At 40.5% G+C, this 121,896-nt stretch overlaps 3 protein-coding genes and 1 long non-coding RNA gene across 5 annotated transcripts; 3 read left to right on the top strand and 1 right to left on the bottom strand.

The window, feature by feature from the left end:
• The first annotated feature begins 21,681 nt into the window (after positions 1-21,681).
• LOC117335757 (vesicular glutamate transporter 2-like) lies at positions 21,682-59,068 on the top strand. Its single transcript, XM_033895937.1, has 12 exons — positions 21,682-22,862; positions 37,905-38,023; positions 46,811-46,928; positions 51,815-51,902; positions 53,285-53,371; positions 53,718-53,851; positions 55,380-55,526; positions 56,761-56,893; positions 57,547-57,657; positions 57,864-57,991; positions 58,448-58,532; positions 58,653-59,068. The coding sequence occupies exons 1-12, from the start codon at positions 22,506-22,508 to the stop codon at positions 58,850-58,852; spliced, it is 1,707 nt and encodes a 568-aa protein (XP_033751828.1). The 5' UTR covers positions 21,682-22,505; the 3' UTR covers positions 58,853-59,068.
• Positions 59,069-59,415: 347 nt separating this feature from the next.
• LOC117335759 lies at positions 59,416-60,052 on the top strand. Its single transcript, XR_004534488.1, has 2 exons — positions 59,416-59,602; positions 59,633-60,052. It is a non-coding gene; the product is annotated as an uncharacterized LOC117335759 (long non-coding RNA).
• Positions 60,053-73,277: 13,225 nt separating this feature from the next.
• On the bottom strand, positions 73,278-109,391 carry LOC117335760 (GTPase HRas). Its single transcript, XM_033895938.1, has 8 exons — positions 109,223-109,391; positions 94,576-94,624; positions 78,234-78,262; positions 77,902-77,986; positions 77,285-77,387; positions 76,824-76,863; positions 76,137-76,300; positions 73,278-75,648 (listed from the first exon to the last, which is right to left on the bottom strand). Exons 1-8 carry the CDS (start codon positions 109,251-109,253, stop codon positions 75,592-75,594), a joined length of 558 nt encoding a protein of 185 aa, XP_033751829.1. The 5' UTR covers positions 109,254-109,391; the 3' UTR covers positions 73,278-75,591.
• Positions 109,392-114,002: 4,611 nt separating this feature from the next.
• Positions 114,003-121,299, top strand: LOC117335761 (zinc finger protein 888-like). Of its 2 annotated transcripts, none has more exons than XM_033895939.1 (3): positions 114,003-114,113; positions 117,680-117,849; positions 118,611-121,299. In XM_033895939.1, the coding sequence occupies exons 2-3, from the start codon at positions 117,717-117,719 to the stop codon at positions 120,488-120,490; spliced, it is 2,013 nt and encodes a 670-aa protein (XP_033751830.1). In that variant the 5' UTR covers positions 114,003-114,113; positions 117,680-117,716; the 3' UTR covers positions 120,491-121,299. The 2 variants fall into 2 exon arrangements, with proteins under 2 accessions (XP_033751830.1, XP_033751831.1); XM_033895940.1 differs by lacking the exon at positions 114,003-114,113 and adding an exon at positions 115,506-116,257.
• The last annotated feature ends 597 nt before the right edge of the window (positions 121,300-121,896 follow it).

Consider the following 121,896-nt stretch of genomic DNA (forward strand, 5'->3'; position numbering starts at 1 on the left):
ATTTCATGACTAGAAAGTACAGCAGGTCAACTTCTATATATATATAATTGTACATTTCTCACTGTTTTCGCATTCTAGTACGTTTCCTGATAATTATCCGTACGACAAATCCGTATCTAGGGCGTGTTACGTTTTTAGTATCACAAACTAACGATACCTACGTACGGGTCGACTTACACGACTAGAGGCTGTAGCTACATTTTTACGAATAATTTTAGATTTAATTAAATTTAATTAAAATGAATTGAAAAGATTCTTATATTTTCAATGTGTGCTGATGTCGGCAAGGTGTTTCCATCAACCATTGTTGATTGTCCCGCCATTTTCCATCAATCTCAAATGCACAAATAATAATGTTTTATCTAAAAAATCTTACTCGCAATCGCATAGGCCTAAATAGGCTTCGATCAAATTTCTTTTTAACGAAGAAAAAAATCGATATTAAGCGTCCATATGAGGTTCATTGGGGCCGTGAAGGAACCACTCTCGTTATTTACGTTACAACTCTTCATTAAAAACGAAACCTGTTTTATACGTTACGCGTGACTTCACTCTTGGAAAGAACAAACAAAAGCATATCGTCCAAATTGTTCCACAGAAAATCGACATGTTTGTTTTTAAACAAACGACAGATGTATCGAGGCAGACGACACCTCAGAAAAACGGCGGGAAATTCAAGGTTTGAGAAGCAGACAGCTGATGTTGGCTGAAAGCTTTGTTCGACAGGACATATGTCTCCAGAGTCTGCCAATTGGGCGCGTGCAGGACACTCTCTTACGGACGACACCCAATATGTCGAAATAGTCCAGGTGGTAACAAGAGGAAAATCCAGGTGATGACATTTTAACAATTAGATATTCTATAGATATTCTCCGAGCGCCTGGTATATCACGCCTGTAACTAGTAGGTCTGCCTGACAGGGATGTCTCTACACTTGTTAGATTTCACAGCGTTGTCTATAAATAAAATTTTGTTGTTGTGTCAATTAACTCATAAAATAAATTCGTTATTTCAAACTGGTATGTCAAATACTTCGGGACTGAATGGATGTGATTTAGACCTTCTGATTATGTCTTTCTCATTTTAACTATTGAAAAGTGAAAGGCGATATCATAAAATAAAAACATTAGTTACATTTTAGTAACTTTTACCATTTTTATTTAAAGTCAATAAACGGAACTACATTTTTAAAAAATGAGAGCCAATTAGTTTCATTAATATTTTCTATCATTACAAACGCTGGTATCTAGTCAATGTTTAGGGGACAAATTGTCCCACTCTCCAGCCAGTGTTTTAGGGAAAAGAAATTTTGCCGCAGAATAAAAAAAACAACTTTATCGGTTTTAATTGATAGTGAATAACGCGTGTTTAAATAATTACTTATAAATAATCAAACACGAAGTCAGTTTATAAACGATTTATCAAAGGCGGACGGGAAAATGTCACACAGGGCAATATTAATGAAAAAAGCGGAAATCATCAAGAAACGATGGACAAATTGACAATACGACGTTAACAAGTTACTAATACGGACACACAATGATACAGCTACATGTCCGAAAAATAAAAGTAGCTTGATAAATTTGTAACAGAAATGCTAACTACGAAGGATAAGAAGAGATTGCGCCATATTGGCTTTGCATCATGATCTAACATCTGCAGATTTCACGGGCGATAACTCTTACGTTTTATTACGCAAAGCTGCTTCACAAGCGGAACTTCAGCGGGCACTCTTTATCACGGACCTATTGTTACCACACCACCTGAGAAATAAATACGACAGTTATGGATTTAGGCCAATAAAATATGAAAAATAATAAATTGGTGTTTTATTACGAAATTGATATTATGAATATTAGATGTATTGGAGTGCTATAAGGGCAATGTGTTCAGGTACAAACATATGCTTGTTAAATCGGATTGATCGTAATCCCCTGTAGACCTGGAGAGAAATGTGAGGTGTGAGGGTTTTACAATACGATTTACACACTCCCCAAAAAGCTAGATATTACCCATAAACCAGTTATAATAATGTACTTCTCAAACACAGAGTTTCTCACATCAATAACCGTCGTTTTAAACGCAGAGTATAGCTCGCATAAATATCCGCCGTTTTAGAAACAGAGTTTCGCTCACATAAATAGCCGTTGTTTTCAACACAAAGCTTTTTTTTTTACATAAATTGCCGTCGTTTCAAGTATAGTGTTTAGCTTTAATAAATAGCCGTCGTTTTCAACACAGAGTTTTGCTCAAATATATAGCCGTCGTTTTCAACACAGAGTTTTGCTCAAATAAATAGCGTCGTTTTCAACACAGAGTTTTGCTCAAATAAATAGCCGTCGTTTTCAACACAGAGTTTTGCTTACATAAATAGCCGTCGTTTTCAACACAAAGCTTTTTTTTAACATAAATAGCCGTCGTTTCAAGCGCAGAGTTTAGCTCACATAAATAGCCGTAATTTTCAACACAGAGTTTTGGGACGGTGATAAATTTGTCCAGCAATGACAATGACAATTGTTTATTCTCATAAACAGTAAAGTGTAGAGAATATGAACATTAACAAATGGATAGCAATGATACATGGTAAAACAGGATGGACATCAGTATTATGAATTAATTCTCTCATTTATATCAATAATAGATTTAGTCAATGAAGTAAGTTCATTTTGAGTTACGTAATTGAATAATGTATGAAATTTAAATGTATTTTGTCTATCATAATAATATCTAGACATATATTTCCGTTTGCTATTGAGTATAAGTTGTTGTTCACTTAAGCATTGAACGGCTTTCAGTTGGCATTCATATTGACTATGAATGCCAACTGAAAGCCGTTCAATGCTTATATTTACCATCTGCGATTTTTTATTTGTCGTGCGATTTTTTTTTTGAAATTTTCAAATTCAAATTTCAGTTGGCAGTTCATAAGCTGGTGAACTCGCAACTGAATTGGTAGGGTTATACAGTGGCAGTGCCATACAATGGTAAATATAGTTTGATAAATAATGAAATTTAACCTTAAACTAGATAAAGTGCACATTCTATGTTCCCGTGGGATATTAGACCATCTATCACTTTCGATTGGTATTTTTGTATTACCTGTTCTAAATTTACAGCAAGTTTTAGCTAGTTTGGGAGGGAGTTCTAGTAAATAATTCTCTAAACAGAGTTCAGACTTATAGACAATATAATTGATTCCTTTAGAGGGAGTAAAATTCATTTCTCCAGTTGGCTAAAAAAAAAAATGCCTTATGTTGATAAAATATTGTCCTCTTCAGCCATGTTATACTTGAAAAATCTTGATTATTTAATGTATCTAACAACCTACATTCTTCAAATAAATTATCACATATTTCAACCAGGACGAGTTATAATATGATACACTTGTTAATAGTTTGTTTCTTAGCTTATTCTGTTTATTTTTAGTCAATTTAGCCCAAAATCCAATCAATGGGAACATGTTTATATTTTCATCTAAAGTTTTTTTATACAGATGTTGAATGCCTTTGGTTGCAGTTCTGTGTTGTATAAGATGTTTGTCCGGTAAAATTAAATGAATAAAACGCTAAATATTAAAAAAACGGTTTCTTTACATTTTTTTTATCGATTAACTATGCTGTGGAGAGGGTTTTAGCCTTGGAATCGTATTTGTTGGTTAAATGAAAATGTTTACCAAATTCAGGAACCAGCAGTTATTTCCTTCGTACCCACTTAGAATGTAATAACCCAGCACAGACATCCCGTCCCCCCCCCCCCCCCCCCCCCCCCGTCCTCCCGTCCCCCGTCCACCGTCCCCCGTCCCCCCGTCAACAGTAGACGACAAACGACATAATTGTGAGAAAACTACCAAGTTAAACGATTTCCGGTCATCGCTGTAATTCGTATACACTACGGGGTGCCATAAAACGGACAGCCCACAAACTACATGTACATGTAACGGATCAACGGACGGGGACAGTCCACAAACTACATGTAACGGACGATGACAGGCCACAAACTACATGTAACGGACGGGGACAGCCCACAAACTACATGTAACGGGCGATGACAGCCCACAAACTACATGTAACGGGCGGGGACAGCCCACAAACTACATGTAACGGACGATGACAGGCCACAAACTACATGTAACGGACGGGGACAGCCCACAAACTACATGTAACGGACGATGACAGCCCACAAACTACATGTAACGGGCGGGGACAGCCCACAAACTACATGTAACGGATAAACGGACGGGGACAGCCCACAAACTACATGTAACGGACGATGACAGCCCACAAACTAACTACATGTAACGGACGGGGACAGCCCACAAACTACATGTAACGGATAAACGGACGGGACAGCCCACAAACTACACGTAACGGACGATGACAGCCCACAAACTACATGTAACGGGTGGGGACTGCCCACAAACTACATGTAACGGATAAACGGACGGGGACAGTCCACAAACTACATGTAACGGACGGGGACAGCCCACACTACACGTAACGGACGATGACAGCCCACAAACTACATGTAACGGGCGGGGACAGCCCACAAACTACATGTAACGGATAAACGGACGGGGACAGTCCACAAACTACATGTAACGGGCGGGGACTGCCCACAAACTACATGTAACGGACGGGGACAGTCCACAAACTACATGTAACAGATAAACGGACGGGGGCAGTCCACAAACTACATGTAACGGACGGGGACAGCCAACAAACTACATGTAACGGACGGGGACAGTCCACAAACTACATGTAACGGACGGGGACAGCCCACAAACTACATGTAACGGATAAACGGACGGGACAGCCAACAAACTACATGTAACGGATAAACGGACGGGGACAGCCCACAAACTACATGTAACGGACGGGGACAGCCCACAAACTACATGTAACGGACGGGGACAGCCCACAAACTACATGTAACGGACGGGGACAGCCCACAAACTACATGTAACGGACGGGGACAGCCCACAAACTACATGTAACGGATAAACGGACGGGGACAGGCCACAAACTACATGTAACGGATAAACGGGCGGGGACAGTCCACAAACTACATGTAACGGACGGGGACAGTCCACAAACTACATGTAACGGATAAACGGACGGGGACAGCCCACAAACTACATGTAACGGACGGGGACAGCCCACAAATAACATGTAACGGATAAACGGACGGGGACAGCCCACAAACTACATGTAACGGATAAACGGACGGGGACAGTCCACAAACTACATGTAACGGATAAACGGACGGGGACAGTCCACAAACTACATGTAACGGACGGGGACAGGCCACAAACTACATGTAACGGACGGTGACAGCCCACAAACTACATGTAACGGATAAACGGGCGGGGACAGCCCACAAACTACATGTAACGGACGGGGACAGGCCACAAACTACATGTAACGGACGGTGACAGCCCACAAACTACATGTAACGGATAAACGGGCGGGGACAGCCCACAAACTACATGTAACGGACGGGGACAGGCCACAAACTACATGTAACGGATAAACGGACGGGGACAACCCACAAACTACATGTAACGGACGATGACAGCCCACAAACTACATGTAACGGACGGGGACAGGCCACAAACTACATGTAACGGACGGGGACAGCCCACACTACACGTAACGGACGATGACAGCCCACAAACTACATGTAACGGGCGGGGACAGCCCACAAACTACATGTAACGGATAAACGGACGGGGACAGTCCACAAACTACATGTAACGGGCGGGGACTGCCCACAAACTACATGTAACGGACGGGGACAGTCCACAAACTACATGTAACAGATAAACGGACGGGGGCAGTCCACAAACTACATGTAACGGACGGGGACAGCCAACAAACTACATGTAACGGACGGGGACAGTCCACAAACTACATGTAACGGACGGGGACAGCCCACAAACTACATGTAACGGATAAACGGACGGGACAGCCAACAAACTACATGTAACGGATAAACGGACGGGGACAGCCCACAAACTACATGTAACGGACGGGGACAGCCCACAAACTACATGTAACGGACGGGGACAGCCCACAAACTACATGTAACGGACGGGGACAGCCCACAAACTACATGTAACGGACGGGGACAGCCCACAAACTACATGTAACGGATAAACGGACGGGGACAGGCCACAAACTACATGTAACGGATAAACGGGCGGGGACAGTCCACAAACTACATGTAACGGACGGGGACAGTCCACAAACTACATGTAACGGATAAACGGACGGGGACAGCCCACAAACTACATGTAACGGACGGGGACAGCCCACAAATAACATGTAACGGATAAACGGACGGGGACAGCCCACAAACTACATGTAACGGATAAACGGACGGGGACAGTCCACAAACTACATGTAACGGATAAACGGACGGGGACAGTCCACAAACTAGATGTAACGGACGGGGACAGGCCACAAACTACATGTAACGGACGGTGACAGCCCACAAACTACATGTAACGGATAAACGGGCGGGGACAGCCCACAAACTACATGTAACGGACGGGGACAGGCCACAAACTACATGTAACGGACGGTGACAGCCCACAAACTACATGTAACGGATAAACGGGCGGGGACAGCCCACAAACTACATGTAACGGACGGGGACAGGCCACAAACTACATGTAACGGATAAACGGACGGGGACAACCCACAAACTACATGTAACGGACGATGACAGCCCACAAACTACATGTAACGGACGGGGACAGGCCACAAACTACATGTAACGGATAAACGGACGGGGACAGCCCACAAACTACACGTAACGGACGGGGACAGGCCACAAACTACATGTAACGGACGGTGACAGCCCACAAACTACATGTAACGGATAAACGGACGGGGACAGCCCACAAACTACATGTAACGGACGGTGACAGCCCACAAACTACATGTAACGGACGGGGACAGCCCACAAACTACATGTAACGGACGGTGACAGCCCACAAACTACATGTAACGGACGGTGACAGCCCACAAACTACATGTAACGGACGGGGACTGCCCACAGACTACATGTAACGGATAAACGGACGGGGACAGCCCACAAACTACACGTAACGGATAAACGGACGGTGACAGCCCACAGACTACACGTAACGGATAAACGGACGGGGACAGTCCACAAACTACATGTAACGGACGGGGACAGTCCACAAACTACATGTAACGGATAAACGGACGGGGACAGCCCACAAACTACATGTAACGGATAAACGGACGATGACAGCCCACAAACTACATGTCACGGGCGGGGACAGCCCACAAACTACATGTAACGGGAGGGGACAGGCCACAAACTACATGTAACGGATAAACGGACGATGACAGCCCACAAACTACATGTAACGGACGATGACAGCCTACAAACTACATGTAACGGATAAACGGACGGGGACAGCCCACAAACCACATGTAACGGACGGGGACAGCCCACAAACTACATGTAACGGATAAACAGACGGGGACAGCCCACAAACTACATGTAACGGACGGGGACAGCCCACAAACTACATGTAACGGATAAACGGACGATGACAGCCCACAAACTACATGTCACGGGCGGGGACAGCCCACAAACTACATGTAACGGGAGGGGACAGGCCACAAACTACATGTAACGGATAAACGGACGATGACAGCCCACAAACTACATGTAACGGACGATGACAGCCTACAAACTACATGTAACGGATAAACGGACGGGGACAGCCCACAAACCACATGTAACGGACGGGGACAGCCCACAAACTACATGTAACGGATAAACAGACGGGGACAGCCCACAAACTACATGTAACGGACGGGGACAGCCCACAAACTACATGTAACGGATAAACGGACGGGGACAGCCCACAAACTACATGTAACGGACGGGGACAGCCAACAAACTACATGTAACGGACGGGGACAGTCCACAAACTACACGTAACGGATAAACGGACGGGGACAGTCCACAAACTACATGTAACGGACGGGGACAGGCCACAAACTACATGTAACGGACGGGGACAGGCCACAAACTACACGTAACGGATAAACGGACGGGGACAGCCCACAAACTACATGTAACGGATAAACGGACGCGGGCAGCCCACAAACTACGTGTAACGGACGGGGACAGTCCACAAACTACATGTAACGGATAAACGGACGCGGGCAGCCCACAAACTAACTACATGTAACGGACGGGGACAGCCCACAAACTACATGTAACGGATAAACGGACGGGGACAGCCCACAAACTACATGTAACGGATAAACGGACGCGGGCAGCCCACAAACTACGTGTAACGGACGGGGACAGTCCACAAACTACATGTAACGGATAAACGGACGCGGGCAGCCCACAAACTACGTGTAACGGACGGGGACAGTCCACAAACTACATGTAACGGATAAACGGACGCGGGCAGCCCACAAACTAACTACATGTAACGGACGGGGACAGCCCACAAACTACATGTAACGGATAAACAGACGGGGACAGCCCACAAACTACATGTAACGGATAAACGGACGCGGGCAGCCCACAAACTACGTGTAACGGACGGGGACAGTCCACAAACTACATGTAACGGATAAACGGACGCGGGCAGCCCACAAACTAACTACATGTAACGGACGGGGACAGCCCACAAACTACATGTAACGGTAAACGGACGGAAAGACAGGCGATACAAGTGTTAACAGACTAACGGACGGACGGACGGACGGATATCACCATCAATTATGTTAGAGTCCAACACTTAACCGCAGCAAATTTGATGAAATATCAATTTCTGAAAATGTCATTCGACATATATGTTCGGTTACATTAAACCTACACTCGAGTATAAACAGAACGTGATGATAAATACCCTGGTGTGGTAGTAAAATCTGTAAGATGTGAGATGTGAAGACATGCCCTGGTTTGATACAACTCCAATGTCCAGCCGAATGTCATCTGTATTTCCATGTCGAACAAATCGAAGTTAAATCATAACTAACTTCCGTTCTAAAACAGACTCTATTAAAAAGTTGCAGGTACACATCATTTATCAAATGCGGACATTAGTTCAAAATTTTAAATTTTATACTGTTCAACTGGAAATTGGAAATATGTTGTTTTCATGCCTGATGGTTCTAATCCCCAATGGTCTTGTGGTTTTGCTATGTTACCGTTTTAGTAGGGTAATTCAGAACTTGTCTAAATCACGCTTGTGATACAGTTATCTTACAATACCTCCACATTCACTGGGAACGAAAGGCTGTTGGTCAATAAAACAGATTTAAAACTAATTATAGTCAATAATGAAATATACGTTCACACGTAAATAACAAAATCTGGATACAATTTTCTCGTCAGGAATGAATGACCAAACTAACGACCACTACAACGTCTAAAGGACATCACTGAAACCCGACACCGGCTCAAAAGAAATAATTATCCGGATAGAATGAAGCGTCGACCGTTTTTTCTATTATACAGTCATATAATTTTAAATCTGTGTACGATTTCAATAAACATTTTTGTTCGACATATGGAGATGACCATCAATTGACCAAAGAACAGGTCATGAATCCAAATAACTGAGCACTGAGTTTGTCCGCGATACAATCATTCAGACGTTCGCGATATTACCAGATATTATACGCGTTATTGTATGAATTGTCCAGTTCCGTGTGGGACAATCAACGTCCACAACAATGACGACCGACAGGGACCCGTCCGGGGTCGGCCCCTAAACCTCTCGTGTGGAAAATGACCATTGAAAGTCCGACATTGAAGCCATATGTTGACCATTGATGAGTGTCCACACGCTCGGCGAATAAACAGTTGAGAATCATTACCCATACATACAGCGTCAGATGGTGGGGACTATGATGGGAAGGAGACATTAGCCATGGGACTCGGACGGGAGGAAAACACGTGGACACGACCGTCTAGGGTGAGAGGGCGATGACGACAGACGGAGGTCGTGGGAGGGAGGACAATAACAACAGAGGAAGGTCGTGGGAGGGAGGACAATAACAACAGAGGGAGGTCGTGGGAGGGAGGACAATAACAACAGAGGGAGGTCGTGGGAGGGAGGACAATAACAACAAAGGGAGGTCGCGGGAGGGAGGGGGGGGAGGACAATAACAACAGAGGGAGGTCGTGGGAGGGAGGACAATAACAGAGGGAGGTCGTGGGAGGGAGGACAATAACAACAGAGGGAGGTCGTGGGAGGGAGGACAATAACAGAGGGAGGTCGTGGGAGGGAGGTCGTGGGAAGGAGGACAATAACAACAGAGGGAGGTCGTGGGAGGGAGGACAATTATTGTATTGCACAGAATATTCTGATCAGATGAAAATATGAATTAAAGTTTCCCAACAGGATCATAATAATGGCGAATACAGGCGGAAGTACAGTTATAAACATGTTGTTTTGTTTTATATGTAACATATACGAATAATACTCGGGATATATCGGGAGATTTTAGTTTCCAATAAATCGAGGGCATCGATAAAGATTTGCCTAATATCAAATTTGTCAAAACTACGGATATTACGGTAACTATGTGTTTATATTATGCAAGGGTTGTTTACGGTAACTATCGATTTATATATATACAATAAATGTACAATGATTGTTTACGGTAACTATGGGTTTATACATGTGTATACAATGATTGTTTACGGTAACTATGGGTATATTGTTTTGACACATACTTTAAAATCCAGCCCTATTCGTGTCCTAGTACAATTCATACTTCGCTCAAAATGTCGGGTACTAGTAATATGGTTAATGACAGGTGAAAGAAGTCAATTAGGAGTCCAGATAAAACACCCCGAATTACCTGTACTGATTTACACAGAGGTTCAAAGGAATACCTGAGATACAATCTCGTTAACGATTGATTAAGATCCCATACCTGTACAGCAGGTGAGGCCAGGTAAACCTGATTACCCGGCTAACGTCACCTGCAGTAAGACAAAGCCTGCATCTATCTTAAATCTCATTTTAAACCTCCCGCTTATAAAACCGCACGAACACATACCGACACAATGCCATCTGTCACGTGTGCAAACAGGGACGCGCGCGCTTCAAGTCGGTACCATTCAAATTAAATTTTTATTGCTATGATCAAATAAACCAAAAACAACGCGAAATGTGATCTCTATCGGCCTCGATTAAGTTGAGATGTAGTGGTGATGTGTTCTCTGTCGGCCTTGATTAAGTTGTGATGTAGTGGTGATGTGTTCTCTATCGGCCTTGATTAAGTTGAGATGTAGTGGCGATGTGTTCTCTATCGGCCTTGATTAAGTTGAGATGTAGTGGTGATGTGTTCTCTATCGGCCTCGATTAAGTTGAGATGTAGTGGTGATGTGTTCTCTATCGGCCTTGATTAAGTTGAGATGTAGTGGTGATGTGTTCTCTATCGGCCTTGATTAAGGTGAGATGTAGTGGTGATGTGTTCTATATCGGCCTTAATTAAGTTGAGATGTAGTGGTGATGTGTTCTATATCGGCCTTGATTAAGTTGAGATGTAGTTGTGATGTATTCTCTATCGGCCTCGATTAAGTTGAGATGTAGTGATGATGTGTTCTCTATTGGCCTTGATTAAGTTGAGATGTAGTGGTGATGTGTTCTCTATCGGCCTTGATTAAGTTGAGATGTAGTGGTGATGTGATCTCTATCGGCCTTGATTAAGTTGAGATGTAGTGGTGATGTGTTCTCTATCGGCCTTCATTAAGTTGAGATGTAGTGGTGATGTGTTCTCTATGGGCCTTGATTAAGTTGAGATGTAGTTGTGATGTATTCTCTATCGGCCTTGATTAAGTTGAGATGTAGTGGTGATGTGTTCTCTATGGGCCTTGATTAAGTTGAGATGTAGTGGTGATGTGTTCTCTATGGGCCTTGATTAAGTTGAGATGTAGTGGTGATGTGTTCTCTATCGGCCTTGATTAAGTCGAGATGTAGTGGTGATGTGTTCTCTATCGGCCTTGATTAAGGTGAGATGTAGTGGTGATGTGTTCTCTATCGGCCTTGATTAAGTTGAGATGTAGTGGTGATGTGTTCTCTATCGGCCTTGATTAAGTTGAGATGTAGTGGTGATGTGTTCTCTATCGGCCTTGATTTAGTTGAGATGTAGTGGTGATGTGTTCTCTATCGGCCTTGATTAAGTTGAGATGTAGTGGTGATGTGTTCTCTATCGGCCTTGATTAAGTTGAGATGTAGTGGTGATGTGTTTCTCTATCGGCCTCGATTAAGTTGAGATGTAGTGGTGATGTGTTCTCTATTGGCCTTGATTAAGTTGAGATGTAGTGGTGATGTGTTCTCTATCGGCCTTGATTAAGTTGAGATGTAGTGGTGATGTGTTCTCTATCGGCCTTGATTTAGTTGGGATGTAGTGGTGATGTGTTCTCTATCGGCCTCGATTAAGTTGAGATGTAGTGGTGATGTGATCTCTATCGGCCTTGATTAAGTTGAGATATAGTGGTGATGTGTTCTCTATTGGCCTCGATTAAGTTGAGATGTAGTGGTGATGTGTTCTCTATCGGCCTCGATTAAGTTGAGATGTAGTGGTGATGTGTTCTCTATCGGCCTCGATTAAGTTGAGATGTAGTGGTGATGTGTTCTCTATCGGCCTTGATTAAGTTGAGATGTAGTGGTGATGTGTTCTCTATCGGCCCCGATTAAGTTGAGATGTAGTGGTGATGTGTTCTCTATCGGCCTTGATTAAGTTGAGATGTAGTGGTGATGTGTTCTCTATCGGCCTTGATTAAGCTGAGATGTAGTAGTGATGAGACTAAACTAAAATATCACGGTTCGCCGCACGTGTTATTGTCTTACCAAAGAGTCGATTGCTTTATCTCACCTTTAACTATAGCAACTAGTTTTGTTTCAAACGTAATGCGTCTGCGAAATTTAAATCAAAACCTACCATTACATTTCTCAAGCCATTCATCTAATCAAGAAACAGCACGTGCAAGTATTCTGTTCATTACAAAACTTCGCGTTATTTCTCTCCAATAGACCGCGCCCACTCTTCATTTTATGATATTCTTCATAAACAAAGTTTTAAGAGAGGTACCGAACTCTCTCGGAGTTCCTTTCTCTCCTTGTAACTCCCAAAGTGACCTGGCAATTTGTTACAGTCTCCATGTACTTTGACATTTCAAAGGGAATGTCCGTCCAAATAACATAGACTGTAACAATTTCTCAGGTCCCTATGGTGACTCCTGGTCGTTATTGGTATTGATATCATAACAAAGAGACGCCCTCTGTGGGAAACGAATCGGTATCCAAACCTGTTAAACCTTCAGGGACGCACACAGATATTTCTATACGACGGTGGCTGATTTGTGCCATTTCATTATTTCGACTTTTCGCCCCAAAAAGACGAAAATTAAATACCTAATTTTCATCCTTTCGTCGTTCGCACCGAGAAGACGAAAACTAACAAACCTTGAATTTCGCCTTTTCATCCCTAAAAGACGAAACATCATAGGCTAAAATTAGCGACTTTAATTCTTGTCTTTTCGAGTTCATTAAACTCGTCTTTTCGGGGCGAAAAAACGAAAATTATGGCTTTGAAAGTTTCCTCTTTTCGTGGCATTTTTCACGTATGAGAGAGAGAGAGAGAGAGAGAGAGAGAGAGAGAGAGAGAGCCAAGGGAGCAAACTCTAGTGTGATTCTCAAGTTTTAATCAATTGTGTGTTGTAATAACCAGTGATTTTAAGGAAGGGAATCTCGTAAAATCCCGCCCGAGAAAATGGCCGGAAATGTATATCACCTTAACTGTAGCCTCATTTAAATATCTCCATCAGCTTTCGTCAGGTATCGATACATTTACGCATTATAAATTATATAATGAACTTGGTTGGGACACTCTTGCTGCAAGGAGGAAAAAACATAGACTTATTCTTCTTTATAAAATTCTTACAGGCACTGCCCCAAATTATTTAAATGAATTAGTAGAACCACACTATAACAATATGAATGACTTGTACATGTTACGAAATCAAAGAGTCTTCACTACTCCTATGAGTAGAACAAATATATATGCCAAAAGCTTTATTCCAGCAACACTTAATGACTATAATAAACTTGCAGCAAGGGTTGACTTGACAAATATCACATCGCTGTACCAATTTAAACAAATTTTATCGAACACAGTAAGGGATATACCACTTGACATTGCTCGAAGCCCTGCTTATATTAATGCAGGTAATAGAAAATATAATATCTTACTCTGTCAGCTTCGAAACTCGTCTAGCAATATAAACTCTGATCTTTACAGAGATCATCTTATTGATTCACCATCATGTACATGTGGGAATGAATATGAAACTGTTTTTCACTTTTTTCTAAGTTGTAGGAACTACAGTGAACCTCGAGATATCCTTAAAGAAAAATTGTTTGATGTAGATCACAGTCACTTTAGCCTTGACATACTCTTATCAGGCTGTGGTGAGTGTGATCATCAAACTAATTTATCTATCTTTGAAGCTACTACTGAATATATCAGAGATACTAATAGATTCTGAACCCTAAAATTGAAAATATTCGTCTTTCATCCATATATATACATTTATCCTGCAAGCAAGTATATAGTTATAGTTATTTACTACATGCGCCCCCCCCCCCCCCCCCCCCCCCCCCCCCCCCCCCCCATCCGATGGACGTATATTATTCTATTTTATATTATAATTATGATAGTATGAATGTTATGAATTAGTACACTTACTAGATGAAATATAGTATGGACAACCTTATTAATTAGTGGATTAAAATTGGTTGCATATTTACTGCTTACATATTTCTATTGCTCATAGTCGTGCCCTATATTAATTATTTTTCTTATAATCATTTCTCAATCATACTTCTATCAAATTCAAGTAATCACTCTCCAACTATGCAACCTTACGGAATCCACTAAATATATTATCTAACTAATTTTGCCTTTCTTAACTGTCATTATCAAATTAAAAATCAGAATGTTGTATCCATGACTGGTCCCCAAAGCTTATGGGTGGATGACCAGCAGCTACCTAGCTGTTATGGACTTTACTGGTCGGTATCCCACAGGCGGAGGGAATCCTGTTTTGGTTACAGGATTTTAAAATTTTCTATAAAAATAAACTGGATGAAATATATTAAATAAAATCGACTAATTATACTCGATTCAGAGTTGTCCCTACTTAACTGATATCTCACTATATTATATATTATATGAATGATGTTAACATGTATATACTCATTGTTACTAAATGGAGAGAACTTACATAGGCTATGCCTGTTGTTCAATCCTTTTTCTTTCAGAAATATCTTCTTTGAGAAATAAAATTTGTTGAAATGAAATACATTTACAATATGATGAATCGCTTGTCTTTTAATATATAAAAAATATACGCATTATCCTAAGCTTCAATCAAATCAGTCATTTAAGGTCATTTTTGCCCGAGGTTCATTATCTAGCTATAATCAGTGTAACATTAGTAAAATAATCTACAGTGATCATACAAACTAAAAATGCCTGGCTCGCACTAACGATGTCTGTCAGCGGTACTAAGGGACAAAGGGAAATAACTCGCATAGAGATCACTTCAAATTATAGCTGGTTTTGGCTATACTTTTGAAGGAGTACTGTAAAGGGTAAGTGGGCATAATAAAGGGTAAGTGGGCATAATAAAGGGTAAGTGGGCATTATAAAGGGTAAGTGGGCATAATAAAGGGTTAGTGGGCATAATAAAGGGTAAGTGGGCATAATAAAGGGTTAGTGGGCATAATAAAGGGTTAGTGGGCATAATAAAGGGTAAGTGGGCATAATAAAGGGTAAGTGGGCACAATAAAGGGTAAGTGGCCATTATAAACGGTAAGTGGGCATAATAAAGGGTAAGTGGGCATAATAAAGGGTAAGTGGGCATAATAAAGGGTAAGTGGCCATTATAAACGGTAAGTGGGCATAATAAAGGGTAAGTGGGCATAATAAAGGATAAGTGGGCATAATAAAGGGTAAGTGGGCATAGGGTAAGTGGGCATAATAAAGGGTAATAGGGCATAATAAAGGGTAAGTGGGCATAATAAAGGGTTAGTGGGCATAATAAAGGGTTAGTGGGCATAATAAAGGGTTAGTGGGCATAATCAAAGGTTAGTGGTTAGAGGAAAAAGAGGTAATCCTGGTAGGCTCTGAGACAGTATTTTCTATTCCTTAAAGATGTGAGTTAAAGGATTAAGATTTAACATATCTTGATTTATGTCACCTACATAATAATGTCTTTTTGCGCATCGACTGCGTTACTTAGATGAGTGTCAAGTATATCCCAGTAAATAACTAAGGAATTAGGGGTTGATATAGACAACCAAGAAGATTCACTGAGGTGGGCCTCAGATATACATGACCTGGTTTGTGTGGATCTACAGGGGATTCTCATCAGGTCCATCATCTCGTATGATCGGTATAACAGTCTGGTTTGTGTGGATCTACAGGGGATTCTCATCAGGTCCAACATCTCGTATGATCGGTATAACAGTCTGGTTTGTGTGGATCTACAGGGGATTCTCATCAGGTCCAACATCTCGTATGATCGGTATAACAGTCTGGTTTGTGTGGATCTACAGGGGATTCTCATCAGGTCCATCATCTCGTATGATCGGTATAACAGTCTGGTTTGTGTGGATCTATAGGGGATTCTCATCAGGTCCATCATCTCGTATGATCGGTATAACAGTCTGGTTTGTGTGGATCTACAGGGGATTCTCATCAGGTCCAACATCTCGTATGATCAGTATAACAGTCTGGTTTGTGTGATCTACAGGGGATTCTCATCAGGTCCATCATCTCGTATGATCGGTATAACAGCCTGGTTTGTGTGGATCTACAGGGGATTCTCATCAGGTCCATCATCTCGTATGATCAGTATAACAGCCTGGTTTGTGTGGATCTACAGGGGATTCTCATCAGGTCCAACATCTCGTATGATCGGTATAACAGCCTGGTTTGTGTGGATCTACAGGGGATTCTCATCAGGTCCAACATCTCGTATGATCGGTATAACAGTCTGGTTTGTGTGGATCTACAGGGGATTCTCATCAGGTCCATCATCTCGTATGATCGGTATAACAGCCTGGTTTGTGTGGATCTACAGGGGATTCTCATCAGGTCCAACATCTCGTATGATCGGTATAACAGTCTGGTTTGTGTGGATCTACAGGGGATTCTCATCAGGTCCAACAGCTCGTATGATCGGTATAACAGTCTGGTTTGTGTGGATCTACAGGGGATTCTCATCAGGTCCAACATCTCGTATGATCAGTATAACAGTCTGGTTTGTGCGGATCTACAGGGGATTCTCATCAGGTCCATCATCTCGTATGATCAGTATAACAGCCTGGTTTGTGTGGATCTACAGGGGATTCTCATCAGGTCTAACATCTCGTATGATCGGTATAACAGCCTGGTTTGTGTGGATCTACAGGGGATTCTCATCAGGTCCAACATCTCGTATGATCGGTATAACAGTCTGGTTTGTGTGGATCTACAGGGGATTCTCATCAGGTCCAACATCTCGTATGATCGGTATAACAGTCTGGTTTGTGTGGATCTACAGGGGATTCTCATCAGGTCCAACATCTCGTATGATCGGTATAACAGTCTGGTTTGTGTGGATCTACAGGGGATTCTCACCAGGTCCATCATCTTGTATGATCGGTATAACAGTCTGGTTTGTGTGGATCTACAGGGGATTCTCATCAGGTCCAACATCTCGTATGATCAGTATAACAGTCTGGTGGATCTACAGGGGATTCTCATCAGGTCCAACATCTCGTATGATTGGTATAACAGTCTGGTTTGTGTGGATCTACAGGGGATTCTCATCAGGTCCATCATCTCGTATGATCGGTATAACAGTCTGGTTTGTGTGGATCTACAGGGGATTCTCATCAGGTCCAACATCTCGTATGATCAGTATAACAGCCTGGTTTGTGTGGATCTACAGGGGATTCTCATCAGGTCCAACATCTCGTATGGTCGGTATAACAGTCTGGTTTGTGTGGATCTACAGGGGATTCTCATCAGGTCCAACATCTCGTATGATCGGTGTAACAGTCTGGTTTGTGTGGATCTACAGGGGATTCTCATCAGGTCCAACATCTCGTATGATCGGTATAACAGTCTGGTTTGTGTGGATCTACAGGGGATTCTCATCAGGTCCAACATCTCGTATGATCGGTATAACAGTCTGGTTTGTGTGGATCTACAGGGGATTCTCACCAGGTCCATCATCTTGTATGATCGGTATAACAGTCTGGTTTGTGTGGATCTACAGGGGATTCTCATCAGGTCCAACATCTCGTATGATCGGTATAACAGTCTGGTTTGTGTGGATCTACAGGGGATTCTCATCAGGTCCATCATCTCGTATGATCGGTATAACAGTCTGGTTTGTGTGGATCTACAGGGGATTCTCATCAGGTCCAACATCTCGTATGATCAGTATAACAGTCTGGTGGATCTACAGGGGATTCTCATCAGGTCCAACATCTCGTATGATTGGTATAACAGTCTGGTTTGTGTGGATCTACAGGGGATTCTCATCAGGTCCATCATCTCGTATGATCGGTATAACAGTCTAGTTTGTGTGGATCTACAGGGGATTCTCATCAGGTCCAACATCTCGTATGATCAGTATAACAGCCTGGTTTGTGTGGATCTACAGGGGATTCTCATCAGGTCCAACATCTCGTATGGTCGGTATAACAGTCTGGTTTGTGTGGATCTACAGGGGATTCTCATCAGGTCCAACATCTCGTATGATCGGTATAACAGTCTTGTTTGTGTGGATCTACAGGGGATTCTCATCTGGTCCAACATCTCGTATGATCAGTATAACAGTCTGGTTTGTGTGGATCTACAGGGGATTCTCATCAGGTCCATCATCTCGTATGATCGGTATAACAGTCTGGTTTGTGTGGATCTACAGGGGATTCTCATCAGGTATGATACCAGATCTAGTGACCACATGTTACAGTGTATCGACCCATATTATATAGTGATGATAATATATGTATTATCTAAAAAAAAATTGATGGTACAGCTTGATATTTTTTAATGTATGATGTGTATATATAACGTCAAGCTTGCTTAAAAGCCACCAAAGGCGTTAATATCTTCATCGTATCATTTGGAGGTTATGACTTAACCCAAATTAGACCTAGATTGTTTGGAGTTAGTGACTTAACCCAAATTAGACCTAGATTGTTTGGAGTTAGTGACTTAACCCAAATTGGACCTAGATTGTTTGGAGTTAGTGACTTAACCCAAATTGGACCTAGATTGTTTGGAGGTTATGACTTAACCCAAATTGGACCTAGATTGTTTGGAGGTTGTGACTTAAACCAAATTGGACCTAGATTGTTTGGAGGTTGTGACTTAAACCAAATTGGACCTAGATATCGTCCATTGAGCAGAAGACGCTTACCCTTCCGGACAGATTAACATTTGGCGCCACAGTCTCCCATTACCCCATTGGTAATCGGGGCTGTAACTATGGACGTCTGCAGTCTAGATCACATGATGTGATTGTTACGTCATTTTGGTTAACATGACGAAAATGCTCCGCAAGGCGCTACAGATGAATCAAACGCAGTAATGATTTTAACGGAGAATAATTGCATTATCATAATGTTAATTTGGCGTTGTGTTGATCATTGTCACGAAAGACTTTGTACTGTTATACTGGATTACCTGTCGTAGTTTTTCTTTTGTCCGCTAGACTTCGCTTCGAAAATACTATTCGTATTCATGAGCGCAGCCTAGCGGAGAGAAATGGTATTAAGGCAGGTAATCCAGTCTATTGTACTGTTTGTCAGATTGCATGCTAATCAATCACAGAAATGAATTGGATTTAAAGACGCGATTCCTTTAAATGAATAGACAGGGAAAGTGGTGAAAATAAAGGACGTATTTATTTAAGAAAGAGTTTAACATACATGTAAATGCAAATATAATAATCAAATTCTTGTTCTTGTTCTACTTCATTGATGTCATGAAAATTTGGAACTCCCTTGAAACAGACTTAACTAGTGCTCCTTCACTGAACATTTTTAAATCAAAATTGAATAGAAATAGACCTTTAAACACTGATACTACTCATTTATTTAAACTATGCTCACCTAGAAAATTAAATATCACTCTTTGCCAATTAAGGAACACTGCTAGCAACTTAAATTATCACAGATTAATAGATCATCTAATTCCAAATTTAGCCTGTTCCTGTGGTTATTATTCTGAGGATCTAGAGCATTACTTCTTCTACTGTCCAAATTACAACCATATAAGGCACTTTATACATGACATATTTATACAAGTTGGTTTTATAAATATTAACTTATTAACATGTGGTAACTATGAACTTTCACTTGATCTTAATAAATTTGTATTAAGTAATGTAGAAAGGTTTATAACTAATTCGAGAAGGTTTTAATTCTATTTTATTTCTCTTTGAATCAATTAATTATATAATATTTCATTGATATGCATGTATATCATTATAATTGTTCAATAAAATACTCTTCTTTCTCACCGTCAGGTAGGTGAAGCGCTTTTGCTTTACAAAGTCTTGTATAATTATCTATTTTCTATATATAATGTATATAAATAAAAATATTTCCTGAACTTTCGATACTTTTTAACTTTAAATTATTCCATTAAACTATGAATGACTACTTAATTATTACAATGATGAGTGTATGAGTGTATGAGTGTATGTGCAAGTGTTACAAATAACCCTAATTATATAGTTCTATTATTCAATTTGTCAAGAAAAATTCTATCAATATTATTTTATCAAAATGTGATTTATGTGGGAGAAGACTGATATAGGCAAAGCCTGTTGTCAAATCCCTTTGTACTATAACATCTTGTATAATAAAATTTGTTGAAATCTAAAACTTCTTGTTATGTTGTATTCATTGTCACTATAAATGCAGTATTGATGGCCGATAAATATTCATGGCAACCTATTCTATGATCTGCAAACCAGATTGTATTTTTATTGACAATAACTACAATCTAACAAGCATATTGTTCTTAAATATACACACTGTTTTTTTTTTTTTTTTTTTTAAATTCTTTTATAATTATGCAATAAACAGAAATATAAAGGTTAAATCACGGCATCAATGTCCTTCTCCCCTATATTTCAACATTGGTCTATGACTATTTCATTTTTTTGATCAGTCCTTCCGATGTCCTTGAGATCTCTGATGAGTTATAGAAGGACGAAACTGATGTGATATGCAGTGTTATCTTCATAAGTAAATTCGTTTTGGATGGCGGCGTCATGTTTGCGATGTGTCTTTTGTACAAACCTTTACTGCAATGTCAATAAAGCAATGCACAACTTATTGTAAGTCAACAATACACTTTATATACAATTATTTAAATGTACGCCGGTAGCTGCTCTCATCGTCAACACACGATCACTAAACTAAGGTTCGTCAACAAATGCCCTGGGACCATTTTAGTGAAAGCTGCCAGAAACAAACATTCAATTAAGAAATAAACAGGCCGGAAGGTGTTTATTAAAGAGTTTTCCACGTTTCATGCGCACTTCGATTTACCTTCGTGTAGGAAGTGACGAAATTTGTCAACAACATTCGACGGTCGATTGAACCTATAAGTATACTGTTATCGAACTTGTGTATTTGTAGTGTTAAGTGTCCCCACATCTGTCGCGGACGATATTGATACATATGTAAGTCTATTCAGGACACTGTTGTTCGTGTGGATTATATAGCATGTGGTCATCGACGAACAAATGTTTATAATCAGTGAGTATGTAGGATATGTGGCCTACAAGGAAAGTGATAATAGTATAACAGGGACGTCATTATCAACGGGACACTTTAACGAGACGGTTGTGTAATTCTGGGATTTGATCTCCTGTCAACATACTCTTGTAGAGAATAATGAAACGGATACATTTTAGTATTTCTAAAATCTTTACAGTTGGAAACATACAGGTAAACTCTAGAAATCTTATTACAGTTGGAAACTTACAGGTAAACTCTAGTTAATTTCAGATAACTTTGAAAATAGCAATCTATACAGTTTCTTCAGAATTGAAAATACGTATCAGTGTGGAACGTTTGTCATAAAGAAAAATAAACACTTTTTCTTAACTTGAACCAAAAAGTTCTTAAAACAATTGGTATTGTGGCGGCGCGTGAAAATATGCCGTGGAATTGTCCAAATATGGAAAATTATTCCGTGGAATTGAACAGCAGATGTCAGTACTATAATATATCTCATCAACTCGAAAATATAAATACATCAATATCGGCAATGAAAGATATACCACGTCACATAGACAATAACATTTTTTCTAGAGGATGACTCAAACAGCTGACTTTTATTTTACTTACATCTGGTAGATTGTTTTTATGAAATACCAGGAGTGGGTTGTGTAGGGACCGAATCATGGACAGTAATACAGATACCAAACCATTACAGGCGGAGGACACGCCATATGATGATACTTATCAAAGAAAAACAGAAGAGGATAGATTTAATAAAGAGGATGTGTCTAAATTCGAAACCAAACACAGTGAATCTAGTCCGGAAAAAAGGACTGGTCCTGACAGTGAATTTACTCAGGAAAATAGGCCTGGCCCTGAGAATGAGCAGCGCACGTGTTACATTCCGCGGCGTTACGTGACGTCATTTCTCACGGGACTTGGGATGCTCCTGGTGTATGCTATGAGGACAAACATTGGGCTGACGGCAATCACTCTGATCGACACAAGCTCAGCAGCAAAGGTCGAGGCCACAGAAAACGTAAGTCTGATAATCACGTGATGTGCGACTGTCTGCTCGTCTGTGTTGACCGTCCGTTAAAAATAAATATTCCTCCGGTAAGGCGTAATTTTGGATTCTTTTTTCACCTCGGTATATGCATGGGGCACATTTTTATGGTCTAAATAGGAATTGTTTGTTGGAAAAAAAATTTATACTTAGAACTATGACAATGACTTACGACTCACTAATTTAAGGTACATATACAAGTTGGATAAATATTATCACGATATGTGTTAAAAGGAATAAGAAATGTACATAATATTGAACTTCCTCTGATAGATGTCTTATGACGTCATTGAATACACTACTTATGGAGGGGGGAGAGAGAAAGAGAGAGAGAGGGGGGGGGGGGTTAAGAGAAAATAATTCTAATTCTATCATTTTATACGCACGACAGCCCACTATCACGGCTGTATATGTTACTTACATGTTTGTTAGTCTAGGTATCTGACACGTTAAACGTAAACATTAACGGTGTATCAGACAGGTAATATACACTGGGGTCACGTGATGTATGGATGGAATTATATCCGATTTCTACACACTTTCCAATAATTGTATTAGTCGCCACGGTCAATGCCACTGCTACATAAATACATTTAATTGAAAAGGTCTTCACCAAACCTCCATTAACACTTTCTAGTTCAGATACAAGACCTCTCATTTAACGATATATGTTTTTACATCACACGCATGCGCACCACATTTTAATTTTATTTTCAATGAATGCATACCAATTTCCCCCTGATCATCTAATTAAACTTTATTAATCACTAAACAAAACAGAGCTGTGATACCTACAAGATAGCTGGTCTGATTAACTAGACCGGCCCCCTGTCTCTAGAGTATAAAATTATATAGAGCGGCCCCCTGTCTCTAGAGTATAAAATTATATAGAGCGGCCCCCTGTCTGTAGAGTATAGAAATTATCTAGACCGGCCCCCTGTCTGTAGAGTATAAAAATTAACTGGACCGGCCCCTGTCTCTAGAGTATAAGAAATATCTAGACCGGCCCCCTGTCTCTAGAGTATAAAAATTAACTAGACCGGCCCCTGTCTCTAGAGTATAAACATTAACTAGACCGCCCCCCCCCCCCCCCCCCCCCTGTCTCTAGAGTATAAAAATTAACTAGACCGGCCCCTGTCTGTAGAGTATAAAAATTAACTAGACCGGCCCGCTGTCTCTAAAATATAAAAATTATCTAGATCGGCCCCCTGTCTGTAAAGTATAAAAATTAACTAGACCGGCCCCCTGTCTCTAGAGTATACAAATTATCTAGACCGGCCCCCTGTCTCTAGAGTATAAACATTAACTAGACTGGCCCCCTGTCTCTAAAGTATAAAAATTAACTAGACCGGCCCCCTGTCTCTAGAGTATACAAATTATCTAGACCGGCCCCCTGTCTCTAGAGTATAAAAATTATATAGAGCGACCCCCTGTCTCTAGAGTATAAACATTAACTAGACCGCCCCCTGTCTCTAGAGTATAAACATTAACTAGACCGGCCCCCTGTCTCTAGAGTATAAAAAATATCTAGACCGGCCCCTGTTTCTAGAGTATACAAATTAACTAGACCGGCCCCCTGTCTGTAAAGTATAAACATTAACTAGACCGGCCCCTGTCTGTAGAGTATAAAAATTAACTAGACCGGCCCCCTGTCTCTAGAGTATAAACATTAACTAGACCGGCCCCCTGTCTCTGGAGTATAAAAATTAACTAGACCGGCCCCCTGTCTCTAGAGTATAAAAATTAACTAGACCGGCCCCCTGTCTCTAGAGTATAAAAATTAACTAGACCGGCCCCCTGTCTCTAGAGTATAAAAATTAACTAGACCGGCCCCCTGTCTCTAGAGTATAAAAATTAACTAGACTGGCCCCCTGTCTCTGGAGTATAAAAATTAACTAGACCGGCCCCCTGTCTCTAGAGTATAAAAAATATCTAGACCGGCCCCTGTTTCTAGAGTATACAAATTAACTAGACCGGCCCCCTGTCTGTAAAGTATAAAAATCAACTAGACCGGCCCCCTGTCTCTAGAGTATACAAATTAACTAGACCGGCCCCCTGTCTCTAGAGTATACAAATTAACTAGACCGTCCCCCTGTCTCTAGAGTATAAAAATTATCTAGACCGGCCCCTGTCTCTAGAGTATAAACATTAACTAGACCGTCCCCCTGTCTCTAGAGTATAAACATTAACTAGACCGGCCCCTGTCACTAGAGTATAAAAATTAACTAGACCGGCCCGCTGTCTCTAGAGTATAAACATTAACTAGACCGACCCCCTGTCTCTAGAGTATAAACATTAACTAGACCGGCCCCCCTGTTCTTGAGTATAAACATTAACTAGACCGGCCCCTGTCACTAGAGTATAAAAATTAACTAGACCGGCCCCTGTTTCTAGAGTATACAAATTAACTAGACCGGCCCCTGTTTCTAGAGTATACAAATTAACTAGACCGGCCCCCTGTCTGTAAAGTATAAACATTAACTAGACCGGCCCCCTGTCTCTTGAGTATAACAATTATCTAGACCGTCCCCCTGTCTGTAGAGTATACAAATTATCAATTAAATTGAGCCTCATAATTTTGGTCATTATATTTTCGAACTAGGGGAGATAATCTTGTATCATAAATTAGCTGGGCATACAGCGGCAACAACATATATGTTCATATCTTCAAACCGAATCACTGTACAACAGAAGACTATTTCATATTATATGTCTTTTTTTCTTTCTTTTTTTCAGAAAAGCGAAATTCGTAACATGAATGAAACCCTCACATGTGAAGAAAGTATTCATTTTAAAAATCAAAAGAACAAAATAATCAAAAACACTAAACTTGAATGGACGTTCTGTAATCTAACAAGGCTTTGTGATACTAGGTTCTCTGACTCCAATACCGATAAATTGTAAGTTAAACTTCATGTTTTTAATATTTACCGCCCAAAACATTTGTTTATGACCCTTAATAAGTATTTGCATACCAGAAACAAAACATAAGCAACAAAATATCAAAATATTAAAGTGACATGTTGTTTTAAATGATCATTAATATCAGAGACGACCATGCCTGAGAAATCTTGTTGGCAGTGTCGCTAGTCTGTTGGTAAAACTATTTGTATCAACAGTTCTGACCTTTACCAGACAAAAGTTACACGTGTTGTAAACTGTTAATCTAGGTAAACACTGTTGAATCACCCGCTAATTCGACAAGTAAATATCGGTACCCAGTACAACAGCTGGGCGGTCCACACGGGTCTCAGATCATATGGCCCACGTGAAACATTACCATTGCTCTGTAACTTAAGGGTGACAAAAACATAGGTAAATGGGCCGTGTAACATTTAACAAATCAAAATTCTAAAATGTTTTAGAATTTTAGATTTTTAGATTTTTGACCAAATACCTAATATATAAAATTTCAAACCAAAAATGACTTTTTAGATTTTAAGGATTTTGACCAAAATTCTAAAACTTCAAAACTGTTTTGAATTTTTAGAATTTTAGGTTTTTGACTTAAAATCTAAATCATCAAATATCCTAAATCGTTTCGCGATTTTGGGTTTTTGGATTTTTGGATTTTTAGATTTTTGGATTTTTGAACCTTCCGTTCAAACATCTCTTCAAAGCACCCGAATGACCACGATTGCAATCAGCGAATTCGAAGCCGAAAGTAAATTACGTGACTCATTTTCACACAAGATGTCGACATAGAACCGTACGTTATGGGGCGCCGTTTTACTATTTATTAACAAAACTGGATATCCATAATTCGAATTTTGGATATCCATAATTCATTTTTGGATATCCAAAATTCGAATTATGGATATCCAAAATGAATTATGGATATCCAAAATTCGAATTTTGGATATCCTAAATTCAAAGCATTTTAAGATATCATAAATTCGAATTATGGATATCCATAAATCGGGGAAATGTTAATATTTTACTGTCTAATGATTTCTCCCTGCTACATCCTGTTCCCGCGGGCGCGTTTATTGTGTTGCAGCAAACGTCGTCACATGATAAACAACGTTGCGCTGCCAACATCTTCCCCCTAATGTGCCGCAGTATGTCTGTCGCCATGTTCTGTTTTGTACAAATTCCTCCGTTGACTTGTCGGAGCACCCTAAGTAGTAACTTTTGGTAAATGTTGTATGTAAGGGCCTAACTGTCTGGGGAAGTTTGTCCTTTGGAACTCCTCTGCTGTATTCTATTTCGTAAACGTTGTTTCCGGTCCATTACGCGTATTTACAAGTTCGTAACAAGGGTCGGTTTTGACCGGTAGTAGTGCCGGGAGCAATCCAATTTGATAACACTGAGCATTTTTGGATATCACAAAATCGAATTATCGATATCCAAAAATACATGGAATTTAGGATATCCATAATTCGAATTTTGGATATCCAAAAATGAATTATGGATATCCTAAATTCGAATTATGGATATCCAAAAATGAATTAAGGATATCCAAAATTCGAATTATGGATATCCTAAATTCAAAACACTTTAAGATATCCTAAATTCGAATTTTGGATATCCAAAAATGAATTATGGATATCCAGTTTTGTTAATAAATAGTAAAACGGCGACCCATAGTACGTAGATATTGTTCGATTAATAATAGAGGAATGGATATACAGCTGCTCTAATGTGTCCAACACACTCTATGAAGACAAAATACTATAGAGTCATCCTATAATTATGGTGCCGCCATGCTGCCTACTTTCGGTTTCGCGGTTCTGGAGATCGTGGTCATTCGAGTACTTTGATGAGATGAACGAGTTTTGACATTTTGGAACTTTCAACGGCAAAGGTCCAAAAATCCAAAAACTCAAAATCGCCAAACAATTTTGGATATTTTAGGTTTTCAGACAAAAACTTAAAGCCACATACTCACGAAGAAACATATATCAATGTTTACATTTTGAGCTTTTTACAGTTTTCAGACTTTATACATACCTAACAGATTATCGTGAATCAGAAACTGAAAGAAACTGTGTATTTATAAAAGTATACGGGGAATTCCCAAAAATAATAACTGTGGCTGCCGGACCAAGTTTCTCTGAAAATTAGTCCCACAATGCAACGGCGGGTTTTACAGTCCATACAAAATGGCGGAACGCCGCAAGCGTGGAACTGCGAAAACGCAGACAGACTCTGCCAAAAATAAAGACACAAAATGGTGTGGAATCGGCAAAACCCGAGTATTTCCTTATGAAAGGAAATGATTCGTTGGAACTTATAACGACAGAAGAAAAAAGAATAGACTCGAGTTCCGATTTTTCCGGACGTCTATTGGATTGCTGGTTAATTTTGAACATTGTCAACTTCACCGATCTAAGATTTTATCGATGTTTTGTTGTATGCATATTGCTACATTTTAAAATTAAGTATTTAGATGTAAACTATGTTAGTTTATTTTGTTCAGTTACCTGGGTATTACGCGAATATTCTGTTAATATGTTTAAATGAAAGCATTATTAGGCAAAGTTCACGTATGCTCGATATGTAAACAATGGCCATGTGTGTAGTTTATGTGCAGTGCACGTTGTTATAACCTCGTTCTCGTGACAAATCTCGCTATGAATATAAATGCGGCGAGTTATTTTTATACACTGATGTCTCAAGGACTCCCCTTGTCAAGCGTCCAGGCCAGTGGTAAAAAGCATCTTGGATTGCCATTAATACACGTGTGCAAATAGAATTTTTGGTTGTTCGGGAGTATGTGGCTTTAAAAATCTAAAAACTCAAAAAAAATCAAAATTTAGAATTTTGATGAAAAAATCTTAAAAACTAAAAACTCATTTTTGTTTTGAAATTTGATATTTTAGGTTTTTGTTAGGGACATTATACAGCTGTATCGTCCTTCTAGGTCTCGTCAGTAATGTTAGAGACACCATACAACTGTATCGTCCTTCTAGGACTCGTCAGTAATGTAAGGGACACTATACAGCTGTATCGTCCTTCTAGGTCTCGTCAGTAATGTTAGGGACATTATACAGCTGTATCGTCCCTCTAGATCTCGTCAGTAATGTTAGGGACATCATACAACTGTATCGTCCTTCTAGGTCTCGTCAGTAATGTAAGGGACACTAAACAGCTGTATCGTCCTTCTAGGCGTCGTCTGATATGTTGGGGACATCATACAGTTGTATCGTCCTTCTAGGTCTCGTCAGTAATGTTAGGGACATTATACAACTGTATCGTCCTTCTAGGACTCGTCAGTAATGCTAGGGACACTATACAGCTGTATCGTCCTTCTAGGTCTCGTCAGGAATGTTTGCGACATCATACAGCTGTATCGTCCTTCTAGGTCTCGTCAGTAATGTTAGGGACACTATACAGCTGTATCGTCCTTCTAGGTCTCGTCAGTGATGTTAGTGACATTATACAGCTGTATCGTCCTTCTAGGTCTCGTCTGATATGTTGGGGACATCATACTGTTGTATCGTCCTTCTAGGTCTCGTCAGTGATGTTAGGGACATCATACAGATGTATCGTCCTTCTAGGTCTCGTCAGTAATGTTAGGGACACTATACAGCTGTATCGTCCTTCTAGGCGTCGTCTGATATGTTGGGGACATCATACAGTTGTATCGTCCTTCTAGGTCTCGTCAGTAATGCTAGGACATCATACAGCTGTATCGTCCTTCTAGGTCTCATCAGTAATGTTAGGGACATCATACAGCTGTATCGTCCTTCTAGGTCTCGTCAGTAATGTTAGGGACATCATACAACTGTATCGTCCTTCAAGGTCTCGTCAGTAATGTCAGGGACATCATACAGCTGTATCGTCCTTCTAGGACTCGTCTGATATGTTGGGGACATCATACAGTTGTATCGTCCTTCTAGGTCTCGTCAGTTATGTCAGGGACATCATACAGCTGTATCGTCCTTCTAGGACTCGTCTGATATGTTGGGGACATCATACAGTTGTATCGTCTTTCTAGGACTCGTCAGTGATGTTAGGGACATTATACAGCTGTATCGTCCTTCTAGGTCTCGTCAGGAATGTCAGGGACATTATACAGCTGTATCGTCCTTCTAGGACTCGTCTGATATGTTGGGGACATCATACAACTGTATCGTCCTTCTAGGTCTCGTCAGTGATGTTAGGGACATTATACAGCTGTATCGTCCTTCTAGATCTCGTCAGTAATGTTAGGGACATCATACAGTTGTATCGTCCTTCTAGATCTCGTCAGTAATGTTAGGGACATCATACAGTTGTATCGTCCTTCTAGGTCTCGTCAGTAATGTTAGGGACATTATACAGCTGTATCGTCCTTCTAGGTCTCGTCAGTAATGTTGGGGACATCATACAGTTGTATCGTCCTTCTAGATCTCGTCAGTAATGTTAGGGACATCATACAGTTGTATCGTCCTTCTAGGTCTCGTCAGTAATGTTAGGGACATTATACAGCTGTATCGTCCTTCTAGGTCTCGTCAGTAATGTTGGGGACATCATACAGTTGTATCGTCCTTCTAGGACTCGTCAGTGATGTTACGGACATTATACAGTTGTATCGTCCTTCTAGGTCTCGTCAGTAATGTTAGGGACATTATACAGCTGTATCGTCCTTCTAGGTCTCGTCAGTAATGTTGGGGACATCATACAGTTGTATCGTCCTTCTAGGTCTCGTCAGTGATGTTAGGGACATTATACAGCTGTATCGTCCTTCTAGGTCTCGTCAGTAATGTTGGGGACATCATACAGTTGTATCGTCCTTCTAGGACTCGTCAGTGATGTTACGGACATTATACAGTTGTATCGTCCTTCTAGGTCTCGTCAGTAATGTTAGGGACATTATACAGCTGTATCGTCCTTCTAGGTCTCGTCAGTAATGTTGGGGACATCATACAGTTGTATCGTCCTTCTAGGTCTCGTCAGTAATGTTAGGGACATTATACAGCTGTATCGTCCTTCTAGGTCTCGTCAGTGATGTTAGGGACATCATACAGCTGTATCGTCCTTCTAGGTCTCGTCAGTAATGTTGGGGACATCATACAGTTGTATCGTCCTTCTAGGACTCGTCAGTGATGTTACGGACATTATACAGTTGTATCGTCCTTCTAGGTCTCGTCAGTAATGTTAGGGACATTATACAGCTGTATCGTCCTTCTAGGTCTCGTCAGTAATGTTGGGGACATCATACAGTTGTATCGTCCTTCTAGGTCTCGTCAGTAATGTTAGGGACATTATACAGCTGTATCGTCCTTCTAGGTCTCGTCAGTGATGTTAGGGACATCATACAGCTGTATCGTCCTTCTAGGTCTCGTCAGTAATGTTGGGGACATCATACAGTTGTATCGTCCTTCTAGGACTCGTCAGTGATGTTACGGACATTATACAGTTGTATCGTCCTTCTAGGTCTCGTCAGTAATGTTAGGGACATTATACAGCTGTATCGTCCTTCTAGGTCTCGTCAGTGATGTTAGGGACATTATACAGTTGTATCGTCCTTCTAGGTCTCGTCAGTAATGTTAGGGACATTATACAGCTGTATCGTCCTTCTAGGTCTCGTCAGTAATGTTGGGGACATCATACAGTTGTATCGTCCTTCTAGGTCTCGTCAGTAATGTTAGGGACATTATACAGCTGTATCGTCCTTCTAGGTCTCGTCAGTGATGTTAGGGACATTATACAGCTGTATCGTCCTTCTAGGTCTCGTCAGTAATGTTAGGGACATTATACAGCTGTATCGTCCTTCTAGGTCTCGTCAGTGATGTTAGGGACATTATACAGCTGTATCGTCCTTCTAGGTCTCCTCCATATTCGCTAACCAAGGGTTACACTTGTTACGACCTTCTAGGACTTGTCCGTGGTGTTAGGGACATCATAGGATTGATACGTCCTTCTAGGACTTGTCCGTGGTGTTCATCATACATCATACGATTGTTACGACCTTCTAGGTCTCAGTGAGATGTTAAGGGATCAAACTATTGATGTCTAGAAAGTGATGGAGAAAACTCAGAATGGGCCAAAAGAAATTGTGAAATATGGATAATTTCAAAAATGAGTGTCAAAAGAACTTTTAGTCAATGTGTATATTCTGACCCGTGTCCCTATCAAAGTGAATTAAAACATGACATGCTGATTACATGTAAAATATAAACGAAATTCAGATTTAAGTCTTGGACAACTACAAGGTAAATGAGACCAGGTGTCCCGGGAGGGTAAAAGTCTTCTTCATCAACGACGCCATAACACAAATCTAGGACCGGCAATATCAGTGGATTAAGACAGTATGTGAATTACTGTGTATTTATCAGGGTAGGCTAGTGAATGTGTAATAATGAGCGAGTGTACAAATATCTCTCTAAAGTAATGTGGTGACCAGGTGGGAATGGACGGTCGGTAATGTGGTGACCAGATGGGAATGGACGGTCGGTAATGTAACATTCTCTACAGTAATGTGGTCACCAGGTGGGAATGGACGGTCGGTAATGTAACATTCTCTACAGTAATGTGGTGACCAGGTGGGAATGGACGGTCGGTAATGTGGTCACCAGGTGGGAATGGACGGTCGGTAATGTAACATTCTCTACAGTAATGTGGTCACCAGGTGGGAATGGACGGTCGGTAATGTAACATTCTCTACAGTAATGTGGTGACCAGGTGGGAATGGACGGTCGGTAATGTGGTGACCAGGTGGGAATGGACGGTCGGTAATGTAACATTATCTACAGTAATGTGGTGACCAGGTGGGAATGGACGGTCGGTAATGTAACATTCTCTACAGTAATGTGGTCACCAGGTGGGAATGGACGGTCGGTAATGTAACATTCTCTACAGTAATGTGGTCACCAGGTGGGAATGGACGGTCGATAATGTAACATTCTCTACAGTAATGTGGTCACCAGGTGGGAATGGACGGTCGATAATGTAACATTCTCTACAGTAATGTGGTGACCAGGTGGGAATGGACGGTCGGTAATGTAACATTACAGTAATGTAGTCACCAGGTGGGAATGGACGGTCGGTAATGTACCATTCTCTACAGTAATGTGGTGACCAGGTGGGAATGGACGGTCGGTAATGTGGTGACCAGGTGGGAATGGACGGTCGTTAATGTAACATTACAGTAATGTAGTCACCAGGTGGGAATGGACGGTCGGTAATGTACCATTCTCTACAGTAATGTGGTGACCAGGTGGGAATGGACGGTCGGTAATGTAACATTCTCTACAGTAATGTAGTCACCAGGTGGGAATGGACGGTCGGTAATGTAACATTCTCTACAGTAATGTGGTCACCAGGTGGGAATGGACGGTCGGTATTGTGGTGACCAGGTGGGAATGGACGGTCGGTAATGTAACATTCTCTACAGTAATGTGGTCACCAGGTGGGAATGGACGGTCGGTAATGTAACATTCTCTACAGTAATGTGGTGACCAGGTGGGAATGGACGGTCGGTATTGTAACATTCTCTACAGTAATGTGGTGACCAGGTGGGAATGGACGGTCGGTAATGTGGTGACCAGGTGGGAATGGACGGTCGGTAATGTAACATTCTCTACAGTAATGTGGTGACCAGGTGGGAATGGACGGTCGGTAATGTGGTGACCAGGTGGGAATGGACGGTCGGTAATGTAACATTCTCTACAGTAATGTTGTCACCAGGTGGGAATGGACGGTCGGTAATGTAACATTCTCTACAGTAATGTGGTCACCAGGTGGGAATGGACGGTCGGTAATGTAACATTCTCTACAGTAATGTTGTCACCAGGTGGGAATGGACGGTCGGTAATGTAACATTCTCTACAGTAATGTGGTCACCAGGTGGGAATGGACGGTCGGTAATGTAACATTCTCTACAGTAATGTGGTCACCAGGTGGGAATGGACGGTCGGTAATGTGGTCACCAGGTGGGAATGGACGGTCGGTAATGTAACATTGATCAGATTGACTCCATGACAGCAAGGAAAGAAGCCGAGCCATATATCATTACTCTATCGTACCAATGTGTATTGCCTATATTTATCTTTTGATATCCAGCCATCAGTCTGTAATACCAAACGATGGCTGGTTTTAAATCCTAAAAAGTTAATACAGCGGTATGTTGATAGTTATTTTATTGATGGCGGCTCAAAGTTATAGTAAAAGGATTAAGTCTTTATACATTTGAATATGCGACCTTTTTAGTGAAGGCGTGTTCGCGTGAATAGTGGCCTGGGTTCAGAATACAGAAACTGCACTCAATGGTCTTTCAATGTTATCCAATACCCAAAAAATATGAAATCGACTAAATTAAAAAATAAAAATACACGCACACCCATGCTATTGGTTTAGCTATTGTTTTAGAGGGAAGGCGAGCAGTGTTGGTGTCCCGATATCAATGAGGGGTTCTAGAGGGAAGGCACAACTGTATGATGACCCTAGTATCAATGAGGGGTTCTAGGGGAAGGAACAGCTGTATGATGTCCCTAGTATCAATGAGGGGTTCTAGAGGGAAGACACAGCTGGATGATGTCCCTAGTATCAAAGAGGGGTCCTAGAGGGGAGACACAACTGTATGATGACCCTAGTATCACTGAGAAGTTCTAGAGGGAAGACACAACTGTATGATGTCCCTAGTATCACTGAGGGGTTCTAGAGGGAATACACCACTGTATGATGTCCCTAGTAACACTGACGAGTCCTAGAGGGAAGGCACAGCTGTATGATGTTCCTAGTATCATTAAGGGGTTCTAGAGGGAAGACACAGCTGTATGATGTCCCTAGTATCACTGAGGGGTTCTAGAGGGAAGACACAGCTGTATGATGTCCCTAGTATCACTGGCGAGTCCTAGAGGGAAGACACAGCTGTATGATGTTCCTAGTATCATTAAGGGGTTCTAGAGGGAAGACACAGCTGTATGATGTCCCTAGTATCACTGAGGGGTTCTAGAGGGAAGACACAGCTGTATGATGTCCCTAGTATCACTGAGGGGTTCTAGAGGGAAGGCACAGCTGTATGATGTCCCTAGTATCATTAAGGGGTCCTAGAGGGAAGACACAGCTGTATGATATCCCTAGTATCATTAAGGGGTCCTAGAGGGAAGACACAGCTGTATGATGTCCCTAGTATCACTGAGGGGTTCTAGAGGGAAGACACAGCTGTATGATGTCCCTAGTATCACTGAGGGGTCCTAGAGGGAAGACACAACTGTATGATGTCTCTAGTATCATTAAGGGGTTCTAGAGGGAGAGGACACAACTGTATGATGTCCCTAGTATCAAAGAGGGGTCCTAGAGGGAAGACACAACTGTATGATGTCCCTAGTATCAAAGAGGGGTCCTAGAGGGAAGACACAGCTGTATGATGTTCCTAGTATCACTGACGAGTCCTAGAGGGAAGACACAGCTGTATGATGTCTCTAGTATCATTAAGGGGTTCTAGAGGGAGAAGACACAACTGTATGATGTCCCTAGTATCAAAGAGGGGTCCTAGAGGGAAGACACAACTGTATGATGTTCCTAGTATCACTGAGGGGTCCTAGAGGGAAGACACAGCTGTATGATGTCCCTAGTATCACTGAGGGGTTCTAGAGGGGAGACACAGCTGTATGATGTCTCTAGTATCACTGACGAGTCCTAGAGGGAAGACATATGTGTCCGTGTTACCATTGACGAGTCCTAGACAGGCGAAACAGCTGTTATAGGAAACAGCTGTATGCTGTCCCTAACGTAACTGATTCCTCGACAATTGGACTCGCCATATCTGACGATCTATGCAATATTCATACTGATAAGCTACGATAACTTTTCATGAAGGGTCAAAATGATTGGGATTTTTTTTATTCTATTTCATTTATTTATTTTTAAAGGAATAATGGAATATGAATTTCAAAATACTTCCGTTCAAGAATGTTTAATGCGAAAACATTCTGCATTGTATTCACTCTCGGAGTGGATTAAATTCATCAGTTCCATACTTCTTAGAAGAAGTAGCAGCTTTAAATCCAAAACATAGTATATAAGTGTGTATTTCTTGGTCGCGAAGTTGAAACCACACTTTATGATTTACCTCTCAGGTTTGTGGTTACCACTGTAGATACATCTACCAGAAATATATAAACATCCTCGTCTGTAAACATTGTTACATTTTTAGTTTGCAAAATGAAACTAGGCTTTGTCGATTTTGAAAAACTTCGAAGATTTTTTTTAATTTATCTTGAACATCCGCTTCCTCAAGAACATTTCTTTCATCAAAACGTCTGATTTTTCTACTTTTTACACTGAACCCTCGCTGTCTTGTGACGGGAGTCTTATTTTAGTACACAGTTGTGAACTATAGGGATATACTTCGTTAAACATACGACTAGGATACTCACGAGAATTATTTAATATCTGACTAATAACATCTTTGTTTTAGTTTGATGATCAGATCGTCTGACAGACTACTGACACGTTTAATATCTGACTAATAACATCTTTGTTTTAGTTTGGTGATCAGATCGTCTGACAGACTACTGACACGTTTAATATCTGACTAATAACATCTTTGTTTTAGTTTGGTGATCAGATCGTCTGACAGACTACTGACACGTTTAATATCTGACTAATAACATCTTTGTTTTAGTTTGGTGATCAGATCGTCTGACAGACTACTGACACGTTTAATATCTGACTAATAACATCTTTGTTTTAGTTTGGTGATCAGATCGTCTGACAGACTACTGACACGTTTAATATCTGACTAATAACATCTTTGTTTTAGTTTGGTGATCAGATCGTCTGACAGACTACTGACACGTTTAATATCTGACTAATAACATCTTTGTTTTAGTTTGGTGATCAGATCGTCTGACAGACTACTGACACGTTTAATATCTGACTAATAACATCTTTGTTTTAGTTTGGTGATCAGATCGTCTGACAGACTACTGACATGGGAATAAACTCTGAATCTCTGTTGGACGACTTGTTCTTGTTTTCATACGAGGCTGGTTATATTAGTATCACATCAGTCCATCACTTACAGCTTTATCTCTACTGACGATGTATTATCTTTAAATAATAAATGTTTTATTGACCTTGCTGATCAGGTTTACATTTAGAACTTGAAATGAAGGACACTATAGACTATTTAATATCAGACGCTTACCTCGATCTTTACTTATAAATTACCCCGGGATATCTTACAACTAAATTGTATATAAGCGTGATGATTTCAATTTCCCAATTGTTGATTTTCCATTTCTAGATAGTAACATCCCTGCTTCCCCTACCTATCTCTTTTACATTTCCCAGTTGATTCGATATTCATGGGCTTGTTCCCATTTCCTAACATAACGATTTCTGTGATATTTTTCTCCCTTGGTCTCACCAATGGTCTCCGTACAAATCTCTCTCTATAAATTCTCCTCGGTATATCGGTTATAAAATGTGATCATGGTTTCGTTATTAGTCCTCTGCCGGTGAAACCGGTCGGGACTATAGTGTTTGTTTCTGTCTGTCTATCAGAATGTTGATTTTCAGATTATAACTTGAGAAAAGATGGATGGATTTGAATGAAACATCACAATTGATAGGTTATGATGTAATACAAAGTGGTATTGAGCTTAGGGTCGATAGTTCAACTACGAAGGTCACTGTTGCTAAAAATAAATAGTTTTCGTCAAATTTTGGTTTCCAAACGATGACTCCAGAAAGGATTGCTGGATTTGGTTGAAACTTCATTCAATGTTAGCTTTTGAGGTTATACAGTGTGAGGTTGTTTTTTTTTTTGGTCGAAAGGTCAGCTACGAAGGTCAGGTTCGAGTTTCGGGGTTTTGGGTCAAAGTCACCATTTTAGCATGGGCCGATAGGGGACATGTATTGTTTTAGCAGAACCCAGTATTTATTTCATGTCTGTATCCTTTGTTGTTTAGTAATATGTCCATATTAGCCATGTTATCAGTGGTGTGTTAATTGTGATGTATAAGGAGAAAATATTACCGTATTTTAATTTTGTTCAATTTCATGACAAAATCATGTCTCGTTTGGAATTGACAATGTATGAAACCTAACATCTGACAAGGTAATTTTCTGTTTAAGTTGCCGACCTCGTTTTGGACTACCCGCAGTGTGGCGCTTCTACACTCATCATTTTACCTGGGATACATCATCACACATATCCCCGCCGGGTACCTCACTGTAATATGGCCCTGTAACAGGTAACTATACACATCCCCGCCGGGTACCTCACTGTAATATCGCCCTGTAACTAGAGGGTGACACCTGAAGGATGTCACAGATGGAATGAAGTGCAGTAAGGGGCGATAACTCTGTTCCAGCAGTTTTCATCAAAACCGCTCACTATCAAAATTTCGACCAATAAGAAGACATTGTGTTGTGGGCCGCCGTAGCCGATTGGTTAAGGGGCCCAAATACTTTATCACTAGCCCTTCATCTCTGGGTTGCGAGTTCGAAACACATATAGGGCAGATGCCTTTTTATGACTGTAGGTCGGTGATTTTTCTCTGGGTACTCCAGCTTTCCTCCACGAACAAAACCAGTCACGTCCTTAAATGTTTTTTCCAAAATACACCTCGGACGTGAATGGTTATTTGAAGAAACGTTTTGTCACGTGACAAATCATTTGGTAATGAAAATGGCTGCCACGCCACAAAAGGCTGTATTTCAGCAAGACACGCTGAATTCTTGCTGTTTTTGTTGTGTCACCATCAAACTAATTCCATTAAATACATGTTGAAGTTTTTTTGTTTCGTCTTTAAACTAATTGCATTATCAAATTTAGATGAAGCGTTGTTAACACGTTGAAAAGTGTATGGGCGCTGCGATGTTTGCTTATAATGTACTCAGTACAACAACTTAAAATAATGAAAGATATTTCAATAAACAAATTTTAAACATGTGGAATGTCCAATTTGAACCTTAGAACCAGTAACTTTATTTAAAATGATTAAAAGAAATGTTTTGCCTAAATCATGCGCGAACTCAATTGCCAGTTATTTTGATCCGTCATTATTACGCGAAACCGCATTTCTCCAGGATCTGGGTAGATTACTGGACTATTAACGTTAGCGTCCGAGGGTAGGTATAGCCAACTCGAGGATGATCCGAATGTAAATGACCCTTCCTTTTTATATGACGTTAAAAACTTTATTTACATATTTCATTGAAATCAAACAATATGTAAATTCGAACCAATCAGAGGCTAGGAAATGGCGACCTTTTCGGTAAAATGGTAATAAAATAATAAATTGAGGTTACAAGAGTAACCAGTGTCCCATGATGTACCTACATACCAAATTTAAATTTCATTGCAATCGGACAATAACTTAAATCTTCGAACATTAATACGTTCCGTTACTACACTTCATCCTTTATAATATTCTATCGTCAATTTATCGATCGGAATCCTGAGATATCATTACCACGATAATATTAAATAATTAACGAATTACGTTGCTAATGCTGCCATTCATTATAATATTAGAATTAATTAAAGTATTTCTATTACTAAGTATAAAATACCGCTTGAGTATTAATACTAAAAATAAATTCCACAAGTGTACACAAAATCCTTAACATCACTTCTGGTTATAACATCATATATTGGGACCGAGTTCACAATTAGCTTCGCTATATGTTACATTGTAATATTAAAATTCATAATAAATTCCCAAAATTGCATTTACAACTTTCTATTTCACCTGGTCAAGACCAACATCTGAGAAACAAAATACAAAAGTTTCAACACAGCATGTTGAACACTATCAGGAGATATCTGTCAACAGCTGTCACCAAATACCGATTATATACATCCGGGTCTGGAGTAGAGGTCAAATCTACACCCAAAAGTGTGTTAACAACTTGCGCAACACGACCGGCCAATCAGCTTGTGTTTCACCCTATCCAAGTCCCTTTGGAGAATGCGTTTCTCTGGTATGTACCTGTTTTCCCGAGTAAATACATGTAACACATGAAACGGGTACTTTATATATGATACGAGGATAAAGAGTAGTATGTTGAGATTTAGAAGATCACAATTACACACTGCTACTGAAAACAGAATGACGTAGGTTTCTGGTGTAAAAAGGCGGGAATTCCCCAGGCGGGGGTTCCCCAGTGCAGTGTAAAATGTCTGGCTTATTTCTGTCTTTCGATTATACGTACCCATGTGACCTAAGCGGAAACTGTTGCATCACGGATACGACAGGAAAAAGAACTTAATGTACCATATATGAAGAAACAAGATTAATTATGTCTTTTAGATAGAGATGTTTGTGATAAATATGTAAAAAAAAATAAAATAAAAAAAAAAAAATTGTAGAAAAATGTCTTTCGTATTTTCTCTGATATCTCAACATTTTAAGAAATACTGGCAGTGACAGTGAAAATACAAGCAGCTCACCGAGCGCTACAAGTTCAATCAGACAAGCGGAACAGACTTGATAACGTCACTCGTGACGTACGTCCGTAATAGACTCTCCGGAATGTGAGGTCGCGGTACATAGTACCCATGTTCAAAACCCTATTGTGGCCGTTCTGTGATAGATATAGAAAAACTAAAGATATCATTTTCTTTGGAATTATATGTACTTGTGATGTGTGAAGTTTCAGTATGTTGGCATTATGCGTTAATTCTCAAGACCGAGTTGTGCAGAAACCAGCAGTCAAATAGTCGATTTTGGCGTGTTTGTACCCAAAATATCTCCATAACTAAAATGTCCCCATATATAAGGGAACTGTCAGAACATAGATCACACCGACTTTAGCAAGTGTGGAAAGTTTTATCAAAATGTAATGAGTCGTTTTTCAGTAAGCTCCGGCAAAGTAGTCAGAATTAGCTGCATGTACATTACGTTTCGTCCCCCAATACACTACATTCCACACATACTTGTGACGTCCCTCGTGACGTAACATCCGGAATCCTCCTCTGGTTTCCATGAGACCTCGCCAAAATACTACCCATTTTTAAAGCCCTATTGTGGCCGTTCTATGACAGATATCGAAAAACCAAACACGGCCTTTTCTTCGGAATTACCTCTACTTGCTACATTTGGAGTTTCAGTTTGTCTGCTTTAAGATTGAATTCCCCAGTTTAAGTTAAACAGAAACCAGCAGTCAAAGTGTCGATTTTGGCGTGTTTGACCCAAAATATCTCGATAACTAGATTTTCCCCAGATATACCGGATAAGCCAGGACCTAGATCACACCGAGTTTTACAAGTGTAGAAAGTTTTATCAAAATGTATCGAGCCGTTTTCTCTGCGCTCAAATCGCGACTATATGCGGCAAAATAGGCCGAAGTAGCCGTGTCTACATTCCGTTCCGTAAGGAACGATAACTCCGTTATCGCCTCCTTACTGCACTTCATTCCATACAGGTAACTATACACATCCCCGCCGGGTACCTCACTGTGGTATGGCCCTGTAACAGGTAACTATACACATCCCCGCCGGGTACCTCACTGTAGTAAAGTGTATGATCCTATAACTGGTAACTATACACATCCCCGCCGGGTACCTCACTGTGATATGGCCCTATAACAGGTAACTATACACATCCCCGCCGGGTACCTCACTGTAGTATCGCCCTATAACAGGTAACTATACACATCCCCGCCGGGTACTTCACTGTAATATGGCCCTGTAACAGGTAACTATACACATCCCCGCCGGGTACCTCACTGTGGTATGACCCTATAACACGTAACTATACACATCCCCACCGGGTACCTCACTGTGGTATGGTCCTGTAACAGGTAACTATACACATCCCCGCCGGGTACCTCACTATAATATCGCCCTGTAACAGGTAACTATACACATCCCCGCCGGGTACCTCACTATAATATCGCCCTATAACAGGTAACTATACACATCCCCGCCGGGTACCTCACTGTAATATCGCCCTGTAACAGGTAACTATACACATCCCCGCCGGGTACCTCACTATAATATCGCCCTGTAACAGGTAACTATACACATCCCCGCCGGGTACCTCACTGTAGTATGGCCCTGTAACAGGTAACTATACACATCCCCGCCGGGTACCTCACTGTGGTATGATCCTATAACACGTAACTAAACACATCCCCGCCGGGTACCTCACTGTAATATCGCCCTGTAACAGGTAACTATACACATCCCCGCCGGGTACCTCACTGTAATATCGCCCTGTAACAGGTAACTATACACATCCCCGCCGGGTACCTCACTGTAATATCGCCCTGTAACAGGTAACTATACACATCCCCGCCGGGTACCTCACTGTGGTATGACCCTATAACACGTAACTAAACACATCCCCGCCGGGTACCTCACTGTGGTATGGCCCTATAACAGGTAACTATACACATCCCCGCCGGGTACCTCACTGTAGTATCGCCCTATAACAGGTAACTATACACATCCCCGCCGGGTACTTCACTGTAATATGGCCCTGTAACAGGTAACTATACACATCCCCGCCGGGTACCTCACTGTGGTATGACCCTATAACACGTAACTATACACATCCCCGCCGGGTACCTCACTGTAATATCGCCCTGTAACAGGTAACTATACACATCCCCGCCGGGTACCTCACTATAATATCGCCCTGTAACAGGTAACTATACACATCCCCGCCGGGTACCTCACTGTAGTATGGCCCTGTAACAGGTAACTATACACATCCCCGCCGGGTACCTCACTGTGGTATGACCCTATAACACGTAACTAAACACATCCCCGCCGGGTACCTCACTGTAATATCGCCCTGTAACAGGTAACTATACACATCCCCGCCGGGTACCTCACTGTAATATCGCCCTGTAACAGGTAACTATACACATCCCCGCCGGGTACCTCACTGTAATATCGCCCTGTAACAGGTAACTATACACATCCCCGCCGGGTACCTCACTGTGGTATGACCCTATAAAACGTAACTAAACACATCCCCGCCGGGTACCTCACTGTAGTATCGCCCTGTAACAGGTAACTATACACATCCCCGCCGGGTACCTCACTGTAATATCGCCCTGTAACAGGTAACTATACACATCCCCGCCGGGTACCTCACTGTAATATCGCCCTGTAACAGGTAACTATACACATCCCCGCCGGGTACCTCACTGTGGTATGGCCCTGTAATAGGTAACTATACACATCCCCGCCGGGTACCTCACTGTAATATGATCCTATAACTGGTAACTATACACATCCCCGCCGGGTACCTCACTGTAATATGATCCTATAACAGGTAACTATACACATCCCCGCCGGGTATCTCACTGTAACAGGTAACTATACACATCCCCGCCGGGTACCTCACTGTGGTATGGCCTTATAACACGTAACTATACACATCCCCGCCGGGTACCTCACTGTGGTATGGCCCTATAACACGTAACTATACACATCCCCGCCGGGTACCTCACTGTAATATGGCCCTATAACAGGTAACTATACACATCCCCGCCGGGTACCTCACTGTGGTATGACCCTATTACAGGTAACTATACACATCCCCGCCGGGTACCTCACTGTGGTATGGCCCTATAACACGTAACTATACACATCCCCGCCGGGTACCTCACTGTAATATCGCCCTGTAACAGGTAACTATACACATCCCCGCCGGGTACCTCACTGTAATATCGCCCTGTAACAGGTAACTATACACATCCCCGCCGGGTACCTCACTGTAATATCGCCCTGTAACAGGTAACTATACACATCCCCGCCGGGTACCTCACTGTGGTATGGCCCTGTAACAGGTAACTATACACATCCCCGCCGGGTACCTCACTGTAATATGATCCTATAACTGGTAACTATACACATCCCCGCCGGGTACCTCACTGTAATATGATCCTATAACAGGTAACTATACACATCCCCGCCGGGTACCTCACTGTAACAGGTAACTATACACATCCCCGCCGGGTACCTCACTGTGGTATGGCCCTATAACACGTAACTATACACATCCCCGCCGGGTGCCTCACTGTGGTATGGCCCTATAACACGTAACTATACACATCCCCGCCGGGTACCTCACTGTAATATGGCCCTATAACAGGTAACTATACACATCCCCGCCGGGTACCTCACTGTGGTATGACCCTATTACAGGTAACTATACACATCCCCGCCGGGTACCTCACTGTGGTATGGCCCTATAACACGTAACTATACACATCCCCGCCGGGTACCTCACTGTAATATCGCCCTGTAACAGGTAACTATACACATCCCCGCCGGGTACCTCACTGTAATATCGCCCTGTAACAGGTAACTATACACATCCCCGCCGGGTACCTCACTGTAGTATGATCCTATAACACGTAACTATACACATCCCCGCCGGGTACCTCACTGTAGTATCGCCCTGTAACAGGTAACTATACACATCCCCGCCGGGTACCTCACTGTAATATCGCCCTGTAACAGGTAACTATACACATCCCCGCCGGGTACCTCACTGTAATATCGCCCTGTAACAGGTAACTATACACATCCCCGCCGGGTACCTCACTGTGGTATGGCCCTGTAATAGGTAACTATACACATCCCCGCCGGGTACCTCACTGTAATATGATCCTATAACTGGTAACTATACACATCCCCGCCGGGTACCTCACTGTAATATGATCCTATAACAGGTAACTATACACATCCCCGCCGGGTATCTCACTGTAACAGGTAACTATACACATCCCCGCCGGGTACCTCACTGTGGTATGGCCTTATAACACGTAACTATACACATCCCCGCCGGGTACCTCACTGTGGTATGGCCCTATAACACGTAACTATACACATCCCCGCCGGGTACCTCACTGTAATATGGCCCTATAACAGGTAACTATACACATCCCCGCCGGGTACCTCACTGTGGTATGACCCTATTACAGGTAACTATACACATCCCCGCCGGGTACCTCACTGTGGTATGGCCCTATAACACGTAACTATACACATCCCCGCCGGGTACCTCACTGTAATATCGCCCTGTAACAGGTAACTATACACATCCCCGCCGGGTACCTCACTGTAATATCGCCCTGTAACAGGTAACTATACACATCCCCGCCGGGTACCTCACTGTAATATCGCCCTGTAACAGGTAACTATACACATCCCCGCCGGGTACCTCACTGTGGTATGGCCCTGTAACAGGTAACTATACACATCCCCGCCGGGTACCTCACTGTAATATGATCCTATAACAGGTAACTATACACATCCCCGCCGGGTACCTCACTGTAATATGATCCTATAACAGGTAACTATACACATCCCCCGCCGGGTACCTCACTGTAACAGGTAACTATACACATCCCCGCCGGGTACCTCACTGTGGTATGGCCCTATAACACGTAACTATACACATCCCCGCCGGGTACCTCACTGTGGTATGGCCCTATAACACGTAACTATACACATCCCCGCCGGGTACCTCACTGTAATATGGCCCTATAACAGGTAACTATACACATCCCCGCCGGGTACCTCACTGTGGTATGACCCTATAACAGGTAACTATACACATCCCCGCCGGGTACCTCACTGTGGTATGGCCCTATAACACGTAACTATACACATCCCCGCCGGGTACCTCACTGTAATATCGCCCTGTAACAGGTAACTATACACATCCCCGCCGGGTACCTCACTGTAATATCGCCCTGTAACAGGTAACTATACACATCCCCGCCGGGTACCTCACTGTAGTATGATCCTATAACACGTAACTATACACATCCCCGCCGGGTACCTCACTGTAGTATCGCCCTGTAACAGGTAACTATACACATCCCCGCCGGGTACCTCACTGTAGTATGATCCTATAACTGGTAACTCTACACATCCCCGCCGGGTACCTCACTGTGGTATGGTCCTGTAACAGGTAACTATACACATCCCCGCCGGGTACCTCACTGTGGTATGGCCCTGTAACAGGTAACTATACACATCCCCACCGGGTACCTCACTGTGGTATGGCCCTATAACACGTAACTATACACATCCCCGCCGGGTACCTCACTGTGGTATGGCCCTGTAACAGGTAACTATACACATCCCCACCGGGTACCTCACTGTGGTATGGCCCTATAACACGTAACTATAGACATCCCCGCCGGGTACCTCACTGTGGTATGGCCCTATAACACGTAACTATACACATCCCCGCCGGGTACCTCACTGTAGTATGGCCCTGTAACAGGTAACTATATACACATCCCCGCCGGGTACCTCACTGTGGTATGGCCCTATAACACGTAACTATAGACATCCCCGCCGGGTACCTCACTGTAATATGGCCCTGTAACAGGTAACTATATACATCCCCGCCGGGTACCTCACTGTGGTATGGCCCTATAACAGGTAACTATACACATCCCCGCCGGGTACCTCACTGTGATATGACCCTATAACACGTAACTATACACATCCCCGCCGGGTACCTCACTGTAATATCGCCCTGTAACAGGTAACTATACACATCCCCGCCGGGTACCTCACTGTAATATCGCCCTGTAACAGGTAACTATACACATCCCCGCCGGGTACCTCACTGTGGTATGACCATATTACAGGTAACTATACACATCCCCGCCGGGTACCTCACTGTAGTATGGTCCTGTAACAGGTAACTATACACATCCCCGCCGGGTACCTCACTGTGGTATGGCCCTGTAACAGGTAACTATACACATCCCCGCCGGGTACCTCACTGTGGTATATTTGCGCACGATACCTCGGGAAGTCAGTAGAAAGAAAATAATGTAGTTTAGGAAGAAGAGAAAAGATAAGATCCCGAATTCCACTCTAACCAATCATACCGTACTGTCAAGCAAGGAGACACTGATGACACACCCTCTTCTGATTATACGGTCGAAAAAAAGATACCATTTTGATTTTTAGAGTGTAGTGTTGAATCAGTGACATATTTATGTTACCGTGACCTACTTATAACAAGGTGACCTACTTTCTGTTATAGAATATATGGGTTATGTATCCTGATATCTGCCTCACTAAACTTCCTGTTGCCTTATACCATCGACACCGAGATGTACACCGTGTCATGCGCAGTGCGGTTCGTCCAAGGTTTAAGTGAGGTAAGTAATTCACCTCTACCTTAATGCTCTCGAGAAATCGCATACAACTTCCACCTCTTTCTGTCTAGTGATGACCTTCTGGCTCTACTTTATACCTTCTCTCCTATACTTCTATCTGTGGTGTTTGGTCTTCATTTAGCTCATCTTCCTCCTGGTGGCCGTTCTTTTCTCTTCTTAAACGTATCCATCCATCCATCCATCCATCCATCCATCCATTCCATCCATCCATCCATCCATCCATCCATCTATTCCATCCATCCATCCATCCATCCATCCATCCATCCATCCATCCCATCCATCCATCCATCCATCCATCCATCCATCCATCCCATCCATCCATCCATCCATCCATCCATCCACCATTGTCGTATTTGTTTCATTCATGTACATTAATTTTAAAAGAACCAAGTTGAGATAAGATAGCCGCTGTAATGTGGCCGTGAATCAGAGATAGCCACTGTAATGAGCCCGTGAATCAGAGATAGCCACTGTAATGAGGCCGTGAATCAGAGATAGCCACTGTAATGAGCCTGTGAATCAGAGATAGCCACTGTAATGAGGCCGTGAATCAGAGATAGCCACTGTAATGAGCCCGTGAATCAGAGATAGCCACTGTAATGAGCCCGTGAATCAGAGATAGCCACTGTAATGTGCCCGTGAATCAGAGATAGCCACTGTAATGAGGCCGTGAATCAGATATAGCCACTGTAATGAGCCCGTGAATCAGAGATAGCCACTGTAATGAGCCCGTGAATCAGAGATAGCCACTGTAATGAGCCCGTGAATCAGAGATAGTCACTGTAATGAGCCCGTGAATCAGAGATAGCCACTGTAATGAGCCCGTGAATCAGAGATAGCCACTGTAATGAGCCCGTGAATCAGAGATAGCCACTGTAATGAGCCTGTGAATCAGATATAGCCACTGTAATGAGCCCGTGAATCAGAGATAGCCACTGTAATGAGCCCGTGAATCAGAGATAGCCACTGTAATGAGCCCGTGAATCAGAGATAGCCACTGTAATGAGCCCGTGAATCAGAGATAGCCACTGTAATGAGCCCGTGAATCAGAGATAGCCACTGTAATGAGGCCGTGAATCAGAGATAGCCACTGAAATGAGCCCGTGAATCAGAGATAGCCGCTGTAATGAGCCCGTGAATCAGAGATAGCCACTGTAATGAGCCCGTGAATCAGAGATAGCCACTGTAATGAGGCCGTGAATCAGAGATAGCCACTGTAATGAGGCCGTGAATCAGAGATAGCCACTGTAATGAGCCCGTGAATCAGTGATAGCCACTGTAATGAGTCCGTGAATCAGAGATAGCCACTGTAATGAGGCCGTGAATCAGAGATAGCCACTGTAATGAGGCCGTGAATCAGAGATAGCCACTGTAATGAGCCCGTGAATCAGAGATAGCCACTGTAATGAGCCCGTGAATCAGAGATAGCCACTGTAATGAGCCCGTGAATCAGAGATAGCCACTGTAATGGGCCCGTGAATCAGAGATAGCCACTGTAATGAGCCCGTGAATCAGAGATAGCCACTGTAATGAGGCCGTGAATCAGAGATAGCCACTGTAATGAGCCCGTGAATCAGAGATAGCCACTGTAATGAGCCCGTGAATCAGAGATAGCCACTGTAAGGAGCCCGTGAATCAGAGATAGCCACTGTAATGAGCCCGTGAATCAGAGATAGCCACTGTAATGTGCCCGTGAATCAGAGATAGCCACTGTAATGAGCCCGTGAATCAGAGATAGCCACTGTAATGAGGCCGTGAATCAGAGATAGCCACTGTAATGAGCCCGTGAATCAGAGATAGCCACTGTAATGGGCCCGTGAATCAGAGATAGCCACTGTAATGGGCCCGTGAATCAGAGATAGCCACTGTAATGAGGCCGTGAATCAGAGATAGCCACTGTAATGAGCCCGTGAATCAGAGATAGCCACTGTAATGAGCCCGTGAATCAGAGATAGCCACTGTAATGGGCCCGTGAATCAGAGATAGCCACTGTAATGAGGCCGTGAATCAGAGATAGCCACTGTAATGAGGCCGTGAATCAGAGATAGCCACTGTAATGAGCCCGTGAATCAGAGATAGCCACTGTAATGAGCCCGTGAATCAGAGATAGCCACTGTAATGAGGCCGTGAATCAGTGATAGCCACTGTAATGAGTCCGTGAATCAGAGATAGCCACTGTAATGAGCCCGTGAATCAGAGATAGCCACTGTAATGAGCCCGTGAATCAGAGATAGCCACTGTAATGAGGCCGTGAATCAGAGATAGCCACTGTAATGAGGCCGTGAATCAGAGATAGCCACTGTAATGAGGCCGTGAATCAGAGACAGCCACTGTAATGAGCCCGTTAATCAGAGACAGCCACTGTAATGAGGCCGTGAATCAGAGATAGCCACTGTAATGAGCCCGTGAATCAGAGATAGCCACTGTAATGTGGCCGTGAATCAGAGATAGCCACTGTAACGAGCCCGTGAATCAGAGATAGCCACTGTAACGAGCCCGTGAATCAGAGATAGCCACTGTAACGAGGCCTTGAATCAGATATAGCCACTGTAATGAGCCCGTGAATCAGAGATAGCCACTGTAATGAGGCCGTGAATCAGAGATAGCCACTGTAATGAGGCCGTGAATCAGAGATAGCCACTGTAATGAGCCCGTGAATCAGAGATAGCCACTGTAATGAGCCCGTGAATCAGAGATAGCCACTGTAATGAGGCCGTGAATCAGAGATAGCCACTGTAATGAGCCCGTGAATCAGAGATAGCCACTGCAATGAGTCCGTGAATCAGAGATAGCCACTGTAATGAGGCCGTGAATCAGAGATAGCCACTGTAATGAGCCCGTGAATCAGAGATAGCCACTGTAATGAGCCCGTGAATCAGAGATAGCCACTGTAATGAGGCCGTGAATCAGAGATAGCCACTGTAATGAGGCCGTGAATCAGAGATAGCCACTGTAATGAGCCCGTGAATCAGAGATAGCCACTGTAATGAGCCCGTGAATCAGAGATAGCCACTGTAATGAGGCCCGTGAATCAGAGATAGCCACTGTAATGAGGCCGTGAATCAGAGATAGCCACTGTAATGAGGCCGTGAATCAGAGATAGCCACTGTAATGAGCCCGTGAATCAGAGATAGCCACTGTAATGAGCCCGTGAATCAGAGATAGCCACTGTAATGAGCCCGTGAATCAGAGATAGCCACTGTAATGAGCCCGTGAATCAGAGATAGCCACTGTAATGAGGCCGTGAATCAGAGATAGCCACTGTAATGGGCCCGTGAATCAGAGATAGCCACTGTAATGAGCCCGTGAATCAGAGATAGCCACTGTAATGAGCCCGTGAATCAGAGATAGCCACTGTAATGGGCCCGTGAATCAGAGATAGCCACTGTAATGAGCCCGTGAATCAGAGATAGCCACTGTAATGAGCCCGTGAATCAGAGATAGCCACTGTAATGAGGCCGTGAATCAGAGATAGCCACTCTAATGAGCCCGTGAATCAGTGATAGCCACTGTAATGAGCCCGTGAATCAGAGATAGCCACTGTAATGAGGCCGTGAATCAGAGATAACCACTGTAATGAGCCCGTGAATCAGTTGCTGCCATATCTATCTCAGATTCGGTTAATTACTTCATTTCTTTGTGTCGCCTACAACCATATCTAATAATTTAATTAACCACACAATATTATCAATTTTCCTATTCCAACAATATCTATGTCGAATCATGTGAATTGAAAATGATATTATTAATATTATTCGTGAAAATGTTTTACCAGAATGAGCAGTAGAAATGTCAGGCATACTGGGGTAAACATTAAATACCCAGTTTCTGTTTGTTCATACACACCCCACATGTAAAGCATAGCAATAAGCAAAATGATTAACTTGTTTTTTTTACCTGTTACATGGGCAGCTGTATCCGTCCTGTTGTTTACCTATTACAGGGACAGCTGTATCCGTCCTGTTGTTTACCTATTACAGGGACAGCTGTATCCGTCCTGTTGTTTACCTATTACAGGGACAGCTGTGTCCGTCTTGTTGTTTACCTATTACAGGGACAGCTGTACCCGTCTTGTTGTTTACCTGTTACAGGGACAGCTGTGTCCGTCTTGTTGATTATCTATTACAGGGACAGCTGTATCCGTCCTGTTGTTTACCTATTACAGGGACAGCTGTATCCGTCCTGTTGTTTACCTATTACAGGGACAGCTGTATCCGTCCTGTTGTTTACCTATTACAGGGACAGCTGTGTCCGTCTTGTTGTTTACCTATTACAGGGACAGCTGTACCCGTCTTGTTGTTTACCTGTTACAGGGACAGCTGTGTCCGTCTTGTTGATTATCTATTACAGGGACAGCTGTATCCGTCCTGTTGTTTACCTATTACAGGGACAGCTGTATCCGTCCTGTTGTTTACCTATTACAGGGACAGCTGTGTCCGTCTTGTTGTTTACCTATTACAGGGACAGCTGTATCCGTCCTGTTGTTTACCTATTACAGGGACAGCTGTATCCGTCTTATTGTTTACCTATTACAGGGACAGCTGTGTCCGTCTTGTTGTTTACCTATTACAGGGACAGCTGTATCCGTCTTGTTGTTTACCTATTACAGGGACAGCTGTATCCGTCTTGTTGTTTACCTATTACAGGGACAGCTGTGTCCGTCTTGTTGTTTACCTATTACAGGGACAGCTGTACCCGTCTTGTTGTTTACCTGTTACAGGGACAGCTGTGTCCGTCTTGTTGTTTACCTATTACAGGGACAGCTGTATCCATCTTGTTGATTATCTATTACAGGGACAGCTGTGTCCGTCTTGTTGTTTACCTATTACAGGGACAGCTGTATCCATCTTGTTGATTATCTATTACAGGGACTGCTGTATCCGTCCTGTTATGGTATATTACGTCACTGGTCTACGCCATCAGAACGAGGCAGGATCGTCTCTGCTGTATTGACAGGTTTGTATAGTTAGCGTTATAACTCCACAGTGACACTAAAATCTCTCTTTACGGAAATAAATATTAGCCTACTTTATTGAAAAATTACTGAAAGCTGTACAGAATATTTCAGATTAAACAACGAATACCGATACGTAACGCAACTCTACATCGACAAAACGAGCTGAGATTTAATTGAGGACAGTTTCTACTTCAGGACAAAAATACACGTAAAAGATACAAACCGCAATTTATCAGTTAACAAGGGCAGCATTGTACACTAAAATGTTTGTTATGAGACTTCGGCCTTTCAGATACATGTATTAGAAGATTCTTAATGTAAACCAGTTGAAAAGTTCCCCATAATTTATCTGTGAGGACAGTTGTCATGGAGACACCAATAGTCAGAGGGTGATATGAGGACGGGTGTCATGGAAACACCAATAGCCAGAGGGTGATATGAGGACGGGTGTCATGGAAACACCAATAGCCAGAGGGTGATATGAGGACGGGTGTCATGGAAACAACAATAGTCAGGGTGATATGAGGACGGGTGTCATGGAGACACCAATAGCCAGAGGGTGATATGAGGACGGGTGTCATGGAAACAACAATAGTCAGGGTGATATGAGGACGGGTGTCATGGAGACACCAATAGCCAGAGGGTGATATGAGGACGGGTGTCATGGAAACAACAATAGTCAGGGTGATATGAGGACGGGTGTCATGGAGAAACCAATAGCCAGAGGGTGATATGAGGACGGGTGTCATGGAAACAACAATAGTCAGGGTGATATGAGGACGGGTGTCATGGAGACACCAATAGCCAGAGGGTGATATGAAGACGGGTGTCATGGAAACAGCAATAGCCAGAGGGTGATATGAGGACGGGTGTCATGGAAACAACAATAGTCAGGGTGATATGAGGACGGGTGTCATGGAGACACCAATAGCCAGAGGGTGATATGAGGACGGGTGTCATGGAAATAGCAATAGCCAGGTTGATATGAGGACGGGTTTCCTGGAGACACCAATATTCAGGGTGATATGAGGACGGGTGTCAAGGAGACACCAATATTCAGGGTGATATGAGGACGGGTGTCATGGAGACACCATTAGCCAGGGTCATATGAGGACGTAGTTGCATAGTATTCGATACCGATCTAAAACTTCTAGCTTCAATGGTTTCTGAAGTTTACATAGTTTGAAATATTCGGAAAACTACCGTCACCTTTTACACTGTACACGACGTATAAATTCAAGAAAGCTTTGTTGGTTTTTAACTTCGAGTATATAGCTTATATCTTGTGCACATTAAAGCGGGTTTAAGAATATAATTTTCCATATGTCACTATAATCAATATTACAGAATAAAATGGTTTAGATGGAAGTCTATTTTACAGGTTCCTATGCAGCACCAGTCTTGGGCTTTCCAGTGGCTGGGTTCGTCACCCACTACATTGGTTGGGAGTATGTGTTCTACGTAAGCGGTAAGTGTATACAAGTCAAATATATTCGTCACCCACTACATCGAATCAGATATATGTGTTCTACGTAAGATGTAATTGTGTTCAGACCAAATAATATGCCATACAGAGATCCTAAGTGTTACAGTATTGGGCAGCAGGTCGAATCCCTCGATTCTGCAGGTGACCCGCTTTTAGTCACCTACAATCATCATGCAGCAGGAGAGACAATGTTGAATGAAATGAGCTTTTGTGTATCGTAGAAAAATGAAAATTAACTAGTGTTTTTTCCTCATCAGACTCCTTTACATGTTATAATTAATATATAATCACATGATTGTATTATACTGTATATTTCTCTTTTAAAAAGGCGGCGCATGCGTGGTTTGGTACGCGATTTGGATGTGTGTTATTTCCGAAAAGCCCTCACATGACCCGCATATCAGTGACGAAGAGCTCGACTTCCTCACTACGTCACAAGGGGACAGCTCTTTAGATTACGAGGTACACATGATCAAACTAAACAATAAATTAACTGTACATGTCTAAACAGGTATTGTCATAAAAACTAAAGGGTACGGACACGCAAACTAAACCGTAACACTAAATATAAATCGGGAAAACGAGGTCACACATATAAACAAATTGTAGAGCTGCATGAAAACAAAGACAAGGTAGTCCGGTGGTGTCTTCTGTTGATGACGCAGAAATGAAAAATCATTTTGTCAAATTTCTGTTTCATGGTCACATCATGATCTCATTTTTATTCTACTAATTCGATTTTGTTGATATGCTTAGTGGGTCCATTTGCAGAGTGTGTGTGCTCTCAATGAATTAGAGGATGTTAACCCTTTCTCCTTTTATGTTTTCAGTGTTTTCCCCTCGGTTTGTCGATATAGAGTTATATTACGGGCTCGTTTTCGTGTCAGTATTTCCTGTGATATTCTAGCCCATTTCCATCATTCTGTTATGAATGGAAGCTATGGTAATATCAAGCAATGTTTCATTTCAAAGAGGTATGGCGCATATTGGCCTGTTTCGACCTAACGGTGACCGTTTGCAAAATAAAAAAAATGAATGTTACAAACTGAGTTTTTGAATACAAACCTTAAATCTATAACATATAAATATTCTTATTTGCGAAAAATGTGTTTGTTCATAACAATGGATATTTCATTAAATGGCCTTAAAGTTGCATCATCGAGCTATTTGCAACTTTCGAAGGGGTTTTCCCCCGCATTCATATCATTTTTTGACATAGAGCGCACCAGAAGACCAACTTTTACAATGTCTAATTTTATTCTACGTACCCAAAGACAACTAAAATCCTATTCTTAAAAAGTGGTCCTCCGATGCGCTGGTATCGAAAAATTGAAAAAACGTAGCTAATGAAATATTTTTATTTAGCATTAACTAGGCTGACTATATGTGCTAACATAAACATCACATTCCCCATTAGTCCGCATAGCTCATATGGGAGAACCATCGCTTAGCAACCCAAAAGTTTGGAGTTCGAATCACCAAGATGTATCTTTTTCATATTTTGTTATGTTTCTTAATACCATTTAATTTTTCTTGGTCGTATTTTAAAGATATTTGCAACAGCAAATGCATATATAATATGAATTATTTAGTATAAAGAAACAAATGTTGTGATAGAAAATTTTCACTTGAATACAAAAAAAAAGAGTAAAATTATAACCGATTTACCCTGTATCATTCAAAGTAAAATGTAAATGAACTGCAGCATCGACAACAGACATTCATGGATGGGTACTGTAAAATTCATATCTAACATGTCAATTTTACTTTATCTTGTATGGTATTGATTGACTACGCCAATGGACCATGACGATCTGTTTTGGTAATGTGGAAATCACTGGGGTCACGTGATATTTTACTTGTATTTTTAGCCCAGACTATCGCTGTACGTGGCCTAGGTCAGAATAAGCGGAAAACGACCATACCTCTTTAACCACTGTGATAAAAATCTCTTTGAAATATTTTTGAAATATCATTATATATTTTTCAGAACATGAAGATACCATGGTGGAGTATTGTGACGTCACTTCCGGTTATTGCGTTATGCGCATGTAATATTGCCCGGAACTGGGTTTACATTCTGATGCTCACAAACGAGCCATACTACTTAAACAACTTCGATTTCACTGTAGCTGAGGTAAGCTATAAAAACGTCTTGCGTAGGGAACGGAGGTCCGCTTTATTAAACTAGTGTTAAAAAAAGCGACTTGTCTGAGTTGAATTTAGTAATAGTAATAGTAAAGAAATCAAAGACAAATATAGAGAGGGGAGGCTGAGGGGTAAGGTATCAGGAGCTGCAAAACTGATTTATTTGAATTCTTGTTACACAAGTCATTGGACGATGACCTGCTGACCATGTGTAATATATCCCTTGGCAAGATGACAATTTATCTAATGTAAATACCATTTTAGTTTTAATTGAATTATATGATGACCAAAGGCAACCAGTAGAAATATATAAACTCCGGCCTTAACCTGTAATATCAAATAACGTTATGTTAACTGTCGGGCCGTGTCCTTTAGGAAGAGATAGCAATCACTAACTGTGATGAGTACGCCGACGATTCATTACGGACTTTGACTACTATAATGGTTCACCTGTTCGGCTACTAATGGGATCACCGGACGTTACCCTTTGTACTTTAGAAGTGGTCGGGTTAGGGCAGGGTGGCTAATGGAATCAAAACACTGGCAATATCTACAGAAGGTTCACGAGACGGAAAATAGTTATATGACGGTAAAGGTGTCATTTGAACCATATAGTTCATATCAGTATGTGAAAAGAGAATAAAATGAATTTGAAAAAACGATAAAGATTTGATGAAATTACAACATGTCATGATATACGTGTAATCGTGTCACATTGTACAATACTATACCATAGCACATTCGATTGAATGTATATGTTGTATCTGTATGAGTCTGTCTGTCTGTCCGTCTTTCTGCAAGGTCGTAGTCTGTCTGTTCGTCTATCCTTCCTTCTACAACGTCCTAATCTGTCTGTCTATCCGTCCTTCTGCAAGGTCGTAGTCTGTCTGTCCGTCTATCCTTCCTTCTACAACGTCCTAATCTGTCTGTCTATCCGTCCTTCTGCAAGGTCGTAGTCTGTCTGTCCGTCTATCCTTCCTTCTACAACGTCCTAATCTGTCTGTCTATCCGTCCTTCTGCAAGGTCGTAGTCTGTTTGTCCGTCTGTCCTTCTTGCAGATTTGGGGTGATATTATATATTGTCGAACCCATTTTAATCGTGTGAAACAAGATGTCGCTTTGAGATCAATTACAACCAATTCGTCAAGTAAGCCACTTTGCAGCCATTCATATATATTTTACAGAGTAATAAATGGCTAAATGGACTGTTTCTATTTTATACAGAACGGTGTATTATCCTCTATACCTCACATCTTTAAAGTCCTGGCCGCCATCATCAGTGGGTTTATTGCTGATTTTGTGATCGCGCGGAGACGTCTCAACACGACAGTTCTCCGTAAACTGTTGACCACACTGGGTAGGTACTGGTCAGTTGTAATACCCTGGTCAGTTGGGTATTAGTATAAAACTTGTGTTCTAACAAATCTCTCACTTTTAATGTCGGAAAGTTGGTTATCATCGCACGTCAAAGGACGTCATACACTTTCTCAAAAAACATGTATTTGGGTGATGTGACTGACTTTTTATTCAATGACTCGGATTGTCTTTAGTTCTCGGCACATTGCTTATCTCATTAAGTGGCTTTCATGATTTTTCTTAGGCTTAAGTTAATTTGATTAGCAGATTTTATAGACTTAAACAGATTCAAACCATTTGAGATTTAAGATTCCCGAAAAGTCTCAGGTATTTTTTTTTTACCTATTTCACAAATATAGTTTTTAAGTAAACATTGTCGTAAATATTGTCGTAAACATTGTCGTAAATATTGCAGCAAACAACGTCGTAAACATTGTCGTAAATATTGTCGTAAACAACGTCGTAAACAAAATTGTAATCAGATTCGTATACATACATTGTAGTCGTAAAAAGTAATATTTGGAAGGACAATCTGATATACTTTATGTACAATAAATAATATTTATGTGAATTCATATCAGAAGTACAACATAACAGTCTGGTATATGCCCCGTTGTGTTGACTTCCTGTTGACGCTAACGTTTACTTGTTTAGGGTTTGGCGGTCAGTCAATCTGTTTCCTGGTGCTGACGTTTACTGTAACGCCCTCGTGTGTGATGGTCTTCCTGACCCTGGGGGTCGGGATGTTCGGACTGTCCGTCTCAGGTGTGTACATCCGGGGTCACCAGGATATCCTACATTTATGATATATCCTGAGTCTATATTGTTTTCTTTAATCAATTTGGGGGATGGGTTTAATCTATATTCAATATAAATGCGTCTGAAGTCGGATTTGTCAACCAATTTTATACAGTTGTACCCAGAACATACATTCTTAATGATTCTAATATAGATGTATACTTTTATAACAGGTTGGCAGATCAACCACTACGACCTAGCACCGCGATATGCTGGTGTTCTTGTTAGTATCACTTCCGCTTCCGGTGCCGCTGCCGCAATAGTCGTCCCCATTGTGGCAGGGGAACTAACTCTAGACAACGTAAGTGAAATACAATGAATATGAGGGTTGTATAAAGTACATCGAGGCCCGCTACAGGAAGTTTGTTTGTTGTTGTAAAACACATTCTGACACGGTCGTTACCATCTCTTCAGCCACATTCTGACACGGTCGTTACCATCTCTTCAGCCACATTCTGACACGGTCGTTACCATCTCTTCAGCCACATTCTGACACGGTCGTTACCATCTCTTCAGCCACATGCAGTTTAGCAGCCTTTACCAAGTCCATCATGTTTTAATTTCAGAATGTAATTTTCCACATATACTGTTTTCAGTCTCATAGTCTGTAAGGCGTATTGAGTGTTTATAAAGAGGAGAATTACTGTCAGCATCCTTTGTTTAGATCCAGGACATATGGCTTTCAAATTTACTTATTATTTGATAATCTATAATATCATGCCGTACGGGAATACCACCTCTTCTCAATCCATTACAGGAGATGTCCGGTTGGAACAAGCTGTTCTACATCACCATAGCTATCGTCATGACCGCTCTCATTATCTACTTGATATTCGGCTCTGGTAAGAATTACAATGTCTGGCGGGAACATGTAGATATTTGTTTCATAATACGTAATTTTTTTCGCAAAATATATATTTATTATTATATCATTTGTTGAAGATATTTTTTGTTTCCTCCAGGACAGGAACAGCGTTGGGCTCACCCTCCCCCAGATATAAAGCTGGTTCAGAAACAGGATCCATTGGCACGGAAACCGTATAACTTCCGGTTACAGCAGCGATTGTCCGTTACACCGGAAGTAACAAAAATAGTTGGAAATACTTACACGGAACACAGTCAACTTGTAAAAAGGACTGTTGAAAATATACCAGACAAATAGTACTTAAATATGAAAACAGAAAGTGTTGGTCCAGAGTATAGCACTATAAACGACGTCACTTCCGGGAGTGTCCCTGCATTTATTGTCTAGGTTTCGACTCAACGTTAGTGTCGACGAACAGAACCTAGCGAAGAAGCATAGTACTGAGATATGTAATTCGATGTATTATCTGGACTGTCAGAAAGCCACTCGGACTTCCCATCATTTTTTCGCGAGTTTGACTATTTTTTGTATACACATGTATCATCCTGATATTACCTACATTGTATCCCAGGGTCCCTTGCGCCATGTCAACACAGCTCTTGCAGAGATCACCTTCTGTGCCACAGGAAATAAAAACGCTATAATCCCTACACAAGAGGTATTGGCTTGCACAATGATCCTGTTGAGAGATTTCGTATAGGTAACTTATTTGCTTTTTTGGAAATTTTTCGACTCAATGCTGTTATAAATTTGGTAATATCAGGATGGTATGCAGGCTGCTGTCTAATACAAGGATGATATGATGATTCAATCACAGATATAAAGATAAAAATGACAATTTCCCGAGGGACGACTTTTTTTTTGATTTTTGATTTAAACATAGTTTTATTGTTAAATATAACAACAGGAATAGGACACAAGTTATCGCAACTTAAAACGCCTTCTTCCAATAATCATTATGTACATAATATGAATTTACAATATAATACAGTATATAAAATTTGTATATGATGTAAGAAAAGACAGAGATGAGGGACAGAATGAAAAGTAAATATGTTAATGCCAGTTAATTTAAAGAGAGAGAGAGAGAGAGAGAGAGAGAGAGAGAGAGAGAGAGAGAGAGAGAGAGAGAGAGAGAGAGAGAGAGAGATGACCTAAAATCGATTACTGGATTTAATGAAATTTTGAACATATTGAAAAATATAGCCATTTTGTTCATCAGATAGTTTAGGAGAACCCCAGAGAATAACATTAAGAGTCACATTACAATAGCGGGAGAGATTATCAAATAAAGTTTCACGCTCTCTTCTGTACAATATACAATCAAAAAAATAATGATACACGTTTTCACACTCATTACCACATGCACAGGTTGTATCATTAATTATATTTACTCTATACAAATCATAGTTTAAGCTACTACAAACATGTCTTAACCTTGTGTGTAAAACATTTAATTTTCTATTTCCAGTTAGATAATAAATAGGTAATATATCACGATTGTTTTCTATTTTGGATTTAAATCTACTAATGGATGGCTGTTCTCTGATATCAATAGGTAAATTATTCCATAACCTAACAGAAGATGGGATAAAGGATTCATAAGAAGTAGACAATCGAAAATTTGGAACGGTATAGTTTTCTTTATTTCTAACATTATACGAATTACGTTCACCTACTCTTGGAGGAAGAAGATTGCTGAAATAGGAAGGAGTTAAATCATTGTGGAGTTTATACATCATTGAAAGTTTACGGAACTTTCTTCTTTCAGATAAAGGTTGGAGCTGGGATTCTTTATATAGAGATCGTTTGCTAGAGAAAGATGGCATGCCGGTAATGATTCTTGCTGCCTCAAGTTGAACTTGTTCTAGTTTATTTACATCTGCCAGAGAACAACCATCCCATACCTCACAAGCATATTCCAATACAGGCAACACAAATACTCTATAAATTCGTAATAAAGTTTTTCTACTCAACAAAAATTTGAATTTCCTTAACACCGATACTTTTTTCATACATGTTTTTATTATTTCTGCTATGTGCAGGGACCACTTTGCATCCGAACTGAAAGTCACACCTAAATGTCTATGGTTACTAACTAGTTTCAAAGTTTCTTCTCCAAAAGTAAGGTTCAAGGGTGGAATATTTTTTGAATTTGTTATTAGCAATACATCAGTTTTTTGTGGGTTAAATTTAGTGAGCCAGTCTTGAGACCATTTATTGAGTTTTTGCAAGTCATTATTAAGAGATCTTTGAATGTCTAAAAGAGATGATGAAGAATACATTAACGAAGTGTCATCAGCAAATAAACGAGATATACTATTCATATTATCAACAATATCATTTATATATATTAAAAACAAAAGGGGTCCCAAAACGCTTCCCTGTGGTACGCCAGCAGTCGTGTAACCTGTACTGGAGACCCGAGTGAGTTTCCTTTTAGCCAAAATCCAGATCATATCAAGAACCTGGGCTGAATCACAGGGGCACGTTACAATAATAATATATACATGGAATTAAAATTGTATTTAGGTCAGTATAAACATGTATACATTACTATTGTAACGTGCCCCTGTGGCTGAATACAGGTCGAATCTCATCCAGAACAAGTTCGTTTTTATATGAAATGTTCTGAAAAGAGGAATGCCAAAATGTGTTCGACATTGTTATGCTTCGGTTACATAATGTTCCTGTCAGCCATGACAGCCCTGTTTGTCCGAAAAGTACTACGCTGTCCCGGAAGCACCAGCGATTCGGCCCGCAGTCTACCACGGATGCCAGTACGTAAGCCCTCCCTGCCCAGTGGACAACGGCATGCCACGTTTACCGATCCCGTCTTATGCGTTGTCTCACGTCCATTCCCGTCTTCCGCATTGTCTCACGCCCTTCCCGCGTTGTCTGCGGTGGCCTGAAACGATGATGTAAACGTAGTAGACTCGAGGGTTTCCGAATTTCCTTCTGTTCGGAATATGCCCATCCTATCGTACATATATTCGGGAGATATTAAATCATCATTATAAAACATTGAAAACAATTTAGGAATAGATCGAACTGCTTAAATTGAGATGCTTTCAAAGTAATGATAAGATCAACTTGTATGACTGAAGTATTCGTTTAATATCTAAATTGAATTGTTTATCAGTTCAATCTATGCTGTGGGCTGTTGGTGAATTTATCTTTGTGAGTCTGAAGTGTGGAAAGTAGAAATGAAGGAGTGTGACAATTATATTGTTTACCCTGATGTGTTAAACATGTCAAAATGGAAAAATAAAGAATTGGAATTTAATTGCACCCTTGGCTGTATTGTAAGTTTGTCCAAACAAATAAGATCGTATTGATAATTAGTGATTAGTATATACTCGTGTTCTGAGTACTTGGATTGGGACAGAAATATGGATGACACGGACTGTAGGGTTTAGAATTAATGCTATGTCCTTGTGATGTGAATGATCTTAGTTTTCATCAATAATATGCTCCACCTAACATTTGTTTACGGATACAGTTGAACAGAGATCCCGTAGACTCGAAGGGAGGGCCCAGTTTTATTTGTGAGTCCTATGTTGTGTCACAGACCCAGTAATCTTAAGTCCGTGACTGTATGTTCAGGTCGAAAAAAATGTTCTGGCCACCCCCTCTCCCCCACTCCCAACCCCCACTTCCACTCCCAGTCCTCACACTCCCCCACTTCCCAATCCCAATCCCCCTCACTCCCATTACTCCTTCCCCTCTCCCCATTCCACCCCTCCACTCCCCTCCCCCAATTCACACTCCCCCACTTCCCCATCCCACTCCCCGTTTCCCCCTCTCCCACCCCTCCTCTCCCCCACTCTCAACTCTCCCAATCCCATTCCCCCTCCCCTCATTCGCATCCCCCACTCCTCCATTCTCACCTCATTCCCATCCCCCCCCCCCCTTCCCCAACTACCACTCTCCCATCCACTCCGCTCCCCATCCCACTCCCTCTCCCCAACTCTCCCATCACACTTCCCCTACTCCAACGTCAACAAGGCAACGAAAACCATGTTTATAGGGGATCTTGAAGGTTGCGATTAGAAACAACAAAAGTATGACGGTCGATGTGTGACATTTCATTATTGAACTGTGACATAACGATTATTATTGTTTTCATTCCACCGCGCTTATTTCTCGGAATGTTTAGCCACGGTAATTATTGATCTATGACCGCCTCGCCGCGCGACATAACGATAATGTTTGTTCTGTCGTTTCGTCGGGCGAAAAGACGATAATCTTGGGGTTTTTTCACAGTCGGCAATGGGGCAAAATACACAACGGGGCGAGATATTTCCAGTCGTTAAACAGTCGACTTTATTTTTACGTTATTCGCAATACAAGTTTCATTATTTCTTTCTGTTGCTCACTATGACGAAAAGACGGCAATTTTCGTTATTTCGGAACGAAATGGAAGATATCAGTACCTACATACCAAGAGTTAAGTTTAGCTATGGGAGCAACCCACGTTAATCCCAGTAAGAAACATACCGTACGCGACACACTCGCTCACAATTTTCTCTGTGTAATATTTCAAAACAAGTTTTGAGCTGGAACATAACAATAATCATCTAATTGAACGCTGTGATTATTTTGGTTTAGAAATCATATATTCATAACGAAAGAAGAGGCACCGGGCCTGGATTTCAGCACATATGACAAAAACTCATTTGTAAGTTAAAAAACACACTTTTCCAGTGTGGGATCTGCCACAATAGTACGGTGTCATGCAATAATGTAATTAAAAATAAATTAATCGAAATTGGTTTACATAGATAAAGCTGAACTGCCAGTTTTTGGTCCCGCCCATTAGGCCTCTTAGGGGTCAGCCCCTTTTGATACCACCCCTCAGAGGCCCCGGGGTCAGCCGTATCATTTGTATGAATTTGAATCCAAGACACATAGGGATACTTTCTATTAAATTCAGTTAAATCCTAATAATTGGTTAAGAAGTCAATTGTTGACGGATGGACGCCGGACGCCACGGTATGGCATAAGCTCACTTTGGTCCTTCGGACCAGGTGTGTTAATAAAACGATCAACCAATGAAATATCATTATATCAATAGATGTATTGGATGTTGAAGAAATATGTTCTGACCAACATTGTAGTCGAGTTTAACACCATGTTGAATTATTTCTGTGTCCGGCCTGTGAACTTTGAGTAGCACAAGTCTTCATCCTATTTTCACATTGATGGAGATGTTGCGTTTGATAGGAGGAAGGATGGGAAGAGCTGGTTTGTACACCATGGTCTGTATTGTACTACTGGACGTCCGTGGCCCCTGTACAGATATGTTCTTGTTGTGTTCAGGGATGGTGAAGCTGAGTCCCAGAGAACAGATAGGATACGTTATTTGTTTGATCATTTCCGCATCCGTCTTGTTTTTATCTTTCTCTGGTTGATTGTCCTTTTTCAAGAATCCGCCACGAAGTGCTTTCTTTTTGTACACGGCCGCCACCTCGGGTGGGAGACTGCCAGAATTCAGGAGGAAGGGAGGTAATCGAGGTTGGCACCGATGGTGGATATCTCGCTGTCGAGGTTGCATGTATATTTGAAGTAAACGATCCGCGTTTGTTTCGGAATATTCAGAATCTGGTGTTTCTCGCATGCTCAAAAGGACTTTAGATGGGTTTGACGAAAGTGCAGACGAACCAGGAGGAGGTGGTGGAGGAGTTTTATGCTCATGCGAGGTTTTCAGCATCAGATCGGCTTTCTTGCATATGTTTAGTAAATCACGGCCGTCTGGGTGGTTCCTCCGATCCCCGTTGCGCGAGTACTTGTCGTAGTGGCTCTTTGGACTGAATCCATGTGACACGATCCGATTGAAATCGGTTTGTATGGGCTGTGCCACCAGACGTTGAAGGTAACATATGATACAATGGCTGTTGTTTCTTCTGTACGAGGTCCCACGCCGCCATTTGATTGCTCGCCGAAGAAACTCGTCCCTGGTGTGAGAGCCGACTTTGGCGAAATGACCACATAATATATCAAACAGTGCCTTCTCGGGAAGTTTCTGGGATATATCCTCTAAAAGTTTAATCTCCTCTGCTGTAGGGGTTTTGATGTCGCGCACGCATATATCATTGAAATGTTCCGTGGCAGCAGAACTCCCTCGTTTCCGATGTGGATGGACGCATAACTTGAAAACCTCATTTTGCTCCCCCGACTTTTTCCTTCCCCTGGAAGTTTTGATTGTCTTTAGGTGTGGCTTTTTCTCTTGGACCTTCCGAGCGTGATGGTCATGGCGGGGTTGAGGTTTACACTTAAATCCTCTGTTTGGATTAGACGATTTGCTTTGCGAAGTGGACTTGGCTGTCTTCGATTTAGGTACCTGTACCGAATCTTCACGGCCAGTGGCAAGGCTGTCTTCGGACTTTAGTACCTGTGAGGACCGAGGAGATATCCCTTCCACCTGGAAATCGACCTTCTGTGTGAGAAAGAAGGCCATTATTTGATGAAAAAGGCATGTATCTCTCTTTACCTCGCCTACATGGTGGTAACTCGGGACCCCTGTATCTATGACGTCATAATAGTATGGCGTCATAACAGTATGACGTCATGATATAGTCGGTCTATATTACATTATCGGACACATATCAGATTTCTACTTCCCATCTTTATATGAAGTAGATGTGGTTTAACGTCTGAACAACGGCATGGGTCATATGAGGACGGGTGCCAATGGGACACAGCTGTCATGGTCATATGAGGACAAATGCCATGGGGACACCAGCTGTCAGGGTCATATGAGGACGGGTGTCAAGGGAGACACCAACAATCAGGGTCATATAAGGAAAATGGGACACCAACAGTCACGGTTATATGAGGACGGGTGTCAAGGGAGACACCAACAATCAGGGTCATTTTGGGAGACACCAACAGTCAGGGTCATATAAGGAAAATGGGACACCAACAATCAGGGTCATATGGGGACGGTTTTCTAGGGAGACACCAACAGTCAGGGTCATATAAGGAAAATGGGACACCAACAATCAGGGTCATATGGGGACGGTTTTCTAGGGAGACACCAACAGTCAGGGTCATATCAGGATGGGTATATAGGGGATACTAACAGTCAGGGTTATATGAGGACGGGTGTCAAGGGGACACCAACAGTCAGGGTCATATGAGGACGCGTGCCAAGGCGACACCAATAGTCGGGGTCATACGAGACTATTATAACTACAAATATCAGGCTTAAAGAGATGAATAAATAAATAAGTAAATAATATATATTTATTTAACATATATGAATATGAATCATGAAGGTTGCTATGACAACAGCAGGTTTATGAATGCATATCCACAATTGCTGCAGCTTGCATTAATGCGTGTTCAGTCATTTTTCTCAATTTGTTTTGTAGCGGATTCTGTTTCCTAATATAAATAAATAAATATGAATAACAGAAAGTGCAACAAATCCTGAAAAGGACTCTTACAATATTTGTTCTCACTTGTTGACACTTTAGTGTATTTCGATAACTACATATGTACCTGTAGGCCGACCTGAGAATGTGTGTATTGTAACCAAAACGTGCAGGTGACCTAAATTTTAAGTAGTATCAGCATTCTGGTCATTATTATGGAATGTTGCAATCAGCGATTTACAAGAAATAATTGAAACTGAAAATGGTATATTAATTAACTTACGTAGGTACTTTTTGTAATAACAGACTGTCTCAAAAATGTGACAATTTACTGTACCACTGTCGCTCTTTCAATGTAAATAATACTGGTTCCTAATGCCTGTGTATAACCCATCCCCCTCTATCTATCTCTCTTCCTCCTACAGGAACTTGACCATCCAACAACAAACCCATCCCCCTCTATCTCTCCCCTCCTACAGTAACTTGACCATCCAACAACAAACCCATCCCCCTCTATCTCTCCCCCTCCTACAGTAACTTGACCATCCAACAACAAACCAATCCCCCTCTATCTCTCATCCTACAGGAACTTGACCATCCAACAACAAACCCATCCCCCTCCTACAGGAACTTGACCATCCAACAACAAACCCATCCCCCTCCTACAGGAACTTGACCATCCAACAACAAACCCATCCCCTCTCATCCTACAGTAACTTGACCATCCAACAACAAACCCATCCCCCTCTATCTCTCCCCCTCCTACAGTAACTTGACCATCCAACAACAAACCAATCCCCCTCTATCTCTCATCCTACAGGAACTTGACCATCCAACAACAAACCCATCCCCCTCCTACAGGAACTTGACCATCCAACAACAAACCCATCCCCCTCCTACAGGAACTTGACCATCCAACAACAAACCCATCCCCTCTCATCCTACAGTAACTTGACCATCCAACAACAAACCCATCCCCCTCTATCTCTCCCCCCTCCTACAGTAACTTGACCATCCAACAACAAACCCATCCCCCTCTATCTCTCATCCTACAGTAACTTGACCATCCAACAACAAACCCATCCCCCTCCATCTCTCATCCTACAGTAACTTGACCATCCAACAACAAACCCATCCCCCTCTATCTCTCATCCTACAGGAACTTGACCATCCAACAACAAACCCATCCCCCTCTATCTCTCATCCTACAGTAACTTGACCATCCAACAACAAACCCATCCCCCTCTATCTCTCATCCTACAGTAACTTGACCATCCAACAACAAACCCATCCCCCTCTATCTCTCCCCCTCCTACAGTAACTTGACCATCCAACAACAAACCCATCCCCCTCTATCTCTCATCCTACAGTAACTTGACCATCCAACAACAAACCCATCCCCCTCCATCTCTCATCCTACAGTAACTTGACCATCCAACAACAAACCCATCCCCCTCTATCTCTCATCCTACAGGAACTTGACCATCCAACAACAAACCCATCCCCCTCCATCTCTCATCCTACAGTAACTTGACCATCCAACAACAAACCCATCCCCCTCTATCTCTCATCCTACAGGAACTTGACCATCCAACAACAAACCCATCCCCTCTATCTCTCATCCTACAGTAACTTGACCATCCAACAACAAACCCATCCCCCTCTATCTCTCCCCCTCCTACAGGAACTGACCATCCAACAACAAACCCATCCCCCTCTATCTCTCCCCCTCCTACAGTAACTTGACCATCCAACAACAAACCCATCCCCCTCTATCTCTCATCCTACAGGAACTTGACCACCCACCAACAAACCCATCCCCCTCTATCTCTCATCCTACAGTAACTTGACCATCCAACAACAAACCCATCCCCCTCCATCTCTCATCCTACAGGAACTTGACCATCCAACAACAAACCCATCCCCCTCTATCTCTCATCCTACAGTAACTTGACCATCCAACAACAAACCCATCCCCCTCTATCTCTCATCCTACAGTAACTTGACCATCCAACAACAAACCCATCCCCCTCTCATCCTACAGTAACTTGACCATCCAACAACAAACCCATCCCCCTCTATCTCTCCCCCTCCTACAGGAACTTGACCACTCAACAACAAACCCATCCCCCTCTATCTCTCATCCTACAGTAACTTGACCATCCAACAACAAACCCATCCCCCTCTATCTCTCATCCTACAGTAACTTGACCATCCAACAACAAACCCATCCCCCTCTATCTCTCATCCTACAGTAACTTGACCATCCAACAACAAACCCATCCCCCTCTATCTCTCCTCCTACAGGAACTTGACCATCCAACAACAAACCCATCCCCCTCTATCTCTCATCCTACAGGAACTTGACCATCCAACAACAAACCCATCCCCCTCTATCTCTCATCCTTCAGGAACTTGACCGTCCAACAACAAACCCATCCCCCTCTCATCCTACAGTAACTTGACCATCCAACAACAAACCCATCCCCCTCTATCTCTCATCCTACAGGAACTTGACCATCCAACAACAAACCCATCCCCCTCTATCTCTCCTCCTACAGGAACTTGACCATCCAACAACAAACCCATCCCCCTCTATCTCTCATCCTACAGGAACTTGACCATCCAACAACAAACCCATCCCCCTCTATCTCTCATCCTTCAGGAACTTGACCGTCCAACAACAAACCCATCCCCCTCTATCTCTCCCCCTCCTACAGGAACTTGACCGTCCAACAACAAACCCATCCCCCTCTATCTCTCCCCTAGTCTCATCTTTCAGGAACTTGACCATCCAACAACAAAGAACTATCAGTATACACTGCTCAAAATTATTTGTTGTGAAACTGGACTGCTGGTGGACAAGTCACTCAAACAATTAGGGCACTCATCCAGAGTTTGGAGGTCTGGTGTTCAAGCACTAGCCTTGTTGTTGCTATTACATTTGGCACCCAATTATGCCCATGTAAATTGGTACAAAGTCTTGTGTGTCTTTGGAGTCGAGGGCTTTGTTGAAGGATGGAGGAATGTAGCCGGACAAGACTGGGATCCAAAGAGAGATCAGGGGAGGTCTTGGGTTCGAGTCCTGGGTATACATGCATTGCAGTGAGTCAAGTGTTATTGTCTTCAAAACACCTGACAACAGAATTACAATAAAAGCCATCCAGAGTTTTATCAATGTTATTCCATTTTATTGTGCATGATCAAAAAAAGTAACATTCAAAATAAGATAAAGTGCCATGAGAGGTACAGTGATGGTTATGTGACTGAATATATAGACGATATATATAGGAACACTGATCAGAGACACAAAACACCACATACAACTGGACAATGTCAACTCTACTAGTGTATAATCCCAGACCAAATGCCAATTGTGAGAAAGAATTTTTTTCTCTTATTTTGTCTGAGAGTTACCTCCCTTCAACCACAATTTTTGCAATTAACTGTCATTTTACTATGTGCATGCACAGTAAAACCTCATTAATCTCCACACTTGCATTCAAACAAGATGCCATCTTTTTCTGATGTCTTTCTCACCAGTATCACTATTTTCCTGGCCTTCCCAGTGGAGATCTATGAGGAATGATTGTGAATGAGCAATCAACCCAGAGGCTAGACTAGAATTGTATTCCTCTATATACATAAATCATCCTACAGTAAAAACTCACCCACCGACTTTATCACAAAATGTTCAGCTTGGTATACACCCAAACACAAGCTCGGGATACACCCCGACACAAGCTTGGGATACACCCAGACACCCCGACACAAGCTTGGGATACACCCAGACACAAGCTTGGGATACACCCAGACACAAGCTTGGGATACACCCCGACACAAGCTTGGGATACACCCAGACACAAGCTTGGGATACACCCAGACACAAGCTTGGGATACACCCCGACACAAGCTTGGGATACACCCAGACACAAGCTTGGGATACACCCAGACACAAGCTTGGGATACACCCAGACACAAGCTTGGGATACACCCAGACACAAGCTTGGGATACACCCCGACACAAGCTTGGGATACACCCAGACACAAGCTTGGGATACACCCCGACACAAGCTTGGGATACACCCCGACACAAGCTTGGGATACACCCCGACACAAGCTTGGGATACACCCCGACACAAGCTTGGGATACACCCCGACACAAGCTTGGGATACACCCAGACACAAGCTTGGGATACACCCAGACACAAGCTTGGGATACACCCCGACACAAGCTTGGGATACACCCCGACACAAGCTTGGGATACACCCCGACACAAGCTTGGGATACACCCCGACACAAGCTTGGGATACACCCCGACACAAGCTTGGGATACACCCCGACACAAGCTTGGGATACACCCAGACACAAGCTCGGGATACACCCCGACACAAGCTTGGGATACACCCAGACACAAACTTGGGATACACCCAGACACAAGCTTGGGATACACCCCGACACAAGCTTGGGATACACCCCCGACACAAGCTTGGGATACACCCCGACACAAGCTTGGGATACACCCCCGACACAAGCTTGGGAGACACCCAGACACAAGCTTGGGATACACCCCCGACACAAGCTTGGGAGACACCCAGACACAAGCTTGGGATACACCCCGACACAAGCTTGGGATACACCCCGACACAAGCTTGGGATACACCCCGACACAAGCTTGGGATACACCCCGACACAAGCTTGGGATACACCCCGACACAAGCTTGGGATACACCCAGACACAAGCTTGGGATACACCCCCGACACAAGCTTTGGATACACCCCGACACAAGCTTGGGATACACCCCGACACCCCGACACAAGCTTGGGGGACACCCCCGACACAAGCTCGGGATACACCCCCGACACAAGCTTGGGATACACCCAGACACAAGCTTGGGATACACCCCGACACAAGCTTGGGATACACCCCGACACAAGCTCGGGATACACCCGGACACAAGCTTGGGATACACCCAGACACAAGCTTGGGATACACCCCGACACAAGCTTGGGATACACCCCGACACAAGCTTGGGATACACCCCGACACAAGCTTGGGATACACCCAGACACCCCGACACAAGCTCGGGATACACCCCCGACACAAGCTTGGGATACACCCCGACACAAGCTTGGGATACACCCCCGACACAAGCTCGGGATACACCCCCGACACAAGCTTGGGATACACCCAGACACAAGCTTGGGATACACCCCGACACAAGCTTGGGATACACCCCAACACAAGCTTAGGATACACCCAGACACAAGCTTGGGATACACCGACACAAGCTTGGGATACACCCCGACACAAGCTTGGGATACACCCAGACACAAGCTTGGGATACACCCCGACACAAGCTTGGGATACACCCCGACACAAGCTTGGGATACACCCAGACACAAGCTTGGGATACACCCCGACACAAGCTTGGGATACACCCCGACACAAGCTTGGGATACACCCAGACACAAGCTTGGGATACACCCCGACACAAGCTTGGGATACACCCCGACACAAGCTTGGGATACACCCCGACACAAGCTTGGGATACACCCAGACACAAGCTTGGGATACACCCAGACACAAGCTTGGGAGACACCCCGACACAAGCTTGGGATACACCCCGACACAAGCTTGGGATACACCGACACAAGCTTGGGAGACACCCCGACACAAGCTTGGGATACACCCCGACACAAGCTTGGGATACACCCAGACACAAGCTTGGGATACACCCCGACACAAGCTTGGGATACACCCCGACACAAGCTTGGGATACACCCCGACACAAGCTTGGGATACACCCCGACACAAGCTTGGGATACACCCAGACACAAGCTTGGGATACACCCCGACACAAGCTTGGGATACACCCCGACACAAGCTTGGGATACACCCAGACACAAGCTTGGGATACACCCAGACACAAGCTTGGGATACACCCCGACACAAGCTTGGGATACACCCCGACACAAGCTTGGGATACACCCCGACACAAGCTTGGGATACACCCCGACACAAGCTTGGGATACACCCCGACACAAGCTTGGGATACACCCAGACACAAGCTTGGGATACACCCCGACACAAGCTTGGGATACACCCAGACACAAGCTTGGGATACACCCAGACACAAGCTTGGGATACACCCCGACACAAGCTTGGGATACACCCAGACACAAGCTTGGGATACACCCAGACACAAGCTTGGGATACACCCAGACACAAGCTTGGGATACACCCCGACACAAGCTTGGCAAACAACCAGAAACAAATTTGATGGGCACCAGCTTCTGGTACAAGATCCAGTAACTATGAGAAATGTTGCCTTAGATACTACTGTTGATCAGCCTCTGGGTTGATTGTTTGAGCCAGCTAATATTACAAGGGTCGTAATTAAAAACATAAACTATTCAATTTCATTCTGGTTAAAGTACATTATTTTAAATTCATCATACAATATATATATATATAGATCTAGCGAAAATATCAACAAAAATCAAGTTTCAAAAACACCATCAAAACTTAATGTTTGTTTTAGCTTAATTAAAAATATTATAATAAACACATTGTTAACAAGTATTCTTACAAAATATAACAGAAATATTCCAGAAATTGAGATCAACTCAAGGGTTAATAGTCAAATACCTGTATTTTTAACACATGTAAAATCATCCCTTCAGTATGTCTCCGACCAGCATGTCCAGAGAGATCCAACCCTATCCAAGAATTTAAACATTACTATCACATCTCTGCAGTGCTCTGGCAGTGAGATGGAAAAACACTTAACATTAAAATGAAAATGCAGAAAAATAAAACTGTGAGGATCCCCCAGAACCACACCCAATTTTTGCCATCATTAACATCACAATTAAGAAATCAGCATTGCCATGGTGAAACACCATTTGTATGTTTCATAATATGGCTTACCTTGCAATGTAATTTTCATGTCTATGATATGCGAGAAGTTTTTTTATGAATGGTGTAAAAAACTATCTTTATGTAATAACATCATTGAATAACCCCCCCCCCCCCCCCCCCCCCTGAATAAACCACACCTTCTTTTATCTCTACAATTGAAACCTTGTTGTATGTAATATAATCAAGCTTCCAGAGGACCATGATACCCAGCTATACCTATAGTCATAATCCAGGGTATCAAGCTTCCAGCCGACCATGATACCCAGCTACCTATAGTCATAATCCAGGGTATCAAGCTTCCAGCTGACCATGATACCCAGCTACCTATAGTCATAATCCAGGGTATCAAGCTTCAAGATGAACAAGATGAATATGACTTTGAATGTATAGGGTGCTGGCATCACACAATAGATTTCCTAATTTTTAATTATAAATTGTATCCCTTTATAAATAATATCTTTTAAAGCATGAAATTGAAAGCATTTTAAATGACACACATTTAATTCTTGGAGAATTCACACTAAGAGATATATAAATTGTATAATACACAAACCAACTGAGAGCAGTATAAGATATTAGTTCTACTGTAACATGCCAAGTAAATGTAGTCTTATATCAATAATTATTGACTATGGTCGATACAATTTTCTAAAATAATAACATTTAAACAATTTCACCCTGGATTTGTATGAACTTAACACAAATTTTAATATCCTGTGAGATGTTGACCTATCAACAGTAAAATATGCCTGTTATATATTGTTGGATAGATTCAATACCATACTGATCAGTGTATGATCATACGTTAGTGATGGTCTCTGTAACATCGTAAGTCTACGTGTATCTGGTCTGTAACATCGTAAGTCTGTACGTATCTGGTCTGTAACATCGTAAGTCTGCATGTACATTGTATAAAATGCACAAGGTGATGTCAGAACTTTGTTTAAATGCAAAATACCTTGTATCAAACGTACAAAACAGTGTCAGTACTTTTTACATGAGAAATCTGTGTTTATTCAGCTGTATGATAAGTTTGTACATCATTAGTGATAGATGTCCGACAACATCCCTAGCATTACAGATGTGGTACAATATCGGGATCACATATCGTATACGACAACATCTATGTTATAGAAATTCTAGTTGGTATTAGATAATGGTAGAAAAAACAAGGTCCACAGCCTTACAGATCAAATGTTTTTAACAGATACAAATTAAGTTGAACACACAGCAAGTTCACGATACACATAGACCGCTACCTATCAAATACAGTAAAAAAGCTCTGATGACGAGGACACCGTGTATAAAAAGCTATCAAGAAGGTGGTAATCGAGGAGGAATGTAAGATGGAGATGCGGAGCAGTCAACCATTATTTTGACAAGATTGGATACATCTGTGTGGGTATACACACTAACCATACAATACTATAGTGTTATGTTCCCGTGGTTCTGACACAGAGGGTGGTACTATTAGGGGCAATCCCCCTATAATACATCTCTTCCTATCCTAGATCATAATCCATTGTAAAAAAGCACACAATAGTAACTGCTAGGTACATCTTTACATGTAATATGTACAATTAGAAATGGTTGTGACTTTTTAACAGTGCTTTGTAAAAAGAAAAAAAAATCTTGGCAAGCTGCTACAATTTACACTGGGAACTACAACACAAGAAGCTTATAAATGTTTAAGGAAACTGTATACCCACTTTGTAGTATCATCATCAACATATACCTGCTACAACGACTAGCACGGCATGCTGTAACAAGTTGACCCAGTTCAATAGACAATGCTTCTGTTCAAGCCTATTTCCGTTAATAAAATGTAAATCTTGTGGACTTCCTGTTTATTTTCAATTGACATTCTTAGTTCAATACAAACAAATTTGAATATATTTTATAATTAGATTACAAATCACTTGAATCCATTACAAATTATTTTAGTTTTGGAATAAAATATGCAAATATTTTAATGAAAAATTAAAAAAAAAAAAAAATGTAAATTACTTAAAAATGACAGATATTTTGATGGAAAAAATTAACAGGAGAATTTGCTTGAATGATTCTGACTAGTAGGCTAAGGTTAAATGGGCTGTGTAGACAATGTCTATTTCACTCATTCTTGTCTTTTGAAATTGTTAAGGAAAGATGCAGCAGATTCTCTGTAATGCCTTTAACTCTCTTTTCACTTCGACTGGATTCAAACCTTATATAAAAATATTTTCCTAATTACATACAAAAACTAGAAGAAACATTCAGTAATACTTTCGAAAATCCTGACTTGTTGATACTGTGTCAATTCTTTCTAATCAAACACGTGTCCATGGATTTGTTTGTACTTTTTAGAAAATTTGTGGAAGACCATGCTCACAATTTAAAACAAAATCATAAACAAGTGAGATAAGCTGAAGCTTTAAACTGTGGTCAGTCTACTGAAGCATCAAATCAATGATTAATTATATATAAAACCAACTCCTGTTCCTAGATCTACATAAGATATACTTCATTCTTGGTAGTTTCTACCTGTTAATATATATTTGTAAAGGAAAACGAATATTTCAGATAAAAAAAAAACAACTATCAGTCGATTTCATTGTTTCCTGTTACGTTGTTGCTGAAAAAAAAACTGCACCACCTAGTGGTCATAGTGAGGAAGAGGGGCAAATAACTGGTGTTGTACAGATATATATAAATATATATCAGGAAGAGTCAATATAAAATTTGTGTCATATTAAATGAGCGCACAAAATCTCTTCTTCTTTCGTGGATGTTTGCCTTTTTTATCTTTCTGTAAAGAAAATGAAACAACACACAATGAGATGGTATTGACAGCAAACAAAGTCAAACATGGAATTATCTCCCCTTGGCTCTAACTCCTTTTATCGATTATTTTACAAATCAAAAGTATGTGTTCTGACTTGCTTATAAATTATGCAGACAAAATTTCATATGAATTGAAAGATATCAGGTCCATAATTTGATGAGTTGACAAATGGCATGCAGGCAATGGGGAATACAATTGATTTATTAACAAATTTATAAGATTTCAAATATCAATCTCCTATAACCCGGCATTATTAGATTTAGTGGACAAAAATCCACTTTTAAAGAGCAGTACCTAACCAACCTACAACCAACACCTAGTTATAATTATGAAGACTATCATGATATTGGTGAGTTTTTAGCAGACTATCTTGATACGGTGTTAGGTTGAGGTATAGGAATATGTCCTGGACCTATTTAACTTTACCACAGGTAATTCTATCTGACACTTACATATAGCCTTATTTCGCGTACTAGGGAGTAGAAAGCGTCGTCGACACCCTGTCTTGTTTTAGCCGAGGTGCGTACGTAAGGGATATTGTAACTGTTGGCCAAAGCCTTGGCATCCTTATCCTCTACCATGTGTTGCTCCTGTAAGTCCATTTTGTTTCCCACCACTGTAATGAGAAATAACTTCACCATTGTAGTGAAAAATAATATCTCTTATCAAAATTATTACAGGTATAGTGAGAAAAATATAGTCTCTTGGCAAATACAGGTCTAGTGAGAAATATATATAGTCTCTAGGCAAATACAGGTCTAGTGAGAAATATATATAGTCTCTTACCAAATACAGGTATAGTGAGAAATATATATAGTCTCTTACCAAATACAGGTATAGTGAGAAATATATATAGTCTCTTACCAAATACAGGTCTAGTGAGAAATAAAGTCTCTTATTTAATAAAGTTTTAAAGAAATATAAGTTATTAGTGTATTTACAGATTACAGAGAACTCCAGGCTCACAAAACAATGTACAATGTACTTAAACATTTCTGAGATCTTGAGATCTCCTCTATTATCTCGGTAACAGCCAGTCGTGGAGTATAACGTGTCATGACTGTACACAACCGTGTCATGACTGTACACAACCGTGTCATGACTGTACACAACCCAAAAACACAATACAATGTACTTACAAACCATGGGGACTTCCTCAGCATCTTTTACCCGTTTAATCTGTAAATAATTAAATCATATATAATAAATCATTCTAAATTCCACTAAATTTTTACTTCTAAATATTTTCTTTTTTGCACCTATTGCCAACACCGTACTTAGATTTATGATATGGTCTTTGACCTAATAAGCTCAGTGGGGACTTACAAAAACATGAAAAGGGTGTGGTCAATATAACCATGTACACAGAATTACTTACATGTGAAATTTAGGTGAAAAAATAGTTCAGCAGAAGTAGATTAGTAAGGTAAGGAACTTTCTATATAATTCAGTAATGCAATTTTTTTCAGGATGCGCTTATATGGCAATGTATTATTTCTTATTGGAGTTACAGGAGTATTACAGGATAGATACAGTATGATTGACAGCCTTTAATCATTACAGGATAGATACAGTATCTACTGTTGGACAGAGATAGTACCTGCTCTTTGTAGGTGTTGATGTCTTCAAAAGATTTGAGGTTGTTTACAGCAAATACACAGAGGAAGCCCTCGCCCGTCCTCATGTACTGGTCCCTCATGGCACTGTAATGATAGGTGGGTTATTATACAGTCAGTTAGAACTGGTATGTTCCTGAGCAGCAGATCTTTATTGGATATTTTATCACAGAGGAAATCAGGAAATCTCACATACATGTATAACATGGATATAGGATATTCACAATACAATTAAAACCAGATTTTAAAATTATTCCTTGGTTAAAAAAGATATCTTAAATTAAAAATTTTCATGATGAGAAAAATCTTTGTAGTGGACACTGTATTGACCAACACCATGTAGTGGACACTCATCTGACCAATACCAAGTAGTGGACACCCGACTGACCAACACAAAGTAGTGGAGATCCGACTGACCAACACCAAGTAGTGGACACTCAACTGACCAACACCAAGTAGTAGACACTTGATTGACCAACACCAAGTACATGTAGTGGACACTTAACTGACCAATACTCTCAGATCAGAGGATATTTGACTGACCAGCACTTGTCAATGAATATCTGACTGATGGACACCAAGATATGGACACAAGACTTACCTGTATTCCTCTTGACCAGCAGTATCCAGAATGTCTAGTAGACATGTTTCGTCGTCAATTACGACTTGTTTTCTGTAAGAATCCTCTACAACACACAAAACACACTTAAATTACAAAAAAATTCAAATTGAGTTAGTCTGATAAATTGTGATTTTTTTTTTACAACAGCTAAGACATCTATCTAACTTACTTATCTTATTTTTATCAGATTTACATTATATTAACATGTAGTAATTTGTACTAGATATTAGATGTAGGAGCAAATATTCAAAGACATATTACAGGTCGAGATCTCGGACACAATGAACCCCACGACCGTTCTGACAACTTACCTATGGTGGGATCATATTCTTCTACGAAGCTGAAAAGATTCAAACAAAAAAGGAGTTAAATTATGACAGGATAATAAGTACTTCTACTAAGTACAGTGTAATATAATTCAATGCTATACAACAAGGCCCCTGATTACCTCCCTTAGAGACGAGAGAGACCAGTTGTGATTATACCCTAAACATATATATATGCATAAAGATACTACACATATTTCAGATTGACAATACTGGACACATCATCAAATTTTCATACTGTGGACATTTTGTCAAATTTTCATATTGTGGACATTTTGTCAAATTTTCATATTGTGGACATTTTGTCAAATTTTCATATTGTGGACATTTTGTCAAATTTTCATACTGTGGACATTTTGTCAAATTTTCATATTGTGGACATTTTGTCAAATTTTCATATTGTGGACATTTTGTCAAATTTTCATATTGTGGACATTTTGTCAAATTTTCTAGTGTGGATATATAGTCATGATCAGATTCTAGATTTTTATCAAAAGTAAAGAAACATAAAGCTCCTGGGGTATCAATATATCCATGATGTCTTATCTACATATTACTACATATGTTATTAGATTGAAACCATCACACTAATATGTAGACTTATTAGATATGGTCCCATTTTCCACAATTCTCATTAGCTAAAACATAGTCAAATGGAGGTCTTTATTCTGAGATATTGATCTAATGTTTGTAATTTTAGAAACACTGATCAGGAGTCAATACTACATTTATGATGTCATTATCATTATGACATCACATGTACAATGCCCTAAATTTCCAGTAATCAAAATAAATGTAATGCAACTTCATCCTTTTGCAACAAGTTTCATATCTACCTGGTAATATTAAGAATTAACCAATTGACCTCACTAAATGTCTATAACTGATAAATACAGTGTGACAAGTCTGAACTATCAACTATTATAAGAGTTAATTCTGCCCCCTTAATCCAGTCATTCCATATGATTCCAAGTGTGTAGTATCACCACATCCTGTGGTTCCGAGTTTAACCTGATGAATGTAACATTACTATACTGGTGTGTAATAAGCGCTGGCTATCATATTGCTGTCACCACTGTTAGGGGTCAAAAGGTCACCACTGTTAGGGGTGGAAAGGTTACCAGCTGCAAGTGACATCACTGGGCAGAGGAAAATGGTTCCACGAGATCAATATATATTACAATTTACTACTGCTATTGGGCCCCAGTAGAGACTGAAGTAGGGAATATCATCACCAGAGAGGCCATATATCCTCCTGTTTATCTGTGACATTGCGTAGTTTTCATTCACAATTTAACCACCGATTGATGATTGACCTTTCATTTTAATCAGAAAGGAAAATGTCTACAGTAAAAAACATTTACAGTTTTAAAGCATTTTCACTTGAATTAATTTGGACCGATTTTCGGATTATCTATGATCGATATAAATGACTACAGAGAGGCTAGCTGTTATATAAATGACAGGTATCTGTGATATAAATGACAGGTATCTGTGATTACCTGAGAGGCTATCTGTGATTACCTGAGAGGCTATCTGTGATTACCTAACAGGTATCTGTGATTACCTGAGAGGCTGTCTGTATGATTACCTGACAGGTATCTGTGATTACCTGAGAGGCTATCTGTGATTACCTGAGAGGTATCTGTGAATACCTGAGTGGTATCAATGACTACATACCTGACAGGTATCTGTGATTACCTCGGAGGCTATCTGTGATTACCTGAGAGGCTGTCTGTATGATTACCTAACAGGTATCTGTGATTACCTGAGAGGCTATCTGTGATATAAATGACAGGTATCTGTGATTACCTGAGAGGCTATATATAGCTATCTGTGATTACCTGAGAGTCTATCTGTGATTACCTGAGAGTCTATCTGTGATTACCTGAGAGGCTATCTGTGATTACCTGAGAGGCTATCTGTGATTACCTGAGAGGCTATCTGTGATTACCTGAGAGGATATCTGTGATTACCTGAGAGGCTATCTGTGATTACCTGAGAGGCTGCCAGTATGATTACCTGACCGACTAGCTGTATGATCACCATGTCCAATTATCTGAGTGATAATTGTGAGGGATAATTATCTATAACTGATGTTGTAAAGAGTACCAACCATTACACCAGTTATATAGGAACTTCCTCTGGTCAATATAACTGATGTTGTAGAGAGTACCAACCATTCCCCCGGTCATATAGGAACTTCCTCTGGTCAATATAACTGATGTTGTAGAGTACCAACCATTCCCCCAGTTATATAGGAACTTCCTCTGGTCAATATAACTGATGTTGTAGAGTACCAACCATTCCCCCAGTTATATAGGAACTTCCTCTGGTCAATATAACTGATGTTGTAGAGAGTACCAACCATTCCCCCAGTTATATAGGAACTTCCTCTGGTCAATATAACTGATGTTGTAGAGTACCAACCATTCCCCCGGTCATATAGGAACTTCCTCTGGTCAATATAACTGATGTTGTAGAGTACCAACCATTCCCCCAGTTATATAGGAACTTCCTTTGGTCAATATAACTGATGTTGTAGAGTACCAACCATTCCCCCAGTTATATAGGAACTTCCTCTGGTCAATATAACTGATGTTGTAGAGAGTACCAACCATTCCCCCAGTTATATAGGAACTTCCTCTGGTCAATATAACTGATGTTGTAGAGTACCAACCATTCCCCCGGTTATATAGGAACTTCCTCTGGTCAATATAACTGATGTTGTAGAGTACCAACCATTCCCCCGGTTATATAGGAACTTCCTCTGGTCAATATAACTGATGTTGTAGAGAGTACCAACCATTCCCCCAGTTATATAGGAACTTCCTCTGGTCAATATAACTGATGTTGTAGAGTACCAACCATTCCCCCAGTTATATAGGAACTTCCTCTGGTCAATATAACTGATGTTGTAGAGAGTACCAACCATTCCCCCAGTTATATAGGAACTTCCTCTGGTCAATATAACTGATGTTGTAGAGTACCAACCATTCCCCCGGTTATATAGGAACTTCCTCTGGTCAATATAACTGATGTTGTAGAGTACCAACCATTCCCCCGGTTATATAGGAACTTCCTCTGGTCAATATAACTGATGTTGTAGAGAGTACCAACCATTCCCCCAGTTATATAGGAACTTCCTCTGGTCAATATAACTGATGTTGTAGAGTACCAACCATTCCCCCAGTTATATAGGAACTTCCTCTGGTCAATATAACTGATGTTGTAGAGTACCAACCATTCCCCCAGTTATATAGGAACTTCCTCTGGTCAATATAACTGATGTTGTAGAGTACCAACCATTCCCCCAGTTATATAGGAACTTCCTCTGGTCAATATAACTGATGTTGTAGAGTACCAACCATTCCCCCAGTTATATAGGAACTTCCTCTGGTCAATATAACTGATGTTGTAGAGTACCAACCATTCCCCCAGTCATATAGGAACTTCCTCTGGTCAATATAACTGATGTTGTAGAGTACCAACCATTCCCCCGGTCATATAGGAACTTCCTCTGGTCAATATAACTGATGTTGTAGAGTACCAACCATTCCCCCAGTTATATAGGAACTTCCTCTGGTCAATATAACTGATGTTGTAGAGAGTACCAACCATTCCCCCAGTTATATAGGAACTTCCTCTGGTCAATATAACTGATGTTGTAGAGTACCAACCATTCCCCCAGTTATATAGGAACTTCCTCTGGTCAATATAACTGATGTTGTAGAGTACCAACCATTCCCCCAGTCATATAGGAACTTCCTCTGGTCAATATAACTGATGTTGTAGAGTACCAACCATTCCCCCGGTCATATAGGAACTTCCTCTGGTCAATATAACTGATGTTGTAGAGTACCAACCATTCCCCCAGTTATATAGGAACTTCCTCTGGTCAATATAACTGATGTTGTAGAGAGTACCAACCACTCCCCCAGTTATATAGGAACTTCCTCTGGTCAATATAACTGATGTTGTAGAGTACCAACCATTCCCCCAGTTATATAGGAACTTCCTCTGGTCAATATAACTGATGTTGTAGAGTACCAACCATGCATTCCCCCAGTTATATAGGAACTTCCTCTGGTCAATATAACTGATGTTGTAGAGTACCAACCATTCCCCCGGTTATATAGGAACTTCCTCTGGTCAATATAACTGATGTTGTAGAGAGTACCAACCATTCCCCCAGTTATATAGGAACTTCCTCTGGTCAATATAACTGATGTTGTAGAGTACCAACCATTCCCCCAGTTATATAGGAACTTCCTCTGGTCAATATAACTGATGTTGTAGAGTACCAACCATTCCCCCAGTTATATAGGAACTTCCTCTGGTCAATATAACTGATGTTGTAGAGTACCAACCATTCCCCCAGTTATATAGGAACTTCCTCTGGTCAATATAACTGATGTTGTATAGAGTACCAACCATTCCCCCAGTTATATAGGAACTTCCTCTGGTCAATATAACTGATGTTGTAGAGTACCAACCATTCCCCCAGTTATATAGGAACTTCCTCTGGTCAATATAACTGATGTTGTAGAGAGTACCAACCATTCCCCCAGTTATATAGGAACTTCCTCTGGTCAATATAACTGATGTTGTAGAGAGTACCAACCATTCCCCCGGTTATATAGGAACTTCCTCTGGTCAATATAACTGATGTTGTAGAGAGTACCAACCATTCCCCCAGTTATATAGGAACTTCCTCTGGTCAATATAACTGATGTTGTAGAGTACCAACCATTCCCCCAGTTATATAGGAACTTCCTCTGGTCAATATAACTGATGTTGTAGAGAGTACCAACCATTCCCCCAGTTATACAGGAACTTCCTCTGGTCAATATAACTGATGTTGTAGAGTACCAACCATTCCCCCAGTTATATAGGAACTTCCTCTGGTCAATATAACTGATGTTGTAGAGTACCAACCATTCCCCCAGTTATATAGGAACTTCCTCTGGTCAATATAACTAATGTTGTAGAGAGTACCAACCATTCCCCCAGTTATATAGGAACTTCCTCTGGTCAATATAACTGATGTTGTAGAGAGTACCAACCATTCCCCCAGTTATATAGGAACTTCCTCTGGTCAATATAACTGATGTTGTAGAGTACCAACCATTCCCCCAGTTATATAGGAACTTCCTCTGGTCAATATAACTGATGTTGTAGAGAGTACCAACCATTCCCCCGGTTATATAGGAACTTCCTCTGGTCAATATAACTGATGTTGTAGAGAGTACCAACCATTCCCCCAGTTATATAGGAACTTCCTCTGGTCAATATAACTGATGTTGTAGAGAGTGCCAACCATTCCCCCAGTTATATAGGAACTTCCTCTGGTCAATATAACTGATGTTGTAGAGAGTGCCAACCATTCCCCCAGTTATATAGGAACTTCCTCTGGTCAATATAACTGATGTTGTAGAGTACCAACCATTCCCCCAGTTATATAGGAACTTCCTCTGGTCAATATAACTGATGTTGTAGAGTACCAACCATTCCCCCAGTTATATAGGAACTTCCTCTGGTCAATATAACTGATGTTGTAGAGAGTACCAACCATTCCCCCAGTTATATAGGAACTTCCTCTGGTCAATATAACTGATGTTGTAGAGTACCAACCATTCCCCCAGTTATACAGGAACTTCCTCTGGTCAATATAACTGATGTTGTAGAGTACCAACCATTCCCCCAGTTATATAGGAACTTCCTCTGGTCAATATAACTGATGTTGTAGAGTACCAACCATTCCCCCAGTTATATAGGAACTTCCTCTGGTCAATATAACTGATGTTGTAGAGAGTACCAACCATTCCCCCAGTTATATAGGAACTTCCTCTGGTCAATATAACTGATGTTGTAGAGAGTACCAACCATTCCCCCAGTTATATAGGAACTTCCTCTGGTCAATATAACTGATGTTGTAGAGTACCAACCATTCCCCCAGTTATATAGGAACTTCCTCTGGTCAATATAACTGATGTTGTAGAGAGTACCAACCATTCCCCCAGTCATATAGGAACTTCCTCTGGTCAATATAACTGATGTTGTAGAGTACCAACCATTCCCCCGGTTATATAGGAACTTCCTCTGGTCAATATAACTGATGTTGTAGAGTACCAACCATTCCCCCAGTTATATAGGAACTTCCTCTGGTCAATATAACTGATGTTGTAGAGTACCAACCATTCCCCCAGTTATATAGGAACTTCCTCTGGTCAATATAACTGATGTTGTAGAGTACCAACCATTCCCCCAGTTATATAGGAACTTCCTCTGGTCAATATAACTGATGTTGTAGAGTACCAACCATTCCCCCAGTTATATAGGAACTTCCTCTGGTCAATATAACTGATGTTGTAGAGTACCAACCATTCCCCCGGTTATATAGGAACTTCCTCTGGTCAATATAACTGATGTTGTAGAGAGTACCAACCATTCCCCCAGTTATATAGGAACTTCCTCTGGTCAATATAACTGATGTTGTAGAGAGTACCAACCATTCCCCCAGTTATATAGGAACTTCCTCTGGTCAATATAACTGATGTTGTACGTAGAGTACCAACCATTCCCCCGGTCATGTAGGAACTTCCTCTGGTCAATATAACTGATGTCTAGAGAGTGCCAACCATTCCCCCTGAATTCCTGTGTTAGTGGAATTCACTCACCAGGTGCCATTGTGTTTCCCTAGGTTACATTATAATGTGTATCATATGTACTATAATAATCACAGTACAACGCCACTCCACCCTGTACAAATAGCTACTCATCAGCACATTTATAGAAACAAGAGGCCCATGGGGCCTGTATCGCTCACCTGGTTGGATTTGACCAAATGTCAAAATAATGTTCATGTTCAATTTATTCATACACATACTCTCTAAGGGACTGAAAGACCCTATGGATTATTTTTACAACCTAATTGTGTTTGAAGAAACTAAGTTCCTTAGGGTGGGGAAAGACCCCTTGGGCCTCTTAGACTCCGCCCCTCAGGCCCCTGGGTGTTCAGAGTAAAATTTATACAAACTCTGTTCCCCTCCCCCCAAGGATGTTCCTGACCAAATATGGTTCTAATTCATTCATAACTTTATGACTTGTAGCAATTTAAAGACTAATCTCTATTCCCCTATTTGGACCCACCCCTCAGGCCCCTGGGGGTTCAGAGTAAAAATTTATACAAACTCTGTTCCCCCTTCTCCCAAGGATGTTCCTGTTCAAATTCATCCATAACTTTATGACTAGTAGCGATTTAAATGATTAACCCTATTTCCTCTATTTGGCCCCGCCCCTCAGGCCCCTGGGGATTCAGAGTAAAAATTTATACAAACTCTGTTCCCCTTCTCCCAATGATGTTCCTGATCAAATTTGGCTCAAATTCATTCATAACTTTATGACTAGTAGCGATTTAAAGGATTAACCCTATTTCCCCTATTTGGCCCCGCCCCTCAGGCCCCTGAGGGTTCAGAGTAAAAATTCATACAAACTCGGTTCCCCTTCCCCCAAGGATGTTCCTGACCAAATCTAATTAAAATCCATGAAAAATTTTATGACCAGTAGCGATTTAAAGACTAATCTCCATTTCCCATATTTGGCTCCGCCCCTCAGGCCCCTGGGGGTTCAGAGTAAAAATGTATACAAACTCTGTTCCCCTTCTCCCAAGGATGTTTCTGACCAAATTTGGTTCTAATTCATTCATAACTTTATGACTAGCAGTGATTTCATACAAACTCTGTTCACCTTCCCCCAAGGATGTTCCTGACCAAATCTAGTTAAAATCCATTAAAAATTTTTATGACTAGTAGCGATTTAAAGACTAATATCTATTTCCCCTATTTGGCTCCGCCCCTTAGGCCCCTGGGGGTTCAGAGTAAAAATGTATACAAACTCTGTTCCCCTTCTCCCAAGAATGTTACTGACCAAATTTGGTTCAAATTCATTCATAACTTTATGACTAGTAGCGATTTAAAGGATTAACCCTATTTCCCCTATTGGGCCCCACCCCTAAGGCCCCTGGGGGCCAGACCAACCGTTTATACAAAATTGGTTTCCCTTCACCCAAGGATGTTTCAGACCAAATATGGATCAAATCCCTTTATTCCTACGGAAGAAGAAGGATTTCAAAGAATTTGCTATATTTCCCCTATTGGGCCCCACCCCTAAGGCCCCTGGGAGGCCGACCCACCATTTATACAAAATTGGTTCCCCTTCACCCAAGGATGCTTCAGACCAAACATGGATCAAATCCCTTTATTCCTGCAGAAGAAGAAGGATTTTAAAGAATATGCTATATTCCCCTATTGGGCCCCACCCCCCCAGGCCCCTGGGAGGCCAGACCCACCGTTGATACAAAATTGGTTCCCCTTCACCCAAGGATGCTTCAGACCAAACATGGATCAAATCCCTTTATTCCTGCAGAAGAAGAAGGATTTTAAAAAATATGCTATATTCCCCTATTGGGCCCCACCCCCCAGGTCCCTGGGAGGCTAGACCCACCGTTTATACAAAATTGGTTCCCCTTCACCCAAGGATGCTTCAGACCAAACATGGATCAAATCCTTTTATTCCTGCAGAAGAAGAAGGATTTTAAAGAATATGCAATATTCCCCTATTGGGCCCCACCCCCCAGGCCCCTGGAGGGGCCAGACCCACCGTTTATACAAAATTGGTTCCCCTTCACCCAAGGATGTTTCAGACCAAATATGGATCAAATCCCTTTATTCCTACAGAAGTAGAAGGATTTTAAAGAATTTGCTATATTTCCCCTATTGGGTCCCTCCCCTCAGGCCCCTGGGAGGCCAGACCCACCGTTTATACAAAATTGGTTCCCCTTCACCCAAGGATGCTTCAGACCAAATATGGATCAAATCCCTTTATTCCTGCAGAAGAAAAGGATTTTAAAGAATTTGCTATATTTCCCCTATTGGGCCCCACCCCTACGGCCCCTGGGGGGCCAGACCCACCGTTTATACAAAATTGGTTCCCCTTCACCCAAGGATGTTTCAGACCAAATATGGATCAAATCCCTTTATTCCTACAGAAGAAGAAGGATTTCAAAGAATTTGCTATATTTCCCCTATTGGGCCCCACCCCTACGGCCCCTGGGGGGCCAGACCCACCGTTTATACAAAATTGGTTCCCCTTCACCCAAGGATGCTTCAGACCAAACATGGATCAAATCCCTTTATTCCTGCAGAAGAAGAAGGATTTTAAAGAATATACAATATTCCCCTATTAGGCCCCACCCCCCAGGCCCCTGGGGGGCCAGACCATCCGTTTATACAAAATTGGTTTCCCTTCAACCAAGGATGCTTCAAACCAAATATGAATCAAATCCTTTCATTTCTACAGAAGATGATGGATTTTAAAGAATTTGCTATATTTCTCCTATCGGGCCCCGCCCCTAAGGCCCCTGGGGGGCCAGACCCACTGTTTATACAAAGTTGGTTCCCCTTCACCCAAGGATGCTTCAGACCAAATATGAATCAAATCCCTTCATTTCTACAGAAGAAGAAGGATTTTAAAGAATTTGCTATATTTCCCCTATTGGGCCCCGCTCCTAAGACCCCTGGGGGGCCAGACCCACCGTTTATACAAAATTGGTTCCCCTTCACCCAAGGATGTTTCTGACCAAATATGGATCAAATCCCTTTATTCCTACAGAAGAAGAAGGATTTCAAAGAATTTGCTATATTTCCCCTATTGGGCCCCGCCCCTCAGGCCCCTAGGAGGCCAGACCCACCGTTTATACAAAATTGGTTCCCCTTCACCCAAGGATGCTTCAGACCAAACATGGATCAAATCCCTTTATTCCTGCAGAAGAAGAAGGATTTTAAAGAATATACAATATTCCCCTATTGGGCCCCACCCCCCAGGCCCCTGGGGGGCCAGACCCACCGTTTATACAAAATTGGTTCCCCTTCACCCAAGGATGCTTCAGACCAAATATGAATCAAATCCCTTCATTTCTACAGAAGTAGAAGGATTTTAAAGAATTTGCTATATTTCTCCTATCGGGCCCCGCCCCTAAGGCCCCTGGGGGGCCAGACCCACTGTTTATACAAAATTGGTTCCCCTTCACCCAAGGAGGCTTCAGACCAAATATGAATCAAATCCCTTCATTTCTACAGAAGAAGAAGGATTTTAAAGAATTTGCTATATTTTCCCTATTGGGCCCCGCCCCTAAGGCCCCTGGGGGGCCAGACCCACCGTTTATACAAAATTGGTTCCCCTTCACCCAAGGATGCTTCAGACCAAATATGAATCAAATCCCTTCATTTCTACAGAAGAAGAAGGATTTTAAAGAATTTGCTATATTTCCCCTATTGGGCCCCGCCCCTAAGACCCCTGGGGGGCCAGACCCACCGTTTATACAAAATTGGTTCCCCTTCACCCAAGGATGCTTCAGACCAAATATGAATCAAATCCCTTCATTTCTACAGAAGAAGAAGGATTTTAAAGAATTTGCTATATTTCCCCTATTGGGCCCCGCCCCTAAGGCCCCTGGGGGGCCAGACCCACCGTTTATACAAAATTGGTTCCCCTTCACCCAAGGATGCTTCAGACCAAATATGAATCAAATCCCTTCATTTCTACAGAAGAAGAAGGATTTTAAAGAATTTGCTATATTTCCCCTATTGGGCCCCGCCCCTAAGACCCCTGGGGGGCCAGACCCACCGTTTATACAAAATTGGTTCCCCTTCACCCAAGGATGCTTCAGACCAAATATGAATCAAATCCCTTCATTTCTACAGAAGAAGAAGGATTTTAAAGAATTTGCTATATTTCCCCTATTGGGCCCCGCCCCTAAGGCCCCTGGGGGGCCAGACCCACCGTTTATACAAAATTGGTTCCCCTTCATCCAAGGATGCTTCAGACCAAATTTGGTCAAAATCCACTGAGTAGTTTAGGACTAGTAGCGATTTAAAGGAAAAGTTGACGGACGGACGACGGACGACGGACGCTGCGCCATGCCATAAGCTCACCGGCCCTTCGGGCCAGGTGAGCTAAAAATGATTAAGTAGGTCAAATTTTGACTAAATAATCTACTGTGCAGCACCTAGCCAATAAATACCAGCACCTAGTCAGTAAATATCAACAATTAGCCAGTAAATATTGGAAGCTACTTTCACTGAAAAATCTATATGATTGTATTAATATAATATCATATAGATCCTTGTTGTTTAAACACCTTTGTTCCAACAATGGGAGATTTCTATATATTACAAAGGTTTGTGAAAGGTCCAGCCAAAACAAATTTATCATAAAATGACAAAAAGCATTTGGGATAAGTAGTTAACTATATATTTCATATATAATAGGATTACTTGTGCTAAAAAAACACTTTTTTATTTGTTGTTTTTTTATTACATGTTTAGGCATAGCCAATGTACATGTAAATATATATATACATAGACAAGTCTCGTTGGCTACAACTCATGGTTTTTGTCCTGATAAATTTTTACAATAGCTTATATCCCCCTAATTTGAAACTTATCACTAGAATCTGAAATAAAGAAAAAGAAAATTTCAGAGACAGGGGCCAACTAAGGTATACAAACATGTAAATAGAACTAGTGAGGTCAGAATAAGGATTATGGAGGCTGAATCAACAGTCAATAATCTGTACATGTATATTATCTACAGGAAGGAGGAGTACATAAAGGAGGAATGGGTGTGCCACAATCTGTTATTTCAGTAACACATGGTGAGTCACATGTTTAAAGACAGTGAAGTGGTGGTGGTGGTGGTGGTGGTGGTTGTGGTGGGGGCAGTTTACAAGGGTCAGGTGTGTGGGGTATTGGGAGGGTCAGGGGTGTGGGGTATTGGGAGAGTCAGGGGTGTGGGGTATTGGGAGGGTCAGGGGTGTGGGGTATTGGGAGGGTCAGGGGTGTGGGTGGGAGAGTCAGGGGTGTGGCGTATTGGGAGGGTCAGGGGCGTGGGTGGGAGGGTCAGGGGTGTGGGGTATTGGGAGGGTCAGGGGTGTGGGGTATTGGGAGGGTCAGGGGTGTGGGGTATTGGGAGGGTCAGGGGTGTGGGTGGGAGAGTCAGGGTTGTGGGGGTATTGGGAGGGTCAGGGGTGTGGGTAGGAGAGTCAGGGTTGTGGGGGTATTGGGAGGGTCAGGGGTGTGGGTGGGAGAGTCAGGGGTGTGGGTGGGATAGTCAGGGGTGTGGGTGGGAGAGTCAGGGGTGTGGGTGGAGTCAGGGGTGTGGGTGGGAGAGTCAGGGGTGTGGGTGGGAGTCAGTGGTGTGGGTGGGAGAGAAGTACAAAAAGTAAATTCTGAGCAAGGGAGAGTTCACTGTTGAAATACTTAAAAGTAACATAAATTTACAGAAAGGAAGGATTGAGAGGACAGAGAAACATGCCTGAGAGAGGGATGGTTGAAATACATATGAACCCCAAATACTCCATTTTACCATTATCTGACCTTTTAAAGAGGAGCTATTGTTTACTGCATATACTCAGCTGCACTCTCGATTCCCACAGATTTTTCAGCTAAGAAATTCACCATCCAACAGATCAAAAGTGGTTTCCTGGAGACCGTGGTGTATCTATATCCTCCTTATCTCACACACTTTGTACACACCTTCCCACACAATGTAAGCTTCCCGTCTCCAATTACAAACCACATGTTTTAAATTTAGGAAATCTATATTAGCAGATTAAACAGAATTTTCACACTGAAGTTCACAACTGATAATTTTCACACTAAATTTCATGATTGATATATATATATATATATAGGTGTATATCTATTACCATTACCCGATATATTCTTCACATTTATGATTGTTAATCAAAATGAAACCCAAATGTTTGCATACACCACTAACAAGTCAGGCAAATTCCAGTTTTGTTTTTGGTCTTAACTTTCAACTTACACATGTACACTATTTGGAGAAACGACATAAAAAAATCATTTCCCAAAACATAGTGATAGCCATTTTGTGGAAACTTATAAAGTTTGAATTTCATGTAGAAAAAAAAAGACCACAATTTACCCTTGAGTTACATTTCCTGTTGGTCAAAGGTAGAGATTTATAATCAACTTAGTTTTTTATAATTCAGTACAAAACTGTAGTAAATGTTCTGGCACAAAAGTCACTAAATGCCACTTCATGTATATATAGGATTTAAGGGTAACGGAAACAAGTCTCTCATCCTAAACTAGTATCCAACACATTCTGCATTTAATACATAATGATTTGGATCCATGCACGTGTCATCTGTTCAAAATTAGACCACCAAAAATTATTACCTTTTGTTGTAGTCAAATCTACATAAGACACAACCAAGCAATAAAATTCATAACCGTCTGTCAGAAATAGCCTTACTTTAATGTGATTATTATTACCTACTTTTGTATGAGAAAGCAGTTCACAGGTTCATGAGATATGTTGTGCACAAGCTTAAGTTTTTTTAATTAAAAGTACTTTATATGTGGCCTATGACCTTTAACCTTGACCTTAGACTGGCCCCAGTCTGTCTCTAGAATATTAAAATTATAAATAAATCAAACTTTATGATTTTGGTCTCAAGGATATGTCATCCTAAGTTTCAAACTAGTGGGAGATAACCTAGTATTAGAATTTATCTTAGCAATTCTTAACAAAAAAACAATTAGGGTCCCGTGGCCAGTCTACCTTGACCTATATGAACACCAAAATTTAATCAGTATAGACCTTGACAGTGAGCATACAATCTGTTCAGGGGTATACGGAATGCACAGACAAAGTGATTACAACACGAATAGTATACATGTACACTGTGTAGGGGGTTATTATGAATAAAAACAAAGAGAAAGGGGCTCACATACACATGAAAAGTTCAAGGAGTAGTAGTGTGCAGTCAGCCGGGATCGAACCCGCGACCCTCGGCTTACGGGTCCGCCGCTCTACCGACAATTCCCCCTAGCCGGAAGCTAGAAGGCGACCATACAACTTTGTACAGTATTTACAATTAAAACCCGGCCTGCTACACTACTCCCTCCTTCAAACGTGTTCGCCCCCGAACACACCAACCCAGGTTCTCTCTCCAAGGATGCCTCTTGCTTTCACTTGGAGTGGTCTGGGGCACCAATGTAAAAGTTCAAGGAGTAGTAGTGTGCAGCCAGCTGGGATCGAACCCGCGACCCTCGGCTTACTGGTCCGCCGCTCTACCGACTGAGCTAAAGGGAAATTCCCCCTAGCCGGAAGCTAGAAGGCGACCATACAACTATGGACAGTATCACACATAATCGCTCTCCCTTCAGTAAATGGTGTACGACTATATGAGCTGTCATCACACATATTTTACTGGGTATATAAGCCCATGCTCCAGGAAGATAATTTTTCCAATGTGATAATGGGCGACTTTTAACTTACATCAATCAGCACCACAATCTATAACACTAATTCTGTTTATAACTTGTCGTCATGGTACTCTGGCATTAATATGAATATTTTGTACATAAACTTATTATTTTGTCCCAACAAAGTAAATATGATTTTTTTAGCAAAAAAAATCTTCATTAAAATGGAACTGAAAGGCAAAATGTTTTGATTCTAAAGTTCTAATTCCAAAATCCAATTTTATTGCAACATGAGTGACAATTAAACTTCACAAAAGAATAATTTATTTATAAGATCAATGTGGAACAAGTACAGGCTATACCTTACAGCTATCCTCCACCGGCCATGCATACATATAATTATTACACACACGTACATGTGGGACTCATCAAATATTCATTTTAATTGGACCTTTCAGGACTTATGAATAATTGATTTTAATAGACTTGCATGTTCATTGATTGTGTCCTCCTGACTATCAGTGTGGTAGTATGGAAGACAGATATATAATTACATACAGCAATAAACACTAATGACTCGCTACTGTAAATGTGGTAGAAAACAACCTATTACATAAATTATTAAAATCAAGAAAAATCAGTGGCCATGTTTTCTGATCTATCCCCTGGTGTTTAAGTTTAGTACCATATTTATGCTCAAATAAGCCCCCTCCCCTGGTGTTAAAGTTTAGTACCATATTTATCCTCAAATAAGCCCCCTCCCTTGGTGTTAAAGTTTAGTACCATATTTATCCTCAGCAGCCGATCAGGAAGACTTTGCCACTTCATAAAATTTTATTTTAATCAGAAAAATTTGGTTCTTAAATTATTTTCAACTCATGATTTCTGTTTTTATATCCATTTTAACATGTGCACAGTGTACTCTTGACATCAGGTGACATCCTCATATGACCTACATGAATACCGGAATTGGATGAGGTTTTTAATGATTAATCAGGATAACTGGACGACCTTGTCCGATCAATTACTGACTATAATCAGATTTTTTAACATCAGATTTAATCTGAAAATAAATGTCTAAAATGTGTCTTAGTTATGCAAATGATATTTAGTAAACATCATTGTTTGTTAAATTCAGGAGCAAAATAATTGATCAAAACTTCAGTTTGCTGTTTTTACTAATTGAGGTAGAAATACCAAGGATGACTAAATAAACCAGACAGATCAATACTTTGATCACAGAATTAGATATTACAAGTCCGTGTTTGATTGATATCTAACTCATGGAGATCACAACGAAATAATAGCTTCACTTCAACCTCAAGTGCTGCGGTTATTGACACATATCATCATGTTTTTATCTTTAAAAATTAAACACCCTATGAATTATCTATATTTTAACCATGTGTAGTGCCGACGCATTCGTCAACTCCTGGTATCTTTAATCGCATACGTTTTCATTGTAAAAACCACACCCGGTGACCGTCTAGTTCCTGGTTTGAAAGGTTATCTTTACATTTAAACATCAACATAAACACCAAACCTTGGCAAGCTGATACCAGATTGATTGAACAAACTCATCCGCCATTTTCTATAGCGTACATTGGTCAGTCATGACCAGACGCTTTAGTGCTACTACAAGAGGTCAAAGAAGCGTCTTTGGGAACCCAAAACTAATGACTAATGAAGAAAACAACACCGGAGATTAATTCCGGAAAACGGGAAACCACTACAGAAATTCACTTATCAATTTTTGGATTTTAAGATTGATTTCAATAATTGGCCCACCACTATATGTCCTCATATATCGGTATATATTAGTTATCTCCCTTCGTTTGTGTTTTTGTTATAATTTGTCGTTCTATTTTTTTGTGTCATTATTTGTTGTTTGTGTTTTTATGTTAGTATTTTGCTTAGGCTCCTCAAGGACAAACAGTACTGATAAACACCAGGTACTGTTAATTAGTATATACTTATAATTACTGGTTCAGTATGACAACAGGTACTGTTAGTTAGGATATACTTACTGGTTCTGTATGAGCTGGATGGTTAGAGCACTTTTCCCCACACCACCCGCTGTAAACAAAGAAAAGCATGAGATTAGAATATAAGATACAATATAGACACAGAATTATACTCGAGAAGTATTTACATTCAATTGCGTATCTGGGCTTTTTTTTCAGATGTACTGATGGACCTGTCTCAATTAGTAACATTTTGGTACTGGGGACTGTAGCAAGGCTGAAAACATGGCCATGGTGATTGGGTGTCCCCAATAACATAGTAACATATTGGTACTGGGGACTATAGCAAGGCTGAAAACATGGCCATGGTGATTGGTGTCCCCAACAACAGAAGTGCATCAGTATGTGAACCATCATCATAACATTTAATTCAATGACCAATGTGTTCATGTCCAACAAGATATTATGTTTTGTATGTACACCACTAGCAGAACTTTTACCTGTATATGTATATACCAGGGTATATATATTTATTTGAACAGCTAGCTCTCACAAATCACTCAAGTCTTGAGTCACTATAAATAATACACATATATATATGATCAGGGGAGTAGTAAAATGATATAAATAATACACATATATATATCAGGGGAGTAGTAAAATGAGTTCAGGAATTGTGTTCATCCAGGAATAGAGAAATCCCAAAACAAAACAAATCTACATTTCAAAAGGACAACAGCTTCATTCTTTACACTACAGCTGTATGTACGTCTGCTAGCTCAGACTGGTGGGGTCCTATTAGTTCAGACTGGTGGGAATTGCCCTTCTTCACACTACAGTATGTATTAGCTCAGACTGGTGGGGATTGCCCTCCTTACACTACAGTATGTATTAGTTCAGACTGGTGGGGATTGCCCTTCTTCACACTACAGTATGTATTAGCTCAGACTGGTGAGGATATAAGTCTGTAAGAAAGTTACCAGTTTGAACTGCAGCAAGGGCAGGATATTTTTCGTTACTCCTTCTCTAATTAGCAAAAGACAAATCAAACTAAATTACCAACATGTCCGGGATCCATCCCCAATTCTATGTCACTTGCATCGACCTTGACCTAAGGAACATTTTAAACCCTCACAACCCACTGCAGCTCCTGTGAAGTTTCAAAAAGCTCCAGAAATGTAAATGCTGATGGACACTATACTGGGTACGGGGGACCTAATTATAATATAATATCATTCAAATCAGCACGATTCCACAATGGTACAGTAGTAATACTCTACTAACTGAATTTTAAATCCACTGTTTTTTGTTTTTTTTTTTTGTCTTTTTGAGTTTATATCTTATTAGACAAGCTCCTTTCAATTTGATTACAATACTGAGACAACCATGTGGCATCACTCAAATACAACTGTTAAATTGACACATCATATGACAGTTATATACTTTGTGATAAATTTACTATGGCCAATACAAAACGTGAGTAAAACAGGTGTGAAGGGAGAAATCCTTACATGAAACATCTTAAAGCTAATTATAAATACTGTATGAACATATTTACATTTTAGTCTTTAGTTAATAAAGATAAACATTAATTACAGGTGTCCTGGAAGGAAATTTGAGAGTACAGACGGTAGGATGTCGGGTTAACAAGGAAATTTGAGAGTATAGACGGTAGGATGTCGGGTTAACAAGGAAATTTGAGAGTATAGACGGTAGGATGTCAGGTTAACAAGGAAATTTGAGAGTACAGACGGTAGGATGTCAGGTTAACAAGGAAATTTGAGAGTATATAGATGGTAGGATGTCGGGTTAACAAGGAAATTTGAGAGTATATAGATGGTAGGATGTCAGGTTAACAAGGAAATTTGAAAGTATAGATGGTAGGATGTCGGGTTAACAAGGAAATTTGAGAGTATAGATGGTAGGATGTCGGGTTAACAAGGAAATTTGAGAGTATATAGATGGTAGGATGTCGTGTTAACAAGGAAATTTAAGAGTATATAGATGGTAGGATGTCGGGTTAACAAGGAAATTTGAGAGTACAGACGGTAGGATGTCAGGTTAACAAGGAAATTTGAGAGTATAGACGGTAGGATGTCGGGTTAACAAGGAAATTTGAGAGCATATAGACGGTAGGATGTCGGGTTAACAAGGAAATTTGAGAGTACATGCATACAGACGGTAGGATGTCGGGTTAACAAGGAAATTTGAGAGTACAGACGGTAGGATGTCAGGTAAACAAGGAAATATGAGAGTATAGACGGAAGGATGTCGGGTTAACAAGGAAATTTGAGAGTACAGACGGTAGGATGTCAGGTAAACAAGGAAATATGAGAGCATATAGACGGTAGGATGTCGGGTTAACAAGGAAATTTGAGAGTACAGACGGTAGGATGTCGGGTTAACAAGGAAATTTGAGAGTACAGACGGTAGGATGTCAGGTAAACAAGGAAATATGAGAGTATAGACGGAAGGATGTCAGGTTAACAAGGAAATTTGAGAGTATATAGATGGTAGGATGTCGGGTTAACAAGGAAATTTGAGAGTACAGACGGTAGGATGTCAGGTTAACAAGGAAATTTGAGAGTATATAGACGGTAGGATGTCAGGTTAACAAGGAAATTTGAGAGTAAAGACGGTAGGATGTCAGATAACAAGGAAAATTTGAGAGTATAGACGGTAGGATGTCAGATAACAAGGAAATTTGAGAGTACAGACGGCAGGATGTCAGGTTAACAAGGAAATTTGAGAGTATATAGATGGTAGGATGTCAGGTCAACAAGGAAATTTGAGAGTACAGACGGTAGGATGTCAGATAACAAGGAAATTTGAGAGTATATAGACGGTAGGATGTCAGGTTAACAAGGAAATATGAGAGCACAGACGGTAGGATGTCAGGTCAACAAGTAAATTTGAGAGTATAGACGGTAGGATGTCAGATTAACAAGGAAAATTGAGAGCATATAGACGGTAGGATGTCAGATTAACAAGGAAATTTGAGAGCATATAGACGTTAGGATGTCAGATTAACAAGGAAAATTGAGAGCATATAGACGGTAGAATGACAATTAACAGGGAAATTTGAGAGTACAGACGGTAGGATGTCAGGTTAACAAGGAAATTTGAGAGTATAGACGGTAGGATGTCGGGTTAACAAGGAAATTTGAGAGTATATAGATGGTAGGATGTCGGGTTAACAAGGAAATTTGAGAGTACAGACGGTAGGATGTCAGATTAACGAGGAAATTTGAGAGTATAGACAGAAGGATGTCAGGTAAACAAGGAAATTTTAGAGTATAGACGGTAGGATGTCAGGTTAACAAGGAAATTTGAGAGTACAGACGGTAGGATGTCAGGTTAACAAGGAAATTTGAGAGTATAGACGGTAGGATGTCAGGTTAACAAGGAAATTTTAGAGTATAGACGGTAGGATGTCGGGTTAACAAGGAAATTTGAGAGTATAGACGGTAGGATGTCAGGTTAACAAGGAAATTTGAGAGTATAGACGGTAGGATGTCAGGTTAACGAGGAAATTTTAGAGTATAGACGGTAGGATGTCAGGTTAACAAGGAAATTTGAGAGTATAGACGGTAGGATGTCAGGTTAACAAGGAAATTTGAGAGTACAGACGGTAGGATGTCGGGTTAACAAGGAAATTTGAGAGTATAGACGGTAGGATGTCAGGTTAACAAGGAAATTTGAGAGTATAGACGGTAGGATGTCGGGTTAACAAGGAAATTTGAGAGTACAGACGGTAGGATGTCAGGTTATAAAGTACAGACGGTAGGATGTCGGGTTATGGAGTACAGACGGTAGGATGTCAGGTTAACAAGGCTAAGTGCTAATTAGTCGCACATTCCAGAAAAAACAAACGATGAATTCCTCTAAGGTTTACCATAAATATTCCCATCTTCAATGTTTATAACTAACATGAGTTATATACCCAATACCATGGTAATGATAAGAGGCCACTTGGAAGAGTACCTATGTAACCCATGTACCTGTCTTTCTGTCTATCTAGATAAATCTTTGTCATAAATCACTCTTCAAAACAATATACCTCTCTAACAGCAAGTAGCCATAAAAATTATATAACTTATAGAATCTGACAATTTGTTAGGCAGAGCAGGGATTTAATTCCCTGGAGATAGGACAGGTATTTGCTTGGTCTGTCATGATCAATACACCCAATATATATTGTTGAATTGACAGATAAAGGGAGTATGTAGTGATAGCCTACATATACATTTCACGAGGGAGCAGGAGGGAGCGCTGCGTTGGTGGGTGGGGTTGTCATACATGGACAATGCAAGATCTAATATTTTAAAGTGCCATTGCCAAATAAGTAACAGACGAGAAATGTGTACATTGGTGTCATGACAATGTCCATTTCTGTCCGATAATTCAAAACAATTTCAAAAAGATTTCAAAAGATGTTACCAGGCCCTGATCATATTCGCATGTGGGTTAATGTTGCGTCCCGTTTTGTTGCTCATTAGTGTATTCATGTAAAATATACATTGTTGTACATTGTTGCAACTTGTACATTCCAATGACGTCACATTGTTTACAGATCCCGCGTTGTGTCTGCACTGCCTGACACGAAGGCTTCGTTCTGTGTTTTTTAATGTTTTTGTTAGTTTTCTGATAATTCAATTGATCAGATATGATTAAACAACCCCAATCAATATGAGGTGTGATTGTAATTTTAAGTTTAAACCGCATGTTGCGAAAAATACTTCAACTTTCACTTTGTCAGTGCATTCGTGATCGCAGCTTCGATCGGCTGTCATGGCAACGACGAGGACGGTGGTTTCATCACAGTGACGAACTTACAAACTTGCATGTGTACAACCGAAAACTTCTAACTATACCCTATGTCTTTGGAAATCATCTGTAAATAATTAATTGAATTAATTACGATCCATTGCATTCGTTTATTAACGTTTGTTCGTTTCTATATGCCGATTTCGATACTTAAAACATTAAAGAGTTCCAATATTGGAGAATGAACATTAACACTTGTTCTATGAATCGTCCTAGAGCACCCGACTACCCTAAATCAATACTTATGAAACAGGTACGAGCGTGAAGGTAATTGTATGAGAGCAACGAAAAGTGCTGTACATTCTTACGAAAACGACAAACATCGTCAAAATTACTTAAAAAGTAGTCAATTAATCGGCATTTCTTCAATTAACACCAGTTTATAACGCCGTTATGTAACCATACTTGAATAAATAGAAGAATGTACAGCACTTTTTCTCGGTTTCTTAGCACGATGAATAAGTGTATCATATTTGTTTGTACGACAAAATACGTTGGTCGGGTGCTCTGGTCATATTTACCGACCAAGTGTTAATGTAGTCCTTCGTGCCGGTCACGTGACCACGCGAGAACACGAGGAACGACGAAAACATCCCGATAAAGACGTTGGACACCTAACATTTAAATCTGATCAAAAAAACAAACAGAACTAACCGGAAAATCATTAAATATTGAATTTATATTAAAACATGATGTTTTTTGTTCTTTTTAATTATAAATGCAACATTAACCCACATGCGTTATTAAAGTAAATCCAACGAAATCAGATCCAGTTCAAATTTAAATGGGAAAGAACTTTTGACTGTTGAAGTTTGAAATCAATCTATTCTGTAGAAAACTATGAATATTCTATTCATAGTAACAGTGACCTTGTTTATGCCAGGAAATACAATTTGACCCAAACAACAGATTAAATATTGCATTTACTAAATTGTCATGACATTGTTTAAAGACCTAGCTAGCTTGAACATTATATAAAGACCACCTCCCCTCTTTTGTGTAATATTTCCACAGCTACTTGTTTATAGTACTTAGGAATAAGTATCCCAGTACACACCATACAGAACAGGAAGTGGTTTAGAGGTCACCAAGGTCATGAATCATACGTTATATAATGTATGATGTTAAGCACACACATGTATATTACAGGTGATGAATGGGAAGGATGGGTCACAGAGTACAGATCTAGACTGAGTACTGTCTGTGTAATATAAACATCCACATCTCACCATCACAGCCTTCAATTTGAAGATAAAACCACCCAGTGAAAACCTAGTGAAATTCAACTTAAACCCTTTCCTCATCATCCTCTTGATCGAGATATTCCTTGAGAAAATAATTTTCAATATTGAGATTTTTTTTCATGAAAAGCAATTCAAAATTTGTCAACATGCATACACTAACTTTCAATTTGATGAAACTGGGTATCATTCATGATGCTATGACAGACACTGTGTCACTTCATTATTGACCAATCAGAAAGATGCTTCAGTTCACTGTTTTATGGATTACCGGTACCTAATTCTATTTCCTGTTGGGTGTAGATGATAACACTAGAATAAGAGTTTTGATGATTAATCTATGTATACAAAAGTACTTACGTAGTAAATACAAAAATGTAGGGTACTTAGTAAATACAAAAATGTAGGGAATCACATTAAAATTCATTATTTTTAATCACAGTCAGATTAGGGATTGGTTTTAAATCCAATGACCACCATAAACTAAAATTCATTATTCATCATCACAATTATCAGTAATAGGGTTTGGTTTTAAATCCAATGACCACCATAAACTAAAATTCATTATTCATCATCACAATTATCAGTAATAGGGTTTATCCATGTCCATAAAAACAGGACACTCCCTGAAATTGGTAAAATGATGTTGGATATGATAATATATGTATTTTTTTCTAAATATGTTTAAAAGTGAAATTCATTTTCTCAATATTAGGTATCAGCCAAAATATGTAATATTATGATATTAATCACCATGCATGAATAAATGACTTGAAATCCCACTGAACTTGTCAGTGTGTTCTACAATTAATGATCTACTGATGTGACGGAATTTCAAACATTCACTGGTATCAAATTATTTTCTTAATCAATTTATTGTGGCAGCTATATATTATACACACAGAATCTAGTCACTTCTATATGAGTCTTCCTTTAATTCATGTTACATTTTAAGAATATTAAAGATGCAGTTTGCAGTAAGTGTATATATATATTGTTGACAAGAAAGTATATAAATCTTGGTTCTATCATTGGGATACCATAGTATATCAGAGGTTTTATCAGACTTGACTCACTTCAGTGATAACGTTTATGGATGTACCCTAGATGAATCATACTTTCATCCATTTGGAATAAAACCTAGGAAGTTTTAACCAGCATTGACACCAAAAATAAATTTATCTTGTAGAATGGTAAACAGTGAAATCAGATTTGAAAATGATACATTATGGTTTTATCAACAAAACATAAATATACACAAGTGGGTGTTGTACTAGGTGTATATACGTACTGAATTTCAAATTCAGCGAAATTCCATAAAGAATGAAATGAATCAACTGTTTCAGTCGAGTTTAAGAGAGGACGACTGGTGGCACACGTGCATTTAGAGGTTATAAAGACGCCTGTATATTGGATGTTGAATAACCACCTCTTGTCAAATTATCTGGGTTAAAAGTTGGAAGCATTTTATCAATTACTAAATTTTTGGAATGTTTGTGGGAGTAGTTGAGAAACACCAGCAGCTGTATCTGTGTCAGCTGACACGGTCTATCAACCAACTACAGCTTTACGTATTAATGTGAGGGGCCTGGACACGATCAAATTTTTTTTATACATCAGAAAGACATCAAAATAGATTTAGAATACAAGTTGATCATTACTGACAGGATTTGTTTTTATAAATTTATGAGTTATAATATTTTTTAAAAGTTATATGCTATCCAAATTAAATCCTAATAAATGTACAGAGCTTCAATTTGAACCTACATATCTATATATATCTTAAACAATCAACAATTAGGCATCACAGAGTCACCTTGCATGTGGTCATCAGAGTGTGACGATTGTTTTATGAGCCTCAGATCAAATGTTGGTATATATGAGGACATTATGAAAGTTCCTTTTTATAGTATTGGTGACCTCATTTTTACACTAGATCCCTAAATCCCTCCACATTATCAGCTATAAAAAGATTTCAAACTTGAAGGATAAGAAAATGATAAAAAGACAAAAATAACAGTCTCCCATAAGATTTGAAATTATACGCCAAGAAAGCACAGATGATGACTTTGTATAGAAACTAATTATGCTACACAATGAATGTTTAACATCGTATTCAATGATTCTATGATTACATTTGGTGGTATAGATATGAATTAGTTCAGGGATATCACTATAGCTTTAGTAGACGATCAGACATTCGATGCACTAGGTGCACCATATATATGCCCCGGCCTAGTAAGATGGTTCATCATGGGTTCCATGCCTCAAATAAGAAGTTCCAGTAAAGGAGATCACTTTTTTAATTAATGTAGGTCAAGGGTCAAAATATCATTGATCAAAAGGACTGACTTTTGAAACATGACATTGCCTTACTAAGCGAATCCATATATGTCTCAAATATGACAAGTGATGTATATAGTTCAAATGACTAGTAGACTAGAAGTGCAGGCAAAAGAGCCCAGTGAAAATTTTCTTTGATGTAGGTCAATGTTTAAAATGTAGGTCAGAGTGACCCACTTTTGGTACATTACACACCGCCTGATCTTGGTAAACACCATGCCCCGATGGGCATGATCTCCTTTACTGGAACTTCTTATTTGAGGCGTGGTTTCATCATACTTGGCCGGGGCATATGGTGCACTTGCATTGGACTTCTGATTATCTACTAATTCAAAGTGACCTACATTACATTTGATACATGAAATATTGCCAATTAGCTTCACCAAGGTGAAACCCATAACTCCAGTGGCAAGTAATGTAGAATTTAAGACAGAGCCTGGACGAGATAATAGAAGAACAGAAAGATTGAATTACAATAATGTGTACAGTATAAGACCTATCCAGGATTAGGAGGAACTATAAGACCTGTTTTATAGAATTAGAAGGGAGCCGAGTCCTTATGAAAATCTCTGTTATCACATGTATATAAATGTAAATTCAGACAAATGCTTGCTTTCACAGAAACTTCAAATAAATCTGTAGACATTATTCTATCAAATAAATGCAAAACAAATATGAAAATATTTTTCAGTTGATTATTTCATATTATAAAATTCAAACTATGGAAGATATTGATTATATTAGAACTCAGAAAATTAACATACATGTATAACAGAAAAATGTAATACATAGTAAAGGAAATGGGAAATTACAGAAAGTACATTACAGGCTGATCTTCAGATGATTTTACATTAACACGAGCCCAGACCAGAAATTAGGGGTCATTTTACCAAACCATGAGCCCAGACCAGAAATTAGGGGCCATTTTACCAAATCATGGGCCCAGACCAGAAATTAGGGGCCATTTTACCAAACCATGGGCCCAGACCAGAAATTAGGGGCCATTTTACCAAACCATGGGCCCAGACCAGAAATTAGGGGCCATTTTACCAAATCATGGGCCCAGACCAGAAATTAGGGGCCATTTTACCAAACCATGGGCCCAGACCAGAAAGTAGGGGTCATTTTACCAAACCATGGGCCCAGACCAGAAAGTAGGGGTCATTTTACCAAACCATGGGCCCAGACCAGAAAGTAGGGGTCATTTTACCAAACCATGGGCCCAGACCAGAAAGTAGGGGTCATTTTACCAAACTATAGGCCAGCATTTTTATGACTATACTAACTAGTGAACAAAGTGAAATTCATAAGGTTTTCTCATAACTCAATTTTCTACTTTAATTTTCAACTGAATGTTGTCAAGTTAAACTTTAAACATCAGGCAACAGCTGCAGGTACCCCATTTCGGAGCCCCAAAATACAGCTGATATCAGCAAATTGTCTACAACTTTCAAACGAAATATTTGTGACACAGATACTCCGAACTTTCATTTCTGATACTGGGATATATTGGTAAGAAATAAGTTTCTTTTTGTTCATGGACCGTTTTCATTCAACACTCGTAATTGATCATTTAATTCTTCCCTATAGCTATAAACACCAACGCCGCTGACCAAAATCGTGATGACCGTGTCAATTTGCTACGAGCCAAAACAAATCTATGATAATGCCAATAGCCATTCTAGTTTACATCTATGTACCTGACAGCAATATATGCACACTATAATTCTTAAATCAAATAATCTAATTACCGATTCTTTGTCCATGACAGAGTTATGCATTATACTGTCATATTCGTAACATGTGCTTTCGGTTGTATGATCTTACGGAATGGGGGCCAAACTTGCAGACCGTCAGAACTACTTTTGTTTCAGTATAATTTGCATGCGCCTGCGCTAGCTGTAAGCCCATGTGAAAACAAAGTCGTGCGTCATTTTAGAAATTTATGCGGGATTGGCGTTGGCGCAATATGAAGCACTGTATGCAAAATTATCAACGCTGTATTATACTAGTTCTCTGGTATATTACTCATATATACAGTACACAGAATAAATAGGAAACAGTACAAACAATTGTTTAAAGTAAAGACGATACAAACTTAGATGGCCGGGTCAAAGGACTACAACCGGTGTTTTTTAAATAGAGTATACTGATCACAACAAAAGCTGTTAACCTAATCTCCTAGGCCTGTTTACTCTATATTTTCTATACACCTGGCCCCATTCCAGCTCTACACATACCTTCTCATCCTTACTGCCTGGTGACCCACAGTAATGGGAGAGACAAGACAACCCTGTCTAATACCCTTACAACGTATTACTCACTAACTGTGGGTGCCACTGTTTGAGTATAGTTGCCTTGGACAACAAAGGGAAATTCAACTGGTCACTTCTGGGTGATATCACAAATGGGTGTGTTACCTTGCAATTGAGGCCAGTTGAGTAAGGCAGTAAGTGTTTTGTTCTGCCCATATATAGATAACCAATTATCAATGATAAATAGCAAGGTTCTTTCATTAAGCACAATACTTACAAGCTAAAGGCTGCCACTCAAAATCATTGAGATTTTTTTTTTTTCAAAATTGACAAAAAGACACCTTTTCAGATTTAATCATTCCTGAAATTGATTCCTCAAAAAATTAACAGAAAGAGGTCCGGCCTGTTTGCCAGGGGTGAGGCAGGATCTCCTTGTAGTAGATAGATGATAGCTATACTACCTACTGAACAACATATGGAAAGACTGGCTATAGTACCAAGATAAACATTGGACAATCCTGATCTCACGCACCCTTAGATATACAAACCACCTGTATGTACTGAGCTTTAATATAACAGCCCCTGATATTGTACCAGACAATCTGGTCAAATTGTTTATGTTGTATAGATCCTGTGGTACTCCAGTTTGTACAGATCCTGTGTGGTACTCCAGTTTGTATAGATCCTGTGTGGTACTCCAGTTTGTATAGATCCTGTGTGGTACTCCAGTTTGTACAGGTCATGTGGTACTCCAGTTTGTACAGATCCTGTGTGGTACTCCAGTTTGTACAGATCCTGTGTGGTACTCCAGTTTGTACAGATCCTGTGTGGTACTCCAGTTTGTACTACAGATCCTGTGTGGTACTCCAGTTTGTATAGATCCTGTGGTACTCCAGTTTGTACAGATCTAGATCCCGTGTGGTACTCCAGTTTGTACAGATCCTGTGGTACTCCAGGTTGTACAGGTCCTGTGTGGTACTCCAGTTTGTACAGATCCTGTGTGGTACTCCAGGTTGTACAGATCCTGTGGTACTCCAGTTTGTACAGGTCCTGTGGTACTCCAGTTTGTACAGGTCCTGTGTGGTACTCCAGTTTGTACAGATCCTGTGTGGTACTCCAGTTTGTACAGATCCTGTGGTACTCCAGTTTGTACAGATCCTGTGTGGTACTCCAGTTTGTACTACAGATCCTGTGTGGTACTCCAGTTTGTATAGATCCTGTGGTACTCCAGTTTGTACAGCTAGATCCTGTGTGGTACTCCAGTTTGTACTATAGATCCTGTGGTACTCCAGTTTGTACTATAGATCCTGTGGTACTCCAGTTTGTACTATAGATCCTGTGTGGTACTCCAGTTTGTACAGATCCTGTGTGGTACTCCAGTTTGTACTATAGATCCTGTGGTACTCCAGTTTGTACAGATCCTGTGTGGTACTCCAGTTTGTATAGATCCTGTGTGGTACTCCAGTTTGTACAGATCCTGTGTGGTACTCCAGTTTGTACAGATCCTGTGTGGTACTCCAGTTTGTACAGATCCTGTGTGGTACTCCAGTTTGTACAGATCCTGTGTGGTACTCCAGTTTGTATAGATCCTGTGTGGTACTCCAGTTTGTATAGATCCTGTGGTACTCCAGTTTGTACTATAGATCCTGTGTGGTACTCCAGTTTGTACAGATCCTGTGTGGTACTCCAGTTTGTACTATAGATCCTGTGGTACTCCAGTTTGTACAGATCCTGTGTGGTACTCCAGTTTGTACAGATCCTGTGTGGTACTCCAGTTTGTATAGATCCTGTGTGGTACTCCAGTTTGTACAGATCCTGTGTGGTACTCCAGTTTGTACAGATCCTGTGTGGTACTCCAGTTTGTACAGATCCTGTGTGGTACTCCAGTTTGTACAGATCCTGTGTGGTACTCCAGTTTGTACAGATCCTGTGTGGTACTCCAGTTTGTACAGATCCTGTGTGGTACTCCAGTTTGTATAGATCCTGTGTGGTACTCCAGTTTGTACAGATCCTGTGTGGTACTCCAGTTTGTACAGATCCTGTGTGGTACTCCAGTTTGTACAGATCCTGTGTGGTACTCCAGTTTGTACAGATCCTGTGTGGTACTCCAGTTTGTACTATAGATCCTGTGGTACTCCAGTTTGTACAGATCCTGTGTGGTACTCCAGTTTGTATAGATCCTGTGTGGTACTCCAGTTTGTACAGATCCTGTGTGGTACTCCAGTTTGTACAGATCCTGTGTGGTACTCCAGTTTGTACAGATCCTGTGTGGTACTCCAGTTTGTAGCAAAGATCCTGTGGTACTTAGATTTGTATTCAGTTGTAATGTTTTAGACTCAGTTCAAGTTACTACAATATATACCTAATAACCTGACTCAATAGTCACTAACATTTTAACTTTACAGAAAGCATGTGGTCACATTCCAGACATACTTAATAACCAGCTGTTCACTCTGATACAACCTTAAGTCATGATATTATTTGTTCCATATCTAATGTACATTCCTTTAGATCCCTGGGAAGAAATCTAGAACAGATATGCTACTTCAAAATAAAGTTAAATCAAAAAGGAAATAAATAACAGAGCGCATGATTAACAAAATTCAAATCACTGCCTCCCCTAGGGATCAAACCCAGAACCCCAAATAACTAGTCTTACACTCAACCAATCAAGCTAAAGAGAACATCTCTCTAGTCTAGTGGTATATTGTGTCTAGTATTTACCAGGGTTACATATAAGGTGCAGTGACCTACATTTCATGTATTGGTGTACACAAATGTTTTGAATTTGATCAGTGTTGTGCTTTCAAAAAGTTGTATAACTTGTTTTTTTGTTGTTGTTTTGGTGTTGTTTTTTTAGGGGGGGGGGGGGGGGGGGGGGTAGATAATCATGTATAGATATATGTACCTTCAGAAAAGGCAAACAAGGAATATACACTTAACACTCATATATTAAAATATTAGTAAATTCACTAAATTGTGGGTTGTTTTGGGTCGTACATATACCCTATGTCAGGGGCTAAATCAACTGGTGATCAATGTCAGGAAAAGTACAGTAGTGTTATCAACTTATCATTGAAGAACATATTTACTGTTGAATGCGGTTACAGACACAATGAAAACAGTTTGGAGACCGGTTACAGACACAATGAAAACAGTTTGGAGACAGAGTGTGGGTTATAAACTTTCATAAATCTATCTGCTAGTTAACTACAGACTGTGTTTCAGGTGGGATGAGGAGAAAGCTAGGGTGCATGTTCCTGCCTGATTATCAATGCAATCTTAAAATATATTATCAGTGACTTCACTTTGCAACCTTGGAAGTTTAATCTGAAATCTGACAGCATAAATATTCAGCATCAATCCTTACCAATGATTCACTGCAATCTGCATGTCAAGAGAACTTTAACTATTGTCCTGATTAATTACATTATTATGTGATAAATATTAAGAAATGTGTTTAACTGATTTCAAGGCATAGAACCAGGGTATCTAGAATGTCTACTGACTGGCACTATTTGGCTGAGGTAGGGTGTGGTTGGTTGTTTTCAAACGCACATGTGCATTATCCTACCCTTTGTGAATTAACTCTCTACACTGTACAATGTGTGACGGAAACAGATGCATGCATTCCGTTGCCAAATCTGCTTGGTCTAGTTACTTTTGACAAATGTAGTATCGGAATTAATATAAAAGTGAAACTGCAATGAATCTGATCAAATATCTATATATATATCTGAATACACAACTAGCAGGTGCCCTTTGGGGCGCCGACGGGGAAATTAAATTAGCATTTCATTTTCTTGCATTTCCCCAAAAAATTAAATGTTCATAACAGAACACTCCAGACAATACCGCTAACAACAATTAAATAGCATTTGCTTCTTGAAGAATTATGGCTCACTAAACAGCATTCCCAATTTAGCATTGTCTAGATTTCCAATACAACCACCACCCTTATTTTTGGACAACTGTTTAGTCACCACATAATACAGTCTCCTGATGTTTATGGGAAAATAGAAGTGGTTTCCTGACAATTCTTACCTCCAACGACTACCAATTTGTATTCTGTCATCGATGAGCCAGTTTGATATGTTTCCTATATTCACAGAAGTAAAATATCCCTGTAAACCGGGAGCGAATGTATTCTCAACACTCAATCCCGATGTCGTAACTTCGACCTTCTCGGCAGCGATCGCAGCGACACTACTTAGAGCTCGAGGAAAAGCTGACCTTATTTTTCAAGCCGCACACAGGCTTTTTATACTGGAAAGGGGCCCGTAAAGGATATTGTTTATTTTCTGGATTTTTCAAATTATATTAATGATTTACAAAATTTATTGCAACAGGAAATATCTTGATATTAATTGACGTTGAATGAATATTCCCTGCAATTTAGTGCAGTCCGATATATGGATTGTAAATTTGTGCAAGTAACGTTACTGTACGTTACTATTTATAGATAATCAGATCTGAGCTATTTTTAGAAAAAAAAATGTGATGCGTCACATATTGGATTGAAATAAGATTAAAAGCTGGAGTATAAATTATATCATTTCTAAATATTCAATCTATTTTAAAACAATATATAGCAAGCTGTTTGGAGTTTAACCTATTTAATCAATTATAAGATATACTTAACTGTATTTAGATAAATATATCTCTATTTTTGATTCAGAAATCTCTTCTATTATAAAATGACAAGATGTATCTAAAACAGATATGTCTGTATCTTAAATACAAATATTTCCAATTTGTGTAGAGATATTTTAATTCAAAATCATAAATCTGTATTTGATAAATGATATAGTGATATATCTATTTAAAATCAAGTATTACTTAATTTGTGTTGATTATTTTATATATCAACATTATACAAACTATCTGTCTTCCCTTCACTTTCCCACTTTAGTCTTCCTTTTCTAATTTGCCAATCGTAAAACATGATGTAAATGTCCATTGTTTTGTGTCACATTGTTGTAATAATGTTTGGAGGAGAGGGCTTTAATAAGTTGTATAACTGTCCCCAATCCTCATGTTTATATTTGAAGTAATAAAAATATGTTTAAACTAAACAAAACCACATATTTTGTACATAAATAAAAATATCGGTGTTTTGTTAATAGATACATATATCTCTCATTCAAATAAGCCCAAACGACTCACCGTACCTACAGGCTATCGTCTCTGGTTAAACATCAAATTCTCGTTTGATAATTCAAGGATAAGTTATAACTTGCAATGTTAATGACCTTAAATTAGCTGTTAATAGGGCGTTAAACAAAATAAACCAAACCAAACCGTGCTTTTACTATGCTGTATTTCAAAACACTACAAACAAAATTCGGAACTATTCTTAATTGGGGTCCCTCGTTATATTATATGAGACTAACATGTATCCGTGCATGATTTTAATTGATAACATATAGGGAAATATTCACTGTCCCGCGTGAAGTATCTAACTGAGAACATACAGGGAAATATTCATTGTCCCACGTGAAGTATCTAGTTGATAACATATAGGGAAATATTCATTGTCCCACGTGAAGTATCTAATCGATAACATATAGGGAAATATTCATTGTCCCACGTGAAGTATCTAATCGATAACATATAGGGAAATATTCATTGTCCCACGTGAAGTATCTAATTGATAACATATAGGGAAATATTCATTGTCCCACGTGAAGTATCTAATCGATAACATATAGGGAAATATTCATTGTCCCACGTGAAGTATCTAATTGATATTAAGTACAGACAGAGTACAGAGGAATGAGTGAGCTACATCTTTATTATCTATTATACCACGTGTTTAATTGTATTTCTTTCCCTTTTTACCACTGACTTATATACACATGTATATATCAAAGTCCGTGATTTTACGTAGAAAAAAGACGTATTGAGAGAGATGGCTGGGTCTTCTCGATGCCATTTCTCAATTATACTATCCGACAGATAACATGGTAGATGTAAAAAGTCCTGCCCATCAGACGTAAAATAAAAACATCGAACGGCTGTTTACAGACCATAACAGTGAGTAAACTGGACCCAATGTAATACATATGTGATCTAATACATCAATGTGTACGTACGTAGCTATATTCATCCGACAGTTGAAAGTGCATTCTTTGAATGCTTTACCTATAAAAAAAAGTTCAAGACGACGAGAGGATAATTTAATGCTTGAAATCATTCATGCGTGACTGTCCCTATGAGTAACAAAGGTATAAGCAGAACAACATTTACATATATGTAATGTACAGAGAATACTGTAGTGTGTGATTTATCTAAAACTTGAAGTGTGATGGTTCATCGCATTAAGTACACGTAGAATCAATCAGGCGATCGGTAGAATGTACACCCAGTCAATATTATTGTACAATTTGTATATCCAGTCAATATTATTGTACAATTTGTATGTCCAGTCAATATTATTGTACAATTTGTATATCCAGTCAATATTATTGTACAATTTGTATATCCAGTCAATATTATTGTACAATTTGTATATCCAGTCAATATTATTGTACAATTTCTATACCCAGTCAATTTTATTGTACAATTTGTATATCCAGTCAATATTATTGTACAATTTCTATATCCAGTCAATATTATTGTACAATTTCTATATCCAGTCTATAGTTATCGAAAAAAATATCTATATCCAGTCAATATTAATTGTACACATTTCTATATCCAGTCTATAGTTATTGTACAAATTTCTATATCCAGTCTATAGTTATTGTACAAATTTCTATATCCAGTCAATATTAATAGTACAAATGAATGTATCCAGCCCATAGTTATTGTACAATTTTATATATCCAGTCTATAGCTATGGTACAAATTTCTATATCCAGTCTATAGTTATTGTACAATTTTATATATCCAGTCTATAGTTATGGTACAATTTTCTATATCCAGTTTATAGTTATTGTACAAATTTATATATCCAGTCTATAGTTATGGTATAAATTTATATATCCAGTCTATAGTTATTGTACAAATTTATATATCCAGTCTATAGTTATGGTACAATTTTATATATCCAGTTTATAGTTATTGTACAATTTTATATATTCAGTCTATAGTTATTGTACAATTTTATATATCCAGTTTATAGTTATTGTACAAATGCATACGGTATATCCAGTCTATAGTTATTGTACAAATTGCGATATCCAGTCTATAGTTATGGTACAAATTTATATATCCAGTTTATAGTTATATTGTATATCAAGTCTATAGTTATTGTACACAATTTTGATTTAAACATATTTTATTGCAAATAAATATCTACAGAAGAATTGGACACAAGTTTTCACAACTTATCACAGTCCACCGTACAAAGACATATGTAACAAAGTGTACCAAAGCATAACCAGGTTTATTACCAGACATATATTGGAGCTAAAACAAATAAAATGTCTCTTTACCATGTATAAATGTCCAGATAGCTACTCTGTGCAGCCTTCCAGCACTATGACCCGTCTCTTTTACTAAAGACTATCTTATTATCTCTGAAAAGGCATACACTATGACTTTCCAGTAAATTTCTGTACATTTTTGTTAATTACAAACCTTATTGTTTAGCATATATTTCCATGCCAGCTCGTCCATGACGAATTTATGGCCACTCAATGATTAACTATGTCCATCTGCACTTTCACATTTTTTTTTAATATCCATCTGCACATATTTACGAAAGTGTACTCTTCAATGTTTTGGAGGAAATAAAGAAATGAATGAAAATGTGACTTAACTGACACAAATTTCCACTCTCACGGTCCATCAATAACATTCTATACAATGACTTATATGAGCGAAGGATGGACTCGGATTAACAGTGTCAAGTCGACCCCATCCCTGTAGTGTCGACCCCGTCCCTGTCGTTTGACAGAGCTTATAGTCAAATACAAGTAAGAAAGTACGCAGAGATCTATAATCAATAGCGCATTCAAATTTCCCCTCAACTTTTTGGCGGTAAAGATTTAAAACAAAATATCCATGGGGTGATTAGGTTATTTATCTGTCCAGAGACGTGTATATCAGACAGAGTCTCTCATCAACCACATCTACACCTCATATCTCCGGCCTTCATTATATGAGTCGGCATCAAATGTTAATCGTTATAGTCGGACTCGAAAAACATCAGAAATCGTCGGATTGCATAAAATTTAAATAATTAAGAGCTTGACTCAGTATAAAACTTTAGTTATATCACTAGATTGCTCTAGATAAACCAAATATCATTCCGCCCCCGACAATTACATGTGTCGTAAGACTTTAGTAATATATAACAATTAGAAAATAATACTTCTTACACAGTAAGCCGATTACCAAAGTAAACCAATATACCAGGCTGAACACACATCAAGAAGAAGAAGAATAATTTATCTTTGATATTTGTACTCAACTTAATTAGTTTGAGCCAAAATGATTGTGCTCAATCTACTTACTGATGCTTTTACTAGTGGCCAAATTAAACTATTGTTTTTTTTTCTCAGCATTTTAATTTGTTAGATCTAGTATAATTTTTTCATACACCTACTGTAAGCCTCATTTAACAATTTTAATGACTGCACCAAATCATATTTATGTCATCCCTCATTGATCGAGACATTCTGAATGCATACATGTATATATACGAATATATAATGATGGAATCGAATAAGTAATGGAATAAGGAAAGTGTGTCGCCCCTGATATGCATACTGCAGCAGTACTCCCGTTGGGGGCCTCCACATCATTTAGCAACGTATTTGAAACGCTTCGTATATTGCAACTTTTGGGCGTTTCAATCAAGCACTTTGATGACTAGATTACGTCGTGGCCGGATAGCCTCGGTTCTTTCCCTCGAAGGAGACGCGCCACGCCGTTTAACAAAATTCTGGAAGAGTGTCTTTCGGACTCCTCGATCCAATCGAAGCAGGTATTATTCCGAAAACCCCTAAAACCAAATCTTACTTTACACATAAGCATTTACTTGCTGTTGGAAAATGTTTAAATGTGGGGAAAGAAACCTTTCGAGAAGAAAATTCGTCCTTGACAATATAAAACAAGATGGAGGACACCATTTGCTAATTTCTTCCGTTATGAAAACATGTTAGCGCCTCTGGGTCATAGTTCATTGAAAACGTTATATACGAGAGGTTCCGATGTTCTTTACTTTCATTTTGAGTGAAACTGGATGATTTTGATCAGATTGGACTTCTGTTCAGTAGCCATGACCGTTATATCATATTATTGTAGCGATTTCAAATGCCTGTACTGTGCACATACTACATATATATATATATAGATACCAATCGATACGGGTCACAGCAAACACTAGCAATTTGGCCTAATAACAAAACAAGATTAGGCTAATAATTATATTGCGTTCAGTGGAACTACCCAATGTTTTTATCTCTATATTAGATGTTACTTAAAATCAGACTGCATCAGGGCATGGAGGTTAGAGGATAACCCTTATCGGAGAGTAAATGTCATCTTACTTGCTCAGACTACTGGGATTTCACTTTTTGATATTGTGGTAGGATCAATGTTTGCCTTGAGTCTGAGAGCCTACAGAGGTCACTAGTCGAGTCCCAAAGTAAGGAGACGGGGCATTTTCATTACTCCTTCATAAAGATATATCTGACTCTTGGGTTTTAGGGACGTCTTTTTGATATACAATATAGTGAATACATAACGTATGGTTTGACCCTTCAGGTTTCTGAGAAATAATTATTTGATAAATCTATGAAATTGCGAACATGAGGGTGGAACAATATGCCTGTTGATTGCCATGTGGTGTTAACATCACACCTTGTGAACAGTTGTAAGTGGCATGCTTTATTACCCTCACCTTCCGTTACAAAGTCGATGTTTCCTTTTCTAACATGAACAGTTTAAAGAAAATCAGTAATCAGGAGTTACTTAATAAGTAGTCTCCAACTCTCCATCTCATTAAACTTCTCTTCATATAATGAATAGAATGCCTACCGAGTTTCAAGCAGTCAAAATATGTTGGATCATGGCACAAAAATCAAACACTGACATAAAAGAAGAACAATATCTTTTTTCAAATATAGCCCAATCAAAAGACTTCTCATTAAAACACAACTATATATATATATATATATGTACCGGTATACAGTAAAACACGTTTTATAACAAACCTCTGGGGACTAAGAAAATTATATAGTTAGTTGGTTATAATTATAGGCATAGTTCATTATACACCTACATACATACAAATGATCATGACAAGGCAATTTTTTGGGGACCCAAAACACTTCATTATAAACATGATTTGTTGTAAACATGTTCATTATTAAAGTGTTTATCATGGTAATAAAGCCTACCAAGTTTTATAGAAATCAGTTTAAAAATGTACAATAGAATCAAATACTGAAATAAACAAAAGGCAATAACTTCTGGAAAAATAGTTGGATCAAAATGCCTCTCCAGCTCAGAAAAACACAGCTATCATTATTGAAAAGCCCCCACAGCGAATACCCCATTCACCTTCTGATGTAGCTCAAAAACCAGAGTGAGATGCTAAGGGTTCTCTCTCAATTCAGTTAGAAACTGGTGAGTGATGGGAAGACTCTTGACAACCAAGTTTTGGATAGGACCTGTATGGAAGGTTTGTCCCTCTGATGGTTGGTGACAGCAGTATCAGACAGCCTTTTGACAGCCAGAGTTTGGGACAAACATGGGGGTTATGGTTAAGGTTCAGGCCCAGAGATACTCTGGTTTCTAAAAATTTGGCATGGAGTGAAACTCTGGAGGTAATAAATGGTCTTGCTGGTTCCCAGGGGGTGTTTTTGATGCCACTACTGATTGTTTAGTGAATGGGTGCCCGTGGTTGGCTGGGGCTAGTTTATACTGGCATTTGTTATACGAGACATTGAGGTGGTGCATTGTTGCTCAACTGGTCTTTAGGTTGACACTTAGAACGTGTCTGTAGAATATGTGCCAGTGACACCAGGTGGCATTGGTGTGGATGTGTCACCTTACATGGGAATGGTTGCTACTGCAACATATATGGTGGAAAGGATGACATAGACCAAAGCAAATGTACATCAGGTAGGATTTTAAAGTGTCAAATCTGTGCATGATGGGTGGCGGAAGCAATGTAATTTGTTGATCCTATGCAGCGTGGAGGTGTTCTTTTCTCTATGCCTCGTATGTGGCACTCTCTCTGGAAGGAACTGTTTGTTGTAACTGATCTTGTGTGCCTTCAGAGCTTGTGAGGGTCACTGTACTCGTCTGCAGAGTTGCAGGTCCCCTGTTATGTTCCTAGCTTTGTATGGCGTGGTGGTAATGCTTGAAAGTGAGCAGTGTTGGAGAGAGTTGCATTAGCCCATGTATGGCTGGCATGGGTTCGACCGTTTACTGGTCATGAAGTTTCTGGGGAGGACATCAGTTCCTCCTGATCAGTTCAGACCCAATGTTTTCAGTCATGGCAGTCGGTAGAGGATCAGACCAATGTCGACAGTCATAGATCAGTCGGTAGAGCATCTGACCAATGTGGGCATGTCATAGATCAGTCAGTAGAGCATCAGACCAATGTCGACAGTCATAGATCAGTCGGTAGAGCATCAGACCAATGTGGGCAGTCATAGATCAGTCAGTAGAGCATCAGACCAATGTGGGCAGTCCTAGATCAGTCAGTAGAGCATCAGACCAATGTCGACAGTCCTAGATCAGTCAGTAGAGCATCAGACCAATGTGGGCAGTCCTAGATCAGTCGGTAGAACATCAGACCAATGTCGACAGTCATAGATCAGTCGGTAGAGCATCAGACCAATGTCGACAGTCATAGATCAGTCGGTAGAGGATCAGACCAATGTGGGCAGTCATAGCTCAGTCGGTAGAGGATCAGACCAATGTGGGCAGTCATAGATCAGTCGGTAGAGGATCAGACTAATGTGGGCAGTCATAGATCAGTCGGTAGAGGATCAGACCAATGTCGACAGTCATAGATCAGTCGGTAGAGGATCAGACTAATGTGGGCAGTCATAGATCAGTCGGTAGAGCATCAGACCAATGTCGACAGTCATAGATCAGTCGGTAGAGCATCAGACCAATGTCGACAGTCATAGATCAGTCAGTAGAGCGTCGGATCAATGTCGACAGTCATAGCTCAGTTGGTAGAGGATCAGACCAATGTCGGCAGTCATAGCTCAGTCGGTAGAGCATCAGACCAATGTCGACAGTCATAGATCAGTCAGTAGAGCGTCGGATCAATGTCGGCAGTCATAGATCAGTCGGTAGAGGATCAGACCGATGTCGACAGTCATAGATCAGTTGTTAGAGCATCAGACCAATGTCGGCAGTCATAGATCAGTCAGTAGAGGATCAGACCAATGTGGGCAGTCATAGATCAGTTGGTAGGTGATATCAGAGGTGTGTTATTCAATCCCTAGACTACTAAGTCAGGGTGGTTTGTATTATTTCTCAGGAAGAGTAATCAAAATAAGATTAAAAATGATTTTTTTTTTCCAGAGAATCTTGATGACCGTTTAGCGATTTGGTGGACGCCATGACGACTGTGGAAGTTACTACCACAGCCACCTCCAATGAGCCACGTCTCTTGTCGCTGAGGGTTACACCAGAACAGGAGATCGCTATTTATGCTTTCTTCCAAATCAATGGATGGACCATCATCACAGAAGGTAAGCTAACTACAGTGTGGTAAAGGTCAAGGTATATGCCTGGACCACTGACTCCATTTCAGTGTTTTATGACACTACCACATGCACAAACCATTTAACCAATGAAATACTGTGTTGGTTCAATGGGGTTATATGGCCTATATCTACACATTGTAGATGTAAGTTTTTAAAATTTTATCTTTTTTAACTGGTCAAAAAACAATGTGGCATTTAGTTAATTAAAAGTAAATGACTGCAATTCTTTTATTTTTCATAAGCCTTGCAGCTTATGAATATACACAATGCAATGCAATCATACATAACATGTACAAAGTCATATATATTAAAAGAACAGGAACAATTATAATTAATAACAGCAATATTACTGTCAGTATTGTATGACGAGTACAATTTTACTGAGGTTTACATGTTTTACTAAGAATTTGAAAACAGTGGAATTACAGTGATAACACAGGTATGGAATAGTGAATTTTTGTTAGTGATACCTGTAACATGTCATACCAGTAACATTGATAAATGTTTTTATATAGGAGCATTGATACAATCTCTTCTTTTAATTCATATATGCTTGTCAAAGCGAGGGTATGTACTAAATGATATCAAGAATCTAATTTCTCTTATTGAGGAAGTTTCATTTTCCCCAGGGTCTTTTTAAATCAAAAATCTAATTTTTAACGTCATTCTTTTTAGATAGATTACAGTGCATTAGAATTACATGTAATTGTTTTTCACTAATTATATATTTGTGTTCTGTTAAACAGAGGTTCCACGAAATTGTGAGACATGTCAAAGATCAATAAATGGTGATGGAACAGACCCCCCACGTTGTCAGATGTGTCAGCGTGTACTTGATAACAATGAGGAGGTAGTGGAAGGGACAGACCCTCAGACCTCCCTCGTTCAGCCCACCATCATCCAGTACCAACAGCAGGGAGGTCGTAAGGTTGTAGTTGTTGGTAACACAATGACAATGGCTCCTCAGACAACAAAGGCGACAACCATTGTCAAACAACAGGGTCAAAACCCTGTACATGTCAGTATGATTTCAAACAAAGGAGAGGGGAAACCCCTACAGATTAACGTGGTCCCTCAAACCGACAAAGTGGTCGACCCCCAGCCCAAGATCTACAACATTAACAACAGTGCGGACAACCGCCCATACCGGTGTGACGACTGTGGTAAGCATTTCCGGAAGAAGTCTCATGTAGTGGCGCATATGAAGTTTCACAGCGGCGAGGCTCTGCCCAAGTGTGACGTTTGTGGTAAGGAATTCCTATACAAACATAATTTGATATCCCACGCCAGCATACACTCTGGGGCCAGGCCCTTTCAGTGTGAAGTGTGTCCAAAGAATTTCCGTCGAAAGGATGACCTACAAGTACACATGAGGACCCACACAGGAGAGAGGCCATATAAATGTGACATTTGTGGTAAATGTTTCACCACACAGAACCAGCTCCCGAAACATCGCCGCACACACACTGGCGAAAAACCATACGAATGTTCGCAATGTCAGAAATGTTTCCGCACCAAGCCTCATCTGGAGAAGCACATGCGAACACACAGTGGAGAGCGTCCTTATAAATGTGAAGAGTGTGGTCGTGCTTTCACACAAAATGCTCACTTGATGGCGCATCTCAGGATACACTCGGGGGAGAAACCATTTGAGTGTGATGTCTGCAACAAGAGCTTCAAGGAGGCCAAGACACTAAGGAAACACAAGGACATCCACATCAAAGGAATGCCATACATCTGTAAGATCTGCGACAAAGGATTTTTACGGGCCCAGAACCTGGAGGTGCACATGTGTGTACATTCAGAGGATGAACCCAAGTACAAACGAAAGCTTAGAGAGAAGCGCGAGTTGATGGAACGCCTGAGGAAAGAACAACAGGAAGAAGAGGAGGCACTGGAGAAGAGTATGACAGCCGAGGAGATAGAGCAGTCCTCCAGTGGTGTGGTTATTGTCGATGAGAACGGACAGACCATTCGTGTGATCGAAAATGGCGACATGGCAACGACCGAGGTGACTCAGGGTGACAAGGAGACTGGTCAGGAAAATATCTCTAATTCCATCGCCAACAGTCTGCTGACTCTGGTAGAGATGATCACTAATGCTGACCAGGGTAGCAACACGTCGGTAACTGTACCATCCAACGAAAAAGTCATGGAGCTCAAGAGTCAAGAAACTGTGGAGATATCAGAAGTGGAGGAAACATATCAGCAGGTTGAAACCATTGAGCAGAGTGCCACTCCGAACAATGTGGAAAGTTCACAAGGCAAAATAATAATCGCTACCTCTGAAAGTGATCAGGCTTCTAACATTGATAACATTCAACAGGCAGTCTCCAGTAACTCGGACAACATTGTGGAGATTACGGAGGAAGAACAACCTACTATTATAGGAAATCTACAGCATGTAGTCCCAGGACTACGTATAGGAGGGGGCGAGGACAGTAGCATTGAGATGATTGCCACCTCACAGGTGGCATTACAGGAAGGTATGGTGATCACCGAGGTCTCACAGGACGGAACAACAGAACAGATCGTGGAACATCTACCTCAGCAGTTCTCTGTGGATGGGGAGACATTCGTCATGGAGGTCCAGTATGTGGACGATGCTGAGACTGTACAAGAGTGAATGCTGTAACGGTATTTCTAATTGATAGAAATATTTGTCATTTTTACATTTTATTTGAGGTTTAGTTGTGGACAGATATATATGAGAAAACACCTTCAGCTGTTATATGTACGCAAGGCTTGGTCTTGGCTCATACTTCTGAAATCCATGTTTGTCCTTTCTGAAGACGTCATAATTATAAAATATGAGTTTTGTCGTAATGTCAAGTTATCTATATATGGTCGTTACAATAGACTGGTTAACGTTGCTGTTTACACTTCTTAGTGTTTTTGTGGAAGAAAAAAAATCTTGACCGAATACTGATCACATTCAGATAAGTCAGAAGAAAAAAAAAGATAATCAGCTTTTTGACATGCATGGTACAGTGAGTAAATTTTTACTGATGATGTTGGAATATGTTTGTATATATTTTGTAATTGGTCATTCAATTAAATGTAGTCCCATTGAACAATATCATATGTGGATTTCAAGGTTAAAAGGTCTCCCAAAGTAACCAGAGTTATATCAAATTCCTGCAGTATTTTAGGAAAATCAAAATCCTGCAGTATTTTAGGAAAATTTCATGGTAAGCATGTTCAACTTCATATACTGTGTTGAGGTTGTAGACTTTGAAAGTTATATACACAATTCCTGGGAGTTAGTTTTTTGCATTGTTGATCCTATCATAACCATTGTTAAATTAAAGATGATGCATAGTTACATTCATTAGTCGTACAGTAACATTCCATTAAGATGATCGTCATTACAATGAACTACACAGTCGAACCCCTATCTTACATGTATACAGTATATACCTGCTTGTACATTTCCACATTACAAGGTATTCAATTTGTCAATCAAAATAATTTTAATTTGTATAAACACGACAAATTCTCAACCGACTGGTCATTTGCATACAAATTCCAGCCGGTAATTCCTAATGATATAAGTAAACCCTGAAACATACATCATCGGATACCTACAGTCGATTGTACTGCTCTACACTACACTTATATATATAATCATCACCTGTGGGTCAGCTCATTGGAAATCCTCATTTGATTGACACCATTCTAGAAGGCAAGAAATTGTAATCATTGTTGACATAGCCAATCAGACGGCCTCTATATATATTAGCCAATCAGACGGCCTCTATATATATTGACCAGCCAATCAGACGGCCTCTATATATATTGACCAGCCAATCAGACGGCCTCTATATATATTGACCAGAGGATTTTTCACTGAGCTGACCCACGGGCGAAACATTAGTGTAGATGAATTGGCCGCGAGTATCTGGTGGAGAGATGCATAGAACGTCTCCAGAGTGGCATTTTATTGCAGATATTGTTAACTACATGTACAACAGAAATTTAATATATTGATAGATTTTATGAAGACTTTTATATGATCATGTATACGTAGTA

This window comes from Pecten maximus, chromosome 10 (genome assembly GCF_902652985.1).
Source record: "Pecten maximus chromosome 10, xPecMax1.1, whole genome shotgun sequence".
Lineage (NCBI taxonomy): Eukaryota > Metazoa > Mollusca > Bivalvia > Pectinida > Pectinidae > Pecten > Pecten maximus.

What these genes read in the sequence shown, in the direction of transcription:
- LOC117335757 (XM_033895937.1), top strand. Translation starts at nt 22,506, where the DNA reads ATGGACAGTAATACAGATACCAAACCATTACAGGCGGAGGACACGCCA. An exon ending in GTATGTGTTCTACGTAAGCG is followed by an intron (nt 53,372 to 53,717) that starts GTAAGTGTATAC and finishes TCTTTTAAAAAG; the next exon opens with GCGGCGCATGCGTGGTTTGG. An exon ending in GTTCGGACTGTCCGTCTCAG is followed by an intron (nt 57,658 to 57,863) that starts GTGTGTACATCC and finishes CTTTTATAACAG; the next exon opens with GTTGGCAGATCAACCACTAC.
- LOC117335760 (XM_033895938.1), bottom strand. Translation starts at nt 109,253, where the DNA reads ATGACAGAATACAAATTGGTAGTCGTTGGAG. An exon ending in ATCCAGCTCATACAGAACCA is followed by an intron (nt 78,263 to 94,575) that starts GTAAGTATATCC and finishes GAATCTTTTCAG; the next exon opens with CTTCGTAGAAGAATATGATC. An exon ending in TCAACACCTACAAAGAGCAG is followed by an intron (nt 76,864 to 77,284) that starts GTACTATCTCTG and finishes AATTATTTACAG; the next exon opens with ATTAAACGGGTAAAAGATGC.
- LOC117335761 (XM_033895939.1), top strand. Translation starts at nt 117,717, where the DNA reads ATGACGACTGTGGAAGTTACTACCACAGCCACCTCCAATGAGCCACGT. An exon ending in ATGGACCATCATCACAGAAG is followed by an intron (nt 117,850 to 118,610) that starts GTAAGCTAACTA and finishes TCTGTTAAACAG; the next exon opens with AGGTTCCACGAAATTGTGAG.